Source organism: Triturus cristatus, chromosome 2_1 (genome assembly GCF_964204655.1).
Source record: "Triturus cristatus chromosome 2_1, aTriCri1.1, whole genome shotgun sequence".
Taxonomy (NCBI): domain Eukaryota; kingdom Metazoa; phylum Chordata; class Amphibia; order Caudata; family Salamandridae; genus Triturus; species Triturus cristatus.
Genome location: NC_140581.1, coordinates 78,696,467 through 78,840,645, shown reverse-complemented (window position 1 = coordinate 78,840,645; position 144,179 = coordinate 78,696,467). Strand labels below are relative to the sequence as shown.

The window sequence follows — 144,179 nt, the reverse complement described above, 5'->3', positions numbered from 1 at the left end:
CACAGATCCAATGCCTCCCTGCAACTCTTGACGACTTTCAACCGAAGCAAGGGAAGGAGCAGGCGATGTAATATGTTTGCAAGTTTGGGCAACAACACAATCAATGGAGCCACGATTCTTTATGATATTTACATAGCCTGCATGAGATTACTTCCTCTTGATTGGCCCAGGCAGGATTAAAATCTGAGATTGGCAAAACAATTAGCCTCATATAGTGAGTTTCCCCTGTGAGTCTGGGTTGAGAGTGCATGTTGAAAATAGGATTCTGCCTTCCGTGGAATGTAAGATGCATCCATCGCCTTTGTCGGAGGGCTGAGCCGTAGATCCCCAATGTCCTGTTCAAAAGAGGTTAAAAGCATTTGCCTGTTCACAACTTTTTTCCAGGCTGAGAGTGGAATGTCTTGTGTGTGCAGGCTTTCTGTCCTGATAATCAAAGAGCTTATTGTAGTTGCTAGCTCTAATTGCCAAGGGGACCCAGCTAGCTGTAATTGCCAAGGGGACCCTGCTCCATCAAAGATTGGTCTCAGAAGAGGGTGTTTGAGTGAAGACTCAGGGGCCCGGAGGACCCTAGGTAGTACTTTACTGAGTCCCCCTGTCCAGCAAGGTCAGGCTTCCCAAGACCGCATTCCAGCCTTAGCCTCGATCTTCTGCCCTGCCAAGAAGCAAGTAGAGCTTTCTTGAAGGCCATAATCTGGGAGTTTATTAAAAACTTATCGAAGGCACAGGGAAAGGACATGTGGCCATAGTTGAGGGCTAGGATCAGTTTTGCTCTCAATACAGCATGGGCTCAGATGTTGGACTTTGTAGACAGTAACTGAGACACTTTAGCAGATGGATAACGATGGAGCCTTCTGTATTGATATGCCTTAGATGGAAGGTTGGTTTCACCGTTTCCGATAGCCACACTCCAATGTAGTTGTAGGCTGGGGCTGTCGGAATTTGTAGGTTACCCAGCTGCCAGTGAAATAGTTTTTTTATGTGGATATTTACTAAATACAACAACTTTGGTTTGTTCTGGTTCACGTGCAAGTTATTTGCTAGATTGCAGTGATGGAGAGCATTGAGAGCTCTCTGTAAACCTACTACAGTATGGTCCATGATGGCAGTATCACCCACATACTGCAAGATTTAGAGACGCAGCCTTCCCAGCCTTGGTGTAACTAAACTGGCTCTTTCCAGAGCTGCTCCCATATCTGCAGTGTAAAGATCGAAAAGGAGGGGGGCCAGCACACAGCCCTATTTGAGACTGTTGTTAGTGGGCACTCTGGCAGTGACTGTAGTAAGGCTTGTTTTACCCAGACCCATGTACTCTGATATAATGATGTAATCGCCCTAAGGGGCTAGGATGGAATTCCCCAGCCGGTTGGCTTCCTCCATAGCCTGCCCCATTCCACCTTATCAAAAGCAGTGCTATAGTCAATGAAGCAGCAGAAAAGAGGGGTTTGCTTCATCATGACGGCTTGTGAAGATAAGTACACAAGCGCAAAGATGTTAACAATTGTAGAGCTGTCTGGCCTAAAGCTTGATAGGTAAAGTGGGGAATTCCTTTTATCTGCTGCCCAAGTTTCCAGCTCTTTTAAGAGGAGGCGCACATAGGCCATTCCTTCAAGATCGAGGAGCTCAATGACCCTATAGTTTGCAGGGTGAGAACAGTCTCTCTTTTTGTGGATGGGGAAAAGAATTGAGCTCCCCCAAGACACCAGTATTTTTCTTGTTGCAAATGTATAGTTGGAAAGTGGCATTAGTATTGCCTGCCAGAAATCTGGTGCCGTTTTGAACATGGCAGCAGGAATCCCATTAAGCCCTGGTGCTCAATCGTTCCTCATTTTCTTAATTGTGATGAGTACTGTACCTTCTGGGATTGGCGTGCGCTTGTTGGACCCCAGGATCTGGGGTTGAGCAGAATGATGAGGAGGCTGCTCCATTCACTTTGCCAGTTGTGTATAGCTGTTCCACTTGATTGAGTCAATTCCTTTCCGCCACTCCATTCTCTTTGGCATGCTGCAGGTTCACCACTAGGTCCTCCCTGTGTTCTGATGCTGTTTTTGGATTAGTTGGGTTGCTGCCTGTGTTCCTTTCTTCTATCCTAGCTGAAAGTTTGTCCCCTAATTTGGTCAACCATTTTTTCTGTGTAGAACTTTGTGGCGCTCATCCCCAGCTGTTTCCATCAGCAATGGTATGGATAGTAAGTTTGTAGAAACTAAGCACAGTGTTGTGTATAGTGGTCTAAGAATCGCTTTCATCCCTGTAATCAATTTCAAAGGGCTGGAGAGTAGTGTAGTGTAGTCCCAATAGTACCCAGTCATGCAGGACCTACAACGTTTACCGATAACATATACTGTGGGTCTGGAGGCAGACTGACTCGGTACACCCCGCCGCATAAGTTAGCCTATGGTTTGCATTAGCTAGCTCGCAGTGCCACTAGAATCTCCTGCTATCAGAGAGATTAGTTTTTGGGAACCTCAGAACACAATAACCTCAGAGTCGTGGAAACAATATATTACTTTGCACCCAGTCACTCGTGCTTGCCTGTTTCGCTCTCAGGGAGATACACAGAAGAAACAGCCTGGCGTGTTTACAATAAGAATTTACTGTACCATTGTTCTTCTCATGTAAAATATATGCGCTGCTATAACTGTAACACTGTAGCAGAGATACAGAACCAGCAGTACAGTGAATAAAAAGGAATAGTATTGCTCTACCATTTTTCAATAGTCATGAACACAGACATGAATATGAAATGCCTTTACAAAATAAAGTGCGTACTCCTAAGTTGCCTGACTAGATGTACCTAAGTGTACCTAGAGTAGGTGCTATTGAGCCTGAGCCTAAGAGCCTATAAGCCAAGACTCCCACTAGGCTTTAGTCAAACCTGAATAGTGAGAGTGTGGGACTTCGTCCTGGACTTGAGCTGGACACCCCGCAAGGGACCGTTAGACTGCTGTCAGCTGGAGCGATGGCATACCAGAGCTGCAGCGTCTCTGGTCAGAGTGTCGGCCGTGAAGTCTCGGTTCCCTCCTGCTTTTTTATAGCAAGAGGTGCTGTACTTATACAGTCTATGTACGTGTGTTACCCATTGTTCGGTATGAGGATGACTTTGGGGATTAAACCTTGTGCTTCGATGGGAGAGGTGAAGTGTACCTCCTGGAGAGTGTACTCATCAATTATTCATATGCGCTAAGGATGACGTCTTAGCAATATCGATTGGGAAAACCCCACTCTTGGCATGGAACTAGGTGAAAGGTTTAGTCCATAAAAGGCTACAGTCCTTATAAGGTGTAATGTCCATAAAAGGCATTCTGTCCTTATTTGGAGTTATGTCCTTACAAGACTCGTTCATATGAAATAACGGGAGCTAATGTAGGGAAAGTGTATGATGTTCCCTGGGCCTATATTAGGTTATCGATATGAAATATAATAGTAGAAGCTAGCCCTTCGCTAACTAAGATGTAATCTATAATAGAGATGTGCCTAAAAGTGGGTTTGGCGCACAATAAGGGAGAGCTGGCTTCTTTTATAATATAGGACAAGTGGAGATGGTGGTTAAAAAGGAGAACGTGTAAGGGTGTGGCCACGACTGAAGGCTCTGGAAAATGGGTGGGTTTGCCCAAATCCCTGTTGTTAAAGTCCCTGGCTATGATTGCCTTTTGTTTAGTTTGTAGAGGAAAAGGGAGGGAAGTTATTAAGTAATAATAATTTAAATATTCATTTTTTTTAAATGGTTTTATTTATTAATTGTTATGTTAATTGTGTTATAAATTTTTTATTTTAATTGTTGGATGTTTAAGGGAATATAGTATGGCTTTTTAATAATAATTATTAAATGTTTTAATAATTATGCAATTTGTTTAATTTTTGTTAAAAGTTAGAACTATCATTTTTTTATATATTCAACATTTTATATTTTTGGGTATTTAATAGAGTAATTAAAATATTTCATTTGTTTGAAGTGCAATATTATCTTTACTGCTGGAGTGGGACTAGTCAATTTTACCCCTTTGGTGTCCAGTGCTTTATCTACTGTTGCACAGACTTGAGTGAGAATAGTAAATTGTACCCCTCCTGAGCCCAACGCTTTCCCTACTGTTGCATAGACTGGAGTGAGAGTAGTACATTTTACCCTACCGGTGTCCAACGCGTTCTCTACTGTTGCATGGAATGGAATGAGAATAGTACATTTTACTCCTCCTGAGTCCAACGCTTTCTGTACTGTTGCACTGACTGGAATGGGAATAACAAATGATACCCCTCCTGAGTGTAATGCTTTCTCTACTGTTGCACAGACTGGAGTGGGAATAGTAAAGTGTACCCTTCCAGAATCTAATTCTTTCCCTACTATTGCACACACTGGAGTAGAAATAGTAAATGTTACCCTTCCGGTGTCCAATTCTTTTTCTACTCTCACTTTTTTTGTTTCGGGCCACTCATTTGGGAGACTTTGCCAGTATGCAGGCTTATCAAGGACCTACGCTGCACTTATAACTTTGCATCTCAGTGTGCTTAATTACACTGCATGGACATTATTTGAAGGCTTATTAAGGCCTCTTGCTCTTATACACTTTTCATTGCTTGCAATACATGTAGGCCAGCATGCTAGTAATTTCAGCGAGGCATTTTCTGTCCACGTGCTGAGCACTATTATTGCTGATTCCAAATATCTTTTCAAACCTTGAAAAGTCTATATGACGAAACACGTGTCGACTGTCTGTTTGTACTGAATAACACATCTGAATCAAGAAATATAAATAATTTGAAGAACATAAATCATGTGCAACAGAAATTCTTCATTGCAGAAAGAAACATGTGTTCTATATGATTGCATGTTTACCTTTTGGACTACGGTGCATGCTTCAGTATATTTGTCTGGCTTTCCCTACTGTTGCACACACTGGAGTGGAAATAATACATTTTACCCCACATGAGTCCAAAGCTTACCTTACTGTTGCATAGACTGGAGGGGGAATAGTATATTTATTATTCCTAGAATTTAACAGTTTTGTTAATATTGTTTCAATAAATATTATTATAATGTGTTTGTGTATTTAATTTCATATTTTTTATATGCATAAATGTATGTAATTTGTAAGATATTTTTTAGTAAAGATACATTTTTATCTATTGTTTATTTTTATGTTTAATTAAATTGGAAATATTTTTTTAAAAAAATGCTGTTTCAATAAGTATATATTTTAAATATTATGTATACATGTTTAATCTGTATAACATTAATGTCATGTTAAAATATTTAAGATTTATTAGATTCAACTATATTGATATTAAAAAATAGTTTTGTATATATTATTTCAATATTAGTGTAAAATATCTTTGACTTACATTTATATATATATACGAAACGATATTTTTGTGATCCATATTTCTGACACAATGTTTCTGTAGAACAATATTTATGAGTTTGATATTATGTCAGTGAACCATAAAATCAATATATCCTGTTCCTTTCCCTGTACTGCAGTGCATCGTTTTTCCTACCGTCTACTTACGGCAGACAGGATTATCAGCATGTTATACATGACGTGTGTGACATATTTATCATCTACCGCTTTGGAGTCAGGGTAGAATTCAATTTTGGAGAAGAGCAGGGCCATTGGAATCAAAGATAACATTTGTCCATTGCAGATGCTCCGACTGCAGAGTAGCATTTGCACCTGATGCGCTAGCTAGCACACTTCAAGTCATTTAGCACAACAAGAATAGAATACTTGAACTCCATAGTGGAAGATGCCTTACTCATTAAACAGTAATCTTTCTTTTTCCACTCAAAGTGACTATGAAGCTTAATTTACTTAGGAAATCCTTTACAAGAAAAACAATCATTCTGTTTGTTTAATCTTATGCTGCCTCCTTTCATTCAGTCAGTGCTTTTACATGAGGCATGTCTTGTTAAAATCATGTGCCTATGACTGACTTTCCTAATCATATTAAAAATTCCACTGTCCCTAGGGGACCTGCAATGTACTTATAGTGTGCTACTATATAATTTTTTTTAAAGCGTGTTCACAGAGCATTCTTTACAATTTGTTTGTTTTCTTTCTTAATATAGCTATACCTGCTGGGCCACCATCAACCTGGCAGGGGAATGTGGCCTAGTTCTGACTGCAGACTGGAGTCCACCAGAGCACATTGTCAGAGGCTGGTAGATGAGGAGGTCCTGGCAAAGCCCCTGCTCCTTGGCCCAGTTCTACCAGCCACCTGCCTGCACCTCTAGCCTCCAGACCACAACAGCGTCGCCGGCAGCTTGGAGCTGCCCGTGCCTGTCCCTGTCTCCATGCCCGTGCTTATAGACCTGCTCCACCTTTGCCGTGTGCTGCGTGAGCTGGTGCACTTGGGCCGCAGGATGGCACACCTCGAGACCCGCATTCAACATATGGAGACCCTTTTAGAGAACGCCCTCTGCTAGGTCTTTTTAAAAAAAATTGTTTTGATGGGAGGGATTTGTTGTGGCTGGAGAAGGTGGGAATTTGGGCAGGGCATTAATGGACAATTTTACATGGATGTGATTTATATTTATTTTGGATATTGGTTGCGGATGGGGAAAGATGTGAGAGAAGGGTGGGACTGTTATGGGTGGAGAGGGTGGGCTTTATATGTTATGCCTATGTTAGTAAAGGAGAACTCTTTCATAATCCGCTTTATGCCTGAAGTGTTTTTGTGTTTTACTTTAACTTTGCACTGATGCCTTTTTGTGCTGCCTGTTTTTTAAATCTATTTCCCAAAGGGTATGCCAGTTAGGAGGGTATGCAGCCACTCCCAATATTGCCTACAGAAACATAGATAAACAATTACTTATCTCATCTACATTAGAAGTTCATTATGTACTAATTAAAGTAGTACACTTCACCCCATAGTTCTCTTACCTGAACAGATGAAGTGATTATTGGCAGCTGCTCCCTCTGTAAATTTTAAAACACCTTACTGGGGGGGTTTCAAGGTGCCTTTTTTGTGGTAGAGGTAGTACATTAACAGGGAGGACATCACAGTGAGGTCCCAATCCCACCTAGGTGATCATCAAAGAATACCACATATTATATCAAAAACTAGCAATAGTAAATTATTCTGAGCAACGGTGAGCATGGAATTTGAAATCCAAAGTTATGAAATACTCAAGTAAAGGAAATGCACTCAAAGTCTGTACTCTGTAGTCAACAAGGTTAAGCATTTTATTTACGCTTAACAAAGGCCTGAATGATGACGTTGATGTTAAGGAATGATGTTCTTACTTAAGCTTGGTTGAGTAAGCGGGGCTCGTGTGGGCTATTGCTCAGGTAATACTAGATCCCACAGTGAGTTGGTGTTGAATTTACCCACAACCGCCCCACTAAGTGTGTGATCTATTTGGTGTAAATTAAGACACACCGCCAAATAAATCGCACAGTCTGTGGGAAGAAGGTTAGGGATTTTAAGGAAGGATGGGAAAGGGAATTTGGGGAAAGGAGAAGACAAACAGAACACAAGAACACTGTTCATTAGGGTGATGAGCAGAACATCTTCATCATCAATCTGTTGTGGAAGGAAAGGAAGGAATGAGCATGATACAGTTCAGTTAAATGCTTTTCAAACAGGCCTTCGGTCCCAGAGACCCAAGTCTAAATTGTCTGTCTTCTAGTTTTACAAAAAAATCTAATTATGGAGGGGTAAACTGAACCCACCCAGTTCTAAAAATATGAATGTTTGAAGAAAAATGATACTGTATTGTCAAATTGGATGGTGCATCTTCATTCTCCTCGAGAATGTCTGTCACTCTTAGTTTCCTGTCTGAACTGGTTCGGTATGTATGCAGGAGCGTTGAGCTCAGCTTTCATGCAATAGCTGTTTGGAGAAGGCCTATGGATTGAAAAACAGAAACTGTATTGTAGAGTCAAGTATAGGGACAGAAGGAAGGTAAGCTTCATGAGGAGTGTACCAAGAAAACTCGAAGGCAGAGCAAAAAACCAAGAGGACTCTAAGGTTCACTTTTGCCACCAGTGCAATAAACCTACTCAGCAGCATTTGCCAAAACAACGCACCTCTCTCCATTCCACATAGCTGAGTACTAGGCCTCAGAGTCATGGTTTCCCTTTGAATTCGATAACTTCCTTTTCCTAGCTGTTGATGAGGAAGTCCCGTCTTGAGTCCTTCCATCCTCCTTTTTAATTTAAGTAATTCTGTTCCAGTCCCAACCCAAGCAAGATAGACATGTAGTGTACTGCTGTTGAAGAACAAGTAGAGAAACAGAATTTCCGTATTTTGAATAGATTTGTGTTTGTTAACTAAAGTGACTGGTCTGGTGGTCTCTGAAGAACCCAAACAAAGGAGTGCACCGTACAGGAACATTTTCGCTAAGTACGTTTCTAAATGCCAATCACCTTCAGGAACAATGAGGTATGAGCATGCGAGTTTCAACAATTTTAAGTCTCTGCTTTTTGAAGACGAAGTCAGGAGCAAAGCGGTGTACAAAAAGACAATAAATTGATCAGCTACTCTTCTATCGAGTCTTCTAGATAAGGATGAGCTCGCAAAAAAGAGACATTCTCGGTCAGTTATTAACTCATTTACCAAACTAATACCTCAATTATATCTCACGACCCATTTACAACCATTCTTAAAGAACAAATTTATGTTGCTAAGGTTTGGGAGATATCCCACTAAGGATGGAATTACTACATGGGAAAAAAACTGGCCCTCAAACAGCTGTAGGTTATGTGGTTATTATAAAGAATCTTTAATGCATATTGTAACTTCATGCCCTCAGCTGCTTGAAGAGAGGAAAGCTCTGTTGAAATCCATCTTTAATGAATTAGGGGTGAGAACATGTCGACAAGCCATAATAATACTGGGAATATGCCTCGCCTGACCATACAATTTGTAAAGTTCGTTTTTATTACAGAAAAGAAGTTACTCTCCAAGTGTGACTCCCATAATCACTTGCCTAGACAGTTAATGATTGTTCTCGCAGGATAATGTTGTTAATCCCAATAATTTTAAATGAAAACTGTAACCACCTAAAAACTGTCTCTAAAGTTGTGTGATTAACCCTGACTCTTGTAGGATAATGTTGTTAATCCCATTAATTTTAACCCCTTCGATGCTCATGACGGAACGGTTCCGTCATGAGCATCGGTTGGGCTGTGCTCATGACGGAACCGTTCCGTCATGAGGACAGCCCCTGGGGGAAGCGCTGGCGCTCCCCCCCTTGCGCATCGATCTTGCCCCCCTTTACGGGGGTGGCAGCTGAAGAGCTTCCGCTGCCACCCCCGAGCCCCCCCGAGCCCCCCCACGCTTTCTGATGACGTCAGCGCGCACAGCGCGCGCCGGCGTCATCAGGAAGCGTTGGACGCTACGTTTGTTGTCCTTGCCTGCCGCGGGTACTTGGGCCTCCCACACAAGTGAGGCCCCATTTTTACCGGGAGACCTGGGGGAACGCTGGGTGGTGGTAAATTTGCGTGAGCCCGGTGATGCCACTACTTTCCCACCCCAAAATGTGTGAAAAAAGTGATTTTTTGAGCAAAAAATGAGGTTTGCAGGGGATTCTGGGTAAGGAAACGTTGGGGGATCCACGCAAGCCATACCTCCCTGGAAGCCGCCGGGTGTCTAGTTTTCAGAAATGCCTGGGTTTGGTAGCTTTCCCTAGATGGCCGCCGCGCACCGGGCCAAAAACCAAAGTGACCCCCCTTGCAAAACCAGGTGGTTTGGCGATAGGCCATTTTGATGTCGCCTCACTACGTTTGTTGTCCTTGCCTGCCGCGGGTACTTGGGCCTCCCACACAAGTGAGGCACCATTTTTACCGGGAGACCTGGGGGAACGCTGGGTGGTGGTAAATTTGTGTGAGCCCGGTGATGCCACTACTTTCCCACCCCAAAATGTGTGAAAAAAGTGATTTTTTGAGCAAAAAATGAGGTTTGCAGGGGATTCTGGGTAAGGAAACGTTGGGGGATCCACGCAAGCCATACCTCCCTGGAAGCCGCCGGGTGTCTACTTTTCAGAAATGCCTGGGTTTGGTAGGTTTCCCTAGATGGCCGCCGCGCACCGGGCCAAAAACCAAAGTGACCCCCCTTGCAAAACCAGGTGGTTTGGCGATAGGCCATTTTGATGTCGCCTCACTACGTTTGTTGTCCTTGCCTGCCGCGGGTACTTGGGCCTCCCACACAAGTAAGGCACCATTTTTACCGGGAGACCTGGGGGAACGCTGGGTGGTGGTAAATTTGTGTGAGCCCGGTGATGCCACTACTTTCCCACCCCAAAATGTGTGAAAAAAGTGATTTTTTGAGCAAAAAATGAAGTTTGCAGGGGATTCTGGGTAAGGAAACGTTGGGGGATCCACGCAAGCCATACCTCCCTGGAAGCCGCCGGGTGTCTAGTTTTCAGAAATGCATGGGTTTGCTAGGTTTCCCTAGATGGACGCCGCGCACCGGGCCAAAAACCAAAGTGACCCCCCTTGCAAAACTAGGTGGTTTGGCGATAGGCCATTTTGATGTCGCCTCACTACGTTTTGGGCCCTTGCCTGCCGCGGGTACTTGGGCCTCCCACACAAGTGAGGCACCATTTTTACCGGGAGACCTGGGGGAACGCTGGGTGGTGGTAAATTTGTGTGAGCCCGGTGATGCCACTACTTTCCCACCCCAAAATGTGTGAAAAAAGTGATTTTTTGAGCAAAAAATGAGGTTTGCAGGGGATTCTGGGTAAGGAAACGTTGGGGGATCCACGCAAGCCATACCTCCCTGGATGCTGCCGGGTGTCTACTTTTCAGAAATGCCTGGGTTTGGTAGGTTTCCCTAGATGGCCGCCGCGCACCGGGCCAAAAACCAAAGTGACCCCCCTTGCAAAACTAGGTGGTTTGGCGATAGGCCATTTTGATGTCGCCTCACTACGTTTTGGGCCCTTGCCTGCCGCGGGTACTTGGGCCTCCCACACAAGTGAGGCACCATTTTTACCGGGAGACCTGGGGGAACGCTGGGTGGTGGTAAATTTGTGTGAGCCCGGTGATGCCACTACTTTCCCACCCCAAAATGTGTGAAAAAAGTGATTTTTTGAGCAAAAAATGAGGTTTGCAGGGGATTCTGGGTAAGGAAACGTTGGGGGATCCACGCAAGCCATACCTCCCTGGAAGCCGCCGGGTGTCTACTTTTCAGAAATGCCTGGGTTTGGTAGGTTTCCCTAGATGGCCGCCGCGCACCGGGCCAAAAACCAAAGTGACCCCCCTTGCAAAACCAGGTGGTTTGGCGATAGGCCATTTTGATGTCGCCTCACTACGTTTGTTGTCCTTGCCTGCCGCGGGTACTTGGGCCTCCCACACAAGTGAGGCACCATGTTTACCGGGAGACCGGGGGGAACGCTGGGTGGGGGTAAATTTGTGTGAGCCCGGTGATGCCACTACTTTCCCACCCCAAAATGTGTGAAAAAAGTGATTTTTTGAGCAAAAACTGAGGTTTGCAGGGGATTCTGGGTAAGGAAACGTTGGGGGATCCACGCAAGCCATACCTCCCTGGAAGCCGCCGGGTGTCTAGTTTTCAGAAATGCGTGGGTTTGGTAGGTTTCCCTAGGTGCCGGCAGGGCTAGGGTTCAAAATCTACAGCTTGTCACTTTGCCAAAAAAAGGGTCATTTTTCGCTGCAAAACCACGTTGCGTTTTGCGCCGTTTCCTGTCGCGGGCACTAGGCCGACCCGCACAAGTGAGGTACCATTTTTCTCGTAGGACTTTGGGGAACGCGGGGTGGGTGGAAATTTGTGGATCCACGCAGATTCCAGAACTTTCCACCACAGAAATGTGGGGAAAATGTGTTTTTTTTGTCAATTTTTTACGTTTGCAAGGGATTCTGGGTAACAGACCATGGTGGGAGGCAGTCAAGTCACCCCATCCTGGATTCCCCTGGGTGTCTAGTTTTCAAAAATGTATAGGTTTGCTAGGTTTCCCTAGGTGCCGGCAGGGCTAGGGTTCAAAATCTACAGCTAGTCACTTTGCCAAAAAAAGGGTCATTTTTCGCTGCAAAACCACGTTGCGTTTTGCGCCGTTTCCTGTCGCGGGCACTAGGCCGACCCGCACAAGTGAGGTACCATTTTTCTTGTAGGACTTTGGGGAACGCGGGGTGGGTGGAAATTTGTGGATCCACGCAGATTCCAGAACTTTCCATCACAGAAATGTGGGGAAAATGTGTTTTTTTTGTCAATTGTTTACGTTTGCAAGGGATTCTGGGTAACAGACCATGGTGGGAGGCAGTCAAGTCACCCCATCCTGGATTCCCCTGGGTGTCTAGTTTTCAAAAATGTATAGGTTTGCTAGGTTTCCCTAGGTGCCGGCAGGGCTAGGGTTCAAAATCTACAGCTAGTCACTTTGCCAAAAAAAGGGTCATTTTTCACTGCAAAACCACGTTGCGTTTTGCGCCGTTTCCTGTCGCGGGCACTAGGCCGACCCGCACAAGTGAGGTACCATTTTTCTCGTAGGACTTTGGGGAACGCGGGGTGGGTGGAAATTTGTGGATCCACGCAGATTCCAGAACTTTCCACCACAGAAATGTGGGGAAAATGTGTTTTTTTTGTCAATTTTTTACGTTTGCAAGGGATTCTGGGTAACAGACCATGGTGGGAGGCAGTCAAGTCACCCCATCCTGGATTCCCCTGGGTGTCTAGTTTTCAAAAATGTATAGGTTTGCTAGGTTTCCCTAGGTGCCGGCAGGGCTAGGGTTCAAAATCTACAGCTAGTCACTTTGCCAAAAAAAGGGTCATTTTTCACTGCAAAACCACGTTGCGTTTTGCGCCGTTTCCTGTCGCGGGCACTAGGCCGACCCGCACAAGTGAGGTACCATTTTTCTCGTAGGACTTTGGGGAACGCGGGGTGGGTGGAAATTTGTGGATCCACGCAGATTCCAGAACTTTCCATCACAGAAATGTGGGGAAAATGTGTTTTTTTTGTCAATTTTTTACGTTTGCAAGGGATTCTGGGTAACAGACCATGGTGGGAGGCAGTCAAGTCACCCCATCCTGGATTCCCCTGGGTGTCTAGTTTTCAAAAATGTATAGGTTTGCTAGGTTTCCCTAGGTGCCGGCAGGGCTAGGGTACAAAATCTACAGCTAGTCACTTTGCCAAAAAAAGGGTCATTTTTCACTGCAAAACCACGTTGCGTTTTGCGCCGTTTCCTGTCGCGGGCACTAGGCCGACCCGCACAAGTGAGGTACCATTTTTCTCGTAGGACTTTGGGGAACGCGGGGTGGGTGGAAATTTGTGGATCCACGCAGATTCCAGAACTTTCCATCACAGAAATGTGGGAAAAATGTGTTTTTTTTGTCAATTTTTTACGTTTGCAAGGGATTCTGGGTAACAGACCATGGTGGGAGGCAGTCAAGTCACCCCATCCTGGATTCCCCTGGGTGTCTAGTTTTCAAAAATGTATAGGTTTGCTAGGTTTCCCTAGGTGCCGGCAGGGCTAGGGTTCAAAATCTACAGCTAGTCACTTTGCCAAAAAAAGGGTCATTTTTCGCTGCAAAACCACGTTGCGTTTTGCGCCGTTTCCTGTCGCGGGCACTAGGCCGACCCGCACAAGTGAGGTACCATTTTTCTCGTAGGACTTTGGGGAATGCGGGGTGGGTGGAAATTTGTGGATCCACGCAGATTCCAGAACTTTCCATCACAGAAATGTGGGGAAAATGTGTTTTTTTTGTCAATTTTTTACGTTTGCAAGGGATTCTGGGTAACAGACCATGGTGGGAGGCAGTCAAGTCACCCCATCCTGGATTCCCCTGGGTGTCTAGTTTTCAAAAATGTATAGGTTTGCTAGGTTTCCCTAGGTGCCGGCAGGGCTAGGGTACAAAATCTACAGCTAGTCACTTTGCCAAAAAAAGGGTCATTTTTCACTGCAAAACCACGTTGCGTTTTGCGCCGTTTCCTGTCGCGGGCACTAGGCCGACCCGCACAACTGAGGTACCATTTTTCTCGTAGGACTTTGGGGAACGCGGGGTGGGTGGAAATTTGTGGATCCACGCAGATTCCAGAACTTTCCATCACAGAAATTTGGGGAAAATGTGTTTTTTTTGTCAATTTTTTACGTTTGCAAGGGATTCTGGGTAACAGACCATGGTGGGAGGCAGTCAAGTCACCCTATCCTGGATTCCCCTGGGTGTCTAGTTTTCAAAAATGTATAGGTTTGCTAGGTTTCCCTAGGTTCCGGCAGGGCTAGGGTTCAAAATCTACAGCTAGTCACTTTGACAAAAAAAGGGTCATTTTTCGCTGCAAAACCACGTTGCGTTTTGCGCCGTTTCCTGTCGCGGGCACTAGGCCGACCCGCACAAGTGAGGTACCATTTTTCTCGTAGGACTTTGGGGAACGCGGGGTGGGTGGAAATTTGTGGATCCACGCAGATTCCAGAACTTTCCATCACAGAAATGTGGGGAAAATGTGTTTTTTTTGTCAATTTTTTACGTTTGCAAGGGATTCTGGGTAACAGACCATGGTGGGAGGCAGTCAAGTCACCCCATCCTGGATTCCCCTGGGTGTCTAGTTTTCAAAAATGTATAGGTTTGCTAGGTTTCCCTAGGTGCCGGCAGGGCTAGGGTTCAAAATCTACAGCTAGTCACTTTGCCAAAAAAAGGGTCATTTTTCACTTCAAAACCACGTTGCGTTTTGCGCCGTTTCCTGTCGCGGGCACTAGGCCGACCCGCACAAGTGAGGTACCATTTTTCTCGTAGGACTTTGGGGAACGCGGGGTGGGTGGAAATTTGTGGATCCACGCAGATTCCAGAACTTTCCATCACAGAAATGTGGGGAAAATGTGTTTTTTTTGTCAATTTTTTACGTTTGCAAGGGATTCTGGGTAACAGACCATGGTGGGAGGCAGTCAAGCCACCCCATCCTGGATTCCCCTGGGTGTCTAGTTTTCAAAAATGTATAGGTTTGCTAGGTTTCCCTAGGTGCCGGCAGGGCTAGGGTTCAAAATCTACAGCTAGTCACTTTGCCAAAAAAAGGGTCATTTTTCACTGCAAAACCACGTTGCCTTTTGCACCGTTTCCTGTCGCGGGCACTATGCCGACCCGCACAAGTGAGGTACCATTTTTCTCGTAGGACTTTGGGGAACGCGGGGTGGGTGGAAATTTGTGGATTCACGCAGATTCCAGAACTTTCCATCACAGAAATGAGGGGAAAATGTGTTTTTTTTGTCAATTTCTTACGTTTGCAAGGGATTCTGGGTAACAGACCATGGTGGGAGGCAGTCAAGTCACCCCATCCTGGATTCCCCTGGGTGTCTAGTTTTCAAAAATGTATAGGTTTGCTAGTTTTCCCTAGGTGCTTGCAGGGCTAGGGTTCAAAATCTACAGCTAGTCACTTTGCCAAAAAAAGGGTCATTTTTCACTGCAAAACCACGTTGCGTTTTGCGCCGTTTCCTGTCGCAGGCACTAAGCCGACCCGCACAAGTGAGGTACCATTTTTCTCGTAGGACTTTGGGGAACGCGGGGTGGGTGGAAATTTGTGGATCCACGCAGATTCCAGAACTTTCCATCACAGAAATGTGGGGAAAATGTGTTTTTTTTGTCAATTTTTTACGTTTGCAAGGGATTCTGGGTAACAGACCATGGTGGGAGGCAGTCAAGCCACCCCATCCTGGATTCCCCTGCGTGTCTAGTTTTCAAAAATGTATAGGTTTGCTAGGTTTCCCTAGGTGCCGGCAGGGCTAGGGTTCAAAATCTACAGCTAGTCACTTTGCCAAAAAAAGGGTCATTTTTCACTGCAAAACCACGTTGCGTTTTGCACCGTTTCCTGTCGCGGGCACTATGCCGACCCGCACAAGTGAGGTACCATTTTTCTCGTAGGACTTTGGGGAACGCGGGGTGGGTGGAAATTTGTGGATCCACGCAGATTCCAGAACTTTCCATCACAGAAATGTGGGGAAAATGTGTTTTTTTTGTCAATTTTTTACGTTTGCAAGGGATTCTGGGTAATAGACCATGGTGGGAGGCAGTCAAGTCACCCCATCCTGGATTCCCCTGGGTGTCTAGTTTTCAAAAATGTATAGGTTTGCTAGTTTTCCCTAGGTGCTTGCAGGGCTAGGGTTCAAAATCTACAGCTAGTCACTTTGCCAAAAAAAGGGTCATTTTTCACTGCAAAACCACGTTGCGTTTTGCGCCGTTTCCTGTTGCAGGCACTAGGCCGACCCGCACAAGTGAGGTACCATTTTTCTCGTAGGACTTTGGGGAACGCGGGGTGGGTGGAAATTTGTGGATCCACGCAGATTCCAGAACTTTCCATCACAGAAATGTGGGGAAAATGTGTTTTTTTTGTCAATTTTTTACGTTTGCAAGGGATTCTGGGTAACAGACCATGGTGGGAGGCAGTCAAGTCACCCCATCCTGGATTCCCCTGGGTGTCTAGTTTTCAAAAATGTATAGGTTTGCTAGGTTTCCCTAGGTGCCGGCAGGGCTAGGGTTCAAAAACTACAGCTAGACTCTTCGCAAATAAAGTGTAAATTTTCAGTGTGAAAATGTGGTGTGTTCACCTTAGGTTTTGAGCCACTTCCTGTCGTGGGCACTATGCCTACCCACACAAGTGAGGTACCATTTTTATCGGGAGACTTAGGGTAGTTCAAATTTGTAAAGCAACTGTTATTACCTATTGATTTTTGATGCATTTCTCCCTTCCAAATGAAAGAAAAAAAAAGTCATTTTGAAAAATGACCAATAATTGTCATGCAAATATGAGTATTCCCAATTTCGAAAATGTGCAAATATGCACTGTTTCTAAACTCTGTAATTTGTTCCCATTTCAGAAATACATAGGTGACTTTCATACCGATTTTTCCATGTATACATTTTCCCACAATAATTGCTATATACCCGGACCAAAAAAAAAAAACATTACAAAAATGCTGCACAGTTTTCTACTCTGGGTTCGTTGGGCTCTTGGTGAACGTACAAGTCCTATATGTCCCCACAACCAGGAAGGTCTACCGGATGTAACGGTACATTGCTTTCAAAGAGATGTCATAATTCGAAGAAGTTACAGGTGAAAACGTTGACTCAAAAGGCTGCTTTTTTCAACTAATTTTTAATTTTTCCTATATTTGCCTGTAAATTTCTATAAAGAAACCTTGATGGATCTACACAAATGACCCCTTGCTGAATTCAGAATTTTGTCTACTTTTCAAAAATGTATAGCTTTCCAGGATCCATTATTGTTTTTGTACCCATTTCTACCGTTAACTGGAAGGAGGTTGAAAGCACAAAAAATAGCAAAAATAGGGTATGTCCCAGAAAAATGCCAAAACTGTGTAAAAAATGTTGGTTTTCTAACAAAATTCTGTCATTCCCTAAAAGCTGGAGAAATGGTGATTTCAGCCCCACAAACCCTTTTTTGATACCATTTGCAGAGAAAAACCCAGAAGCTTTCATTTGCAGCCCGTTTTTCACATTTTTCACAAAAAATAAATAAAATTGCTGTATTTTGACTAATTTCTGGGAACCCTCTAGGAGAATCCACAAACCCTGGGTACCTTTAGAATCCCCAAGATGTTGGAAGAAAAGGACGCAAATTTGGCGTGGATACCTAATGTGGTCAAAAAGTTACAGGGGCCTAAGCGCGCACTATCTCAAATAGCCCAAAAAAGGCTTAGCACAGGAGGGGAAAAGGCCTAGCAGCGAAGGGGTTAAACAAAAATCTGAAACCACCTAAAAATTGTTCCTAAAGTCTTGTGTATGACCCTGAATCTGAAGCTCTTACAAGCTTTTAATTGTTTATAGTAATTGGAAAAAAAAATCAAGATTATTTTTTTTTTAAAGGTTTTTAATTGTTCGTAGCAACTGGTTGAATCCTAAATACAAGGTCAATTATCTGTACTGTGTGGGTACGTTCTGAAGAGGAGAAATTAATTATTTAAATTAACAGTTAAAAAATGTTTTCCAGGTGTTAGATTCTGTACATTTGCTCCTTTAATTATTGCTGCTAAATACAATTGCATGTGAACTATTGTTACTAAAAGACTTGCCACAGGCACTTTTTAACTATTACTGTTAATTATAATATATTGCACAGGTGTTTTATTCTTGATTGTGATGATTTTTATTATTCAACAATAAAGTATTAATACTACAATGACCACCCATTAGGCACCAAACATTTCAATTAATCAAAATCAAGTTTACTATCAATTGAACACCCTCTCTCACTGTCTGCCACTGCATAAATCATCAATCATCATCATTCACAATCACTCACTCAATGTCCAATAGTTGTAGTTAGCTCTTCCAATCCAAGCACAGTCACGTTAGGTAGCAGTTATACAATTGGATCTTTGACTTAGGCAACACATTGGAATTTGGAATTGGCACTCTTGTAAATCAATGATCTTTTGGAGCAGCCCTGCTAAGTGATGCATAAAAAAGGAGAAGCATCCGAGAGAGGGAGGCATTGTCTCCAAATAATTAAGGGAATAGTGAAGACTTCTTCACTGCACACTGGTCCATGTCCAATCCAGCCATAGATAAGACTAAAGAATGGTGGAGCAGCATAACTCTGACACAAACATAATGTTTTACTCACTACTTTTTTTTTTGCAAAGAAAGAAGTTCAACAAGAAATAATGAAAAAGTTCTATGGTGGCACTGGCATACTGAGTCCGGGAAGTAGAGTTTGTCCTCAAACTCTGATGGTTCACCCAGAAGTTGGTCAGCTAACAAATTTGATTTTGACCAGTCAACCTCCTTCTCCACCTTCTCCTGTGCTGTTTCAGGAATGGTGTAATCGTGTGGCATGAAAGGTTGGTTCATTTTGATAAAGGTCAATCTCTCCACATTTTGAGGCAAAAGGCTAGTCCTTCTCACTGTAACAATTGTGCCAGCTGCACTAAACACACACTCAGCAGACACACTGGCTAAAGGACAAGCCATATTCTATATTGCCAGTCTGCTGAGCTCTGGCTATTGAAGGATATTCCAAACTAATACATCAATGGGTTTTGATCTCTTTTGGGTAATCCAGTTACTCCTCGAACATCCTGTGAAGTGTCATTGGTGCTGTCACTTGTTCGACCTCTGCACTGGACTTAAGCCCTGCCATTTGATACCAAGTCAATGCGGATGTTGTGGATGATTCTTGTCTTCCTGTTGCTGCCTGTATTCGTGCTGCTAGTGTTGGCTTCAGTGAGACAACAGAACTGCCCTCTCTGGAGTAGGACTCTTAGGGGCATATTTACAACAAAGTTGGGTAGCGCTGCATTAGCCTTCTCGGCTTAACGCTGCGCTCTGCCACTTCAGAAATGCAGGTCTGTACCATATTTACATCAATAAGGTGCAGCCCTGCGTTTCCTGCTGCACTGGTGCTAAATTTAGCAGCCTAGCACCAACGCAGGCACCCTTGCACAATAGTGCAAGGGTGTCTGTGTTGAGGGGAAGATTGTTTATGTGCAGAAAGTCTGACCTTCCTCCGCATAAACAATCAATGGCGACTTGCTGTTTCTATGTGTGCTGCACAACACAGCACATATAGAAACAGCAAAAACAAAGAGGAATAAAGCATTTCTCATCATTCTGGCTGTTTAAAACCAGGTTTTCCCTTGTCTTAATTTTGGTACTGCCTCCAATTCACACCACCATTGTAGATAGGGTGCAGTGTCAAAAACAATGGGAGTTGCGGTGGAATGCCCACTGCAACACCCATTGCCCTCCCCTTTCATGCTAAGTACTGCGTAAAAAGGTCCCTTATTTACAAGGCAGTGTTAAGCCATGTTAAGTGGCGTACCACTGCCTTGTAAATAAGGCAATGTCCCTATTGCCACCACAACAACTGAAAAAGGGGCATTGTGGTGGCAATAGAGGCTTATAAATATTCCCCTCAGTTCCAGCCATTCTTCTTCTAGGTCTGCAGCTTGTTCAACAATCCACATCTTGTATTTTGAATTATCCCCTTCAGAAAAAGGAATGAAAGTGTGCAGATTTTCTTTGTACTATGGATCAAGTAGTGTGGCACAAGTGATGTCATTTTGCAGCCTTGTATTACAAGGCAAGCAAAAGCTTAAACTCCCAACCAAGGCATGCACTTGTGTGTTTTCGTTCAGACCTGCCAGTGCTAACCTTTCAGACACCTTCTTTAGCTGGACCAGTAGTAGATGCAACAACAGGATAGCTTCACCCATCGTACTTTCATCCTTGCTAACTTCCCTTGTGAAAACCTCAAAAGGAGTAGCATCTGTGTCAGGTATTTGACTAGGCTCCATTGCCTGCATCCATGGTCAGAGCGTTTCCAATTGCATTTCCTTCTCTATGAATGACATAGTTATTGATCAGTCTATACTGCTCAAACAGACATTGTAACATGTAATAGATCGAGTTCCAATGGGTTGCCACCTCCTCCATCAGGGCTTTAACTGTTACTCTATTAGCACACTGAATAATTCGCAACTGCTTTCACATTTTAAAAGAATGGCTGAAATGAGTGCAGATTCTTCTGCAGTTAGTCAGTATGTTGCTGACTATGTCTTCTTTTTGAGAAAGTCTTACACAACCATGTTGATGCAATGTGCCAAACACAGGCCTTTGAAATAGCAACTGTCTGCCATGGCCTTGACTATGTTACTGCCATTGTCCATAGAAAGCAAATCAAATTCTGAGACCTCTGGGTCGCAGTCATTCAGATACCTGCTGTTAAATTCATCCAAGATGTTTGCAGCTGTATGTGATTGCTCCATGGCAAACATGGCTACTGTAGCATGCTACGGAATGCTCCTAAAATGTTCTTCAGGGCCAAGAGTAGATAGCTTTTGCTTTACCCCAGCAAAAGAGAGCCAGTGTGCAGTGATGCACATGTAATCAGTCATCTGACAACTGGCCCACATGTCTGTCATCAGGTGGATAGTGTGAACAACACTTTGCTACAAAGCTTGTCTAATCAACTGCTGCACATCGTGATATAGCACTGGAATAGCAACTCTGGCAAAATAGGTACGACTTGGAACCTTCCATTTCGGGCAGATGGCTGCTACAAATTCTAAGAATCCCACTCCTTCCACAAAAGAAAAAGGGAGGAGATCCAGTGCTAACATTTCTACCAACTTGCCATTGTACAAGCATTCTGTTGGGTGGGTGTGGTCATAGGGCCTCTCCTGCCTATACCTTCCTGTAATAGTAGTCTGGATTTTCTTCTTTTCTGGGGCCATTGACGCAGGTGACTTTTGTGAAGTAGGTGGTGATAGTCTCAGAGTGCGTTGTGGTGGGCCAGTCACCATATGCCATGGTGTCTCAATCTAACTCAGAGTCTTCTTGTGCCATTGTGAAGTTGGTGAGACGGGTGATTCTGCTGTTTCACTGCTAGGGACAGGGCTGCTTTGCTTGAGGATGTCATCCTCCTCATTTTCCTCATTACCTCCCACTGTGATTGGAATTATAGCGGATGTTTCCCGGCTCTTCTCACCTTCACAAACACGTTCAACAATTTGTTTAATGTGCTTTTCCCATCAGATTGCATAATGTTTTTCATATGGGTCATTTGGCCTCCAGTACCATAATGAACAAGGTGTACCTCGACGATCACTCGTCTAGCAAATGTTGCATATTGCAATGTTTTCCTCCTGTTTGCTGATCGTAAAAAAATAAGTGCCAAACGGGGAGAAGCACTTTCTTACTGTGCCACTGGCTGAAGCAGAACTGGAGGTTGGTGGGTGTGTTGTTGATTGCCTCACTGCAGTGCATATGTCTGCTGAGGTAGGAGTTGGCCCTGGTCTCAGCTGTTTTCAAATATAGGAGCTAGGAGTGCTTCCTGTTCCACATCCCTCTGAGCAGGTTGAGTGGTGATGTCAGACTCCTCTTTGTCAACTTCTACAAAGACTATCTTGTCTTTCGTCATCCTCCTCATCATCATCATCTTCCATAATTCCAAGACTCTCAGGAACTTTTCTTTTCCCTTGTCTCTACTGGTGTCTACTGGACTCTGCCGGAGTCCACTCCATGTCCCAATCATCCTCATCATCAGAAGTGGTGCTTGGAGAAGATGATGTAGTAGTACCCTTTCCTTGCTTGAGATCTGGTAGACAATGATTCTAAAAGAAGAGGTTCTTGCTTGACAGGAAGCTCAAACTCTTGTTCTGCTCTAACTTCAGGGATATCTACTATTGCTGGCTGTAGCTGCTGTCCATTTTGCTGTGTTTCCTAAAATGAGTGAGTACTACTTTGCGAGAGGGACAAATCAAACTCAGTGTCACTGCTCATGGGCATTGCCTTGATTGTAGGGACTGCCTCACTGACAGACAAGGTCTTGTGCTTCGGTTGTGGTGGTGCTGTTGTTGCGGGAGTGAATTGTCCCAGGTTCCTCGATCAAGGCCGGTTTGGCAAAAGTTTGTGGTTTGCAAGACACTAGTGGAAAGTTGTTTCTTCTCACTGACCACTTTCTTAAAGAGCAACTTTCTTTTGGCAACCTTAAAGCTCTCAGTTGTAAGTGGCAGTAAGCTGCACAAGCGGAAGAGATAGGAGGACTGACATCACTGTACAGGCCTTCTATTTGGCAGTACTGCGGGTGATGTCCCTTCTTCTCTTGTGCACCTAAAAGCAAACAAACAAGAAAAACTATTAGTGAAACATGCCATTGTTAAAGTTTGAATTAGAACAGACAAAAGCAATATTAGTGAGGTTGGTTACTTAGGAAATAATAAATCAACCACTTTAAAGACAAACCACTATAACATTGAATTGCCAATCAGCCTACCACATCATAGAGATATAGCTCTATGCTTTATGTCCATCTATTCCAAAGGAGACAATGGAATAATAATCTTTAAAAAAAATTAAGGTTAAAGTGTGCGTATTAGGGGTGGGCGGAATTTGCGTAATCGCGTTACGCAAATCTCCGCGAAACGGTAAAAAATCTCCGCGAACACGCAGAAATTCCGCGAACACGTGGAATTGCTTGTTCGCGATGCTTTTATCCTGTTCACAATCACTGTTTGCGTGCTCGGGGAGAAATATCTCGCGAACACGCATTTTGGGAACGCGAACAAGCAAAAAATTTCGCGAAGTCGCGGAAAGCAGAATTTAGGGTAATTTTGCGTTCTCCGCGGAACGCGAAATTACCCAAATTCCGCAAATTCCGCGAGCGGAACGGAATTTACGGCCCAGGCCTAGTGCGTATGGCAGGCAATGTGGTCAAGCGGAAAATGGAATAATTTTTTTTAAAAATGAATGATACTGATGTGTCTGCAGTGCACCACAGCCAAACTGTGCACCTATGGTGGAAGAGTGGATGGATGGATACATTGAGGCAAAATGCAAACAAAAAGTATAAATACATTAAAAAAAAGAAAAATGCTATAATTATTATTAATATATATATATATATATATATATATATATATATATATATGTTATACATATATATATTCACTTAAAAAACCATAGGTTTCACACACGTTATAGTTAGCTGGATATTAGCTGGATATTTCTCTCGTAAAAAAACATTGAAATTCCCCCGTTATAGTTAGTTCAGCTAACTATAACTCGCGCGCCCGCAATCCACTGCTGATGACGTCACATATTACATCACTCATGACATGGTCAGTGACATCACTCATGACATCACTGATGACATCACTGTTGACATCATCCATTGAGTATGTGTTTCTGAACAATTTTAATATGTTTTATATATATAGGGAAAGGCCTGTTGAAGAATGAGTGGGTGTACAAGTGTGTAAATGGATGATTTTCTGTGGTGCGTAACTGACTCTATAAGTGAGTAATTGAATGTATCTTACTGCAGACTAGTGACTAAACTGTGTAAATGTTTGTATGTGTCTGTATGTTGGTGTATAAGTGGTGGCATGGTTTTGTGAATACCTATATAAGTGTCTGTATGGGTTCCTGAGTGTTTGTGTGGGTAGGGTGTGTGTGACTCTATGCATAGATGTGTGAGTGGGTGATTCTATGGGTGCATGGTTTTAAGAGTGCATCTGTGATGGACTGTATGGTTGAGTGAGTGTAGGTATGGGTGTGTTAGGGATTGAATGTATATCTCAATGGTACATTTGTGACTAACTACATATGTGAAAGGCAGTATATATGCGTGTATAAGTATATTAGTGGGTAGCTGTGAGAATGTGTGATTGTGAGAGTGACTGTATGGATGAGTGTGTGCTTGTATCAATGATTCTATAAGAGCGTAAGAATTGGATACTATTTTTATGAGTAATTGAATTTGAGTGTGTTTAACCGCATAGGTGAGTAAATGGGAGTGTGATTATTTGCTTGACTGAGTAGGTGTGAGAGTACCTCTATGGGTGATTGGTAGTGTGTGAGTGTCTATATAGGTGTATAAATGCATATGTTAGTTTTGTATGGAGTGTCTGTAAGTATGAGTGAATGTACAGGTGAATGAGTGGAGGTGTATGTAGACCTAAGAGTTAATAAGTGGGTATGTAGTTATTGGTATTGCAGTATGTATGGTTTTGAGAATTGAACTCTTAAATTTTGATTCTTTGTATCAAAGGTTATATTAGGGTGTGAGAAGATGTGGTAAATTATCACATGGATGACGTCATCCGTGATGTCATCAGTGATGTCATTTAAGATGTCATCAGTGATGTAATGAGTGATGTCACTGACCATGTCATGAGTGAAGTAATATGTGACGTCATCAGCAGTGGATTGCGGGCGCGCGAGTTATAGTTAGCTGAACTAACTATAACGGGGGAATTTCAATGTTTTTTTATGAGAGAAATGTCCAGCTAACTATAACGTGTGTGAAACCTATGGTTTTTTAAGTGAATTTGCAAGGTTTTTTAAATGCTAATTCCTAACTATAACGTGTGTGAAACCTATGGTTTTTTCAGTGAATTTGTACGGTTTTTTAAATGCTAATTTTTGAATTATTAAATTATATATATATATATTTTTTTAATAATTTTTTTTACTATATATTCATTTATATATTATCTGTATCCTTTTATTTGTTTTGGCTCATTTTTTTTTTAACTTTCAATCAGGATAAAGTTGAACAGTATATTTAATTTTTTCTATTAAGTTTTCTCCACTTTTAATTTTTTTTAAATAAATTATTGGGGTGCGCGCTCAGAGCGCGCACCTAGTATGTTTTCGTAAGTTATTTATGAATACCGGCGTACGTAATTTACGTACGCATACATACGTTTTAGTGCGCGCCGGGAGCGCGCACCCAGTACGCATGCATACGTACGCATGCGTATGTATGCATGCGTGCGTCGTACGCGCTCCACGTGGTTCACTTCCGCATACGCCGAAATTACGCGCATTTACGTTCGCGTATACGCGTGTGCTACGTATGCGCGTTACGTACACGCATATGACGTTCGCGCATGCGTAATCATAAGGTGCGCGCTCGGAGCTTGCTCAGTGCGCGCACCTCGGGTTATGTGCATAATAAAACAACACTTCTAATTGGTTTTCATTACTTTCAGTTTCTGATTGTTTCAACACCACACCCAATCCCCTGATGGCAAGTCATGTGATCAAGAATCATCACTTTTGATTGGTTTGAAGTACTTTCAGTTCCAGATTCTTCCCAAACCACACCTACTCCCCTCATTATTAGTTCTGATTCCCTTGGAGAAGGAGCTAATCTGTTGTTGAGAGACAATGGCTGAGCAGCAACCATCTTCAGAGAGTGAACAGGACACTCTTGAGAGACAGAGGAACAGGAAGCAGAAAGACAGCTTTATATGGCAGTTTTTTACTTTCCCAGAGGGACAAAAAAAGGTGAATGCACCAAAAGTTACTTGTGTACTTTGTCAAAAAGTCTTGTCACGTGGGAATCCTAACAAGAAGTATTCTTTTAGTATTCACACTATGTTGAGGCATGTTGACAAAATGCATCCAGTGACTTTTCGTCGAGCTTCTGGAGCAAACCCTCCACCTGCTCAGCCGACGACATCTGCAGCAGCTCAGCCGAGCACATCTTCGGCAGCTCAGGCGAGCACTTCTTCTGCGATGGTGCCTTCGCCTTCTTTCACACCTCTTGTTGGTCCACCTTGTTTGGCTTGGTTGTCCACACGGTGCATTGTTTGCGGTCGTCTTATTGCTGTGGGGGAGACCAGTCTTGATCTCCTTCAGAGAAAATTTGATGCGCATGAGTGCTCTAGGCCATAGATGTTTTTTCTTTTTTTCGTTTTTCTCTTGCTGTTTCCCTACATTAACTCAAGGGCTCTTTTAAGAGCCACTTAAAAACTAAACCCCCAAAATTTTTGGGGGGATTTATTTATTTTTTTGTTTTTGGGGGTGCGCGCACCCTGCGCGCACCCCAGGATGTTTTTAAATATTTTTTTTTTTTTTTTTTTAAATTAATGTACAAAGAGAGGTGAAGAAAAGGAAGCATGAAAAGGGTGGATTAAGAAATACAAATATTTTTAACTTATTTTTTTAAAGAAAATAACTTATTTTGAAAAAAAACATTTTTAGTAATTTGCATGGGAACAGAATTTCTTTTTTTAATTTTTCTTTCTAGTTCTGTAAAAAAAGAAAAAAGTATTAATATTCAATAAGACATTTTAAAAAGCATTACATGTTTTTACATATTTAACAAAGCAATTTTTTGCCCTTTTTTTGCTGTTTTCAGAATTATTTAATTTTCACTTAAAATAGTGAAAACAATTGTATTCATCATTTAACAGCAGGCAAAAAAAAAACAATCTGAAAGATTGTTTAAAAAAAGCCCCAAAACTATCCACACTAAAATATACCTTGATACAAATATTAAATATATATTACAAATACATTTCTAGATGAATAAAAATTTTCTAGATAAACCGTCTTTAAACCTTGTTGCAAAAGCACTTTCGCCAAAATAATATCTGTCAAAGGAGTCCACAATTGTTTTTATTACTTTTCCTTTAGGCCAAATAGTAATTTCAAAATCCTTTTTAAGTGATATCTTCAATTATAATCCTTTAAAATTACAAAAAATGCATTCTTCAGATGCAGTTTTTAGTTTTCAAAATTTAGGTTTCAGAAAAATTAAGTAAGAATTGGGTAAATCATAAGGCAAACGTTGCTTGAAAATCAATTGGGAATCATTACACAGTGTCCAGCCTTTTTCACATTTAAGATAAACTGTGTAATGTCCAGAAGTTACAGTAGGTCCTTCATGAAAAATTATTGCAACTGTAATAAAAGTTTTTCCAGAAATTGATAATTGTTGTCCTATAAACTTCTTTATTAAAGTATCCAATTTTGAACCATCAGCTCTACAAGGTTGCATCATTAAAATTGCATACTGACCATATTTCTGTAAAAATATCGTGGAAAACATGTCAGATTTACATTCAGAACATTCCATGTTGTGATTGGCATCTTTAACTAATTTACTAAAAGTCACTGATTTACTTTGTGGTAATGGTAAAAATATGAACCTTTCAGAATCAACATTACTACTGCATGTGTTCATACAGTTTTCACAGCAATGTTCCCATTTGTAAGAGACACCAAATAAGTTTTCTACTTCTACTCCTTCATCTTCAAGTACGCTCAGTATATATATTAAGAATTCCTGTGCATCTTGCTGGACATTTTCTTTAAACTGTGTAGATCCAGAACATACATCTAAAAGATTTCTAACATCAGAAGCACTTTCTATTTTAGTTTTATCACTACTTAGCTTCTCATAAAGGAGACTCAGCAGAGAACAGAATCTTTTTCCATGATTTACTATTATCTGTTCTTGCAACTTTTCAAGATAAAATACAACATTCAGCACTACATTTGCATAGCAGTTGACACCAGAGCTATTTTCAAAATGGCAACCAACAACCTCTTCAACACTGTCCTTTTTCTTTTTCCTTGCTATCACATCACTGTCCTTTTTTTTTTTGTTCTGTTCCTCCACATTACAGATATTTTCAATTCTCCTTTTCCGAGAAACAAAATGTTTTTCAATTACAGGATACTGACCTAAATGAGGAGCATACGTTCTTATTAATCTATTATACTCCTTTACACAGTTCGCATCAGCACTAACTTTTGTGTCATCAAAGTCTATCATAAATAAACCAGATAATGTTTTTACTCGTGACAGAGCAACATATGCCATACCTTCTTTGAACACAGTAGAACCAATGTTTACAAAAGCACTATCTACAGTCAATCCTTGAGACTTGTGAATAGTTACAGCATATGCTAGAGAAAATGGAAACTGCTTCCTACGCACATACAAGTCTTTCACTAGTAAAAAACGAACTGAACAACGACAAATGACTTTAACCTCTTCAATCTGATCAAATTTTATTTGTAAGCATTCAATTCCATCTTTTTTCTGGTACTTTACAAAACCTACAACTTTACCCATAGCTCCATTCACTAAACCTTTTTCTACATCCAAATTTCTCCTTAAAATTACTCGACAATTCATGTATATAGATTTTTTTCTAATCCAGCTGTTTTGGAAATGTTGTTCTCTAGTGATTCCAATTTATTTTTCAGTTTGCCTGTTAATGTAATAGTAATTCTTTCATGCTGAATTTTGTCCACTGCTTCCATTTTGTGAATCTCTTCTTTTTCCAATTTCAAAAGTTCCTCATTGAATATTGAGCACTCACATAGTGTTGGCATTAAGCAGATTACAGTATTTTTTTCTGCAATGTTCTTGTATATTTTCTCTGCAACTATTGTTTCATTTGGAAATAAATTATGTAGCAACCGACTCTGTAATGCTTTTTTGCCAACTTCTGTGAGTAGTCCAATTCTAATATCTTTCAGAATACTTGCATAATCTTCATCGTTTGCTTGCCTCATATTGGTAGTGAGTTCTTTGTACTCAAAGAACGACCAAATATTTGTTACCAATGCTTCCTAATGACTTCTTCGTGTCTTCATGTGTCACAGTATTAAACACGGGTTGTCCTTTAACTGGAGTGAGCTGTAAAAGATCCCCAAAAACTATGACGTGTTTTCCTCCAAATAACACGTCATACTCTCTCTTTAGAATTTGTTGCATTCTTAAATGCAGAAAGGCAAGCATTAAGTTTGATACCATGCTCACCTCATCAATAATGAGAACTTGCATCTTCTTCAACACTCTTGAAACTTCGAAGCATGCTTCTCCAGTTAGCTTGTGGTATTCTATTTTGTTCTCATGCTCCACTGGTAACATTAGCAAGCGATGTAAGGTAATTCCTTTAATGTTATAAGCTGCTAACCCAGTTGGAGCAGTTACCACACAAGACAAAGTTGAAGCTGTTTTTTGCTGTAGGTAGCTTCTGATGACTTTTATTAAGAAACTTTTACCAGTTCCAGCTTGTCCACTCACATACATCCTGATTGGTTCAAATGATGTGCATGAGCACTGTTTTTTTTCATGTAGTAATCCATGATCAATTTTTTTGGTGACTTCTTCATAAATTTGTTTTTGTTCTTCATTCAGTTGTTGTTCCAGATTTAGTAAGTCTATTGAATCTTCCTGTGCTTGATTCATAGCCGTTTCCACTTCAGTCATGGCTATTGCAGCTTCATTTTCTACAACAGGTTGTCCTAGGGGATCTTGACTAAGTGTTCCAGAACTTTGACTGTCTTGAGAACTGTCTCTAGCTACTTCAGCTGCAATTGTTGCTTCCTGTTCAATTTCTTCATTTAACATTTGGACATAAGTTGTGAAAGTACTGCATTCTATGCTGTCTTTGCTAGCATTAAATGAATCTTCAAAGCTTTGAAATTCTCCCAGTAGTTCGTCCTCTGAACGCCATGGTTTAAACAGCTGTAAAAGTGCCAAGTAGTAAAATTCCTTTTTGTCAGTAGTGTCGCAACTCAGCTTCCTGTGATTTATCAAACTTCCTTTTGTTTGCTTCACCAAACATCCTTCTTCACCAATGACTTTATATTTTCCATTGTTGATGTCTTCTGTGGCTTTCCGTGAAAAAATGTAGTTCTGCAGCACTTCATAGAGACACATGTTCTCAAGATGATGACTTCTTTTTGGGTAATATGTGTCCAACATGTTTGTTTTCAAAATATCTGTACTTTCTGGGTCGTTCTCGGCCAAAAATTCAATTTCTCCAACAGATTTTAGTACCCGATTTCTCATTCCTGCAAGGCCTAAACTGACCCAAATTATTCTTCTTGATTTCGAGTACAGACTTGCAGATGATAACCTATCTGAACATTCGTAGGATCCAATTTCTCGATGCGATAACATCTTTAAACTGAAACTGTATAGCTTCTTACTGACAGTCTTCTCGTGAGAAATCTCTTCCCACATTTCTTTCAATTCCGTTTTCTCAGATTTAGTGATGTATGATGTGACATACCGAGCAACAGCAATAGAATTGTCTGCCACATACTGAATATCCATGTTAGCATTCCACATGGATAAAATGACTGGGTTGTAGTCATTTATGTATTTCGACTCTTCTTTTCTTCTTAGGTTGTACGTATTTTTGGGAGATTTTCTTGTGATGGTATGTCGCACAGTTGACATAAAACTGTTCACTCTTCCTTTTGAAAGAACAGGTCGTGGAAATCCAAATCGACATTTTGTGTAGAATTTATCTTTGGTCTTGTACTTCCGTCGACAGTATTTTCAACACCGATGACTTTGGAAACGTAAAACTTGCTCTTTTAACTTTTTCTCTTCTGTGCTTTTAGGTATAGCACATGTTGCATATTCTTCAATGAAAGATAACACTGCTTCATCAGCATCTGTTCCAAATTTTGGAGCATCCTTGATCCACAACAGCATATGAATATGAGGAGCACCTCTTGCTTGGTACTCTTTTCTCCAAAAGAAATCCACAACTTCTCCAAGAGGTGGATTTTTTTTATTGCAGATGAAGGACATCATCGCCTCAAATCTATGATTGAAATATCTGCAAACATTAACCGGATCCAATGAGCACAGTTCTCCTGCTGTCTTGTATTCGATGTTTTTAATGTTTGAATATGCCTCTCGTAGAAAATCCAATAAATCATCCCAAGCGTACTCAGCACAGCTTAGGGTTAGGAACCATGTAGGAGTTCCTAAATTCCGTAACATACATTTCAATTCTCCATGGCGTCGGTACCAATATTCATTTGTCCCACGCTGACAAGCCATCAGATTGATCAATTGTGTTTCCAAATGATCATCTCGGTGCTGCACTTTGTCCATAAAATCCTTAGCAGACACATTATGTAGATGTACTCCACTTTTTAAAATGTGATTTACTGCATAAGATAGTGCAGACAAGTCGCTTTCAAATAAAAGATGAAACAAATAAGGAATACTTTGACGAAATCTTGAACCTTCAGCATATAGTCTTGTAGTCCGATACTCAGAAGCCGGAATCTGTTCTGGGCGTTCATTGTATCGTCCACCTTTTCCTGTAGGAAACAGCTGAGGAAAACATCGAGCTTCCAAGCTCTTCTCCCATACACTCACTGGAGTTCCTTTTGCTTTCTTCATCTGAAACAGATCAATAGTGTCGCCCATAACTTCTTTTGAATGAAGTGGATGTATGCTAAAATGTTCATAAATTTCTTCTTCTTTTGACTTGTCCACTTTTTCAATTTGTCCAGTTGGTGTTTCTATGTCTTCTTGTAAATCTTCTTCATCTTCATCTATATAAATTGATTCATACCATTTATTATTCCTTTTCAAATATAAATTTGCTCTTTGTACTTCCCGTACATCTACCAGCTCCTGCCAAATCTTCTTATTCTTTGTAGGTACACCATTAACCAGAATAACTAATGGTTCAGTTTCCAAAGTATCTGCATCAATAGTTTCCATATTTTTTTTCAAATCCAATGGCAAATACACCACTCTTCCTTTTAAACCTCTCAGTAAATCTGAAGGAGGTAATTTACCAGTTTTGGGCTCCATACGTACTATGGTCTGGAACGGATGAACACATTGAATGAGTATAGACTCATATGTATTTAAATCAGAAAGTTCGGCAGGAATAGCATCCAATTCTAAATTATTATGTACAGCTCTGGTCGGCATTCTATTTTCTTCTAACTTATTATAACAGTATTTACAAATACGGTGATCTTCACCCAAATCAAAACAATTTTCCAAAAATATATATGTTGCAAAATCCTTCCACTTATAATTATCTTCATTTTCACTTTTTTTATACAGATCAACATTTCTTGTTTGATTTTTGTAATGGCTTCAGCGGCAACAAATACAAGTAATATTTGGTCTTTCATTAGAGATGATAGTAAATTTTGTCATTTCATCTTCAACATTTTTAGTAATAATGAGTTCTACATTCTGTTCCTCATTTTCCTCATTAACTGTGTCCTTTTCTGCACTTTCTTGTTCTGGACCGAAGTAGCAAAACTGAATCTCATCGGTAACCTTCACTACATCTGATACAGATCCACGGAACAGAGAATTATTTAACTCATTTAACTTTACTGCTGGACTTTTAGCAAAATACAATGTTCTCACAAACTTTCTCATTTCAGTATGATGTACTGCCAGCATCCTAAAATGGTGAAAAACACTTTGACAAACTTTCCTAGAAAGACAAGCCACAGAATGTCCTTGCAAACCAGTATTCTCTCTCACTCTGCATGGATCTAGTCTTTGAAGCACCTTAATCTTCTGTTTTACACTCTTTTTACTATATTCTCTTAGAAAGTCACGTAATTTATCAATAGATTCCTGACGCACAGTACAAATACTACTACAGTTCCAAGTGTACACTGGGGCTTTTGGACGTCTCCCCATAGCCTCAGCAGCCATTACTTCTTCCTCATTTCTTGGAACCATTTTCTCCTTTTCCATCACACAACCATCTCTAACTTCATATGCTCTACCATTGGTGTCAACTGCATGCAACAAACTATTACTTTGAAGATAACTCTCTTCATTAAAAAATGGTTCAGTACTTGAACTGTGCTTCCATTCTCCCAAGAACACTTTACAAAAGTTACTTTTTTTCACTTCTCTTTTCCTTTTGCTTTGTGACTTCATTGCATTGACTAATTCATCTAATCTACGCATCCTATTCAAAATTAAAATAAAAAGTTTCTTTTTATTTCCAAAGCCTTACTTACAATATTTTCTAGAATTTTTTTTTTCTTAATAAATTTAGCTTTTTTCTTATATTTTTTCACATCCTTTAGCAAATTTAACATCACTCTTCTCTGAAACATTTTTCGACGAATGTTTTTAAAATCTAATTTTCGTGTAAAATCATTTTTACTTACTTCTGATTGTACATTAGCTTTTGTTTTTTGTTGTTGACTCTGTTGTTGCTTTGTACATAAAACACTGTTTTTAATTTATTTTTTCCATTTTTTGTTTTTTTGAAGATATTTTTGAAGAAAACTTTAGTTTGCTTACCAGTAGATTTTTTCTTTTTTCCATCACAAGCTTTTCCTCCTATTTTTTTTTCCCAGTTTTGTCCAGATATAATTTTTGTTGCTTTTCTTTCCTCTTTCTTGTCCTTAAAGGCATTTTTTTATTTTTTCACTGTTGCTCAGTAATACCTGCAAGAAACTGAAAACAAAATCCCTTTTTGTAATTATAATTCATTTAAACATTTTTTAAGCTTTTCAATAATTTCAAATGTTTTAGCATTTGCCTCTCATTTGTGATTTACTGATTTGTGCAGAGTGCTAACCACCACAGTTGAAAAAAACAAGCTGCCCCTTTCCTGCAATTGGAAGTCTAACAGAACAACAGCAACACAAATTAAATCTCTGCCCACAATTCCTGTGCGCACACAGACTCATGCTGTGATTCTAGGCAGAAAACAATATTTGATTGGCAATTTCAAAGCACATTTACTACTGTGGTAGAGCAAGTGATAATTGCTGTTACAGTCTGACACATTTTCCTTATAGTTTAGAGAGATAGAAAAGAGCACATGTCCTAACAGCTACTTCATACCATGAGCATGTGTTACCTGGGTGAGTGACTACACTAGAGCAAAGGAAATGAGCCTTGGTGACGTTGAATGTGTTTGCGTTACACACTGCTATCTGAAACATCACACAGAGCTGAGTACTACGCATGGGAGTGTTGGAGAAGCTGCTGCGTGTGTGCCAAGAGTGTGTTTCTGGAGACTGTGTATTCTCTGGTGCAAGAGAGATGAGCAAGGAGACTTGCAGAACTGCATGAAGACTGCAGGGATGTATGTAACAGTGCATGTGTGGTAAGGGATAATTTGAGTTTATAAAACAGGCTGCCCCTTTCCTGGGACTGCAATTCTTTCTGAGCAACAACTTCACAAATTAAATCTCAGACAACAATGCCTGTGCGCACACAGACTCATGCTGTGATTTGAGACACATAACACAGGCTGCCCCTTTCCTGGGACTGCAATTCTTTCTGAACAACAACTTCTCAAATTAAATCTCAGCCCACAATTCCTGTATGCACACAGACTCATGCTGTGATTTTTTGGCACAAAACACAGGCTGCCCCTTTCCTGGGACTGCAATTATTACAGAACAACAACTTCACAAATTAAATCTCTGCCCACAATTCCTCTGCGCACACAGACTCATGCCGTGATTTGAGACACAAAACTGTGTTCCTGGATAGTACCAAATTACTTTTACAGCCTGACACATTTTCCTTATCATTTAGAGAGGCAGAAAATAGCACATGTCCTAACAGCTCCTTGAGACCATGACCATGTGTTACAGGGTGAGTGATTAGACTAGAACAAAGAAAATGAGCCTTGATGATGTTTTTATGTGTTTGCGTTACACACTGCTATCTGAAACATCACACAGAGCTGAGTACTACGCATGGGAGTGTTGGAGAAGCTGCTGCGTGTGTGCCAAGAGTGTGTTTCTGGAGACTGTGTATTCTCTGGTGCAAGAGAGATGAGCAAGGAGACTTGCAGAACTGCATGAAGACTGCAGGGATGTATGTAACAGTGCATGTGTGGTAAGGGATCATTTGAGTTTATAAAACAGGCTGCCCCTTTCCTGGGACTGCAATTCTTTCTGAGCAACAACTTCACAAAATAAATCTCAGACAACAATTCCTGTGCGCACACAGACTCATGCCGTGATTTGAGACACATAACACAGGCTGCCCCTTTCCTGGGACTGCAATTCTTTCAGAACAACAACTTCTCAAATTAAATCTCGGCCCACAATTCCTGTATGCACACAGACTCATGCTGTGTTTTTTTGGCACAAAACACAGGCTGCCCCTTTCCTGGGACTGCAATTCTTACAGAACAAAAACTTCACAAATTAAATCTCTGCCCACAATTCCTCTGCGCACACAGACTCATGCCGTGATTTGAGACACAAAACAGTGTTCCTGGATAGTACCAAATTACTTTTACAGCCTGACACATTTTCCTTATCATTTAGAGAGGCAGAAAACAGCACATGTCCTAACAGCTCCTTGAGACCCTGACCATGTGTTACCTGGGTGAGTGATTAGACTAGAGCAAAGAAAATGAGCCCTGATGATGTTTTTAAGTGTTTGCGTTACACACTGCAATCTGAAATATCACACAGAGCTAAGTACTACGCATGGGAGTGTTGGAGAAGCTTCTGCGTGTGTGCCAAGAGTGTGTTTCTGGAGACTGTGTATTCTCTGGTGCAAGAGAGATGAGCAAGGAAACTTGCAGAACTGCATCAAGACTGCAGGGATGTATGTAACAGTGCATGTGTGGTAAGGGATCATTTGAGTTTAGAACACAGGCTGCCCCTTTCCTGGAACTGCAATTCTTTCTGAGCAACAACTTCACAAATTAAATCTCAGACAACAATTCCTGTGTGCACACAGACTCATGCCGTGATTTGAGACACATAACACAGGCTGCCCCTTTCCTGGGACTGCAATTCTTTCAGAACAACAACTTCTCAAATTAAATCTCAGCCCACAATTCCTGTATGCACACAGACTCATGCTGTGTTTTTTTGGCACAAAACACAGGCTGCCCCTTTCTTGGGACTGCAATTCTTACAGAACAACAACTTCACAAATTAAATCTCTACCCACAATTCCTCTGCGCACACAGACTCATGCCGTGATTTGAGACACAAAACAGTGTTCCTGGATAGTACGAAATTACTTTTACAGCCTGACACATTTTCCTTATCATTTAGAGAGGCAGAAAACAGCACATGTCCTAACAGCTCCTTGAGACCATGAGCATGTGTTACAGGGTGAGTGATTAGACTAGAGCAAAGAAAATGAGCCTTGATGATGTTTTTATGTGTTTGCGTTACACACTGCTATCTGAAACATCACACAGAGCTGAGTACTACGCATGGGAGTGTTGGAGAAGCTGCTGCGTGTGTGCCAAGAGTGTGTTTCTGGAGACTGTGTATTCTCTGGTGCAAGAGAGATGAGCAAGGAAACTTCCAGAACTGCATGAAGACTGCAGGGATGTATGTAACAGTGCATGTGTGGTAAGGGTTAATTTGAGTTTAGAAAACAGGCTGCCCCTTTCCTGGGACTGCAATTCTTTCTGAGCAACAACTTCACAAATTAAATCTCAGACAACAATTCCTGTGCGCACACAGACTCATGCCGTGTTTTGAGTCACATAACACAGGCTGTCCCTTTCCTGGGACTGCAATTCTTTCAGAACAACAACTTCACAAATTAAATCTCGGCCCACAATTCCTGTATGCACACAGACTCATGCTGTGTTTTTTTGGCACAAAACACAGGCTGCCCCTTTCCTGGGACTGCAATTCTTACAGAACAACAACTTCACAAATTAAATCTCTGCCCACAATTCCTCTGCGCACACAGACTCATGCCGTGATTTGAGACACAAAACAGTGTTCCTGGATAGTACCAGCACACCTTAAATTCTGGGGAAGACATACTCCAAAATATCTAACATGTTCAAGACAGATACATATCTTCCACAACATAAAATGTAATTCACAACTTTTAATGTAGAACGAAAATCTACCATGCTAATTTCAAATGTGTTGGCATTTGCCTCTCATTTCTTTCAAAGTGATTTCTGCTAAATCCTAACCATCACAGTTAAAAAGAAGCTTTCCTTTTCTTTCAGGTGCAAGTCTTACTTTTCAACAGCAACACAAATTAAATCTCTGTCAACAATTCCTCTCTGCACACAGACTCATGGTTTGATAGTAGGCACAAAACATTATTCCTCATTGTTACCAGTACACCTTAACTTATAGTGAAAACATACTCCATAATATTTTACATATTCAAGACAGTTAAATATCTCCCAAAACACAAAATGTAAATCACAACTTTAAACAAATAATCACAATTCTTTTATTTATTTCTAAATTGACCACATACACCCTCTCTCAAACTCATAACTCACCTTTAAATTTAGTTAGTTGTGAAAGAAATGTGGCAGTCACACAGCAGTTTATCAGACCAGAATCTCTGAGCTGAACACCTCTCTCCTCTCAGCAGAACCAGTTAATGGCACAGTTTCCCTCTCTTTTTTCACACATATACATGTTAACTCCAAATCACATTCCTTCCCACATTTTTTCAAATGGAATCACACATTTTTATTGGTTGTCATTTTCAACCCTTTTCCAACTGAACCCTTCCCCCAACATGACTTCTACCTGCTGCCATAGCAACAGCTCATGGAACACTGGTGTGTGCAGAGAGGTCAGAAGTTCAGCACACTATGTTTCAAATCCAAAGAGCAAGAGTGCTTGACCTGTCAAACCTCACAGCAAATCCAAAGTAATCTTCAGTGTCAACACATTTTTCATAACCAATACAAAACATGCTTCTAAAAATGTATACAGACAGCCTAGTTTTAACTTTAAAATAGTTTGAATCAGCCAATCAGTTCTTTTTGTTAAAAAAAATATGTATGCCTCCATTTTTCAACTGTCTTTCATTTCATATTGCCATTCTGCTGAAAGACACCTCCTGAGTGCATCCAGATCTCCTTGGAAGATGTTCACAGTGTGAATTGTAGGTCACAGCTATGTCTTCTGGAGTGAAAAGTATGCAGAAAAAAGAGGTATGGTGAGAGACCTTGCTTTGCCAAATGTAGACATTAAATGGATTGGTCAGAGAGGGTTAAAGTGGCACCAATTAATGCCATTGGTGAAATCTTTTCTTCATCTCCAACAGCCTAACCTTATTATTGTGCACTGTGGTGGAAATGACCTAGGCACTTTAACTGGGGTAGGTCTGGAAATGCTTGTTAAGGACATCTTTGTGCAATTGATGGCGCTTTTTCCACAAACTGCCTTTGTTTATTCTAATATATGCCAAAGGCAAAAGTGGAACTGGTCCAACCAATTTTGTCCACAGATTGACAAAGCAAGGAAGCACGTCAACAAATCTATTTCTGCTTTCCTCAGAGACTATGATATGGTTTCTATATACCACAACAACTTGCGTTACAACATGCAAGGCATTTATAGAGGAGATGGTGTACACTTCACTGATGAAGGCAACAAAGTCTTCCTCTTGAACTTAAGACTCTGCATCGGTACTTACTTGTAGGTACTACAAAAAAAACACTCAATGAACACAAGGGCTCTTTTTAGAGCCACCTAATATCTAAACACTTTACTGTGATTTTTTTTCCTTTTTTTTGTTAAAGTTTTTTTTCGGGTATGCGCTGGGTGCGCGCACTCGGCGATATTTTTAAAAAAATTATAATTCTTTTTTTTTGCCCTACAAGGTCCTACTGTGACCCCCTGACAATGCCTAGTGGGTCAATATCTCCCCACTCTGTCCCCTTTACACGATCTCCCCTTTGTTTTTTACTGCCTCAGACTGGGAGAGACAAAATGGCGGCCGCCGCTTCCTGATTTCCACCGATTCGAATGTTTACTGACATCTAACAACCAATCAGAAGTGCGCTCGCGCACGGCAAGGTGCGCGCACAGGGCTTGCTCAGTGCGAGCACGCTGCGCGCTTACAGATATATATATTGATTTAAATGCTATTTTCCTGGAAATACTGAACAGATTTACACCAAACCTGCAAAAGGCACTTCATGGACCTTATGGCTACCTCTCTGCCAAATTTCACATAATTCTGTTCAGCCGTTCGGGCTGTAGCTGCGACTAAAGTCCCTATGGAAAAATCCATGGGGAAAACGTGTTTTGGGACCCCCCCTTTTTCTCAGCCCCCGCTTGACGATTCACCCCGAGACTTTCCGGGTAGGAGCTGAGCGGAGCGCCCCATTAGTTTTGAAAATTTCGCGAGGATTCGTCAAACGGCGCCAAAGTTATTCAAAATAGAATTTTGAGATTTCCTATGGAAACTCGGTCCTAACTATAACTACCTACTGGCGACCGCCAGTAGGTAATATATATATATAAAAAAAATACTATTACAAAATAAGAATGAATAAAATCAACATGAAAAATAAAAATAAAAAAATCAATAATTGCTGAACTTTGCATGGGAGGATGAGAAGAAACCTATTGGGAGGCAAGTAGGTGCAAAATAAAAAATGCAAAAAATTCATGTCATATATAAGCCTTTTCATCACAATCATATTCTTCATATACATATTGTGGAGAAGAGAAATTATTAGTAACACAGCAACTCTCATCTGGTTCCAAAACCATTCTGTCCACTTGTTGACAAACAACCTGGGGGAAAGTATAACAAGCAATATTTATTATACACTCAAGCGGACACAGGTCCGTACAGCCTCTAGGGAGGGTGTACAGGAGTGACCTGAAGTAAGGTATCTGAGGGCTACATTTATAGTGGGGAACAAACCGATTGAAACCAGTCCGCTCCTGTGATATCAAACTAAGAAATATTTTACAAAAATCTGCAGATGCAGCAATATATGTTCTTCTCAGTACCAGACACTGCAGCCTTGAAAAGGGCAGAGAGCTATCTAGACCAAGGCACAGCTGGGTTGTTACACATGAGTCATATGATTTACAAGAAATGTTAAGACATAACATAAAGTGTATTTGTAAAGCACACGTATTACCCAAGGGTCTCAAGGCGCTGAATAACAGATGTATATTGTTACCCAACGGGTCTCATTTTATCAACCTCAAATAGATGAAAGGCTGGGTGGACCTGCCGGGATTAGAACCTGGGACCATGAGGTCAAACACAGGCCCCTACAGTGGATGCATTAGTCCACTGCGCCACCAGACCTGGCTAACTTTCGGTTAGACAAGAACAGCAACCCAGTAAGCAACAAAACTCATGAAACAGCTGTGCCCCACAGATGTGGCATACAAAATAGAGGAGCAAATGCTCAAACTAAATGCGGCCTATAGCATGCTTTCTAAAAATATAATACAATGATCCTCAAGCATATTAATAAACTGATATCACATCCAACCATGCAAACCTATGGCAAAAGCACACTGCCTGGAGGCACAAAATGCCCACCAGCAACATGGTCAAACAATAACAACAGTGAACAAGGAGGCATGGGAACAAGGAACACATGAAAGCTTATGGCAAAAACACACAGGCTGCCAGACACATGGTCAAAAATTAACAGCGAGCAAGGAGGCGTGGGGAACAAAGGGCTCCAACAAGCCTATGTCAAGGACACAGAGACTGGATGCACAATTGCCACTAAGCACATGGCCAAACAACAACAATGAGCAAGAAGACAAGGGGAACAAAGGACACATGTAAACCTAAGGCAAAAACACACTGGCTGGATACACAAAATGGCTGCCAGCCACATGGTCAAACAACAACATCGAGCAAGGAGGCATGGGGAACAAAGAACACATGCAAGCCTATGGCAAAAACCCACTGGCTGGATGCACAAAATGGCTGCCAGTCACACAATCACACAAAAACAACGGCGAGCAAGAAGGCATGTGGAACAAAGAGAATACATTCAGGCCTATGTACGTAGACTCCACAAAATGGCCCCTGTCCACATGGCATGTAGAAAAAAGACAAACAGTGGCCTATGGCAAGGAAAATCACTGGCCAGACAAAGGAGGCATGGTAACACCGAAGGAAACAATACCATTAATTTAGCAATGCCAAAAACAAAAATTAACTGAGCTGTAAAGCACATATCCTCCCAAGGCATCAAATATTACCCCACATACATACTTCTTATATGCAACAAAAATGTGAAATTCAAAACAACCCCACATTTTCTATTAAATCCAATACCATCCTAGCCCTAAATGATGTTTTAAAACAACATATGCCACAGAAACACTTGTTTGATGCACACATGACTAGTACTGGCCTGGACCTACTGAATGGATGAGCCGTTGGCAGACTAGGCCATATATTAAATAAATAAATATTGCAAGTGGAATAAACATGGAGAAAATGTACTGAAATTGCAACATTGTTCCTTTACAAAAGAAGGAAAAATAATTGCAAAAATATAACTAGGCCCCTACTCAAACTGCAGTCCACCCACCACAAAAAATTAGAAAAATGAAATAAAAGTACACATAACTACTGGTGCAGCCCTCTATCAAACAACCAACACCCTTATACAAGAGTGATCACTCCAGCTCCAAACTAAAATGAAAAGTGACCACGAGATGGAGAAAGCACTGGGAGGAGCATGCAAGTGCAAGACATGAACAGGGAGTTGGAATCTCTGGGGAACTTCTTTTCAGTTAAAAAAAGTTAAAAGCCAGATTCTCGAATAACTCTTTTGAGTAGATTTAGCAATTTTTTATTTTTTTTAAATTAAGCGTTTTATATAGCGCAAGCTAGACTAGAAAATATCAGGTATCAGAGCTCTTTACATAGCACCAGTTTCGTTACATGAGAACACATTCATTATTGTTAGGCACGGGGAGATTAAGTGATTTGGCCAGAATCATAGGATATTAAGCGTCGTTGACGAGACTCGAACCCGGTTTCCAAGCTTTGACGTCGTAAGGCTACATCCTCTCCCCAACTTCTCAAGCACAAAAGCTACTTGAGGTGCATTTGTGAGCGTCACTATATTGGTGCCATGGCGGTTTGAAGCCATGCGAGTGGGCGCGAAATCTCACGTGTGTTTGCTAGCAGACCAAGATTGTTGTAGCCCTTCATGAGCGAGCACTATAAACAAAGATTGAAAGCAAAACCAAAGGGGATGATGGACGGAGCGTTTGAACATTGCAAACACTCACCCCCAGTCCACTGATCTGGGTTTAATCCATCATCATTCTTTAGCTCACTCCACCACCCCAGTTCGGACATGGCCATGTGCAAATCAGTCTGACCCTGTGCCTCATGGGAACAGTCCAGCCCAAACCGCCAAGCAATGTCTTCCCTGGACCGGAAACAAGCATTCTGGGACCGGTTTCTGGTTCATAACCCTCATCAGCTAGGCTATCTTGAATCCAATGGCAAAGTGAGCCAGGGACCCATGTGTGGGCATACCCTGCCAACTTAGGGCAAACAACGCAAAACCAAAGGGGATGATGGACCGAGCGTTTGAACATTGCAGACACTCACCCCCAGTCAACTGATCTGGGTTTAATCCCTCATCATTCTTTAGCTCTCTCCGCCACCCCAGTTCAGACATGGCCATATGCAAATCAGTCTGACCCTGTGCCTCATGGGAACAGTCCAGCCCGAACTGCCAAGCCATGTCATCCCTGGACCAGAAACAAGCATCCTAGGACAGGTTTCGGGTTCATATCCCTCATTAGCCACGCTATCTTAAATCCAGCGGCAAAGTGATCAAGGGACTCACTTCTGGGCATACCCTGCAAACTTAGGGCGAACAAAGCAAAACCAAAGGGGATGATGGATGGAGCATTTGAACTTTGCAAACACTCGCCCCCAGTCAACTGATCTGAGTTTAATCCATGTGATTCCTCTGCACCAGCACACAATTTTGGGGCATGTATTTGTATGTTGCCCATTATTATTATAATCCTCTACAATTGATATTTATGTTGCTTTCAGCCCTGAGGAAGTCGTATGGGTTATACCCTTCAAACAACGAAACGCGTTGGGAGTGGAAGAATTCTCTGTGAATAAACAAGAAGAACTGAAGTCTATATTGGATAATTTTTTTCTACTTTGTACATTTGTTCTTAAGCGTGTGCATCAATAATATTGAATGTTATATCAATCTTTGATTGAGCTTGTAGGGATTTTGGGTGGTGTTCCCTATATTGATAGCACCGCTGTGGATTTCAATTTTTCTGACAATTTCTTTAACCACTTTTGTGTAATCTTGTTTGTAGCGCCGTATAGCCTTTCACACCCATTAATTACTGCCTCATGGGAACAGTCCAGCCCGAACTGCCAAGCCATGTTTTCCCTGGACCTGAAACAAGCATCCTGGGACCGGTTTTGGGTCCATGACCCTCATCAGCCAGGCTATCCCGAATCCAGTGGCAAAGTAAGCAAGGGACCCCCGTCTGGGCATACCCTGCCAACTTAGGGCGAACACAGCAAAACCAAAGGGGATGATGGAAGGAGCGTTTGAACATTGCAAACACCCACCCCCAGTCAACTCATCTGGGTTTAATCCATCATCATTCTTTAGCTCACTCCGCCACCCCAGTTCAGACATGGCCATATGCAAATCAGTCTGACCCTGTGCCTCATGGGAACAGTCCAGCCCGAAACTGCCAAGCCATGTCTTCCCTTGACTAAAAACAAGCATCCTGGGACTGGTTTCGGGTTCATAACCCTCATCAGCCAGGCAATCTTTAATCCAGTGGCAAAGTGAACAAGGGACCTACATCTGGGCATAAACTGCCAACTTAGCGCAAACAATGCAAAACCAAAAGGGATGATGGACCGAGCGTTTGAACATTGCAAACACTCACCTCCAGTCAACTGATCTGGGTTTAATTCATCATCATTCTTTAGCTCACTCCGCCACCCCAGTTCAGACATGGCCATATGCAAATCAGTCTGACCCTGTGCCTCATGGGAACAGTCCGATACCAAAGGGTATAATGAACGGAGCGTTTGAGCAAATCAAACACGCACCTCCAGTCAACTGATCTGGGTTTAAGTCATCATCATTCTTTAGCTCACTCTGCCACCCCAGTTCAGACATGGTCATGTGCAAATTATTCTGACCCTGTGCCTCATGGCAACAGCTCTGTCCGAACTGCCAAGCCATGCATTCCCTGGACCGGAAACAAGCAACCTGGGACTGGTTTCGGGTTCATAACACTCATCAGCCAGGCTATCTTGAATCCAGTGGCAAAGTGAGCAAGGGACCCACGTCTGAGCATACTCTGCCAACTTAGGGCGAACAAAGCAAAACCAAAGGGGATGATGGACAGAGCGTTTGAACATTACAAACACTCACACCCAGTCAACTGATCTTGGTTTAATCCATCATCATTCTTTAGCTGACTCTGCCACCCCAGTTCAGACATTGCCATGTGCAAATCAGTCTGACCCTATGCCTCATGTGCACAGTCCAGCCGAAACTGCCAAGCCATGTCTTCGCTTGACTGGAAACAAGCATCCTAGGACCGGTTTTGGGTCCATAACCCTCATCAGCCAGGCTATCTTGAATCCAGTGGCAAAGTGAACAAGGGACCCACATCCGGGCATAACCTGCCAACTTAGGGTGAACAAAGCAAAACCAAAGGGGATTTTGAATGGAGCGTTTGAACATTGCAAACATTCACCCCCAGTCAACTGATCTGTGTTTAATCCATCATCATTCTTTAGCTCACTCCACCACCCCAGTTCAGACATGGCCATATGCAAATCAGCCTGACCCTGTGCCTCATGGGAACAGTCCGATACCAAAGGGCATGATAGACGAAGCGTTTGAGCAAATAAAACACTCACCCCCAGTCAACTGATCTGGGTTTAATCCAACATCATTCTTTAGCTAACTCCGCCACCCCAGTTCAGACATGGCCATATCCAAATCAGTCTGACCCTGTGCCTCATGGGAACAGTCCAGCCCAAACCGCCAAGCCATGTCTTCCCTGGACCGGAAACACGCATTCTGGGACCGGTTTCTGGTTCATAACCCTCATCAGCTAGGCTATCTTGAATCCAGTGGCAAAGTGAGCCAGGGACCCATGTGTGGGCATACCCTGCCAACTTAGGGCAAACAACGCAAATCCAAAGGGGATGATGGACGGAGCGTTTGAACATTGCAGACACTCACCCCCAGTCAACTGATCTGGGTTTAATCCATCATCATTCTTTAGCTCACTCCGCCACCCCAGTTCAGACATGGCCATATGCAAAACAGTCTGACCCTGTGCCTCATGGGAACAGTCCAGCCAAAACTGCCAAGCCATGTCTTCCCTGGACCAGAAACAAGCAACCTGGGAACGGTTTCGGGTTTATAACTCTCATCAGCCACGCTATCTTGAATCCAGTGGCAAAGTGAGCAAGGGACCCACGTCTGGGCATACCCTGCCAACTTAGGGCTAACAATGCAATACCATATGGGATGATGGACGGAGCGTTTGAACATTGCAAACACTCACCCCCAGTCAACTGATCTGGGTTTAATTCATCATCATTCTTTAGCTCACTCCGCCACTGTTCAGAACAAAGATTGAGCGCAAAAATGGAAACAGAAAATCTGATTCAATCCTAAAGGCAAATAGAGGAACTACGCACCACTCCGCATAGCCCGGAATTAAAACATTCTGAAAACTCCATGAGTGGCTCAGAGTTTTCCACATGGCTTGTTCTGCATTTCCCTTCTAGCTGTTTACAGTGTTGTTTAGTGTCTCCAAGGTCTTCTGTGTACCAGCTGGCCTGCTTGTTTCATCTACTATGCTTGTTGGGTTTGATGGGTGCATGGGAGTCTGCACAGTTCTTCATCCAGTTGTTGAATTTGTTGATGTCCTTGTCAAGGTTGTCTGTGATGCTAGGTTGATCTTTGCTTAGGACGCTGAGCCAGTCGGCTTCTGTGAATTTTACCCAGCTTTGGCTTAGGCTGCTGAACCTGGGAGGAGTGTTGACTTGAGGTGTGTTGGTTTGAAGTGGATGATGAAGTGGTCTGAGTGGTGCAGTTGTATTTGGTGCTGTCGCTTGTAGTGAAGATGAGGTCCAGTGTGTGTCCTGCAGTGTGCTTTGGTTCTGAGACAAGCTGAGTGAGTCCAATTTTGCTCAAGCCTCTGAGGATTGCAGTGATAAAAAAGAGGCTGTTTCAGTCTTCCAAGTGGAAGTTGAGATCACCGAGTAGAATATAGGCTCTAGTGTCTATGGCGAGCAAGAAGACAAAGTTGGTAAGGAGATTGGTAAAAGTGGCTCATGGTGTGGGTGGTCAGTAGACAAGGGTTCAGTTCAGGGTGATTTGTTGCTTGAAGTGCAAGAGTTCCATAAATGGAGTGGCATTCCCTGTTTATGTTGTGCATTTGAAGACTTGCTTGCAGATGATTGTGAGTCCTGCTCCTGGCTGAAGGAGGCAGTGCGTTGTGTGATCTTGTAGCCCGCTGGGATTTCTGTGGTAATGTCAGAAGCCAATGAAGGGTTGAGCCAGGTCTTTGTTATTGATACAATGTCAAATGCATTGCTGCTCAGCAGGGCCCATATTTCGGTGTGTGTTTGCTGAGTGATTGTGCATTGGTAAGCATGCATGCAAGTGGGGTGCTGGCGTTCAGATTTTTGGGTTTGTTATGGCATGTGGTGTATAGTGGGGGTGCTGGAGGTGATGTTGGTGCTTGTGTAGCATGTGTTTTTGGAGGGGGTGATGAGGGCACTATAAGTATTTGCGTGGGTGTGTGTGGCTGCTAGAGAACTGGCTGTGGATACAGGTGAAATCCTCTACCATGGCATGAGGCAGGGTGAAAGGGGAGCACAATCATGTTTTTTACTGTGGAATTGAGTAGTTATATTTGTGACCTCAACTCAACATTATGCAGGGTGTACGCTTATCATTGACAGGTTGTTTACCTTTGTTGGCAGACTTTGGGGGAACCTTGTCTGTGTCTAATGGCCTAAGGAGTGCTACAGAAAACTGCAAAATATTGCTGGATGGTAATGAGGTCAGGGCTCCTGGCACTGGGTGTGGACTGGTACAGACAGGCTTGCTAGTGGCGTGCCCACTGCACATTGTTTTTCGGCAGCCATTAGTAGGTCCTTGGACGGTGAGGAGTGCAGGGTGCCATGATGCCATTTTCTGTGCTGATGGTGGATAGGAAAGGAAGTCCTCTTGATTGGCTTTTTCTTCTAAGGATGGTATTGGTGGGAAACCAGTAACATCACTTTATGCCCAGATGGATGATCGAAGATTCGGTGATGTCACTTACTGTGTTCATGGGTGCTAGCAACAAAACATACCCAAGTGATAAGAAAGGGTGAATGAAAAAGTAGCTATCATACTATTTTGTGTGGTGTTGAATTTGGCTTCCTAAACATTCTTAGGTACAGTCTGAGCAAACTGTGCATCCCCATATTACATTTCGGATAGATACTGCAGCATAGAACTATTACACAAGCTCATCACAGAGTATTACATATAGTGCGTTTCTGTTAGTATGTATAATAATAATCTGGCATTTGTAAAGTGCGCAGCTACCTAACAACGGAGGTCTCCCGGTACTGTACTTATACCGCAGAGGAACCCATCCAGGCTTTCCCAGTGAAGTGTCCACTCCTGGGTACCCCCAAGGTGCAGCCAGGCATCCCCTGCACTGTTGGGGCCGTTGTGGAGATTAAGCAAGCTATTGCCCAGAGTGGGACCCATGATTAGACTAGGCACCGAGGCGAGAAATATCAGGTCCGAGGAAATTAAGCCCAAGACCCGCCGAGGTGGGAATTGAACCCTGGTCCCAGGCCGGACCTCTGCATCAGGGTCTGCTGCTCTAACCATTGAGCCACACTTCTCCACACCATGTATGGCTGTATGAAGCATGCCTGTACTTTTTTGAGTATGTTCCACTATGTTCTATGCCATTGGGGAGTTGACTATGCATAAATAAACAGCCTTTTGATGTCAATGAATGTTAAGAAAACAAAAGAGGTCTTTGTCAGATTTTTCATTCAGCTCAGAATTTTGCACTATTAATTGAATTAAAATATCCTCGGTCGGCAGAAAAGGCCGATCTCCCTTGAATGGGATCAATTAATAGAGCAGTTTAAAGCACTTACAGCCGATGGCGTAGTGGAACCGCTTGCACCATAGCAGGAGAAGCTGAACTAAGTCTGTCACCTGGATGGGTGCTGATGCAGGCAGGGGGTGGCTCTCCCTTTCCTCCATTTTCAGTTCCCTCCCTTCCACCCTTCTACCCCCTATTTGTGCCCTCTTCTTCTCTCTCCACACCCTCATGAGATAGTTCATGACTCCGACTTAGTCCTCTCCAAGCCCCTTCCTCCCCTCTCACTGATCATTCACCTCCCCCCTCTCGTTTTTCCCTTCCACATTCCCCCCGGAGAATTTGTTGCACCCTCATTAAGTTTGATTCACCAAGGTTTTTTGCCCTGGCAGTACGGAATGTTCTTAGGCGGCTATGTTCACAGTTTATTCTTATTTGGGAGGGTATAGTTGTGGGTATCCAGGGTGGGAATTTGGGGAGATAAAGTGACAATGGTCCGATTTCTTGAGAATATTTTTTCAACACTGTGGTTCTGTTTATACGTATCTTTCATCGACACAAATTGAGGTATCCTTATGAAACACATGCTAAAGTTTCAAATTGTAAGTATTGAATATATGTGTAATACGTATCATACGCTGTAACACTGAATGATTAATGATGTAAGATGCTTCTATTATTTTTATGACAAAAATCAATAAAAGTATGTGTTGAAAATGTTGGGGTAATTAAAATATTTGTCAGTTACGCCTTTCAGCCATACTAACATTAGTGATTCTATTTTAAGGGCTCTTGATTTTTGCAAATTGCTATGAATCATTGTTTTATACCATTTATTGTCTATAATGTTTATATTGTTAATGCTATGTTTGATCAGACTTAAACTCCATATCTGATCTTGCCGGAAATGTATGACACAATTTGCAATCTACAATATTTTACCATTAGGCGGAATCTTACATGATATCTGGTTTCATCCAACTAGATTGGAATTCTGTACTGTTTCAAGCCCAAAGCATGAAAAAGGAGGGCAATTCTTTGGCTGATTGAACTACAGGCAGTCTCTGCACCAAAGAGAGCTTTGCGTCTGCCTGCTCCATACTGTGGTGCAACTATTGCATGGCAAAATTCTTAGTAAATGTTAGTGAATCCTTTAAACTTTCCTTACATATATAACACGAATGAAAAAAGTTTATTCCTAGTCTTACTTTGTAAAAGGTAGTGACCATGAAAATGCAACTTATGTTTTTGGGTGTCATTCTTCTTTTTATCAGCTGAACAGATTCTTACAGAAGATTAATTTTAAGACACTCTCTGGAGATGATTTTGCATTTGATAATGTTGGTGAAGTCCCAGCTCTCTATGATATACTAAATGTAGTGATCTATGCAAATGGAAGCACCAAGGAATTCCATGTTGGGTCATTTGATCCCTCAGCGAACCCAAATCATCAACTTGTCATCAACCAAAGCTCTATCCTCTGGCATTCCATGGAGGACATTAACCTGGTCAGTTTGAAAAGTCTCTTTCATAAACCCTTGCACAATATGTACAACCGTTTCAGAATATCTTCTCTCAAATAATTGAACATTACTCCAACATATTTTGTTGCAACATATTGTAGTTAAAGAGATTTTATTATTCTATGCTGTGTTTCATTAGGCTGTGTCCTTAGTACACTCTTTCAGATGGTGACTTCAAAGTTTGCATGTTAACGCTGCTGATCTTTCAGAGGTTATACTATAACTTATTGGTGGAGAATGTGGTGGACCCTGGGAAGATATTGTGCCTGCCCATGTAATCTGCCCAAACTTTTCACTTTTTGGCCATCTTTTTTTTTTTTACTGTGAATGAGTCTCATTACTTGTCTCTCCCACGGTAATCCCATGGTAATCGGACTGCCCATGTTTACTGCAAGTGCCCGCCATTTAGATAAGGCGTGTGTGCACATGTGTGCGGGCTGCGCATGTGAGACTACCATTCTCTACAGCCCAGACATGATGCATAAGTAGCCTGTCACAGAAGGGACTCAGCAGGGATAGATGGTGACCTAGGGTAGGCCTCATAGTATGCGTGGGCATTTATAGCTAAGGTTAGTAGAGTTTTCTGGTTTATCAGCAGTTTGACTGTATTATAGATATAGAGGTATATCTATTGCAGTTTTGCTTCCCTTAGGCCTACAAAGTCAAGTGAGGAACCAAACAGCGGCAAAACATGTACAGTAGGTTCAAATATGCTGGTCCCAAGAACCTACATGTTGAGACCTGCCTCATAAAGGGCTGTGCTTACTCCTTTTACTTTACAAATGGCATCCATTTTGTTAATTGGTTGATTCCTTAGTTTTGGGAGGAATTTAAACATCCCTTGGGATGCCCTACTCATTTTAGCTCTAGTTTTTAAAATATGTTAAGACCCTAAGCCATTTGCCAAAAATAAAATATCAAGGTAGCAAAAGGAATTCACTGTATGAATTGGACTATTGCCCATAAAAAAAGATTTGCAGGTTTTGGGTTTAGGCCCACAGACCATAGTGAATGTTTTTGCTTTATTGATTACCATTTTCCTTTATGTCATAAAATCTAAAAAAATGGCCATCAGTCTCTGGAGGCCTACTGGGGTCTGTGCTAATAGTTCTGCGTAATGCACATATAATAGTATAGGTATCGGACTTACACCTGCCCGAGGGGCATCAGCCTGTAGCGTTCGCAAGTGGTTATCTACCCCATTAATAAAAAGGGAAAACAAAATTGGTGGTAGCACACACCCTTGCCGTATACCCCGCCCTACTTTAAATTTGAGTGAGTATTCCTCTCGAGGGCCAAAGCGGACTGGTTATGTTCTCATACAGACGGGAGAGAAACACAATGATAGCCCGAGGTGCTCCCATAGAAACCAAAGTTGGTCAGAGTAAATTAAGGTCGACATGATCAAATGCACTACTTAAATCGGCAATGCATAAGTAAAGAGTACCTGCCTTTGCCCTAGTATACTTGCCGATGAGTAACTCTAAATTGATGCATTGCTCAATAGTCCCAAGTCGTTTCCTGAACCCAAACTGTACTGGGGTTAGTATCAAATACTCTAGCTCCCATTCCTCCAGTCTTAATAACAGAACCCTACTTCACTTTAAAGGAGGTGTCTAGGAGCGAAATAGGGCAATAGATTTTTGGGTCTGTTTTGTCCCCTTTTTAAAATATGGATACGATGATGGATTCTCCCCATGTCTGGGGGATTGTATCTGTTATGGCTGAAATAAACACTCTGGTTAAAATAGATCCTGATAATTCTGGGGCAGATTTGAAGAAATCAACTGGAACACCATCCGAGCCTGGGGCTTGTCCTCCGGCACTCACCTGAATAGTCTGACGAACTTCTTCATTAGTGATATTCAGAGGGTGACGCCTCCCCTCGCGTAACTTCCAATCAGACCCTTCTATCATCTCCCCACTAGTACAAAAAATTCCAGAGAAATTCGTCACCCATGTATCTGAGGGAACAAAAGAACAAAACTCTGGGATATCTTCATTCTTGAGGAAGGAAGCGTTTACTGTATCCCAGAAAAGTGTGGTATTCCTAGTTTTTGCAAAGATGGCCAGGTTTTCACATGCTTCGGCCTGAAGTGTCTTTTTGCGGGCAGCTATAGCTAATTTATACTTGCTCTGTAGGGATTTAATAGTTGGTATATCTCCCTTATATCTCGCTGGGATTTAGAGAGGGCATGCTTTAGTAACTGTAGTGCTTTAGTGCAGGTACCATCAAACCATCCCTTTTTGGTTTTACCATATGTTCCTGGGGGTTCCATGATGGAATATCGTTAACATAAATATCGTCAGAAATAAATATCGTCACTAAAATATCGCTTACATTAATATCGTCATCCTATTCTTAAACAAGGATTCACACAAATATCGATTTTTTTTTATAGACAACCCTAATATCGTTCACACTAATAAAGACAGCATAAATATCGACTACTACATGATCGACTTTATTTTAAATAACATGACCTTAGACATATATATCGACTACACTAACATCGACGACCTATCTGCTTATAGAAATATACAAAAAATATCGTCTTTTTATTACCAACTGGATATGCACTATTCTTTTATTTTACTCACTTTTTTTAACTATTTTACTTTACAAAACTATTCACACATATAATTATTTAACGGTTTTCTAATTCAAAATAACGTTCGCGACCAATGTTTTTGAAATTTCACTAATTGAACAAATCAAAAGCTACCATTAATTAACTCACTCATATAAAAACAATTATACACTTAACGTAATCTACCATTTTTGGACCAAACTTGGAGAAAAACGGTTACCTTGCTGAGAGAAGAGAATACAAACCTACGACTACAACTACAAAACGTCATACTACACTTGAAGTAAGTAAAATCCCATTGCTTTTTTCATTCGAACTTAGCATAAAGTAGATAAACTCCCTAAATTAAAAAGTGTTCTTCTTTAGAGTGAAAACAAAACATGTTGAACTTATCAACAACGACCAGAAACTTAGATGTAAAAACATTTATAAACTACCTTATCCATGTCTACTTAGATAGCTGATAAAAATTATTTAAACTTGCTAATTAAATGTACAATTTACTTCATATGTTAACAACTACTATCATCCAAATACTATAAGTAACACAATGATTAGAAAAAAATAATAAATGCTGCGCTAGGTTGCTGTCCAGTAGCGCAGGCGCAAAGGACGATAGTTCAGTTAATCCATGAATGTATAGGCAGCATACGTGGCAACTGCTTCCAACAAAAAATCGTTTGCCTTTAACGTCTGCAATGTCCATGCAAACTGCATAACAGAACGCAACTGGTTTTCACCATTATATAACACAGACATATCATCATGCACAATATCAACAACTGACGAAACAATATTATCTAATGTATAAATTCTGGAAGAGAGAGTGCTAATGCTGTTATCTATAACGGCTAAAACCTTTCCCATGTTTGCTTGGTCAATAGCTCTCAATCTGGAAGCCGCCTCAATTTGCGAAAATTTCCACACTTCGTTGTAAATAGCATACGCCCACCTTTTGGTTCTGCCACCCACAGGACCTTTAACAAAATAATTCAAATCTATTTTGTCATGTAACTTCGATAAATGAACTTTCACAGATGCTAAGGTGGAATGTCGCAGCCAGGATTGACATAACTTTCCCACAGAGTATGTACTTACAGTATGTGACGACTCAAACCGAGGGTCTACGCGTTCCAGAGGACTAAATACCCTTTTGATCAAAAATAAATTGTAAACTCAGGGAAAGTGCTGGATAGTAAACCATAATAAATTACTATTCTAACTCCAATCCAACATAAGTCAGGGAAAGTGCTGGATAGTAAACCATAACATAAGTCAGGAAGAGTGCTGGATAGTAAACCATAATAAATAACTATTCTAACTCCAATCCAACATAAGTCATGGAAACTGCAAGATAGTAAACCATAATAAATTACTATTCTAACTCCAAACATAACATAACTCAGGGAAAGTGCTGGATAGTAAACCATAACAAATTACTATTCTAACTCCAATCCAACATAAGTCAAGGAAAGTGCTGGATAGTAAACCATAATTAATTACTATTCTGACTCCAAACATAACATAACTCAGGGAAAGTGCTGGATAGTAAACCATAATAAATTACTATTCTAACTCCAATCCAACATAAGTCAGGGAAAGTGCTGGATAGTAAACCATAATAAATTACTATTCTAACTCCAATCCAACATAAGTCAGGGAAAGTGCTGGATAGTAAACCATAATAAATTAATATTCTAACTCCAAACATAACATAACTCAGGGAAAGTGCTGTATAGTAAACCATAATAAATTACTATTCTAACTCCAATCCAACATAAGTCAGGGAAAGTGCTGGATAGTAAACCATAATAAATTACTATTCTAACTCCAATCCAACATAAGTCAGGGAAAGTGCTGGATAGTAAACCATAATAAATTACTATTCTAACTCCAAACATAACATAAGTCAGGGAAAGTGCTGGATAGTAAACCATAACACAAGTCAGGGAGAGTGCTGGATAGTAAACCATAATAAATAACTATTCTAACTCCAATCCTACATAAGTCATGGAAACTGCTGGATAGTAAACCATAATAAATTACTATTCTAACTCCAAACATAACATAACTCAGGGAAAGTGCTGGATAGTAAACCATAACAAATTTCTATTCTAACTCCAATCCAACATAAGTCAGGGAAACTGCTGGATAGTAAACCATAATAAATTACTATTCTAACTCCAAACATAACATAACTCAGGGAAAGTGCTGGATAGTAAACCATAATAAATTACTATTCTAACTCCAATCCAACATAAGTCAGGGAAAGTGCTGGATAGTAAACCATAATAAATTACTATTCTAACTCCAATCCAACATAAGTCAGGGAAAGTGCTGGATAGTAAACCATAATAAATTACTATTCTAACTCCAAACATAACATAACTCAGGGAAAGTGCTGGATAGTAAACTATAATAAATTACTATTCTAACTCCAATCCAACATAAGTCAGGAAATGTGCAGGTTAGTAAACAATATACATTTTTCTATCTAAATTATTTTTTAGACCCTATTCCAATCCAATCCAATCCAAAAATTCTTTATTTCGGCCATATAGACCATAAAAGATGCAATGCAAACATTACAAACATTAAAACATTATTAAAACACATTTAAATAAAATCGACTCTCCCACGAGGAGCGATTTAAAATTGATTTAGAAAGTTCTTTAGAAAGTTCAAGTGGCTCAGACGATTTTTTTCTTTCTGATCAACCATATGGCCATAAGAAATTTGGAAACTGCGAACACAATGTGGCCCAGAGTACTAGTTTTCAAAATCCTGTATGCTTGTGCATACTCTCTGAACCCCAGGTTCTTACAGAGCGGTGCTATCCAGTATTTTCTGGGCCTTTGGTATGCAGGGCACACAAACAAGATGTGGAGGTCGTCTTCCACATGGTTCTTACAGCAGGGACATGTTTTATCGCCCCCCTTTGTCCACTTAGAGGTGTATGAATTAATAGGTAGTGTGCTAAGCCTCCATTGAACATACAGTTTCCTCGCCAGGATGGGAAAAATAAAATCCATAAAAGGTTCAAAAGCATAAGAACTTTTGGATTCTAAAAATCGCAAAGTTAGGGTGCCGCTATTTTGAGCGTCCATCAAGTGAGCAAGGGACCTGGCTTTGTAGATTTGTGCCAGGACTTTGCGCGAGATTGTACGGCAGCCTCGCGCAGGGTCCTCCCACAGGACACGGAGATTGATGGCAGACAGTTCGTTTTCCACAAAGGTGAGCCAGGGGATTTTGCCACTGGAGTTTAAACTCATGACATGGGTGAGATCCTCCCTATAATGATGAAGTTCGTCCGTAGACCAGAGCCTGTGCCAGAACTTCACTGGCTTTGACACAAGCTCCTCTGCAATAGGGGGGAGACCCATGTCCATTCTCAGAGGCTGAAGTGGTGTGGCATTTGGAAGAGCTAGAAGGCGCCTTAGAAAGCTATTTTCCACTGTTGATAGGCCCTTCACCGGTTTGTGTCCCCATAGCTCACTGCCATACATGGCTGCAGCCTTGGCCTGGGTCTTGTAAGTTTCAAGGGCCGGGCTTATAGGCTTGCAGGAAGAAGAATTAGCCACTTTCAGGATTGCACCCGACAGTTGGGATAATTTGGCCTTGGATCGTACTATCTGTCGATCCCATGCTAAGTTTTCCTGCAGTGTGACCCCCAGATATATGAAAGTGGACACCCTCTCAAGGCTGGTGGTCCCCAGGGTAGGATTGGGCCTAGTTTTGGTTGGTGGGTTAAAGATCATGAACTTGGTCTTCTCTGTGTTCACCTCCAACCCATGCTGATAACAGAAAAGACCAAATCCATCCAGGATCCTCTGGATCCCCATAGGGGATTTTGAAAGGAGGAGGGTATCATCGGCAAACATGATTGCCGGTACCCTCCTACCTGCCAAACAGGGGGCGTCGTTGTCCTTGACGTTTTCCAGGTGTGAGATAACATTATTGATGAATAAACAAAACAGGGTCGGTGCCAAGACACAACCCTGCCTCACACCTCGACGCACAGGAAACCTGGATGAAAGTTTACCATCTTTCCCACACCTAACTTGCGCATAGTTGTTCTCATGCAGCCTGGCCAAGATGTTAAGTAGCTGGGGGGGAATTCCTAGCTTTTCCAGCACCTCCCAAAGTTTCCTGCGCGGGACTAGGTCAAAGGCTGACCTCAGATCCACGAAGACCATGTACAATCTCCCGCCCTCGATCCTCACCGTCTTCCAGTAGAGGAGAACGAGGCGGAAGATCTGGTCCATGGTCGACGTGTTTTTCCTGAAGCCAGCCTGCAGGGGACTCATGATGTCATTTTCCTCCACCCATTCTAATAGATGATTCAAAATAAGGCGCGCAAAAAGCTTTTGGGGAACATCTATCAGGCTAATAGGCCTGTAATTTACCGGACTCAAAGGGGACCCTTTCTTGTAAATCGGAACTATTTCAGCCCCTAGCCAAGAGGAAGGGACCGCCATACCTCCCAAAATAGCATTGAAAAGGACAAGAAAGTACGGGGCCCAAATATCAGGATGGTATCTGAACAAATCACCGGGTAGCTTGTCCAGCCCCGGTGCCTTCCCCAGCGCTAAGCGCTCCAGTGCTAGCTTCACCTCCCCCAAGGAAAATTCCAAGGCCACATCTGGCGGGCAGGGGGACTCCACCACCATCCCTTCCGGCCAGAAAGTAGTTTCTTGATATAGTGTCCCAAAGTGGGCCTCCCAAATAGAGGGGGCAATATTGGGTTCTACTGCGGATAGCAGATCCCCTGTTCCATTGTTTACCAGGGCCCAAAATTTTCTAAAGTCTTTGGATTTGAGGGCTTCAGACAGGTCATGCCAGTGATTCCAATCCCACTCTGCCCTTGCGTTGGCCAATACTGACTTGTACCCCCTCCTAAGGGCAGCAATCTTCACCTTATCACTACCCTCTTTAATTGCGGAAAGAAGCTCAGACTTAGTTTTCCTGCAGGTGGAGGTGTACCAAGTCGGAGCACGAGTCTTTTTCCTTCTAGTAGGCAGGGCCGGATGGAAGACATCTGCAAGGTCCCTTACTAAGGCCTGATGAATGCCAAATAGTCTCTCGTTGTAGTCTGAGGGTCTAGATTGATTAATGAGAGCATCCACCTCCTGGAACCTGGGGAGTGCTATACCATAGAGGTTTTTTAAAGCTTCTTCTTTATCAACTAGCTTCCCCCATTTCACTCGGCGCCTGCTTGTAGTGAGTAGTATGTCTCCCTGGTCGACTCCAAAATCGGTAGTTAGCATCCCTATAGCAGGGGCTGGGTGCTGGATCTCCAACAAAAGGGAATTGTGGTCACTGTCTGTCCTCGGGATCACTCTAAAATCTTGAACTTTGGGCCACAGGGAAATATCTATAAAAATGTAGTCCAACCTTGACTCATGGCCCTTTTTGTTAAAGGTACACACCGAAGGAGTGTCAGAAGGAGTACGTCCGTTACACGCCCTCAGTGCAAAGTTCAGAGTGAGAGAGGTAAGTTGTACTGCCAACGGAGACCAAGCTTTGGGGTGAGGTGAGGAGGAGGGTGGGACTCCCCAGTGGTCATCCTCGGCAGTAAAGGCACCCTCAATTAGACCTTCCAAGGGTTCAAAGTGGCAGTTGAAATCTCCTCCCACCACTATTTTCAGGTCACCTGACAGTTGCCCTAGAAAAGATGAGAGATCAACTAGGGTGGGGGATTCCTTACCCACAGCGACTGGTCGAGAGTAGACGTTAACAATAGCCCATATACTTTTACCAGGCCATCTGAGGAGCACACACTGAATGTCTGGTGAAAGTGTGTCCATTCTATCCACCTGACACCCAATGTGGCTCGCCACCCAGATTGCTAAACCTCCCGAGGGTCTCCCTCTCCCATTCGACTTTGCCGGGATTTCAAAAATGTCATATCCCCTCCTAAACTGTGGTGCCCTAGCCCATGTCTCCTGGAAGAGGAGGATATCACTTTTACTGACCAAAGTTTCCCACTCCGGGGTATCCACCTTACTTAAGATGCCAGCTACATTCCAGGAAAGGATAGTCAGGCCTGGACCTTGGAATTGGGGACCTGCTTCACTTGGTGCAGACGGGATGTCATGTGCAGAATTACCCAAGTCACCCAAACCAGTAGTAATGGGCGACTGGGTCGGTAATTCAACAAGCTCCACCAATTGCGTTATAACAGCAGTTAATGTGTTTGGTGGATCCTTATCTAAAACTTGGATGCTTCTCAGTGCGGTCCCCCCATCATTTGCAGGGGCCAGGGACCTTTTTTCATTTACAGGAACAGATGTACCTTCCCCCCTGAGTGTAAACCCATAGGCAAAATTTACTGGGTGTTGTGGAATGTCCCCCCTTATTGGTCAATCTACTTGGTCCAGACAGGAGAATCTATTCTGAAGGACAAAATTGCCATGGGCGGGCAGTGTGTTGTGCTTGGGTCTGTACCGTGAACCATCTACGGCAAAGCCCACTCTGGTCCAACTCTGTTCCCTCCCCACTACTGAGTTGGAAGCATTTGGGTAGAAGTGTGAGAGGGACACTAGTTCTATGTTGGACTTATCCGGCCTTACCAGCCAGTTGCAAATGTAAGGGGCAACCAGTGGGCTTTTAAAACTAATTATGATACAGTCCCCTGCCCTGTTTTTGGGGGTGATTCCAATCCATGGGATCCTTCTGACCATCAACACATCACCTTTGATGTTAGAAGGGAGGGGCCTGTTAATATTAAGCCAACTAATTACCTTATTACGGAGTGAGTCCTGTGGCTCTCTGGTATCGCCAGAGAGCTCAGGAACTCCCAGCATAATCGCTGTGTAGGGCACAGCCTCAGGGGGCAAATTAACCGCCCTACGCCTAGTGTTGGGGCTAGTGGGGCGACCAGTATGTTCATTGTTAACTCGCCCCCCACTCGTTGGAAGAGGTAGTGTTGGTTTCTTAGATCTTCTAGGTGCAGGGACAGGGGGCCTAGACATTTGTAAAGAGGGCAGTGGGGGAGCATGACTACCTGTAACACTATGTTGTGCCCCAGCCGGGGCCTGTATGCTTGTTCCAGCAGTAGATGGTCTAGTCCCTGCAGAATCCCGGGGAGCCGTCTGTACACTTGGACCCAACCCGCTGCTAGGACTATTCCTATTTTGTGCGTCTTCCATAGCCCTGAGTCTAGCAACTATGGAATCCAATTTTACAGACAGGGGCTCCAACAGGCTCCTAAGGATGTCCCTAAAAGAGCCAATTAGAGCCTCTGTCGCATTTGGAGGATTTCCACCGAATATGAACGGGCCAGAACACCCAGGTACCACTGTGGCTAATGGCGAGTCTGATTGATCAGACCCAATTCCCGGGGAAGTAACCACGGGAGAAGCCGGGATATCTAAGCTAACATCTAGTGTTGTGTTGGTTTTATCCACTTTGGCCCTTTTTGCCCCTCTAAGTTTCCTTGACCTTTTCCTTTTCGGAGGATGGTCGACTCTACTACCTACGGGATCTGTTGGCGCTGCAACTTGCCCTTCATCCTGCACCTTAGACATTTCCGCACAGTTCATATACGGAGTGGTCTCCACCACCCCCGAGGGCCGCAGAGACTCGCTGTCCCTCAGTAGATTGGACGGAGTCCTAAGTTGTTGAAGGACTGTCTCGATTGTCTGATCAATACTATCCATGAGAGATAGATGGGTGGCGTCAAAGGGTATTGGAGTACTAACATCGATGGATGAAGAGTCCGAGGGGGCCACTGAAACTGACACATTTTCTGAGTTTACCTCGAGGAGAGTGTCTGATACTGTGCAACCTTTGCTAGCCGCAGCACTGGTCTTCGAAAAGAATTTTTCCAGTGTGCTAGAGCACTGTTGGGCAGCCTTACTCCTGGATACTCTAGTAGCCATGTCGAGAGGAACAGTCAAAGCCGCAGGCTGATGGAGTATGAAGAGGAGCCTTGGGACAGGGACAGCGTTAGAAAGGGGGCCCGGTCCGGTCTCTGCCGGCCTCTAACGGCCTAAAACGGCCCGCTCTTTGCCCGGTCTTCGCCCGCTTCCTCGTCCGCGCGCGTCCCGCGTACGCGTTCAAGGCGGGGTTAAAGTAGAGGAGGAAAGAAGGGGGCGGGAAGAGGAAGCAGGTGCGCGCGGTGGACGGCGCAAGCACTTCTGGACCTCGCAGTCCCGCTCCCTACGCAGGTGGCGTCTAAGGCACTCCCCCAGCTGAGGTGACCGAGCCGAAATGCTCCCAGGCCACACAGAGGGTCTTGAAAAGGGCTCCGCTGCTGTTATTGCCCCTAGAACGGCCAGAAACACTGTCCACAAATCCTCCGCTACACGAGCAGCACCCGCGCCAGCGGGGGCTGCGAGGAGTTAAGTACACCACCAGGAGGGTCCAGGGAGAGTCCAGGGAGGTCCGAGGGAGAAGGGGGCGGGAAGAGGAAGCAGGTGCGCGCGGTGGACGGCGCAAGCACTTCTGGACCTCGCAGTCCCGCTCCCTACGCAGGTGGCGTCTAAGGCACTCCCCCAGCTGAGGTGACCGAGCCGAAATGCTCCCAGGCCACACAGAGGGTCTTGAAAAGGGCTCCGCTGCTGTTATTGCCCCTAGAACGGCCAGAAACACTGTCCACAAATCCTCCGCTACACGAGCGGCACCTATTCCCCTATAATACCAAAATAACGCTTCTTCACTATTAATTTAATATTTTTTATTATTATTAAAAAATAAATTTCGTGTAAAAATTTTAATTTCGATTTTAAATTTAGATTTCATGATAAATTTCTAATTTATTAATATTTTATACAATGTTTAAAGACTACATTTTTAAATTACTACCCACCCTAATCCCCTATAATACCAAAAACCCGCTCCTAAAATTATTTTTTGAAATTTTAAAATTTAATTACAAATTTAAATTCGTAAACAATTCGATATTTCAAATTAAAATTTTGATTTCTTTATTATTTTCTAATCTGTCTATATTTTATAATAATTTACTATTCTAACTCCAATCCAACATAAGTCAGGAAATGTGCAGGTTAGTAAACAATATAAATTTTTCTATCTAAATTATTTTTTAGACCCTATTCCCCTATAATACCAAAATAACGCTTCTTCAATATTAATGTAATATTTTTTATTAATATTAAAAAATAAATTTCGTGTCAAATTTTAAATTTCGATGTTAAAATTTGATTTCATTATAAATTTCTAATTTATTAATATTTTAGACAATTTTTAAACACTACATTTTTAAATTACTACCCACCCTAATCCCCTATAATACCAAAAACCCGCTCCTAAAATTTTTATTTGAAATTATAAAATTTAATTACAAATTTAATTTCGTGAACAATTCGAAATTTCAATTTAAAATTTGGATTTCTTAAATATTTTCTAATTTGTTTATATTTTATAAATTTTTTAAAAACCAAATTTTAAATTACTACCCACCCTTATCCCCTATAATACCAATAACCCGCTACTAAAATGTTAACAATTCTTTTGTAGAAATTATTTTTTAACACATATTATTACTAGTAGGAGTTTTGTAAGTTTTTTAACAACATAATACATATTTTTTTATAAATTTTATAAGAACTTATATTTTTCTGTCGATATTATATTAAACGATATTTTGATCAAAGATATTCTGTTCATCGATATTTTTTTATGACGATATTTTTGTCATTCTCACGAAACGATATTTTTTACAAAGATATTTTCTATTACGATATTTTTCACAGTCGATATTCTTACCACGATATTAATGCTAGTCGATATTTTCCCGTCGATATTCTATCTTTATACCGTTCCTGGGTACTTGGTTAAAAGCGATTTGATGGAAATTGCGATACAGCTGAAGTGAGGTCGCTATATTTGGGGCGATTTCATCCTGGAGACAGTTGGTTATTTCCCTACAGTTAGACACTACTATTTTCCACATGGTCATATGTGGATCCACACCCGTCCACTTAATTCTTACACCATTTATTCTAGAGGGGTCGATAATATTTACTAGATCAAATGCATCCCTCCTTTGGCCCCAGAAGAAAAACGATAATATAAGTAAGTTATGGTTGCTAAATATGGAGGGAGCGACAGTAAAATTACCACACATACAAATAACGGAGGCAGACACTAATACATTGTCTATGATAGAATACAAATTTCTCCCGGTAAAGGTTTGGACTAAGTTCCCATTATGACCACGGCCCCCTCTAAATAATTGGAGATCATATTTAGGGATCATCTGTTTTGAATGCTTCCCCATACTTGTTGTGGCAAAAATAATCATTTCCCTCTCCATCATGATAAATATGGCCACATGCCTGGTTGGTGGATGCTCCGCATGCCTGTATATTAAAATCTCCTGCGCACAATAATACATAATTTGTATTCATTGGAGCTAAAAATGTTTCAAGGCCACGGTCAAGGGCTGTTGCCACATTACTACGTGCAGAATCAAAAATGTTGTTATAGAAGTTTACAACTATCATATCTTTCCATCCTTTTTTACTTAGCCACAACAATTGTGCATGGGGGCCCACTGATGCACCCTTTTTAACATTAGTAGAGATTTTATTAGAAATAAGTATCTGTAATCCCCATTTGCTCACCCTGCTTGTGATTCTATGGCTGCTAAAAAATGTGAGGAATATCCTTCTACATGTGCAGGACTTATACACCACATTTCTTGTAGACATATGATGTCATAGCTAGATATGGTACTAACCCAATCAATATTCCCAGCCTTATTTAATAACCCATTCACATTCCAAGTTGCAAACTCAAACCCTACCTCAAAGGGCTGATATACAGGAGGAATGTTTGATGCACTAATAAGTATATTGCAATAACTAAAAATATCTTTACCAGTTGCCTTGAAGGCCTTAGCTTCAACCAGCCCACAAATAGCGGGTGATATATGTACGATCTCTCGAAGGTAGCTGACTTGTATGATTGGCTATAGGATCCCTTGTAAAATCCCTTTGCTGATAATTCCTAGGGCCCCCAGTATAACTTTGATCAGGGCTGAGTTATTCATTATCATCTAATCTACTCAGTGCCTCATATCTATTAGACATTGCAAATTCCAAACTATGTGACAAGTGCAAGCTTGGAGTAACCCTCTGTCTTTGGTAATTCAGTACACCACTAGAGCGTTGATCTGAACGCTTCAAGTGGCGGTAGAAGAACCCCAGTGCGAGTATTCCCATGTCTTGTGTATCCATAGTTAATACCCCTGTCATTATATGGATGCCTCTAGCAATTCTAGGGTTTCTAAAGTTGATTACTACACAATTGCTACCAAGATTTTTTTACAATGGCCCAATCCACCCCACTCTCCTTGTAAACAAGATTTGAAGTGCTCTACTGGGGGGGGGGGGGGAATAAATGTTTAGAGCTAAGGCAATGCCCCGCCTCATCCTCCAGGCATTCTGTAGTGTCCCTGGCCCCTGGCTTTAGTGGGGGGAGTTAACTAATACTGCCACATACGGGCAGCTAACAGGTGGCAAATAAATGGTTACTAAATCTTGTAAAGGTGTATTGGTTAGGGGGATGTATATTTGAGCCCCTTGGGTGTTGTGCCACAACATGTGTCACGGTGACAGGCGCCCCCAGTAGATTCCCTATTAATCTCATGAGGGTGCATGCCTACAGCACTATTCAGTCTAGGGTCTATTAATGGGGGTCTCTTATCCAACCTTTTTCAATTTCCCCTCCACTCTACCCAGTCTTTCTTCAAGGGGGCTTAGTAAGCTGCTAATAACAGATGTTAGTTTATCCCAAAATGGAGCCCATATTGTTTTGTCCATAGAGTTGTTTCCATTTTCAACTCCCCCCAGCAAAGCAAGTATATCTGGAGAACGTAGGTCAACAGGAGTTTCATGCTGTACCTTTCTTTTCCATTTAGCTGCTGGTTGACGAGCTGCGTTTGAAGCTTTAGCTTTACATATAATTGCCGGACCCACGCGAGTAGAAGTTAGTGCCTGGTATGGTTAGTGTTGGTATTTGGCAAATAGTTTCACTTGTGCATCCTGCACTCTGGTCATCTTGTTCATCACCTAGACCAGGCTTCCCTTTGGAAGATGTTACACATTGGGTACACCTATTATGGCCAGTCGCAGTAAGGGACATGCGCCACTCAGCTAGATCAATTTCTTTAGATAGAGCTCCCACGGTACGAGCCAGGAAGGTGTCTATAGTGGTTCGCTTCAGGGTCGTAGTTTGCTCAATTGGTGTCTTCAGGGCTGGACTGGGAACTGAAACCGGCCCTGGCAAACTTCTCGGCCGGCCCCCACTGGGGGAGGAGAGAGGTGCGTCCGAGCTGTTTCTTAGGGCCTTTTTTGGCCGATTTTGTTACAGGGGGCTGATATTGCTGGCCTCCGATAACAAAAACGGCCTCAGGGGACCCAAAACCAGCCCCCACGGTGGCGGTCCACTGGGGAAATGCCCGGTGCTCGCTATGGCCAGTCCGACCCTGGATGTCTTTGTACCTCCAACCTTCCGTTTGCCCATACTGCTGGTTGTAAGTTTAGATAATAAGGGGAAGGAAGAAGGGGAAAACAATCCTCTGAATTACACAGCTAACATCCTTAACCATCAGCACTGGTCCACTAAGATTGACAGGAATACAAAAACCAAGAGATTGTGACCAGCCCGGCCTCTGCCGCCTGCTGATGGGTGCAGACAGGCCCGCCCTTGGCCCTGGCTTTGCCTGATCGCGTTCGCACGCGTCCCGCACTGCGGGAGGCCCGAGCAGTCTTTATGCACCTTCTGGTGTGGGTCTCACACGTTGGCGGTGCCTGCTGCAAAGCCAGGAGGGGGTTGAAGTCCTACAGAAAATGCAGAGTGCGATGACGGGCATCCCGCGCTGTGGGAGCCCCGAGCAGCCTTTATGCACCTCCTGGCATGGGTCTCACATGTTGGCGACGCCTGCCGCAAAGCCAGGTGGGTGTTAAAATCCCATGGAAAGTGCAGAGTGTGATGACAGGCATCCCCCACAATTGTCATGGCGATTATTTTCAGACTGCATAGCTGGAGTCTTCATGCAGCCAACAATGTGGTCTTGAGCGGTTACAAGTGTTGTAAGAGGTAGAATCTATATTATTCAGATTCTCTTCAGATAAATTCACATCATTGTGAGCTCCTTGGTATCCACGCATTGCTGTGCAGAGGACACAGAGGTCAAACTGTACATTTTGTTTGAGCAGGCGGCTCCTCCACTAGGCGGAGAAATGTCGCCCCATATAGGAAAAATAAAATGATAATAACGTTTTGTTATTCTCATTTTAGTTTTTCCTGCTGCGGCAGCTTTGCGGGGCTGCTCTGCTCTGAGAGCAGGGAGAGGAGTGGCGGGCACTCTGTAAGTGTGCACAAATGTTTGGCCGGTTGTCTCAGGCCGGCCAAACCATAATGCACTTGTTGCATGTTCTCTACCCAGGCTGCATTACAGCACCTACGGGATTGTTGATAGGCATTTGTACCATCTTCTGAGCTGAAACGTCAGGAAATAAAGATGGTGCATGATCATTTTTTTGTGATGGAAACACCACATACTTTAGCCACTGAAGGCACAGATAACTCCCAGCATTGAGTGACCATTTATTGATTCTTTAGAGTTCCTTTGGCCACTGAACACAAGGCTGTTTCATGGGAAAAGTGTTTCTGTGCTCATAACTCTCATTAATCAATACTGAAGAGACTTCTATATCAGAAGTAGTCTTATTGCACACAACTACTGGTGTCTGACTGGAAGCTTCCTCAGAAGCTATGCACAAAGTGTCAATGTTGGTTGTTTCTTCCTAAACACCATTATGCTGAACCACAAAACGAAGCAGCAAGATGCTGAGTGGGAGAAATGGCTTTAAAAATGCACGCTGAGCTCTGCGTGCCATTTCCTCGCAAGCTGAACCACACTTGCTTTAACCACGCATGTGCCTTATCAAAGCATATGCATGGTTAAGGAAATGCCCTGTCTAGTTGCCGAGCGGAAGGGGGCGACAGACTCAAAAGACTCAGGACTCGGGAGAAGACACAGTGAGGTAAGTGGGGCTAGAGCTTGGTCTTGGAGGGTGGGGGGTAGTTTTTCCTGGTGGGGTAGATTTTACGACTAAGGAGGGGTTCAGGATGATTGTAGGGTGGGGGACAGTGTTTAGAGCTAAGTGTGGGAAAAAATGGGACTGTTTCAGGGCAGGGAGCAGGGTCGGGGTAGTTTAGGGATGTAGTGGATAGTTTTTAGGGCTCAGGGCAGGGTGGCTGGGTCAGGGTAGTTTTTGGGGCATGCACTTAATTTTTTGGGGCTCAAGGCAGGGGGACAAAGGACAGTTTATAGGGCAGGGTCAGGGTAGTTCAGGGATGTAGGGGATAGTTTTTAGGACTCAGGTTAGGGGGCGCTGGTATCGGGGCAGTTTTTGGGGTGTGGGCTTAATTTTTAGGGCTCAGGGCCGAGGGAGAAGGGACAGTTTACAGGACAGGGAGCAGGATCGGGGTAGTTTAGAGATGTAGGGGATCGTTTTTAGAGCTCAGGGTAGGGGTGCTAGATCAGGCTAGTTTTTGGGTTGTGGACTTACTTTTAGAGCTCAGGACAGGTGGAGAAGGGACAGTTTACAGGGCAGGTCTGGGTCGTTTAGGGATGTAGGGGATAGTTTAGGGCTCAGGCTGGGTGGGGCTCAGGTAGGGTTGGTTTTAGGGGTGTGGGTTTAATTTTTAGGACACTGGGCAGAGAGAAAAGGGACAGTTTACAGAGTTTTTCCAACATGCCTCTTTACCCATCATTTCTTTATCATGAAATTGCGTGGTAAAGGCATGCGTGGTAAAGACGTGGTCGTGGTAGAGACCGCGTGGTACAGACAAGCCTGGTTTAGGCATATATTGTACCATCATGCAACTGCTGAGCGAAATGATGAGCAGGTCTTCGAGTAAAAGGTTAGAAAGAAAGTTTTTCATAGAGGCCAACATGTAATTGAATTTAGCCTCAGAGTTCTTTATTTTTGGAAAATAAAAAACAGATTCTTGATTGGCTTGGTAGAGAGTACTGTGCAGAGTGGTTGTTGGGCTGATCTTGAAAGCACTGTCTGGTTCACAAGTGGGTTCAATGTCTCTCTTATCGTGATTAGCAGGAAGCACAGGCAGTGAAATGAGTGGAGTCGACTCTGTGGCTTCCTTCCATTTGTAGATCAGAGGCAAATCTTTCAGAACGGACCAAGATGCTTCCGTCGTCTCCATCAGAATGCTCTGCTGGCTTTGAACCTGTGGTAAGGCCAGTGGCAACAGGAACAGCTGAAGTGGACTCGAGATTGGCCTCTGGCACTGCTTTTTCATTCGAAACCTGTTTAGCCTCACTGCAGAGATCATGGTAGACTCTGAAGAGATGTGATCTCTGTTCAAGATTCTTGAGTGTTTCAAGGTCCTGACACTTCTCACTGGAGCTGGTTTCTAAAACAGCCTGATTGGTCTTGGGAGCAGGGAAAGAAGAGTGTGTCAAGGTAATTTGAATATGGTTGGCCAGATGTTTCTGAAACTCTTCTTTCTGTTTAATGAATTCCTGCTTAAACCTATTTGCCTCAAACTGAGTATTAATAGCACTGACGTCCAATGAGAGCATCTCTGGTTCACAAGAACAGGGGTTAGTCTGAGAGGAAATGTATCCCTTGTAAACATTTTTGCAATGTAAACTGACATAGTCATCAAACAAGAACAATGATCTGTCTCTTAAGAGCTATAAGTTCAGCTGTAGACTCTTTGGAGACAGAATCTTCTTTTAATTGTACAACATGGAGCTGAATAACCCTTTCGGGCCTGGGAAATATTATCTTCAGTTTCATTGCTAGATTCACAGGAGTTGAGGAATGGATAACGCTGTAGATTAAAAAACTCCACTGACTTCACTATGTAAGAATAAAAGACAAGTATGGTCAGGCAACAGGTCTCAAGAATCCATGGTATACAACAAAGAAATTGTAACAGCAGTGCAAACAGGCTTGGTTAAACTACAGGGCTGGTAACATAACCCAATATGCAATGGCTGGGAAATGTCTAAAATGGTGCTAAGATTTGGCCCAGATTTATGGGGGTGCTAACTTGAGAAAAAGTAGCCTTTACAGCACTACAGTGTGAAAAACCATTCTGCTTTATTGCTGGTAGCAAAGTTTGTAGAAATTAATTTTCATCCTGCAGTTCTCCGAGTGACAACTTCACAGTGGTAGGATCACAGATAGCACACAAGCATTTGCAATGCATCGGTGTCGCCTTTGGAACCTTATATGTATTTAGCTATGCAGCACATTAGCCTGGGTGCTGAAAAATCTACTGTTCTTTAACATGGAGGGAAAGTAAGCACCAAACTGCGTGACAAGCCAGGTATGGGATCACATGGAGAGAAATATTGCCTTTCAGCGGGAAATGGTATACTCCAAAGCTCTGTTTTTAATTTAGAATCAGGGCCTTCGGTGGTCATATCACTTAAAGTACAAGATTTGAATAAAATAATATTAGCTACATGCAATGTAATTGTAAATGACAATGCTTTTTATTTATGTTTTAAAAAAGAAAACAAAAATAAAAGGCATTGTTATTTGCGATGAAAATAGCTTAACCTTGCGTAAATGCGAGACCTATTGCATCGGTACAAGACACAAGCTGCTACCAAGATCGGGTACCAAAATCCGCCCAATAAAATGTTTTTGCATTTTAGCTGCCATCCTTATACTGTACCATTGGGGCCGGGGGTGGGGGGAGGCAGGAGAAGAGCAACAAGAAGGGTTAAATTGCATCAGCAAGATTTTTCTTTCAATGTAGCAAAGCAATGCTTCTTAAAGAACATTTTTCGTAATTTACTAGTTAAAATAGTTATTGGGTATTGTAGGAAGAGAAGTAGGAGCAGGTACTCGAGAGCGACAGGGCCTGCACGATGGGATGACTGTCTTTTATGCATTAAAACATTCACCATAAACTTCTGGTTATTTAAAAGCTTTTTGGCTCTTTGCAGTGAAGGCTACATTGATCAATGTTCACTACATTAGGGTGGCAGGAGTAAGGAAGGCCCAAAACTTACATTTGTGTAGTAATATCTTGTCGAAGGATTCGCCCCACTTGACAGCATCTTCGGGCTGAGGCCTGCAGGGTTAAGGAGAGAACAGTAAGACTAAGAACAAAGCGTCTGTAAGCACTTCATCCACCTTCTGGGGCACTGTGCCACACTGGCCAACGTTGCACAAATAGCAGCCTTCTGGGGCAGGCACAATAGACAGCATCCTTACCAGAAACCGTAAGGATCATGTATATGATGTACAAGGCCAGGAGCAGGCTACACAGGCTGTCTAAAAGATTATTCAAGGCAACAGTACTCATTTTTGGAACCCTTCTGAAGATGAAAGGCTGAGCCTATCCCGCTTTAACTTGAACCTGAGGCTTACAGAACACAGGAATGTGCACAGGCCAGTGTGTTAGCCCGCTCATTTGTCTTATACAGTGCACAACAAAGAGAAAGTAATTGAAATAAGTCTTAAGAGAACTAATAACTCTTTCATTAGAAGCAATGACACTTATAAGAACAGCTCTTAGAGCTTTGGTGAAGAGTCCTCACAAGAATCGATATATCGGATATGCTTAGAAAAAGTGGTATCACTGCTGTTGCAAAAGGGGTCATACTTACAAGGCATGTCCTACCTTACACATACAATGCACCCTACCATAGGGGTGGCTTACATTATGCCAAGGGAAGGTTCAGGGGCTGGGAAGGGGGTGCACTTCACAGCCAAGATGGCAGTTCTGGACTGCACACAGACTCTGCAGTGGCAGGTCTGAGACACACTTTACAAGCTGCTTCTGTGGGTGGCACAAACCAGTGCTGCAGGCCCACCAGCAGCATTTGGTTTACCAGCCCTGGGCACGCACAGGCCTCTCTACTAGGGACTAACAGGTAAACCAAATAATCCAATCATGGATATACCAATTCACATGTCATATTTACACAGGAAGCATTCACGCTGTGGCACTGAATGGCAGTGGCACAGCGCCCAGAGCATCTAATACCAGCAAAAACAGAGGAGACAACAGCGAAAAATGAAAGGGAGACCCATGCCAATGGTGCCAGGTCTAACACGTGTCCCCTCCAGCTGAAATGTGGGGAGAAGTACCCACCCCCTTGGGAGTTCTCATCACTAAGGTGGAAAAATCTGGACAGACCATCAGCATTGGCGTGTTCTGTACCAGGGCGGTGTTGCACCGTGAAGTCCATACCCTGTAGGGAAATGGACCACCTCAACAACTTGGGATTTTCACCCTTCATCTACATCAACCATCTGAGGGGCCTGTGGTCTGTCTGAACCCAGAAGTGAGTCCCAAACAGGTATGGTCTCAGCTTCTTCAGTGCCCAGACCACAGAAAATGCCTCACGCTCAATTCCACTCCACCTCTGTTCCCGTGGAAGTAACCTCTTACTGATGAAGGCTACAGGTTGGTCTAGTCCATCCTCATTTATCTGTTACAGAACGGCCCCCACCCCATGCTCTGAAACATCTGTCTGGACAATAAATTCCTTGGCAAAATTGGGCGCCTGGAATACGGGTGCTGTACACATGGCAGTCTTGAGGGCACCAAAAGCTTTCTGACAGGTGTCAGTCCAGTTCACAATCTTTGGCTGCTACTTGAAAGTCAGCTCAGTCAAGGGTGCAACAATGTTGCCATACCCCTTGACAAACCTCCTGTGGTAACCCGTGAGTCCTAAGAAGGCCCTCACCTGGGTCTGGTTACTTGGGGGCTCCCAAGCCAGGATGGTTTCAATCTTGGGCTGTAAGGGCGCCACCTGGACACTCCCAACCTGGTGTCCCAAGTATACCACAGAACAATGCCCAAGCTGGCACTTAGTGGCCTTGATTGTGAGCCCTGCTCTGCGCAGAGCCATCAGCACTTCCCAGAGGTGGCGCATGTGGTCCTCCCAGGAGGAACTAAACACTGCAATGTCATCCAGATAGGCGGCTCTGAAATCCTCCAGCCCAACCAACACCTGGTTGACCAACCACTGAAAGGTGGCTGGGGCATTCTTCATCCCAAAGGGCATCACACGGAACTGGTAGTGCCCATCTAGTGTGGAGAATGCTGACCTCTCCTTTGCCCCATCAGTTAAGGCGATCTGCCAGTACCTAGACGTTAGATCAAACGTGCTGAGGTACTGGGCAGCCCCTAACCGATCTATGAGGTCATCAGCTCTGGGGATGGGGTGCGCGTCGGTCTTCGTGACCAAATTGAGACCTCGGTAGTCCACACAGAAACTAAGTTCAGGGGTGGCACCAGGCGCTGCAGCTTTTGGGACCAAGACCATGGGGCTGGACCAAGGGCTGCTAGAGGACTCAATCACCCCTAGGGCAAACATTTTGGAGACCTCCCCCTTAATGTAGGACCTGACCCTGTCAGTCACTCTGTAAGTCTTGTGCTTGACAGGAGGACTGTCCCCGGTGTCCAGTTCATGGACGCACCACTCAGTGACACCAGGTACCAGGGAAAACAAATCAGGAAATTGCCGCAACAGCTGGCGACAATCTCTCTGCTGCTCCGGGGTCAGTGTGGTAGAGAGGACCACACCCTCCACTGACCCATCCTTCTCTCCTGCACACAGGAGGTCAGGAAGAGGCTCAATCTCCTCCTCTGTTCCAGCATCTGTGGCAAGAAGCATGCCCACTTCAGACCTCTCAAAGTGGAGCGTCAGGCGGTTCACATGCAAGACCCGCAAGGGGTTCTTGGTACACTTAAAGTCCACCAAGTAGGTAACTGGACTTTTGCGCTCCACAACCTCAAATGAACCGGTCCACTTATCTTGGAGCGCACAAGGCTCCACTGGGGCCAGTACCCAAACCTTCTGACCAGGTTGAAACTCGATCAGAGTGATGTTCTGGTCCTGCCAACATTTCATTTCCTCCTGGCTGGCTTCCAGATTTGCCTCAGCAAGTTTTCTGAAACGCCGAGTCTGGTTCCTGATGGCCAATATGCAGTTAAATACATCTTGGGGAGGTGTCCTGGGAGATTGCTCCCAGCCTTCCTTGACCAGACTCAGAGGTACTCTTACTGGATGGCCGTAGAGCATTTCAAAGGGACTGCAAACTGTGAATGCCGATCCAAAGCCTGTTTCCAAACACTTCCAATTCCTCCAAACAAGGCCGCTGGGTGGCAGTGAGATGAAGTGATTTGACCAGGGTCACACAATGCAATGAGCCCGCTATGAAGTAAGACTGTTGGCACGGCTACATATGATGATGTCTCCAGCAGTTGCCATGGCAGCCGACCACAGACAATCTTTGACGACACCCCTGAACTACTTGCTGACAAAATAACCCTTTCGTGGTTATGGATTTCAATGTAAAAAAACTGACTTATAGTGTACCATATGGTCTAAAACACCTAAACACAAGAAGTTGTAAAAGGAAAGCCTGGGACTGCAAAACTGATATTAACTGGTCCATTCTGCAGATCCTGCATGGCTGGAGCACGGCACTTCAAAGGTCGACATTTCCTCTTCTAATGCACTGTTCATGGATGTTGTGAGAGCTGGCAGGGAGGGGCTCTGGAAGAGAGCTCGGAGGCTGTTTACATTTAAAGTGATAGCGCTTGTACACTTCCCATGCACTTACGGGGTAGCTCAGGGAAAGTGAGAGGGAGGAAAGGGTTATGGGTGGGTGCATGGTGGGAGGGTGACTCGGTGAGGGAAACAAAGATAAACCCCTTTAAGGGGCTTGTCTTGAAGCGAGGAGGTGGCTTAATATATAAAGCTGCCGACTTTGGAGCTGGAGAGCAGGGTTCGAGTCTCAGTGTGGGCTGTATCACCTATATATAAATAAATAAACCATGATCTCCGAGGGGGGTGGGGAGAGACAAATAAAAAAAACACAACACACATGGAGGGCTGAGACAGATAAAATAAAAAAAAACACGGTCAAATGTAGCAGCTGAAACCAACTGAAACAAACGGTGCAGAGAATCGAAGGGAGAAGGTGGCTCAACATTTAACGCTGCAGTTGGAGCTGGAGAACAGGGTTCGAGCCAGGTGTGGGTTGTATTCATCATAAATAAATAAACGGAGATATCAGATGGGGAGGCCAGAGACAAATAAAACAAACATTGGCAATGCAATGGGGGGGAGGCACAGTAAGAAAGTAATCTGTACTGTAAAGGGGCCAGTAGCCATGGAAGGACACAAATGAAGACATGTCCATCATAAGGAGGGACTAACAAACCTACAACCAATCAGAAGAAGGCATTTAAGACACAAACCAATGAAAATGATGGGTGGAGAGTGAGCGGACCTTCCACGAAGCTTCCACGCTATAGTGTATACTGCATGTCTCAACGAAACAGCGCAAGCACTGCCTAGGCGAGATCTAAAAAATCTAGCATGAAACAGTCAGCCAATAACATGGATTAATATTTAGCACATAAATGTCCATTTTATTTTATGAGTTCATCTTTTAAACAAATTATCTTTCTAACTGGCTGTATATAACTGCACTACTTAATCCTGTCCTTTCCTTTCCTTTCCTTGCACTGGCGCACTTTAGGCTGCCAAGCACCAATGCATGCACCCTGTCATCTGAGGGATTATTCTCTTTCTCTGTGTGCTGCAAAATGCAGCACACATAGAAAAAGTAAACAATGAGAAGAAATAAAAATATTACACCTTGCTACACCTCACATGGGGAGGTGTAGAATTTTGACGCATTTCCATTTCTACAGGAATGCTAAATCTGGAACACTGGCAAAATCCATGGGTAGATGCATGGGAACACCCACACTCAGCCAATCGAACATCTGCCTGGGGCAGAGCAACGCAACATGATTTGCGATATGTTGCTTTACTCTAGATTCATCAAGCCATGCAGCACCACCTAAGGTGGCCTTGCATGGCTTGATAAATCTTACTTTATTGCCACATAGCCCTTGCTCCTCCATGCATGGCGCAAGGGCGATGCAACACTTTGATAAATATCCCCTAGAGTGTCTACCAACATGAATAGGCTTCTTGATTTTTAATTCACTCGTGGCCTTATTTATGGCAGTCACACAATGCAGCGCAGGCAAATTGCCTTGCATTGTTATTGTGCAGGAAGTAACACCTTCCTACACAAAAACAATCCCTTGAGGCTTCTTCCTCTTTCTATTTGTGCTGCAGAATGAAGTACACATTAAAAGAGGAAAAAACGAGGAGAAATAAACAATTTTTCCTTGTTTCCCTCACAACGTAACATCCATGGGAATGCCTCCGTGGTGCAAAATAATACAACACAGCAATTTGCACTGATTGCATAACTCAAGAAATATGAAGCCACTCAGGACCACGAAAGGTGGCCTTGTGTGTCTTGATATATTTCATTTTGAAGTTGCGTCGCTCCTGCACCATGCTCTTGAACTGATACCCCTCAGAAATTGGCATATGTGTAAGTAGGGAAAGGGATGTCTCCCCAGGTCCCCGAAGACATGAAAAGCCTGTGTGCTCCTGATTGGGGCCCAGGACCCCCGATGAAGAGAGAGGAAGGGGGAGTATTGTTGCTACCCACACAAATGGGGTGGGCTCCCCACCTCTCTGTGTGCTGTGTCTGAGGGGAGCAAGGCAGCTTCTGCAAAAACAGCACCCTGCCCACATGGAGCAAGCAAGGATATCGCAGTTGCTTGTTCCTGCACCACTAAACAGCAGTGCTGTCTTTGCAGGGTGGAAATGGGCTCCTCATGCAGCCCCAGCACAGAGAGCATCGTAGGGTCCCAGGTGGGACTTAGCACACTCAAGAACAAATGCCATAAATGAAAAAGAAGACACTGGTCAAGTAGCCCCAAGCAACAAAGAGCAACCATGGCTGAAGCTGCTCATTTAACATGCAAAGCTCCTGAGAGAGAACTTCCCATAATCCCTATGGGGCTTCATCTCCTAAAGTTTGCTTCCTTGCGGAGGCCCTAGGATGACAGGGGCACCACTAATGCAGTAAAGGAGTAGTATGGGGAGCAGCAGGAGTCACGGCGGCCCCCCTCCAAGGGAATTTAAAAGATGACCATCAGTTTCCAGGTGGGTGGAATTTATGACCCCCCCCCCCAGGATTTTCATCAGTGTTTTAAGGACTTTGAAGGTTGGGTTTTTTATTCTCTAGTCTGGGACTGAAGAGAGCTCTAGAAATGGGGGGTTTTATTACATGTTTAGTTGTCTCAAGTGGTTTAAGAAAGATAAGGGAATATTATATGATGGTTTAAGACTGCTTTATTTAAACATGCATTGTTGACGATGGTTTATGTTCTATGTTTATTGGCAATAATGATTGCTGGAAATAGTGGTTACTGACTTCAGTGATATAGAAATTATTTCAACATGCGATTATTGGTCTTTTAATGAGGTAATCCCGACAAAGCCATTAGGCCTGCTTTATTTAAAGTGTCCTATTATATTGCAGTGGTCTTTAAACATTTTAATGCTGTGCCTTCCGAATGGAAGAAAAACACACCAGTGCCCTCTCTCAAAACTTTTCACAATTGTTGTATTAAAGATTACATATGTCTAGACTTATTTAAACATTGCAGTTAAGTTATGTTACCATTTAAAAATGGAATCAAATACACATTTGCCAAACATACTAATCTGGTCATGCAGGCCGCATAGAAAGAGGAAAGAATGGGGAGAAATAAAAGTATTTCTTCTTGTTGCGTCACTCCTATACCTCCCCACGATTCCTCGTAAATCTGGGAATGCTTCAGATTCCGTGGGTGTTGCATGGGAACGCCCACATCAACACCCATAGAACGCTCCTTTCATGCAGTGTTCTGCATGAGAGGAGCACTTATTTACAACACCATGAAAAGCCATGCAAAGTGGCTTTGCGTGGCCTTGTAAATATGCTACAGCACATTGCACCAAGGCGCATCAAAAAAAGTAACGCTCTGGCAGCGCAAAAATGCAGCTGGGTGCCTCATAAATGAGGCCCCCAGTTTACTTACAAGGACCGATATGCACATCTCTCAAGAGTGGCACAGCGGGTATAAAACTAAAACTGGAAAGCAGCTCCCAGTGATGGTTCAAGCATTTCTTCCATCACCTTGTTACTCTGTGTTTGACAAAATGTTTGACCCCAATCCACTTCACTGAAAGACAAACTGATACACCTGGAACACTTTGTACTCTATTTCAATATGCCCTTTCATGAAGAATGGCTCAAATCAAAACAAATATTACAAAAGCCTCATTACATGTATGAGAAACCATGTATTGTTTTATTCACTTTTCATCCCTGTTCTCTAATTCATAATTATTTAATGTATGATTATAATAATTCTGTCAGCCTTGCATAGAATGTGTCTCTACATGACTGGAAGCCAAAAGTACTACATCCTTAAGGAAGGCCAAGACCACCTGAAGGAGAGCTCTGACCCACCTCTGTCTTACCATACATGTAGACTTTGTATAGCCTTGTCATGCGATATGCCTAGTTTAACAGGAAGATAATACTTGTCACAGCACAATACATTGATGTTATGAATGGTTTCTTGAATCTTCTTCTGCGACATATTTTAGATGCATATTTCTCTTGCCCATTCACTCAATAGGTAGTCAGGCCACTGTGTGCTTGAGTGTAAGTGTCTCGCCTGTGAGAATAAAAATGTCATTGTCAGGCCTAACCAGAGTCTGGGGCACTTATTGAACAGCCCTAACACTGAGCCCACAAGCTGGCCTTGGTTTCAGCCTGAACTGTGAATAACCCCCCTTTGTCGCGTGTGTCAATAGCAAAGGTCAAGGAGTACCTTGAGCAGATGAGTCTCTCTTAAGCAGCACTGGACTTTGATGGTCCCTGATGGTCCTTTTTTAGGTCTTTAAAGTTTATATTTCTTCATCATCCTCTTACTTTACAGATCCCTCGCTCTGTCTGCAGTGAGAGCTGCCGCCCAGGGTACCGGAAGGCCCCCATAGAAGGGAAGCCCAGCTGTTGCTTTGCTTGTGTGGCCTGTGCAGAGGAAGAGTTTTCAAACTCCACTGGTGAGTGATACCTTTGTGCCTGGTGGAGATGTAAGGCATTAACTGCAAAGGGAGCAAGAGCTGGTTGATTGGTCTTTGGGAGCCGTGATGCTGAATGCTCGACCTAGAAAAATAGGAAAAAGGTGGTAGATCTGAATAAATGAATGCAGGGTTCTGGTGAAATAGTACAATTGATTGCATTTCTATACTGCCCATTGCCCCAGCCAATGTCTTCTCACTGGCGTTTTTTAATGCCCAACCAAGCTACTGTGAGATCAGCTTTTGTCTGAAGGCTAGAGGACGAGATTTGTAGGTCAAGTGGGAGTGTGTTTCATATGATGGATACGTTCCTGCACTGACAGTGAGTGGTGTCCATGAAATTCAAACTGAATTTTGGACTTTCCAAGAGGTGCTTGTTTTTAAGGAATTCGCATATCGGAGACTTGAGGGAGATCTTAATAAAGAGGTAGTGCAATGTGAGGTGATTGACGCGTTTGTAAAAAAAACAGTGGATTTATGATCTACTTTGTGAAATTTATGATTGCACAAGCAACAGACTTCTAGGCATGTTGTATGCATTCTACAAATGTTTAGGTAATCTAGCATAAGGAACACATGTATATGCCATTTTAGAATTAATAACAACCCGCAATAACTGGTCCAGGAGTTTGAAAAACAGAAGTAGAGTTTTAGCCTGTTCACTTGGAGGGAGCATCTTCTTACCACTGTGTACAATTAGAGTCTTTAAGAAACATCAGTATCCAAAACAAAGATTTAGAAATTTTGCTAGGTGCTTGCGTTAAGTGTAGGTCAACGATACTACAATATCAAGCAATGATAACATGGATCTCCAGCTGACAGCCAGACCTTAATTTTTGCAGGTGTTTGCCGTGCCGCGGCACCTGCACCTTTTCTAAACACAGAGACATTTTTATCCACCACATGGGGGCGCTCTGTGTCTATTTTTCTTCTTTAGCTCAATTCCTCATTGACAATTTCATACATTTTTAAAAAACTAACAGATAGTTACTGATGTCACTGGCATTTGGCAGTGAAAGCAAGAGCTGGGGATATGCCCGTTGCAGTGGACTCCCAAGGAATATTTTGGGCCCTGGGATCTCATTTTTTTTTACAAATTAAGCACTGCTTGTAGCCAAATATGAGAAGTTCAGATGAAAATCATTGAGTTGAAGAAAATTAGGTCTTATCCATTCAAGTCAAGTTGAGCCAAGAAAAAATTTATTCTGCTTTGAAACAAAAAAAGATACAAAATACATCATAATAAAAACAAACAATATAATTTTCTCAGGCGTCAGAAAACCTTAAACATTTGTACAAAGTTAACAAATTTCCACCTAGATCTTTGATCTTGAGTTTCTAATTCTAGTGGACAGATCAATAAAACTAACTACCATGAAGCAAATATTGTTTAATGAAAGTTGCTGCAAAAAAGAAGAGTGGGCATATGCATCGGAGTGAACACAATGGAGGTAGAAAGAACTGTTTCATAGATGGCATTTTAAACTAAAATTAATAAGCACAAAAGTGTGATGTTGTTTGCACATAGAGATTGTCACACAGACATAAAAGCAGTCCTCCTTCCATAAACGCTTCTTGGTAAAAGTGAGTGAAAGGTGAACATTATTTACCCTAAACTGAGTTAAAAGGAATCTGTGGTGAAATAAGATATAGAGCAATATCACTAGAGGTAGAGATCGCAGTGTAAGCATGCACGCAGGATTTACTAAACTCATTTAAATACCGGCCCTTCTAAGGCATAAAAGGTTCAAGGTGCCTTTTGTTAGGGGATTAATTAATTTTGAGTTAGAAAAAAGGTTTGATTTCCCTAGCCGGTCGAACCATTCTCTTCTATTCTGCACCCAGGGAATTTGTTGCCCACACTCCAAAACTAAGAAGTCAGAAATTACCAGGCACTTACATTTTGTCTGTGGATGGAACCAAATATAGAGCCATAAGGTGAACAAATAAAACACAACTAAGTTATCCGGCTAAGTAATTTCTACCTCAAAATGACAAAAGTGCAGGTACTTTTTGAAACAGCCAATAACATCTGTAAGAAGGCATTCTCTACAGATTTCATGCCCTTTAAATCCATGTAGACCCATAAGTCCGCCCTACAACGTGCTATGGAAACCAGATCACTCTCATGAATTGGCAATGTTTTGTTTGGGGTATTAGAGTCCAACATATTATCAAACCAGAAGACTGGTTCCATCGACCTTTTGAACTGTTGTATTCTAAGATTTTGAAGGGGATCCCATTAAAAAACACAGTCCAGGGGAACTCCTAAATACTGACAAGTTCTCACCTATGTATGCTTGTGCAAACGTCAAAATGAGGGGGAGTTTTCATAGTGACATAGCGACCGAGGACCATCTCACCTTCAGGAAACACCTCAAGACCTGGCTTTTCAAGCAGTAGCGACACCGCCCCCCTCCCTCCAGCGCCTTGAGACCCTCACGGGTGAGTAGCACGCTCTATAAATGTACTGATTGATTGTGTGATTGACATATCGTAACAAAGGATTTTGCCAAGTTTGTTTAGAGGTCCAGGTCCTCCATAAAATCTGCAACGGAATGGATACGTTTTTGTAGCCATTAGTGGTTCAGGCTATTAGAACGCGTCATTAGGGTAGAGGAGCACAAGAATCGCACATGAGCGCACCCGAGGCATGTCCTACACGCTTTAACTCCAGACATTTGTCTGGATCATTGAAATAAAGAGTTAAAAAAATGGGGCCAGAATACATCCTTGATGAACTCCCATATGAGAATAGCAGAGCAAATGGACAATAGAAACTTCCACACACAAGGATGTCAATTTGGACCAAAGTCTAGTTTGATTTGCCTGGTCGAAAGCACTAGACAGGTCCATGAATGCCTGGTGCACACTGCCACATCTGGAAATATTTATATTTAGAGGTTATTATAAACAGGTTAACGCATTGTTTGATAGTGCCTTAAGCCTGTCAAAAACCATATTAGTCGTTAGAGAGAATAGAGTTCTGCTCCATTCAGCCTTCCAATTTGGCCAGTAAATCTATACCTGTGACTTTTGCTATAAGAACCAGTAGACATAGTGGTCTGTAACAAATGGGACCTGCTTTATCTCTCTCTTATAAATTGGAACAATAAGTGAACTAGACCAAGATGGTGGAGGTCTGCTCCCTGCAGCAGCCCTTAGGACATTAGTAACTAGAGTCAGGCGTAGATTGACATTATTTCAATGAATGCAGTAGAAGCAGAGTTTGTTTGGCAGGATCTTGTACTCTTAGGCCCACAAGCCAGTGCAAGCAGGAGGGGCGGGGGAAGGAGCAGAGTAGCCCCAGAGGAATGTAGTGCACGGTCACTTCGTGGAGAGGTGTGGTGCAGCGGCCAGGGCAGCTGACTTCGGAGCACAGGGGTCACGGTTCGATCCCCGGCGGCAGATCAGCTCAGCACCATGTGACTCTGGGCAATAGCTCACTTAATTTCCACAATGGCCCCCAGAGCCTTGAGACCCATAAGTGTGAGTAGTTTGCGCTTTACAAATACCAGATTTATTTATTTATTTCCCACAGCAGAGGAGGTGCCCAGGAAGAGCCCCTGTGAAGACTGGGCCAAGAGTGGGTCCATCTGTGCCCATCCACAGCCATATAAGACCCCACAAATATTCATCTACCAGTAATAGCAGAGACGGCATCCATATGAGTATAGGTAAATGTAAGGGAGCACCCTCGCTAAGTTCACTATCGATAATTCCCTTGCAAGGATTGCTGGTGTTATTAGCAAGGAGATTGAACTTGCCAAGAGATGGCTCTCTAGTGATGGGGCTGACATACGCAGGCAGGCGAGTGATTTTGCTCAGCCGGGCTCCTATCGAGCCCACTGTTAAGTGGGCAATGAGAATGATAGCAAACACTGGTAAGGTGTCTGACTCCTGGGGTGCTGGGATGCACTCACATCCTTCTGACGAGCTCGCCACTGCTATGGAACACATGAATGATGGCTTGCCAATCTTATTGATGGAGAATCCGATCGCCATCATGACTCCATCAGGCCAAGAGACCCTCTCTTTCAAGCTTTTACTAACTGCAAGCTTGATCGCTGCCATATCAAATTGACCAAGAGTCATACTACTCTCATCAGGCTTCTCTAGTGAATTTGAACATACCTGTTCATGCCCAATAGTCCTTTGAAGGTAGCCCTGACTGTCTCAGGCTTGTTGGTGCTGGCGGCCTACCACCCACTACTGAACTTGGAGCAAGAACCCGTGCTGCGCCGGTGATCTTTTAGAGTGGGTCAGCATGGCCTTTCACCCTCACTCTCAGCTGCCGATCCCATTGCTAACTGCCCTGGATTCCCGCAGATTCTATGCCCATCACATCAGCTCATAAGAGAGCAGACTTTTTTCTCTCCTGACCTCCGGCCTACTACCAACTTACCTGCTTCACTTCCAGCGGCCCTCCTCCTTGTCAATCTACTGGAGAGTGGCCATCTTGGATTGGGCTCCATTGTGTGGCCCGCACCCATATTCTATCCCGAGAACCTCTCAATCACTTGGGTCATTTCCCAACACCATAAAGTGCGCCCACAAGTAAATTTCACTGCCTTGCCCTAAGAAGACTCCAACTACATTGCTTTTGCTGGTAATTACATACAGTGTGAAATACTATTATCTGAGCACATATGAACTCTGATCCCCCTGGTGATTGCCTCCACACCACTATCATATCCAGTCTGGCTGTTGTTTAAGATAGTGTCACCCTGAGCTCATGTCTAAAATCAAAACGTCCTGCCAAACGTCTTTTTAGGAGGCTGTGGTGGATAATAATAAGAAAAATATTGATATGAGCCACTGACTGCTAACATGTCCGACTCAACCCTAAAATCTTCATGAGAGAACTCAAAGACATTAAATCATATATCACCACAGTGCAAGTCTCAACAGCCGAGATAAATAAGAGTCTGAAATCCATGCACACTGAGATTTATTCTTTCGGAATGCAGCTGGCTATAGCATAAAACAAAGTCACAGCTCCATGGCAAAAACTGGTGAAAAGTGCTAACTGGGGTAAACGTCTTCTTTATTTAGACTATATCCCCGACTGGTGCTCCCCAGTGTTGCCAGATTTTGAGAACCATCCCAAGCCCAAAGCCGCTCAAATATAAGCCAAAATTCAGCCCCACGCAGACCAGTTCCAGCCCAAAAAACAGCCCAAAGTAGCAAGTCTCAAATTATGCAGAAATAGTCTTCTGAAACAATTTTAAGGACGAATAAACATTCTATTCAATATACAGATAGTGGGAGGGAGTTAATTGGGCACCTGCCTTAATGCTACTCATTTGTAAGACCAGTCCTCACAGTGACTAGCCCACTAACCTAGCTACATTAAAATCTGTCATCTGCATATTACATGATGTGCTTTGCCAGAGACACATTAACCTACACTACTTTGATTCAGATCTGGGACCACACAAAGCACAAAGCAGAGATCTCTGTGACAAATACTTTAACCTCCAAAGTTCTCACCAATTATTATTCACTGATATTTACTGGGCACCTCTACAGATGTCTTAGCCCCATAAAATATTAGAATACGCAGATTTTGCAACCAATTAAGCATAACAGATGTAGTACCACGCTTCTCCTTGTTGCCAATTTCTTTATAGCAGGGTTTTAAAAACAATTTTAGTACTATATGTTGAGCCCCACATTTTGCATTGGGATTGTGCCACTTTTGCAGCACAAGCCTAAAGCACAATTTGTTAAATCTCGTAATGTGCTTAATGCACTCATGATATTCCTACTAAAAACAAATGTGTGGGATCTTATCTGATGTTACTTCGCGTGATGTCAATTACTGTGATGCCACACATTGTGACATCATGGACTGTGACGGCACACACCATGAGGTCACTTGCATACTGACTAACTAGGTTACTGACTAAGTAGGTTATTCCCCCCACGTGCTAAAGCTGTAACTTCAATGCCTTCTATTTTAGGAAGGACTAATTTTACCAAAACACAAAACCTGCTTTACAACTTTTTCAAACAAGCATTGGCATAGCCAATAGGTCTCGCTTTTGGGACCTTATAAGTGTTTAGCCATGCAACCGTTGATGTTGTTGCACCAAGGATATTGTGCTGCATAACTAAATACTTATAAGATCCCAAAAGCGAGACCTATTGGCTATGCCAATGCTTGTGTTACTGGGAGCTGTTTTTGTAGCAGTGCTGCAATATCGGCCCCCTGTAACAAAAGATGGTCTGGTCCGACCTCATTGCCAGGACTGGTTTGTATTCTCAGTCCGGCAGTGGCACCAACCATATGCATACCAGAGGTGGTCTGGCCCCAGTAAGAACAGTCTTACTTGAACTGCTTTGGCACCCCCCCTTTTGAACAGGAACACAAGCAACCCCAGACGGTGTCAGCCATCTTGGACTTCATCCGTGAGTGCAGCTTTTCCTCTGCCAAAGAGAGGTACAGGGCCTACAATTCCGGCGGGATGTCCTTTTAGGAGTGGTGCCAATCTTGATTTACATCTGGCTGGTCCCGGTCTGCAGTTGCAAAGACGAGCTGAAAAGCAATGGAATGAAATGCGAGCCAGAGTGATTACCAATGATTTCAACTTTTATATGAATAGTTTTCAATTATAACCTTTGGCAGTTTGGCTCTTGCTGTCACACAGCAGGCCTGAGCTTGTGCCTGTAAACAATGTCAGCTTGTCAGGTAGAGCCTGAAACCAGTGGGTGGTTTGTCGATTCTTTCTGACCCCCCCCCACACACACCGCTTCCCTTAAAGGGATCAGCAAAAATGAACTAGCAGCTGTAGAAAACAAATAGCAGGGGGAGTGAGCGCACCTTCCACCATCTTAACAGGGGTTCGGTCGGTGACACTGAGCTTTTCATAGACTGCGTGACTAGAGAGAGATGATTTTAAAGAGGCTGTGATGACAGAGGTGTCTTTGAAAGGGATGGGATGCGAGATGTGTCTTGTAAACAGCTGTCATAAGATGATATCTTGAGCTTTGATGGGGTCTTGTTAAAAGGCGGTGTGTGTATGTGTATATATATATATGTGTGTGTGTGTATATATATGTATATATAGTGTAAGGGGATGTGAAGAGAGACATTTCTTGACAGAAGTTGTGAGGAGGGAGATGCCTTGCAGAGGTCTCTGATTCGAGAGATGTCTTGGTCCGAGGCAAGGCCGCTGCTGGAGAGATTGACGTCTTACAGGAGATTGCGAGGAGAGAAATATCTTGGGTTTAACTGAGATGAGAGCGATGTCTTGGAGAATGCTTTGATCGGAGAGATGTCTTCGGAGGGGATATAACGTGAGAGATGTCTGGGTGTCTGTGAGGAGCCTGCAATGACAATGATGTTCTAGAGAGACAATCACTGGGTTTGTGAAGAGAGAGTTTCCTTAGAAAGAGGTGTGATGACATAACTATTTTAGAAAGTGCTTTGATGATGTTCTTGTGGAGATCCTGGTAGAATATTTGATGCCACAGATATTCTAAAAAGGCTTTGTGTTTACGTGCTTTGCAAGCAGCTGTGCTGATTCTTTGTAAGGGATGCGATGTCTTCGTAGAAGGACCTGTGGGGAAATATATGTCTTGGAAGGAGCTGTGATGGCTGTGGAATGAGAGACATAACCTCCATGGAGCTGTAATAAAGGAAATGTCTTGGAAGGTGTTGTGTTGGGAAATTGAAGAGATATGCAAAATACAGGAGGGCTGGGTGTGGCATTAGAGGGGTGTCTTGCACTGATCTGTGATGAGAGCAAAGCTGTGAAGGGTGCTGTGCTGGTCTCACAGAAACATGCCTTTGAAGTGCCCACAAAGAAAGAAATGGGAGTAATATTTGGTAATTAAGTGATGGGTTCTGGCATGGAAGAAATGTCATTGAAGATCCAGGGCAGGCTCTGGATGGGGGAGATAGCCTTGAAGGGCCTGTTAGGTGAGAGATGGTCTTTTTAGTAGCTATGATGAGAGATTTTTGGAAGATCAGCACTGGGCTCTGGCGTGAGAGAAATATGTCGTATTGGGCTGTGATTAGATGGATGTCATGGAAGGAGCTGTGATGAGAGAAAAGTGTGGTAGATAGTGACTGGTTCTGGCGTGTCAAAGATGTCTTTGTAGTGTCTGTATGGAATGAGATATCTTCAGGGTTACAGGAATTATGCAATTCTGAGGCTGCATAATTGCACATGTTTGCCAAGTAATCTGTCATCTACTGCATATAATCCAGATTTTAGCACAGAAAAAATGTTTCTAGCTCAAACTGATCAAAAGTTACTAAAAACATGGTGACGTGTTCAGGTGCCGTGGAACACCCTTCAAATAGGAAAACTGGTCATCTTTCAATTGCTTAAATGTGCATTTGGTCGTTAAACTGATACTAATCAGATCAAATATTTGCCCAGACAGTATCACCATGTCTATAAATCACAAAATAATGAAGCAATACTACAAAAAATATGCTGCATTGCAACGCATGATTTACTTTTTCTTGCCGCATAATTTAGTCACCCGTGTTTCATAATGTGAGGCTTCCCTGCCACATAATTCCAATGGCCCTAGATATCTTTGAAGGGGCTATGAAATGTCTTGCAAGGTCCAGTGATGGGAGATATTTTGCAGCTCAGCAGTGGGATCTGACATTAGATGACTTTGAAGGGTCTCCGCATGGTTCTGCAAGAGAAATATCCTTGAAGGAGACCATGGCAAGAGAAGTGTCTTTGAAAGAGCAGTGATGGGAGATGTTTGGGACATCTGCGACGCTCACTGCTAGTATGAGAGAGAAGTCTTTGAAGCAGCTGCATCAAGGGAGGTGTTAGAACGGATCAATGCAGGACATTGCGCAGGGGTATAACATGACGAAGAGAGTGAGTCCTCCCTCAGCGCGCTCTGAAACGTCAAGCTGCAGTGACGTAACTAGCCAGTGTGCCATTGGCCCTGGTGCAAGGAAGGAAATGGAGCCCCCTGGCCACTGTTTCAACTGTGACACACAGCCAATAATTAAGGTCTAGTGAGCCTCTCAGGCCTCTGGATCCCGGTGCCACTGCACCCGCTGCACAAGTAGAACCTACCCAGCTGGGAACAGTAAACGGCTCGCTTCAACACTGCCTGAGACAAGGGGTTTTATCTAAAATCGTCTTCATTCTGTAAATATCACCAATGTCAGCAGTGAGGCCTCCAGACTTACTGCCTGGCCCTTTCATGGCTGCATCAGCCAGGCCACCTGGGAGGAGGGGGGGAGAGAGGTAAAAAGCAGGATATGTGCTGAGAGAGAGGGTTGTGTGGGCGGACGTGTCACTGTCTGTGGCGAGGCCACCGAGGAGGCGCTGTCTCGAGGCCTCATTACCACTCAGATGCAGCTGCCTCTCGCGGCTGGCAGCGTCGACGTCTTTCCACTGTTTCAGCCACTGGTTCTGTCAAAGGGACTTTAAAACGCTCTTTTGTCAAGAATTACAGCAAAAAATGAAGAAAGGAGTCTCTTGTGTTGCACAAGAGAAATCAAAACTTACTGCACGCGCAACATTCTCTAAAATATTACTATTTTCTACTACGCTAGGGTTCTGAGAGGTTTTGGAAAAATAGGGGATCCTGAATGTTTTGTCCGTCTGCAGACAATTTTAGCATCCTTTCCTGTAGAAACGTCTAGGGCTGTGTTTTCTTTATGTCAGCAAAGTTACCGATTTTTGCATATCATAAAGTACTTTCAAGGTTTAAGGTCACCTTCATCTACCCAAAGTTTTTCTGCGCATTGCAAGTGAAACAAGGCATCATAGTATTACATCACACCATACTGTGACTCACTCACCACACACCTTCCCTCTTTAACGACTAGGTAAACTACATTTCTAAATAATGATAGAGAAGAACAAATTAAAATACTGTGAAAGAAACAACCTAGTGCAACGAATGAAACAGAAGCCACGAGCGAGTAACCAGGGTTTCAAGATAATAACCAGTGCGCCCCTCACTCCTCACTTACTAAAAACCGTGACTTGAAGAAACGGTTCACAACATCTTTTCTTCTTTCATTTAGCTGCTTCCCTGTGAAATGGATCCAAAAAAGAACCAGTGCTCGCCTCGCGCTGAAAGAGGCAGCTGGAGGAGGGGGGAGATGAGGGGGCCTGCGGCTGTTTCCCTTGTGGGAGCGAGCAGGAACCATATGTTAAAGCTCGCTCCCGCAAGGAAATAGTCAAACGTACACGCGTTGCACTCAAAGCAATGCATGCACGTTTTTTACTGAAAAACTAAATCGATTGCAAAAGGCCTTTTTGCCTAAGTAACGCATGTGCGCAGCATAGGCGAGACCTAAAAACTACCAACCATTATTTTCAATATTAAAAAAAATACAATTTATATATTTTCCCTTTAATGATTTGGCAAAATTAACACACGCGTCCCATGGAAAAAGGCACTAAGAAACACAGGGAAGGCAGTTCCATGCTTTCACATCCACACATGCATTCCACAGGCCTGCCCCTCGCCTTCCCATTTGCCCCACTGAAAAGAAATAGACATGATTCCCTGAGAATAGGCGAAGGGAGCACGGGCACGTCTGTGGACTGAGGACTTGAGCAGCAATGCAGGAGCAGAGTCCCAGCGCCTAGATTCCTAAGCTTTGCGCGTGAATTGCAGGAGAGAGAGGCAGCTTGTGGCGTGGGAAGGGCAGAAGAGTGTGTATGTTGACAACAGCGAGAGACTGAAGCGAGACTACTCGAAAGTGAGTTATGCTTGCAGGTGGAGTTTCTGACTGACTTCATGTATAGCATATCTCTGTGAGGAGAGTTTGTAACAGCGGATGTGCACAGGGGGCCAGGGGATGTGAGGTAGGTGTATTGAGACTGCAGGGAGGGAAAGTGAAAGGACAGAGACAACTGGAAAAATTGTGTGGCAGAGCATAATATGGGGACGGAGTTATGACCTGGGATTCACACCCTCTGCTCTGTGGCATCATGAATCTCAACCTAGACAAGGTAAAAAATGAAGTGTCACTTACTTAGATTAGGGGCCGGGCAGCAGGATACAGTCAGTCAACCGAACCGGGCGTCCTTGGCCACTACTGGCATCCGGATTCCTGAAGTTGAAGGCAGCTGCCAGCCAGGCCAGCTACTCAAGGAAAGGAAGGGATTGAAGGCTGGGGACGGGTCGCGACTTGTTGTGGCAGGCAGCAGACAGTGGAGTGGAGATGCACTGCACACAGACACACAGACAGGCTAGCCAGACCAGTGCACACGTGCTGTGCCGTGCTGTGCGAAGTGCGAACTGGTGATGACGACTCCATAATCCAGACGAGAGCCGAGGATTAACCAAGTGGTGTGGTGGTGGTAAACCAACACTTACTCATTGTGCTGTCACACTATTGTGTCACACACTAGAGTCGAGTCTCTCCGAGTGCCGAGTCCGACCTCATGTGTGACAGTGTGATTGAGACAGAGTCCACTCCGGACCGCTGCCTCGCGAGGGGGTGGGGGGGATGGAGAGGTACTCAGACCGGGACTCTCCCTCACCAAGCTCCTATTTGGCCTCCTTCAGCCGCGGGATCAATGCGGATTGCGGCTGCAGGCGGTCTGATTACAGTCTTAGCCTAAGCCTTAGGCAGCACACAAGGCACAACTTGAAACTAAAGCCTTAGCCTGACCTGTGATTTTCCTGCCAGGCAGCCGCAGGGCCCAAGGGCCAGGCCCATCGATGTGCGCTGTGCAGCAGCGCAGGCAGCAGGTATAGCCTAGGCTATGAGCCTGCCTGAGCTGACTGACGGTCCCAACTGAGGGCAAGCTGAGGGTGCTGGATGATGGGTGAGGTGGTGTGCTGACTGGACAGGGCACCAGACCAAACAGAGAGGTCGAGGTCCGGAGCAAGTCTCCCTGCTGCGGCCTGCGAGCACCTGCCTGAGTGTGACCACCACTACGTGTCGACGACGGGAGAGAAACGACTAGAAATTACTACAGTCCACTCTCTCCGACTCTGCCCGCCGAAAGGGAGAGCGCAGTCAGCCAGCATTATAAAGAATCGGGTGGGGGCAAGCCAAAAATGATGCCCAGGCCCGTCATTGGTAGCTCTTTCGCATGCTGCAAGATTGACGGCCCTGGGGACCCACATATCGGCCCGCACACACTGCTACCAAGCTAGGTGGTGGTGGTCTAGTGGTGCAGCTCTGCGCATGCAAGTGTAGCACATGTGCTTGCACTTACACAATTTCACAGGGCAGCCAGCCGCCTCACGTCACGTATTGTTGGTCAACCATTGTTATTCTACCACCACGGTTCATAATTTTTGACTGTTGGTGCACGGTATTTTAATCCTGGTGAAGAACGTTCCACAATAAAGGTTTTATTCCACGTTCTTGAACTAGTTTTAACTTCACTTACCCTCACAGTTTTTTGTACATTTCTTTATTTGCGGATAAGCTAAAATATGACAGAGTGGGACAGGTAATGGCCTCCTCTAGATCACACCAGTTAACAACCACCTGCATCAGCCATCACTCTCCTTAACACATGAGTGAGAGCACCATTCTTATTCACAAAACCCTCCCAAGTGAAATCTGGAGAACATGAGATCATTCTGAAGATAGATATGTCTTTGCCAAATTAGTTATTCATACCTACAATCTGATTTTGGGGATTGTGTACACTCCAATGAAGCTAAGCTCTATTTCTTCTCCGGTCTCAGTAGACAAGGGAAATGGAACTTGTAGGAGTTGGCCTTTTGCGCTAAAGTTCCTTAAACTTTTTGCTTTTTCCCCCTAGACCGTTTTCCTGACATAAAGTTGTCAATTTAGATGCTTTGGGTACTTTGCCACTGCTGAACAGTGTCAAAGTACAAGTGTTCCCTGTGTAAAATGTAATGGTAATTGGTTGGCCATGATTGGTATGTTTGCCTTACTAGTAAAATCCCTAGTGATTTGCACTGTGTGTGCCACGGCTAGTAATGCAAAGCTGCAGTGTAGGGTCTGCGTGCAGTTTGCTAAGTTAGCATGTTGTTCTGACAAGTGAAACCACTTGTTAGGCCCTACTTTCCCTTTTGCGTACACAGTGGGCACCCTATGGTAGGTCCCAGCTTACCCCTGAACAGGGTGCAGTGTAAGTAAAAGGCAGGACATCTACTGAGGTGTGTGCTATGTCCTGTCACTGAACAGCACTCCATTTTGTTTTCACTGGTGAAAGGCCATCCTGCCCATAGAACAGAATGTAGGAGGCTGGGTATTGTGGTTGTTAGACTAGTTTCTCACAGAGGTGAAGTATAGTATGTTTGAACTCACAGTGCCATAACGCATCGTTCTATGAAAGGGGTTTTGTCAATGTGCGTTCAGAAACCACTCTTTTAGAAAGTGGCTGAGTTTTGTGCTTTAGGCATTTTTGTGTGTTTCGGCTGAATGTGGATTGACTGTCTGGATCTGAGCGGTAAGAGGAGCTGGGGGAGGTCTTGACCCAGGAAGGGGTTGAGATGGCACCAGGCTGAGCGGCATCTGGAGAGCAGGTGCTGGAGAAGCCCCGGGAGGTGAAGAGGCCTGGGCTGCTGCTATAAAACAATTGACCCATCTCCTGCTGAGTGATTAAGGATCCAGACCCCCAGTATCAAAGGGAGAAAGGTGACACTGGGAGGGTGACACCCTGAACTGATTTAGGCAGGGGTCCGGGACCCCTGAGCACAAACGAACTTCACAGACATTGAGGGGTTTAAATATGAGAGCTGGGACCCCTGAACGTTGGAATGGAATAGAAATGGATTGAGACTGAAAAGGCTTGGACCCTTTTTGTGGTCAAGAGGAACCTCTGCTAAGGAAGAAACAACTGAAGATACTGCTGGGGAAGAACTGACCCTTGCTTCATGATCTAGGGCTGTTCTGCAGTTTGCTGTTTTAACCAAGTAAGAGACTGTGCTTTGGGCACTGGGTCCCCCTGCTTGATGAAGACTATGTCTTGTAACCCCAAGGGACCGAGGTGAGGTGGCTCCCTGTTTGGAAACACAGGAACATAAAAGTTTCTAGAGAAGTTTCAAGTGACGCGGTGGGCGCGTGTTGTGGCAGCTTAAGACCCTTGGAAGGTGTGCCATGTGATCTTGGTCACACGGAGGAGGAGTGAGACTAGGACACACTGGGTGCGTGTCGTGGTGCACAGTAGGTGTTGGTGAAGAGCACTGGGTCAACGTGTGCATAGGAGGTGAAGCGAATCTTGGATGCGCTGGGTGCGTGTCGTGTGCATCGAAGGTAAAGCAAGTCTCAGTCGCACTGGGTGCATTTCATGGTGCACTTAAGAGTATATGGTTTAACCACATCCACAAACAGCTACAGAGAATAGACTCTGAGAGCTGCAGAGGGGCCCTGCTCAGGCAGAGGCACCCCCTCACATGGAAACCAAGCACCCTGCCCTCAGGATTGATAGGGCCTGCCTTAGGGGTGACTGATAGGTATATGTGTGTGTAAGGTGAGATATAGGGAACCTATATCTCAGTGACGAGTGCTAACACTACCTGACCCAGGCTGCAGTAGCAGGCCTGTGGTGTCAGATTTAGTCTGCTTCCCAGGGGTGGCACAATACATGCTTCAACCCTTGGTAGGCCTGTGAAGTACCTATGCCCTTGGTACCTAAGGTACCATTTATTAGGGGCTCATAAGGTACCACAGTATCCAATCAATAGTGCATCTAATATGCACTCCAAGTTGTTTAGAGAGAACAGAGAGGCTGGGGCCCTGATTAGCAGGGTCCCAGCCAGACTATAGCCAGAAACCAGTGTTATCATCAGATAAAAAGTGGGAGCAACATAAGTGCAGATCCTACTCTCCTACATGGTGAATGCACCCTTACTACTTACCTATAGGTGACGTATATCTATTGTAAATCACTACACATATAAATCTGTCACCCCTATGGCAGGTCTTAACAATCCTGAAGGCAGGGTGCTAGGTATTATGTGAAAGAGTGCCTATGCATGAGCAGAGCCCCTCTGCAGCCTTTGGAACCTATTCTCCGGGGTTGTCTGTGATGCAGTCAACCATATATATTTAAGTGAATTATAACCTCGTGCTAAATGCTAACTTTAAAACGGCTGCTTAGAAATATGTTGTGTTTGGTGTCAAACACCTTAGAATCATACCTCCACATCAGTAACTGGTGTGGGAGGTATGATTCCCCCCTACTAGAGGGACTTATGTGAACACCCGGTACCAGCTTTCTCGAACCTGGGCATCACAAAATGGATGCTGCCAGCCACAGACACGAGTCTGCCCTCCTGCTGCTGAGCTGAGCTCAAGCAGTGGAAGGCTTGACAACAGGTTTCCTGTCACAGGGAGGTGTGACCACCTCCAAGACAGGATTTAGTGTATTGGGGCTGGGTGGGTGCACTGTTACAGTGTCAGAAAGTCTGCACTGGGGTCACATTTGGTGTCCCTGTGCATAGTCCAGTTCAAACCAGTTGCAGGAGCCATTTGCTCCTGCTCTGGCACGAAACTGGACAAAGGAGATGGGTGTAGCCACCCCTCTGTCCTGACCCTCCCATAGGTGGGTCCCCAGATTTTGCCCCACCCCTTCCTGACTTTAAATTTTACCTGGACTAAACTCTGCTCAGAAACCAAGTATCTTCGATGATCTACGCTTTGCTGGACGACTGAAGTATCTCCCTTGGAGTAAAGGAGTTACTCCCCTGCAGCAGCAGGCACCTTAACGCATCTGACCGGTTTGCATCTCCCGAGCTCCTGAGGACAATGAAGATTTCTGCAACACAGGAGGTGGGTACCCGAGGTCTCTGAGGCCGATCTGCTCTCTCAGCAATTCTGAGACCAGTATCCCTCAAGGGGACCGAGCAACCGAAACCCCTGTGCACCGTGTACTTTTGCAGCAGCATATGCTTTTCGGCGATCCCTGAGGCTGTGCTTTGGACTACGTGTAGTCCTGACCCCAAGCAGTATTTCCACTGTCCCAGACTCTGTCCCCTGTGCTTTCAGGCTCTTCTCACCTCGGATCCAGGCTTGGATCACACCGGACACTTTTCATCTTCCCCGCAGCAGCAATTTCTCGCATCACGCCATTGAAAACGACAAGTGTTTCCGACACCACTTGACTCCTATGCACCCGGCACCTCTGAGATAGGTAACATGGGTACCTTATTACTCGCAAGGGTGCTGGCCTTAAAACCTTCTATGTTCTAAAGGGTTTGCTTGAAGTCCTCTCCGAAGGGTCCTTAAACTCTAATTTTCCAACCGCGACTTTCCCATAGAGTTGTACGGAGCTCGTGCCTGTGTTCTCGCACTGCACACATCCTCCGTGGGTCCCTTGTGTCACTACTTTGGGTGGTTCCTTGGGGTCCCATTGATTCTACGTGCTCTAGGCACTGTGTCTAGTTAAGTCGTGGTTGTTATACCAATTTCTTAGTATATAGTTTGGTCTTTCCCTGGAGCCCACTGTGTATTGTCCTGTTTCCTGTCGTTCTAGTGATTTAATATTGCATGCTTTGTGCTCTAATTTCGTAAAGAGATTAGTAGAGAGTGTTTAGTAATAAATACATATTTTTTATAATTAACACTTGGGTGGTTCTCCGTTCATTTGGTCATTCAGGAGGTTATGATCTGGTAAAACAAGCTGCTTTACATTCCTTCGAGACTTAGCCTGAAGGCTTCTCTTCATAGCTACCACTAGGATAGCTTTCGTTAAAGGTTGTCTTTAACCTAATCATCAATAAGGGTTGTTTGGACTGGTGGAAGGTGCCCACTTAAATTAGTGGACAGCATATACCAGGCCAACTTCTCACACTGTGGTGAACGAGCACGTAATCTCAGAGGCTGGGGCTACGTGTGCCCTGCGGCCGCCTGAGACCTTCCTAACAGTCACGGCCTGGACTGGCAGCCCCGGAGGAGTTGAGCTACATGCCCGAGCTGCTGAGGCCCATTGAGAAAGTTCTACATGGAAGGCCTAGTTCGCTGATGGGGAGAGGAGAGTGGGGTGCGGGCTCGGAGGGACACTCTCTCGGCCTCTCATTCCTGCTCGCGACGTGAGCCTTTGCTTCGGCTCATGTTGGGGCCCGTACTAACCAAAGGAGTGGCAGTAATGGGGCCCAAGTGAGAAGTCGTACTTTCTGTCATCGTTGATACGTGTGGGGGGCAACTGTTATCGAAGAGGCTGATTGTGATAATACACATTGCCAATATTGCTGCTTACTAATTGCCAGACTGTCTTAGGACGCCTGACATTATTTCTGCATAACGAAGTACACGATTGTAGCACTACGCATTGCATTATTTCGTCATTGCAAAGTACATGATTGTAGCTATGCATTGCATTATTCCTTCATTGTAAAGTAAATGGTTGTAGCTACACATTGCATTATTCCTTAATTGCAAAGAACATGATTGTAGCGGTGCGCATTGCCTTATTTCCTCATTGCAAAGTACGTGATTGGGGTGGGACGCATTGCCTGATACCTTCATTGCTCAGTACATGATTGTAGCGGTACCCATTACATTATTTCTCCCATTGCAAGGTACCGGGGTGTATCGTTAAGCATCTTATTATTCCTCCTGTGCCCAGCACAGGATTGTATCATTACGCAGAGAACTATTGTTTGTCCATTGCAACATGTGTGATTCTAGCATTATGACAAGCATAGCGTTTGGAAAGCGGTGGTTGCGATTTGAACCTACCAGCCAGCCAGCTGGAACGAATATTACCCGTTATTATATGTTGGCTTTTGTATCGTGTGGTCTGATCGTATATCTTTTTATATAAAGTTTATACTCATTTTATCAAACTTGTGTGGAGTCCATTTGTGGTGTCACCAGTGGGTTGCTGTGAGCGTGGTTGCACATACTGTTCACTCATGCCTTGGAGATAGGCCTGGCTGCTTGTGCCAAGCTACTAAGGGGGGTGAGCAGGGCTATCTCAAACGGTGTCCTTTCTTGGCCTAACGTTGAGTGAGGAGTCCCGTTTCTCGCATTTGGTGATAGTGGTGCGGGACGGAGACTCCGTCTTCCAACAGAACTCAACTGTGTATCCCATCTTAGATCTCTCTGCCCACACCTCAGAAACCTCTGCAATCTTATGGCTGATCATTCACAGAAGGGACCATGGCAACTACTGATCCCTAATGGAGGAGAATATACTATCCTATCATGCCCACACAGCACTGAAACAAGGATCGAGTACTACCTGACACACTTGAATGTTTATCCAATTATACCATCCTGTGAATTAGGAGAGAATATGTCACTGTGCTTTAAACCCTTGATGTTAAACTTGTTAATGCAAATAAAAGACATGGCAAATGGATATCCTGCTAATCAGAATGCCCAATGAGAAATGCAAGCTGGTAGATCACCTGAAAATATATCTACGTTACAATGATAGTGAGGACACTTTTGATCAGACATTATTGGCAAGGCCTACAGAGAGATGAGCTAATGAAGGAATCAGCTGCAGCACAGAAAAGCATGTCAGAGAAAAAGAGAAATGTAGAAATGAACATTTTGCACCCCAAGAAAGCACATAGTGCCACTCATTTGTCCTCCACCCTGTCCACCCTAACAACAAAAAAGTACAATCTCATCCCAAGAATCGGAGAAAGCCATTTCTCACATAAAATCAAACATTACAAACTGGGTGAAAATACAGGAAGATTATGTTCTATTCAATTGAAACAATGTGCTGCAGGATATGCAGTAGCCATTCATACACACCAATCAATCATTAAATTTGTAGAGTGCATGGCTAGCAAGAAAGAGTTTCTAAGCACTGATAGTAAAGGAAAGGACACCAAAAAACACAAAGGCCAAGATTTTGAGCAATCTATGGAAGTCCAAAAATAAGCGTAAGCCCACATTTTTTATTTTTAAAGGGAGAGAGTTCCATATAGTAGGACCAAGAACAGCAAAAGACCTGCTGCCCTGCTATGGGGTGGTAGCTAGATGCTGATTTGCAGAGCGAAGTTTACGCTTGGGGGAATATAACTGCACCAACACACAAAAAAAGGGAGCCACAACAATGCACGGCCTCATGCAAACAGCATGGAGTTTCAAAATGGACGTGACTTAGAGTGTGCTGTGCTGTGCCCTCAATCCCTGTGTTTTTGTCCCTTCTCCATCGCAGGCCTTTTGGCCCACCCACACAAGTCAGGTATCATTTTACTCGGGAGACTGAGGTGAACAATGTGAGGTAGGACATTTGTTCCGGCAATATGATCCCATTCAGAAAGGAGAATTAGATTTTTTTCAGCTAATTTAAGGTTTGTGGGGGATACTGGGTAGGAAAATGATGGGGGATCCACACAAGCCATACCGCCCTTGAGTCTCCCGGGTTTCTAGTTTTCAGAAATGTCCGGGTTTTGTAAGTTTCCCTAGATGGCCGCCAAGCCCGGGGGCAAAAACCCAGGTGACCCCCTTAAAAACCAGGTTGTTTTGTGATAGGTAATTTTGATGTCTCCACAATACGTTTTGGGCACTTCCCTGCCCTGGGCACTTAGCCCACCGACACAAGTGATTGACTATTTTTATCAGGAGACTTAGGGGAATGCTGGGTTGGTGGAATATTGTGGATGCACGCAGATTCCAGAACTTACCATCACTGAAATGTGAGGAAAATGTGTTTTTTTCAGCTAAATTTGTGGTTTACAGGGGATTCTGGGTAGGAAAATATTGGAGGATCCACACAAACCATACCTACCTGGACTCCTCCGGGTGTCTAGTTTTCAGAAATGTCTGGGGTTGGTAGGTTTCCCTAGTTGGTAGCTGAGCCCGGAGGCAAAAGCCCAGGTGACCCCCCCTTGCAAAACCAGGTTGATTTGTGATAAGTAATTTTGATGTCTCCAAAATCAATTTTTGGCCCTTCCCTGCCGCGTACACTTAGCCCATCCAAACAATTGTGGTACCATTTATATTGTGAGACTTTGGGAAATGCTGGGTGGGTGGAAGTTTGTGGATCCACACTGATTCCATAACTTTCCATCACAGAAATGTGAGGAAATTGTGATGTTTTTCAGCTAAATTTCAGGTTTGCAGGGTATTCTGGGTAGGAAAACATTGGGGGGTCCACGCAAGCCATAACTCCCTGGACTCTCCTGGGTGTCTAGTTTTCAGAAATGTCTGAGATTGGCAGGTTTTCCTAGATGGACGCTGAGTCCGGAGCCAGACACGGAGGTGACTCCCTCGCAAAATCTGGTATTTTTGTAATCGATAATTTTGAAGTTACCACAGTACGTTTTGGGCCATTTCTGCTGTGGGCACTATGCCTACCCACACACGTGAGGTACCATTTTTATCGGGAGGCCCGGGGGAATGCTGGGTAGTAGGAAATTTGTGGCTGCCCAGTGATCCCACAACTTTTCCACACAGAGAAGTGAGGAATATTTGAATTTGTTTAGCTACATTTAAGGTTGCAGGGGATTCTGGGTAGGAAAATGTTGGAAGATTCATGCAAGCCACACCTCCATGAACTCCCCTGAGTGTCTAGTTTTTAGAAATGTCTGGGTTCGGTAGGTTTCCCTAGATGGCCGATGAGCCCGGGACCAAAAACACAGGTGACCCCCTTGAAAAACCAGGTTGTTTTGTGATAGATAGGTGGGCACCTGTGTTTTTGGTCCCGGGTTTGCAGACATCCAGGGAAACCTAAGCAAAACGGACATTTCTGAAAACTAGACACCCGTAGGAGTCCATGGAGGTGTGGCCTGCATTGATCTCCCCCACATTTTGCTTCCCAGAATCCGCTGCAAACCTCAAATTTTGCTAAAAAGTCACATTTTCTTATAATATCTGTGTGGGAAAGTGGTGGGATCATTGCACGGCACAAATTTTCTACCACTCACCATGCCCCTCAGTCTCCCATTAAAAATTACACCGTACTTGTGTTGATGGTCCAAGTGCTTATGACATGAAGGGCCAAAAACTTGTAGAGATTGATGGGTCCAAAGTGGGTCCAAAAGGGCAGTTTGTTCATATGTCTTTATGCTGACGCTACTCTGGGCACCCACACAAGTGAGGTATCATTTTTCTCGGTAGACCAAGCGGAATGCTGGGCGGTAGGAATTGTGTGCCTGTGTGGGGATCCTACAGCTTATCCCCACAGAAATGTGAGGAAAATGTGACTTTGTTAGTAAATGTAAGGTTTGCAGGGCATTTTGGTTAATAAAATGTTGGGGGATCCATGCAAGCCACACTGCCAGCCAAGAGTCAGTACACGCACACCACCATCCATGCACACCACCAGCCAAGTGCCATTCACGCACACTGCCAGCCAAGCACCATTGACGCACACTGCCAGCCAAGTGCCATCCATGCACACTGGCAGGCAAGCTCCATCCACGTACACCACCAGCCAAATGCCATCTAAGCACACAGTCAGCAAAGCACTATCCATGCACACCGCCCAGCCACATGCCACCCACGCACTCTGCCAGCCAAGCTCCATCCCCACATTCCACCAGCCAAGCACGGCGTACTGGGAACAGCAACCAGCCCTGGAAGATTGCTGCTCGGCCAGCTGTGAGAGAAAGGGGCATGCTAGTAAAAAAAGTACATCTACCGCTTTCGTTACTGGGGGGCGATATTGCACTGCTGCAAAACCGGCCCCCATGGCCAGAAAATCGGCCCCCACCCATCAGGCCCACTGGGGAAATGCCCTTTGCCTGCTATGGCCAGTCTGCCCCTGCAGCCAAGCACCATCCATGAATACACCCAGCCAAGCACCACTCCACGCACACCACCGGGCAAGCATCAATCTGCACACCGTCATCAAGCACCAGTCCATCCACACCATTAGCCAAGTGCTGGTTACTCACTCCACCAGCAAAATGCCAGCCAAAGGTCAGTACACGCAGTCCGTCAGCCAAACTCCACTTTACACACACACACACTCTCCCTGGTTTCTAGTGGTTTTCTGCCCCCGCTTGGGTGCAGATGAGACTAAAAATATCATTAAAACTGCCAAAATATGTGCCTAAAAAAGGGAGTTTTACCTATGGGGCTTCTCACTGGCATGCCCATAAACATATCCCTGGTACCTAGTGGGCTTTATACCCCCTGGGGGGCAGATGGGGGGCTGTTGCCCCATTCTGCCTTCCGGGAGGGGCAGAAAGAACTTTTTGGGGGCAGAGGCATTAGGATGCCCATTCTCGACAGCTCTCACTCCTATGTCTAAAAAAACAACAAATCGCTGGTGGGCTTTGTGCTCCCCGAGGGGGCAGATCAGGGACTATTGCCCCATTTGCCTCCCGGGAAGGCAGATAGACTGTGGCTAATTTGTATAGGGGAGTGAGGGCATTGGCATGCCCATTCTGGGCAGCCCCCACCCCTACCTATAAAATAAACAGAATCCTTTTGATGCCTAGTGGGCTTTTTGCCCCCCCAGGCGAGTGCAGATAAGGCGCTATTGCCCCCATCTGCCTCCCCGGCGGGGCATAAAGAGTGTGGCAATGTTTTTTGTGGGGTGGGGGCATTGGCATGCCTGTTCTGGGCAGCCCCCACTCCTGCATATAAAAAAAATAAATAAAGTCCCTGTTGCCTAGTGAGCTTTCTGCCCACCCTCGGGGGCAAGTCAGAGGCTTTTGCCCCCATCTGCCTCCTGGAGGGATGAGAAGGATTGGATTTTTTGGGGGGTGGGGGGCATTGGTATGGCTATTTTGGTCAGCCCCCCACCCCTATATATATATGTAATAAAATCCCTGGTGCCTAGTGTGCTTTCTGCCCCCCTGGGGCGGAGCAGATCTGGGCTATTGCCCCCATCTATCATCCAGTGGGGGCAGAAACACTGGAATTGTGGAGGGGCAGCCCCCACCCCTAGATATGCCCTTAAAAAAATCCCTGCTGCCTAGTGCACTTTCTGCCCACCCTGGGGCAATCCCCTTTCCAATGATACCTCTCCAGTCTTTCTACGTGCTCGGGGGACTGAGATAGCCCCACGAGTACGTAGAAAGTTTTGGTTTCTCTGGAATGACATAAGCACGACGTGTGTGCTGATCTTCATTTCAGAGAAAGCAGTGGAACTGCCTCGAGAGCTGGAGAAGCTCTTTCCCAGCTCCAGAGGCTTTTGGAGGGAAAAGGATTTCCCTCTGGTCCTCGCACCAGAGGGATTTCCAGTGCTATGAGCACTTTTGCGTCAGATAGTTCCCGTGCGTCCAACGCATGGAATGGGTTAACATATTATGATACATTTTGGTCCTATCCTTGCCCTGGCACTCTTTTTGCTGCCTAGCACCACCTCAGCATCCATGATGCTGTGGTGCAAGGGGGCCTGTGTTGCAGAAAAGATTGTTTTTGTGCATACCTTCCTGCACATAAACAATCCTCTGAGGTTTTTTCCTCTTTCTATGTGTGCTGTAAAACGGAAGGAAAACAGAAGAGAATTAAAGATAATTCTCCTTATTACGCCTCCCCTGGGAAGGCAAAGCATTTTACCACATTCCCAAGTTTAGCAGTGTTGTTAACTCTGGGAATTGGATTTAACGCAATACAGCGATTTACGTTGCATTGCATTACTCTGGATTAATCAAACCATGTAGAGGTGGACTTGTGTGGCTCAATAAATCCGACTTAGGTATTGTGTTGCCATTGTGCCCCCTTGCGTGTCACTAAGGTGACACAAAACCTTTATATACATGCCCCTAAGTCTCATCGAACTTGCTACAACTACAAGACAAAGTGAAGATTGGTCCCCTCATCCCTATTCTCAGTTCTGAGCATTACAAGGATCTGGGTGTCATCAGCGTACACGGGGAGCAATAGGCCATAGCCCTCAACTAGTTTGGCCAAAGTCCTGACATAGATGTTAAAAAGTGTAGGGTTCAATGAGGAGCCATGTGCCGCACCACATGAAAGAGAAAATGTAGAGGACTTTTACAGCTTAAAAAAACCTGGTGTTCTTTATGATCCTCAAGGAATAATGAAAACCATGTATGACAATTTCTGACACAAAACCGAATAAGATACCATGTCAAAAGCTGCACTAAGGTCTAAAAGAATGAGAGCAGGAGTGCCCCCAAGATTGTTTCCTGAGATGCTTAACTGTTCCCAGCAGAGCAGTGTTTGTGCTGATGACGGGGTAAAATAGTGACCTAGAGGGATGCAGACGACCACGGGTCTCTAGATAGATAGACAGATGGGTGTTAACGTGCTTTTGTACTATCTTGGCACAGGATGGTAGGAGCAAAATTTGGCTTTTTTTAAATAGAGAGAGAGCTATAGCATGATTCCAGATTAACAGGACTCTACCTTCCTTTAGGAAAGATTTTCAGAGCACCAATAGATGAAGGTAACACACATTATTAATCTTACTAATCTGCTCAGGAGGAAGAAGATTACAGGGGGAGCTAGATCTAATAGAGTCTATCAAAGATTTAATCATGGTTAGATCTAGTAGATTAAATTTAGATAGGCTGAATTTATGAGTGTTACTTATAGCTGCTCTCTGCCCCAAGTCTCCAGAGACAGCCAAAGATGAGTACATTTTGGGCATCTTATCAGAGAAAACTGTCTATGTCCTCACAATTGGACTAAGAAAGAAAGCCAAGTAAGAAGACTTGCACATGATCTGACAGAGATTTCATGATCCTAAAAAGTTGCTAAAGTAAATTATGGGCATTAGAGATTTTACTAGAGTAGTTGTCCACCCGTGCATTACAGCAGACCTTCGAGCACCCCTTAGCAGATACTTTCATTTCAGTTTTAGGAAGAAGAATCTTGCCTCTTCCAGTCAATTCTTGGCAGGCTATATGAAAAACTTGCAGGTTCCTACTTGTCTTTTCCACTTGGGAAAGCCTAGCTCTATTGGCCATCCACACTGATTTGCAAGGAGACCTGGAAGTCACTGACAAAGTCAAACAGTTTATAATTCTAAGCTAGGAGGGTAAACGTTCAGAGCTTTGAAGGAACATATATTTTGTTCTATTGGAAATAGACAGACAAAGGCTACATTTCAAATGTTGCTATCTCCGGATAAAGAAGGTTTCAAACTATCTGACAGTGGCAGGTGTGACATTTATCAAGAAGGATAGAGTAATACGCTATGTAAAATAATGTAGAGAGGTTGGGCATAATCAACATAGCCACTGCACCCCATAAATACATTCTCAGGCATAATCCTAGCACACTAGTATTACTAAATATGTACTGTACAAATGTTTGAGTCTAGATTGGATGGTTCATAAGATGTTATAAGCATTCAAGAAGGTCTGCACCAAAAAGGGATAATTAGTGAGACACGATTGAGTACAACATGTGTTTTAAGAGATGTTTTCAATCTGAATAATTCCTTTCTTTGCATTTCTGACAACTTTTGATTGCTTATTTTTCCCTGTTGTTTTGTTTGGGAACTTCGAAAAATGACACAATGTAGTTCTTGAGGGAATCTCAAATCAGCAAGCCTCTGAGTTAACTTATCTGCCAAAGAATCACTACTGGCTACATTCTAAGCCTCTAATGTCTCCAAGAATATTTAGAATAAGAAATAGTAACACATTGACACTGAAACAAGAAAATCAATTAAGGAAAATATGATGCTTAGTCTAGTCATTTTCCTGGTAGCACAGAAGAAAGGCAGTGCAAGATTGGTGGGGGAAAATTTAGGACAATTCCTTTAAATTCAAAAACAGGACAAGTGATTAATGCTAACATAAGCTGAAGAGAGATATATGATGTTATGAAAGGGTGGTGACATCTATTCCCTTTGGAGGATCACAGCTGAGTTTATTTAAAGTTGGTCTTTGAATGAGATTTCAAACTGAGATTTTTAGCTCTTTGGACACTTTCTGCAATGTCTGTTATTTTATTGGTCTCGTAGAGACCAATGATAAAGACCTATTTCTGGAGTCACTGGCCAACACCATTCCTACTGACCAAACTTCCATCGAGCTCAGCGAGAATGCCCTTTCAAACTGGCTGTTGACAGCCAGCAATAAATATGCTCCCCTCAAAAAACCTTCCCACATTCGTCGCCACGAGGCCCAGAAATGGTTTTCCCCAGAATTAAAGAACTTAAAGCTTGCTCTGCGGCACGCAAATAGGAAGTGGAGAAACAAATACTCACCTGACGATAAAAGCATCTACTTAAATGCACGTGGAATTTATAAAAAAGCTATATTGGCTTCCAAATCTGAATATTTTTCATCCAAAATCATTAACTCCACTAATCGATCCAAAGAAATCTTCTCAATCATCAATGAATTATCCAATCCAGACAGAGTAACGCTTAAACCCACTCCTTCTCAGTCCCTATGTGACTCCTTAAATAATTTCTTTATTGAGAAAATCAAAATCATTAAATCAAATATCCCTTATTGTCCGAGTCCTGCATACCCCAAAAAATCAATGAATCCACACAAGCTGGAACAATTTCCAATAATAAATCAGGAAAATTTCAATGACCTACTGGCTAAAGTCAAGTCCGGGTCTCCAAGGGACTGCTGCCCCCCCTGGATCCTAAAGGAAGCATTTACCATCTGCCCTGGCCCAGCCATGACTCTCCTAAATAAGTCACTAACTCAGGGTCAGGTACCAGAGATCTTTAAGGAAGCGGTTGTCATCCCTCTCCTAAAAAAGCCAGGAGCAGACCCTAAAACGTTAACTAATTATCGCCCGATCTCGCTGCTTCCCTACATGGCCAAAGTGCTCGAAGCACACGTAGCCAAAAATCTGTCTGCTTTCCTGGAGCAATCTGAATATCTGGACGCCCATCAAGCAGGTTTCCGCCCAGCCCACTCCACAGAGTCAGTAGTATTATCTGTGCTGGACACCCTGAGAGAAAAGGCTGATAAGGGTCTCCCCCAAGCATTGGTATTGCTGGATCTCTCTGCAGCCTTTGACACGGTCGACTATAACATCATGATCGACCGTGTCAGAGATGCGGGCATCGACGGAACTGCCCTAGAGGGGACTAGATCCTTCCTAACAAATCGATCACAGGCTGTACACCTTGGCGGCTTCTCAACTCCCATGATTAAAAATACCTGCGGAGTCCCCCAGGGATCTTCTCTGTCTCCTCTTCTTTTTAACTTATATCTTCTCCCCTTGATCCATGCATTAAAAGGAAGAAATATCCAAACCTTTAACTACGCAGACGACTTCCAATTGATATTTCCTATCAAAGACTCTCTAGTATCCATCCTCGAATTTCAAGCAACTATGCTGTTCATCCGTGACTGGATGAACAGCAACCAATTGAAACTAAACCCAGATAAAACTGAACTGATCCTTACGGGTGGCTCACTAAATCACTGGAGCCCCCAATTCTGGCCTAATGAACTGGGACAACCACCAATCCCCTCCAAGCATGCCAAAACTCTAGGAGTTACTATCTGCAACGATCTCTCCATGAAAACCCAAATAGGATCAGTGTCATCTACATGCTTCTTCCAACTAAGGAAAATAAAGAAAATTAGCCGGTTCCAAACACAGGAAGCAAAATTACAAGCTATCCTCGCCATGGTGATCTCGCACATTGACTATGCTAACTCCTTATACTTCGGTATCCCAGCCTATCTTACCCACCGTTTACAACTGATACAGAACCAAGCAGCTAGGCTGATCTTGTTGGAAAACAAACGCCAACACGTCTCCCCCTTCTTAGAAAACTACATTGGCTACCTATATCACAAAGGTGCGCCTTTAAGATGGGCTGCATTATATTCAAATCTCTGAATGGCAAAAACCCTAAATTCATTGACAGCTTAATTACTAGATATATCCAAATCGAAATTTGAGATCCACTCACTTGCTCCTTCTGACAATACCCTCCTTTAAACAGAAACGATTTGGCGGCTCTAGGTTTGCCTTCTTGGGCCCGAGGTACTGGAATTCTCTGCCCCTAGAGATCAAAAGCTGTACAGATCTCACGACCTTTTGTAAATTGCAAAAAACATGGCTTGTCAAACAGGCATTCGACTAAATCATTGATTCATAATACCTTCTTCACCTATCCTAGAAGCGCCAAGAAACCAATCCGGTGTACGTGCGCTATACAAATCCATTATAACATAACATAACAGAGCTATATTCTGCTCATAAAGTTTTTTCTGAGATTGCTGTTAGTAGTCCTGTTTATGCATTATGGTGGTTAAAGTTCTATTACAACATTTTTTTAAATATTGTCCAGCACAATATCATGAAGTTACTATGTATAGGAAAGTTTAATTTTATTTACAATTTTAACTCCATGTCTATTTATTTTTGACGCCCAATGTTTCTTTAAGACATGGATGTAGAGTTATCAAACATAAATCTATACCTACCTAAGCATAAATACTTTCATGATATTGTAATAATCATTTTTCTTGATTTTATATTTTGGCATGAAAGTATTTTGTTCCTCAGTATTGTGACCTATTTACTGAGGATTACTAGTGCGATCACTACTAGTAATCCTGCAAGGTGTGGCCACTTTTGTGAGCATATTTGATGTGAATACTTTTAAAACAATGGTCAGAGCCATTAGTAGCAAGGTATTCTCTTCATTTTTTAGAACAACCTCTAATTGCCGAAAAGGTAGGAGACCCTCGGAAATATTGTTTCTATAGTGCGAACCCAGCCAGAAATCAGTAGAGTGCTGTACATGGTCAAAGGCAACATTATAGTAAATGATTAAGAGGAGAAGCAAATGAGTTGTGGACGGTTAATGCATTGTGATTTAGTGTCCTTCAAAGAGGCGAGGATTCAAGTGTTTCTTAATTAGGAGCATCATTGTGGTGGTCCTGGCTGCAGGTGTGCCAAGAACCACTCGATTTTATGCTTGTCTGCAAGACAAGCAGTGTTGCGGTCTCTAATGGAGTTTTAAATGATGCAGATGGTTTTGAAGATGTTGCGGCCTGGCACGGGAAGTCAATAGAGTTCCATCAAGCTTGTGGTGATGTGATCATATACATTCAGACACTGGATAAGGCATGCTGTGGCATTTACAATGCCTCAAAGAGGTGCCAGCGTTGACTCTGGGAGGCAAAGAAGTAGGCTATTGCCACAATCCAGTTGCGCTTGAACAGCAGTTCTGAAGTTGCTTTCTGGAAGAAATTACTTGCATTTCTTCATGAGAAAGAGCTGGCATCATGCCATCTTTGTTTTTTTGCAATGTTTTCCTTGAGGGTTTGAAGCTGTCTGGGTTCATGCTATTGAGCCAGATTTATACTGTATCTTTATTGTTGTTCTTGGCAAATAACAGGAATTATGTCTTGTTTGGGGTGATCTCCAGATAGGCAATGGTCAACTGTGCCTGGATGATGTGCAAAGAGTGTTTGAGACGTTGGGTTTCTGAAGCTGAGAAGACTTTCAAGTAGAGTTGTGTATCATCAGTATACTGGTAATTCTTGATGCTGTTACCTGTGAGTGGTGCAAAAAGAACTATTGATGGACGGAATGCAGAACAAATCAAAACATTCACCCCCAGTTAAGAGATCTGGGCCAGGTCTAAACTGGGGTGGCATGGTGAGCAAAAGAAAGATGGATTCAACTCAGATCTCTTAACTGGGGGTGAATGTTTTGATTTGTTCTGCATTCCGTCCCTCAATAGTTCTTTGTGGGTCGGATATGCTTAGACATGAGTCCCGTGCTCTCCATGGCACTGGAATCAAGCTATCCTGGCTGAAGAGGGGTAAAACCCCGAAACCGGTCCTAGGATGCTTGTTTCCGGTCCAGGAAGGACCTGGCTTGGCAGCTCGGACTGGACTGATCCCATGAGGCACATGGTCAAGACTGATTTGCATATGGCCAGGTCTAAACTGGGGTGGTATGGTGAGCAAAAGAATGATGGATTTAACCCAGATCTCTTAACAGATGGTGAATGTTTTGATTTGTTCTGCATTCCGTCCATCAATAGTTCTTTTTGCATTTGTCACCCCAAGTGGGACGGGTATGCTCAGACATGAGTCCCATGCTCTCCATGCCACTGGAATCAAGATATCCTGGCTGAAAAGGGGTGAAACCCCAAAACCAGTCCTAGGATGCTTGTTTCCAGTCCAGGGAGGACCTGGCCTGGCAGTGCGTGCTGGACTGTTCCCATGGGGCACAGGGTCAAGACTGATTTGCATATGGCTGGGTCCAAACTGGAATGGCATGGTGAGCAAAAAAACAATAGATTTAGGCCCAGATCTGTGTACTGGGGTGAATGCATGACATTGTTCTGCATTCTGTCCATCAACAGTTCTTTTTGCAGTTACCTGTGAGTGGAGCACCAAGCTGCTCTATTTAAAGGCAGACATTACAGGAGACAGTATTAGAACTCTGGGGGATGTCAAACATGATAGGGATCCTTTGTGACCTTGAGGTACCCATGAGAACAAACTGGTGTCAATTGGAAAGGCAGGAGAAGTGCTGTAAAATACATCTAATAAACTCAACCAGGAAGAAAAGTGAGAACTGAATTGAATTATATGTAGGGCTATGTAAACTTTTTATTTCCTGACAGGATCTTAGTATATGCGCATTTATTGCATTTTGGAGCATTTTCCACTCTCCTAAATTTATGCACTTGCACATATTCTCCCTTCAAACTGACAGTATTTCCTTAAGAGTGCCAATATTTCCCACTATGTTCTAGCTAGTTCTCAATATGGATGTGCCATTTTCATTAAAGGTCATTTTAAAACTATTATCCTTGCCACCTTGAATCTGGATTGATGTTAGCTATGTTTTTTCTTTTTAAGGGGTACAAAAGGGTATTTTGAGTTCAAAATAGTTTCTTAAATTCTATAATACACAATGACATTACAAAAAAGAGCACCATACACAGTACCCTTATAAAAGGGTTATCTATAGAGAACATGAATTAAATATAAAACAGGAACAATGTAATAAGAATATAATGATCATAAAACAAAAAAGTAAAGGTAAGAAACAATCAGGTATTATCGTAAAAACAGTTTTCAGTAGAGCTACTATTCATTAAACAAGTGTAAGTTATAATGTAGAGCAGTAAATAAAAAGAGGATATAGCTAAGAAGTTAAATAATGATCAATTGGTTTCCAAAATTAATGATAAGAGTTACTATTATGAGTAATACCAGACAAAGATAAATTGTCACCTCTTCTATTGAAAATAAGCCATGACCACCAAGCATGAACAGATAATAATGACACATCTTTCCAACATGCTGTAATAGACTTGAGAGATGCTGACAATAAAAAATTAAAAAGTTTACAATCTAAGTCAGACAATTCTTTAGAAAAAAACAAAATGTTTGCATATCAACATACTAAATGATAGTCCTTCAGAAATATTGAGTATTTTTTGTATAACATCCCAAACTTCTTTCCAAAATTAGAAACAAATGTACATTCAAAAAGCATATGTTTTAACAAACCTGTATGCAAGTTACAATGCCAACAATTGAAACTCAAAAGAAGCTTAGCCTGAAATAACTTTATGGGGGTCCACAAGCAATTTAACAGAATATAAGAATTTGTTTGATAAAGTGATACATGTAACCAACCTGAAATATTATTCAACCATATATCATATAAGAAAGATATTGGAAGTTCATTATTCCAAAATGTGTATATCATATTGATATTGTTGCCTTGAAATTTTTTCAGTTTCTTGTACATTAATGAAACAGCATGAGATGAAGAGGATACCGCTTGAATATAAATTGTGAAATCTGAATTTATATTTGAAGAAATGTTATTAGGAAAAGAGTCTAATATAGAATTACATGAAAGCTCATAATTAAGAAAATCTTAAGAAAATCTGAAGAGGGTAAGGGAAATGTATCCTGTAGTATATCAAACAATACAAAAGTATTATTATGGTAAATATCTTTTAGAAAAAAATACCTATGTTAATCCATGAATGCCAAAATTTTATAGTTCGAGAACGTTTTAGTTGTGGATTGTACCATAATGATATTATCTATAGTAATTGAAATAGTTGATTGAAAAAGTCTATTAATTTTGTGTATTTCAAAATAATAGATTTATTAATTAGTACTGAATTGCTACACATGGTTAGCAAAGTAGACAATGGAAACAGAGTTACCAAACCCTTTTCTATAAGAAGCCATGAAGGAGGATTATTAAGGTGGGAATGACTAAACCAAAGAGAGCTTTGTTTTAAGATAAATGCTTTATGATGGCTAAACAAAAGTGGCATAGCAAATCCTCCATTACATTTGACCATTTTTAGGGGCATATCAGCAAGGGGACGCGATACAATTATTGCCGCTTTAGCTTCCGTTTTCGGGCGAAAAGCGGCGTAATTTTATCGCACTATCAGCAAGAACACGCTAGCGCGTGTTTCTATGCCTCTGCGCCCGTTTCCCTAACGCCCAGCTTTGCATCTCTAATGATATGTAAAGTGGGCGTTCCTCACCAAAATAACGAGGGAAATGTCGCAGACATTTCTCCTATCAGCAAGCTGCACGCTGACCTTCACAGCGACGAGAAATGTAGCGCTAACTGTGCCTAACACAGGTTTCATTACGCCTGCTTGTAACCTGACTAAACCATTTTAGCCTATAGGTGGTGGATTATAGGGCTGAGACCACCAAGCCCTATCAACAAGGTATCTCCTGTCGCTGTGCTATTATCGCTGGATTTCCAGCGATAATCGCACTTTTTTGCAACTATTGCTGGATTATATATCGCTTCGGAGATAAGCGTTGCTGATAGCACGCTATCTCGGCGATATAATCCACCGATAGCCAGCACTAATTATTCTCGCGCTAAGCGCGCTTAGCGATAATTATCACCGGCTGTTGCTGATATGCCCCTTAGGTTTTTACAACTAATACAAGGTGATTTATTACTCCAAAGAAAATTAGAAAGATGTTGATCAACATTTTTATAAAACTTCAAATGAAATTGACTAGGAATTATAGCTAGAAAATAAAAATCTTTAGCAGCTGTAGTCACTTTTATTGAATCCATTTATACCCACCAGGAAAGGTGAAGTGAAGGTAATTTGGATAATTTATCTTTAATGTAGTTTACAATAGATTAAAAATTTAACTAAATTGCTTTTTTTAAAGACGTAGTGAACAAAATGCCAAGGTATTTGACTTTATCTCTATGCCAAATTATTTTTCGTATGGGTAACGTATCTGGTGTACAATGAGGATTTAAAGGGAAAAATGTATTGCTATTTAATGTATAACCAGAAATCATGGAATTTGATGAGATAATATCTAGTAAAGGAGGAAGTGAGGATTCCGGATTGCTAATAAACAAAAGTACATCATCTGCATATGCTAATGTTTTAATGGTGACCTCTTTAATATTAATACCAGCAATATCATTACATTTTCAAATTGAGGTAAGTAAAGGTTTGATAACAAGAAGAAATAGCAGTGGGGACAACTTTGTCTAGTACCTCTAAAAAGAAAATATTGATTTGAAATTCAAACTTATGTGAAGCGCTCTGATACCCATGGGTGTAGCCAGCACTATATGAAACCTTTTTAAATAAAAATTAAAATTAAAAATGTGACCATTAATAAATAAGCGAGCAGAATGGCTATAGTAGAGAGCAGATATTATGCGAATAAACAAATCACCAAAATTAAATGCCATTAAAGTATGAAATAGAAATTGCCAATGAAGTTTGTCAAAGGCTTCTTCAGCATCCAATGCAAGTACTCCAGACTGTAAGGATAAATTAGACTCCTGTTCAATAACATGTAACAAAACTCTTGTATTATTGACAGAATATAAATTTTTCATGAAACCAGATTGGTGAGGATGGATAAGGGAATCCAATACGGAGGTCAGTCTGGTTCCAAGAACTTTAGCATACAGTTTACAATCTTGATTTATTGAGGAAATAGGGTGATAATTTGATACAAGTGTCAGGTCTTTGTTGGGTTTTGGTATAACTACAAGCAAAGCTTCGGTAAAGCTGGGTCATGTGCTTGTGTCGTGGGGTTCCGAGGACGAGTCTGGCTGCGGTGTTCTGGATGGTTTGGCGCTTATGTAGCAGGGTTTTGTAGATTCCGGCGTAGAGGGCGTTACCGTATTTTGTTAAAGAGATTTAATAGTCAATTGAATTTCTTCTTCAGTAATAGGCAAATCTAATTTATCTTTGGTTAACTATGGAACTTTAGGTAATCCACATCGATATATAAAATGATCAATCAGGGAAGGATCATCGAATTGTAGTTTATTATATAGGGTTAAGTAATAATTTAGATATTCATTAACAATATCTTTTTGTGACAATGCAATTTTCCCACTGGGATCTTGAATTGAATTTATTTGAGTTTTATCTTTTTTAATATGTAAATAGTTGGCTAAAAGCTGACCAGATCTGTTAGCATTAAAACTAAATTTGGCTTTAGAGTTAGAAAGTTGTATACAATCTAATTTACTGAAATTTGAGTCAAACTCATAACACAGCATTTGAAATTTTATTTTATTTTGAGGGTCCTTAGAAGTAATAAAAAGTCTCAGGAATTTTGCAATTTGTTTGTCTAATTCTTTAATTTTAGAATTGAAGGTTTTGTTTTGTGCGCCATAAGAGAAATTGATGTCCCTCTAATATAGGTTTTGAAGGCATCCCAGTGATTCACCATAGACGTAGAGCCTTCTGGGTTAAGCTGGGTTAAGTACTCTTGAAGTGCAGTTAAAATGTTTGGTTTATTATGCTCATTCAGAACAATGCTAGCATTCATGCGACGTCTGGATTTAGCTTTAAAATTTGAGCTAAGTTATAATACCATAAAGATCAGAGAATGTTCAGAAATATCAATATTACAGATATTAGGAGTAACAACCGAATTCATTATTTGTTGAGAAACTAATGAATAATCTAATCTTGAATAAGTGTTGTGAGGGTTTGAGAAAAAAGTGAAAGTTTTTTCAGTAGGATAATGTAACCGTCAGATATCCACCAACTTAGAGGCTCATTAGGATGGCGGGCGGAGGCACTACCGTGGTGCTGGCAGGCACGGAAAATGCGTTTTTCCGCACTCTATAGGCGGTCATTGCGACTGCCGTATGGGCAGTGATAGCCCATTTCCCGTCTGCTGTGGTGTTTGTGGTTCCGCTAGAAATCTCCGTCTGCACTGGTAGCGGACGGAGCCAATAGAGAGTTATCGCCGTGCGGAATGCGGTGAAGACAGCCCATCACACCGCTGCGGAGAATACGGCTATACAGGGATGGCAAAGGCAATACTGCAGATAGCTCCATGTTTAATTTCCGCTGCCATGGCGGTCGGGTGGTTTTCCGACCGCCATTCCAATCAGGCCCTTAGTAGTTTTAAAAAATGATTTTAGAGTAAAAAATGCTCTAAGTGGTCGAAATTTAGTGTGAGATGATCTATCCAATAAAGGATCATATACCAGGTTGAAATCTCCTCCCACTTTTGAGAACTTCAGTAGTTAAAATAGACCAAAAATTAGGATCATCAACTGTTGGCCATACACATTAATTAAAAACATAACAGTTTCTTGAATTTTAACTTTCCCTATATATCTACCTTTTGTGTCAGAAGATTTACTTAATATTTGATAATGTAACCTTTTTGCGATAGCACCACTATGTGTTTACCTATAGCAGGAGAAGATATAATAGAGTTAACCCACTTTTTTTCATAAAAGCCAAAACCTTATCTTCAATATGTGTCTCTTGTATGAAACAAATGTCTGCTTTATAACTACCTAAATAATCTAAAAATTTTGTACGTTTTACAGGATGTCTTAAACCTTTAACATTCAATTAAACAATTTTAATATTATGAACGTTAGCCATAGTGAGGTAGGGAAAATACAAAGAAGAAGAAGCGATAAAGTTTGAAGCAAAAAAGAAAAAAAGTCACTCTAGGAAAGGACAGTAGGGAAAAATGGAAAATAAAGACACATACAAACATAGAAAACAACAACATTTAAACAATAATAACAATCTTAAAACGCACACAAGCTCTGCAAGCATGACATAACCATTGGAGCCCTGTAAGGAATTAAACAATTACAGAATTACAGAAAAAATAATGTACTCATTTTCAAGTAGCAGTCTCATGTGTATCCATAGGAAGCTGTGAATGTTGATCCAGAAATGTTTTCTAGGTCTTCAGGGTGCTGAAAGGATTTTTAAAAAACTGTCTTTCCAGATTTGCATTGTTGAAGTATCAAAAAGAGCATATGTAAATCCAAGACTTCGTAACCGTGGATGAATGTCAGTGAATTCTTCAGTTTCTTTAGCAAAGTCTTGCTGAATAAAATTTCTATTACCATTTACCAATAAGGAAGGAATATCTTGTGCCACTTTTCTATTCAAGACTAAATGATGGTGACATAAAACTTTAAAGATCATTTGTCTCAGCTTAGTATGATGTGGATTACGATGAGAAGGAATCCTGTGATCTTTATCTTTTTCCAATTTCTCAGAATTTTTTTTACGTAAAAGGCCAGGTATTAGATTCCCCAAATATAACCTGCAATCATTACCTTCTACATCTTCTGGTAAATTAAAAATACGCAGGTTATACCGTATGTTACGATTTTCCAAATCAAGAAGATGAGTAGACAAAGGAGATATTTTTGCCACAAGCCGTGAGAAAGGATCAATTTTGACATTATTGTCTTTAATTTTGATTGCATTGTCAGATATTTTCATTGACATACTAGCCATATCTTTTTCTAAGTTTGTAATCTCTGACGCAATAGTACCAGTGCTAGATCGAATTGCCTGAATCTCATCAAGTAGCAAAGTCAAAGAAGGTTCACTAGATTCCACTACTTTAGAGTTAACAGGAGGAGGGGAAATATTTTGTTTCCATTTATTATGCTGAGCCCTCACATGTTCGCTCTCCATATTTCTTCAAATGAATTTCAGCAGCCAAATAGAATCAAATATGCAGGAAAGAGTTAATAATGAAGAAAATAATCTTTCAATAAAGGGAGGTGCAGCAGCTAAAATGGACTGTGGGAGTGACTAGGCCAAAGCTTTGCCTTGCCTTACTCTGCCTCCTTGACTGGAATGCTAGGCTGTACCGGAGTGAAGAGATTGAGGCAGAACCAGTGTGGGAGAAATACAGCTTCCGATGTTCTCCAGAGCTGGAAAAACACCTCACCGGTTAGTAAATGCCTCCATTCATTGCTGCCAATATTTTTTTTATAAAATTCTGGCTAATAAACGTCCAGAAATGGACAAATAAGGACTTGACGTGCTGAAGAGCTCACCGGGGGGCGACCATCTTGATTCGCGTGCTCCTACATCTCGTAAAAGGGCATTTTGATGTTGAACTTTCACCTGCTTGAAACTTTGTGAATTATAAATGGAAAGCAGAGTATTTCAACTATTACAGGAAGTTTGGAAGAGGCAAGGTATGTGCTGCCTCCTTGTATAATTATTGTAAATCTATGCTGAGGTAAGATGGCCACAAGGAGAAATTCTAAAGACAGGGGCTTGGTGTGCTATTTAATGCATTGTGGTAACTGCTGTTTGGAATTTCACCAAGGAAATCTATTTGTTTAAACTGCAAGAATTCTGGGACAGTGTGTCATTAGTGACACAGTTTCACCTGGTAACCTTAAAAAAGATGGACAACTGGTAGATGCATGAAGAGAGATCTTTAATTTCTTAAAGGGGTGGAAGCAAGGAGTTCATAAGGCAGAGACTATGAGCTCTAAAAGGTGTTGAGGCTGTTGAGCTCTTAGAAGAGATGCTGAAACTTAATAGTATACAAAGTGGGGAAAAGAGAAATGGCATTTGATGACAGAATAGGTTTGTAAGGTGATGAGTTCTTGTTCTGGTAATATTTGTTAGGTGGGACTGATTACAGCAGTCTTTTACTTAAGAAGAAAGCTTTTCCTATGATTTAGTATATCTTGATGTCCCAAGTGGTTGTGACTGAAGATAGTACACAGTAGATCAATCACTTTTGCTAAATGCAGCAGGAGTATGCTTCTTGCCTTAATTGCTGTTGTGTTGTCTCTTTTTAGGTCAACATATATCCCTTTCCCAAATGAGCTTTTGAACCCTATATAGAGAGCAATTATATGTACCAAGTGTATATTAAATATGATCTCCCAAATTTTACAACAGTAAGTTTGTTTGGGTGAGTCTAGGATATAGAAACCAGCGTATGTTGTAAGGATGGGACCTTGTAACTGGCACAATATTAAATAACACACCCTGTATGTTTTTCAACAATTTAAATCAATATGCCTAATTGTCCTTAAGTGCAAAATGTAATGATCCCTTTCAAAATTTGTACTGTACACCAATACATATAATATTGTCTAGCAGAACATACAATTGTTACTTGCAATAATGTAAGCCATTGATACAGTGAATTGACAGAATGAATTGTCAATCAATCAATCAATCAATCAATCAATCAATCAATCAATCAGGGGTTTATAAAGCATGCTACTCACCCATGAGGGTCTCAAGGCCCTGGGGTGTCGGAAGCTCCAGATCAGTCGAAGAGCCAGGTCTTGAGGCTCTTCCTGAAGGTGTGCAGAGTGGGGGAGCGTCTTATGTTGACTGGGAGCTCATTCCAGGTCTTTGCTGAGACTTAGGAGAAGGCTCTTCTACCTTCTCTGCTTCTGCGGATGTGTGGGGTCTCTGCCACGGCGAGGTTGGCAGAGCGGAGGTTCCTTTTGGGTACGTGGAAGGAGACTCTTTTGTTGAGGTATTTGGGTCCGATGACGTGGAGGGATTTGTACGTGTAGGGGAGTAGCTTGAAGGTTACTCTCTTCTCGATGGGGAGCCAGTGGAGGTCTCATAGGTGCTGGGTCATGTGCTTGTGTCGTGTGGTTCCGAGGACAAGTCTGGCTGCGGTGTTCTGGATGGTTTGGAGCTTATGTAGCAGGGTTTTGTAGATTTCGGCATAGAGGGCGTTACCGTAGTCCAGTCTGCTGGTTATGAATGTATGAGTAACGGTCTTTCTGCATTTGGAGGGAATCCACATGAAGGCCTTATGGACGGTGTGGAGGGAGTAGAAGCAGGTGGAGGCAAAGGCGTTGATCTGGCGGGTCATGGTGAGTGGGGAGTCTAGAATGAAGCCGAGGTTTTGTGTGTGGTCTGATGGAGTGGGTGGGTTTCCAAGGCAGAAAGCCACCAGGTGTTGTCCCAGGCAGTGGAGGAGGGTCCAAGGATGAGGACCTCTGTCTTCTCCGAGTTGAGCTTGAGGCAGCTGATCACTCTGAGATCACTGACACAATATCAAAATCAATGCTATCATGTTACACAAATATCTTGTCAAAAATATTGTTTACAAAATATAGTACCCCAGCCTATAAAGGACAGGAAAAGACGCCTCCAGCACTTCTTGGAACTGTGTCCTCCTCAATGCTAGGTCCCTGGTCAAGCATTACATTGAATGTGCCTCCTTCATGGAGGATGAGGAGATAAACATTGCATTTGTTACAGAAACCTGGATGGACGATGCTTCCGGTCCAGACCTGGTGAAAGCTACACCGCCTGACTATCTCTGCTATACGCTGAACAGGTCACAGAGGAAAGGGGGTGGATTAGCGTTTATACATCATAACTCTATCACGTCATCTTTTAACCCACTAGTCAATGATGATGAATGTGAAGCACTAGAGTTCTGTTTCTATCTCACACATCATGACTCCTTTAGAGGCACCCTTTTTCATTGGCCCCCTGGCCCGAGAAGACGATTTGTAACTCAAGTAGCCAACATATTAGAAATTGGACTAAACACTACCTCCTACACAATACTAGGTGACTATAACTTCCATCTTGAGTTAGTCTCTGACCCTAACACTGCCAATCTTCTAGATCTGATGAAGGCCGGAAGTTTAGAACATCTGGTAACCGGATCAACTCACCAGGCAGGTCACACTCTAGATGGTATCTTTTCCAACAACCCACAGTTATCATTCACAAGTGTTCACCCTCTAACATGGTCTGATCATATTGCAGGACTATTTAAGCTCAGCACGCCCGAACACTCTGGTGCCAACCCTTCCAAAAAGTATCTTGAAAAAAGAGCATGGAAAAAGATAGAAGCAGAGGATTTGCATAAACTGTTAATCTCGACTGACACCTTGCTTCCTAGAGATCAGAACGAAGCAACTACATTCTACACAAAGTGGTTAAAAGAGGCAGGGAACAAGCTAGCTCCCAAAAAACGGGTTCGCCTCCATAGGCAATGGCCTTCCTCGCCATGGTACTCACAGGAGCTTTTGGACCAAAAACTATTCTGCAAGCACCTGGAAAGAAACTGGAGGAAGGAATACAACGATGAGGATACAAAGGAATGCAAATTGAGCTTTGCTCATTACAAACAGCTGCTACAAAATACCCAACAAAAAGTATTTTACTAATAAAATCCAGGCTGCTAAAAACTCGCCCAAACAGCTTTGCATAACAGTTAATACCCTAGCCCACCCTAACTCCCCTTCTATTCCAGAGAGTCAAGAGCTATGCAACAAAATAGACACATTCTTTTTTGATAAGGTTAATGCCATCTTCCTAACTTTCACTGACTCCACAAATAGAAAGACACACTTAAATTGGACAGCTTTACCCCTCTCACAGAATTGGATTCCTACATTCTCCTCATCAAAGTGAAGTCAGGTTCTCCGCACGACCCTTGCCCGATAGACACAGTAAAATTAGCAGCGGAGACAGTGGCATATAAACTGACATCTATCTTCAACTTAATGTACCTTAAAGGATACTTCCCGAGAGACTGGAAACAGGCTTCCATACTGCCCCTACTGAAGAAACCCAGTCTAGATGCCAAAGATCCGAATAATTTTTGACCCATTCCCAGACTATCTTTCCCAGCAAAAATTATAGAGAGAAACATGAACGACCAACACAACCAGTTTCTAAAACTATCTCAGGCGCTGAACCCTACTCAATATGGATTTAGAGAGGGTCACAGCACGGAAATGGCGCTTATCAAGTCCACAGAAGAAATTAGGACCATTCTTGACGAAGGAGGTAGGGCCGCTCTGATCATGCTGGACCTCTCAGCGGCATTTGATACGGTCCATGACGCCTTGCTGGTGGACCGATTAGAGGAGATAGGAGTTAAGGGCATGGCCCGAAAATTACTTGAATCCTTTCTATCAGACAGAACTCAAATGGTCAACCTGGACAAATTTGAGGCAGAAGCATTCTCTTTACCCAGTGGAGTTCCACAGGGGTCTTAATTAAGTCTGACGCTCTTTAACATTTATGTGTCCTCATTGCCCCTCTAATTGAATCCTTTGGTTTAATTTTAACATCCTACGCAGATGACATCCAAATCGTGGTGGCAATATGACCTGAGTTGTTACAGGACACTGCATCCAGGTTGCAGGACTGTGTGAACGTGGTGGGGCCATGGATGACACACAATTGCCTAAAACTAAACTCCGGCAAAATAGTGGTTGTGCTTTTCGGCAACAATCTTATTTTCAAGACCCCAGACTGTTGGCCAAACTCCTTAGGTACGCTGCCCACCCCGACTAGAAATATGAAGAACTTGGGAGTGTGAATTGATGACACACTCAGGGGCATATCAACAACAACCGACGATCATTATTGCTAAGCGCACTTAGCGCTAGGATAATTATCGCCGGCTAGCGTCGATTTTTATCGCTGAGATAGCGTGCTATTAGCAAAGCTTATCTCAATAGCGATAAAAATCCTCACGCTAAGTGGCTAATGTGAGATTATCACTGGAAACCCAGCGATAATCTCACGTTAGCTTGTTGATAGGGACTCACAAACTTAGCCATGATATCCACCTTCCATAGGATATCATGGCTAAGTCCATGGCTTACCAGACGTAAAAAAGCAGCGTTAACCGCAGTTAGCGCTGCTTTTTTTGTCTCTAACAGGGTTAGCGATATTCTTGATAATAGGGGAAATGTCGCTTAGCGACATTTCTCCTATTATTTTACTCTGGAACGCCCACTTTGCATCTCATTAGAGATGCAAGGGGAAGCGTAGAGTAAAAGGGTGCTAACATGCAAATTTGCATGTTAGCACCCTGTTGTTGATAGGGTGCTAGTTTTATCTCTGCTTTTTTGGCTTTTAAAGCCAAAAAAGCAGAGATAAAGCCCTTGTTGATATGCCTCTCATTTTCAAGGACCAGGTGAACACCGTGGCATCAACCACATCGTATATTCTCAGATCCTGCAAAAAAATAATGCCACTACTACCTAAAGAAGCACAACAAACGATTGACACTGTGTTAATAATGTCCAGACTGGACCATTGTAACAATCTTTACCTCAAGCTTCTCGAAGGATCAATAAACAAACTACAAATTCTGCAGAATGCAGCAGCCAGACTCCTTACGGGCACTCCCAAGTATGTATCGGTTACAGCCGTGATTAAAAAAAATTAATTGGCTGCCGGTTAGGAAGCGCACCCAGTTCAATGCTCTATGTCTGGTCTTTAGAGCTCTTCAGGGAACGGGACCAGACTTTTTAAAACAACATTTCCGCTGGTACTCACCAAAAAGAACACTTCGGTCATCAGATGCTAAATTGGTAGTGATGCCTTTGGTGAAAAAAGCCAACTGGGGAGGCAGAAGCTTCGTAGCCAATGCAGCTAAGGCTTGGAATGCCCTCCCAATACATCTGAGATGCATGACCAACCTAATGGCCTTTAGGAAGGCCCTAAAAACTTGACTTTTCATAACTTAGGTTGCTCAATACCCTAAATGCTTGATTCCCCAGTAGGTCGTCACTTAGCGCCAGGACACCTTCGGGTAACAGTTGCGCTCTACAAATGCAATTAACATTAACATTAACACAAAATGGCACATACAAAAATATTGAACAAAATGTCATTTCACACTAATTTTGCACAAAGACGTGCAAAAATAATGTTTTGAAATTTATAACTAGCTTATAGTAGTAAGTCTTGAATATTTTTAGATATGCCATCAACATAATGTTAATTACATAAATCTCACAAATATTTAGTGCTATATGGAAATTCATACTCATATAAACACACATACATATGTGTGTATTTTATCTATACACCATAAAACATATATATTTTACATTACATTGCATTTTTTGTTTAATTCTTCAAATGCAGTCCTAGAAACAGCACATTTTTTGTTTTGTTATTGAATTGTTACTATGTTTATTCTTCTGGTGTGTGTGTGTGTGTATATATACATGCACACACACACACACACACACACACACACACACAAAGGAAACAGACGTGCAAAAATAATGTTTTGAAATTTATAACTAGCTTATAGTAGTAAGTCTTGAATATTTTTAGATATGCCATCAACATAATGTTAATTACATAAATCTCACAAATATTTAGTGCTATATGGAAATTCATACTCATATAAACACACATACATATGTGTGTATTTTATCTATACACCATAAAACATATATATTTTACATTACATTGCATTTTTTGTTTAATTCTTCAAATGCAGTCCTAGAAACAGCACATTTTTTGTTTTGTTATTGAATTGTTACTATGTTTATTCTTCTGGCGTGTGTGTGTGTGTATATATACATGCACACACACACACACACACACACACAAAGGAAACATAAACATAATAACAATTCAAATACAAAACATTAAATGCATTACCAAAACAAAAACTTACCAAAAAAAAGTTACAAAAATATTATGAAAATATAAAACCAAATAAATATGTAGGAATTTGGAGGGCTTACATTTATCATTCCCACTCAAAAACAAAATAGTAGGAAAAGTGTGTTATTCTAACTCCAGTATTTGCAACAGTAGTGAAAGCATTGGAGTACAGAGGGGTAAGATTTAGGGCCCCATTATGAGTTTGGGGATCCATGTGACAGCCTAACCCATGGTGGAAGTGCGTGGACTGCCACACTTGCGGTCCACATACCATATTACAAGTATGGCGGTTGGACCACCATTGGACTGCTGCTACCACCAGGATCCTTGATCCCGTGGTGGTGGTGTAGCGGTCTGAGGAAGTAAAATGCTGGTGGTGCTGCAGCAGCACCACCGAGCATATTACAAATTTCCTCACTGTCCTCCTTTTCATGGAGGTAAGCCATGGGATGCTTGATTCCAGTCCAGGAAGGACCTGGCTTGGCAGTTCGGGCTGGACTGTTCCCATGAGGCACAGGGTCAAGACTGATTTGCATATGGCCAGTCTAAACTGGGGGTGGCATGGTGAGCAAAAGAATGATGGATTTAACCCAGATTTCTTGACTGGGGGTGAATGTTATGATTTGTTCTGCATTCCGTCCATCAATTGTGAGTGTCTTTTGCTTTCTTGCCCTAAGTGCGCCGGGTATGCCCAGACGTGGGTCCCGGGCTCACTGTGCCACTGGAATCAAGCTATCCTGGCTGAAGAGGGGTGAAACCCCGAAACCGGTCCTAGGATGCTTGTTTCCGGTCCAGGGAGGACCTGGCTTGGCAGTTCAGGCTGGACTGTTCCCATGAGGCACAGGGCAAGACTGATTTGCATATGGCCAGGTCTAAACTGGGGTGGCATGGTGATCAAAATAATGATGGATTTAACCCAGATTTCTTGACTGGTGGTGAATGTTTTGATTTGTTCTGCATTCCGTCCATCAATTGTGTGTCTTTTGCTTTCTTGCCCTAATTACGCCGGGTATGCCCAGACGTGGGTCCCGAGCTCACTGTGCCACTGGAATCAAGCTCTCCTGGATGAAGAGGGGTGAAACCCCGAAACCGGTCCTAGGATGCTTGTTTCCAGTCCAGGGAGGACCTGGCTTGGCAGTTCGGGCTGGACTGTTCCAATGAGGCACAGGGTCAAGACTGATTTGCATATGGCCAGGTCTAAACTGGGGTGGCATAGTGAGCAAAAGAATTATGGATTTAACCCAGATTTCTTGACTGGGGGTGAATGTTTTGATTTGTTCTGCATTCCGTCCATCAATTGTGTGTCTTTTGCTTTCTCGCCCTAAATGCGCCGGGTATGCCCAGACGTGAGTCCCGGGCTCACTGTGCCACTGGAATCAAGCTATCCTGGCTGAAGAGGGGTGAAACCCCAAAACTGGTCCTAGGATGCCTGTTTCTGGTCCAGGGAGGACCTGGCTTGGCAGTTCGGGCTGGACTGTTCCCATGAGGCACAGGGTCAAGACTGATTTGCATATGGCCAGGTCTAAACTGGGGTGGCATGGTGAGCAAACGAATGATGGATTTAACCCAGATTTCTTGACTGGGGGTGAATGTTTTGATTTGTTCTGCATTCCGTCCATCAATTGTGTGTGTCTTTTGCTTTCTCGATCTAAATGCGCCAGGTATGCCCAGACGTGAGTCCCGGGCTCACTGTGCCACTGGAATCAAGCTATCCTGGCTGAAGAGGGGTGAAACCCCGAAACTGGTCCTAGGATACCTGTTTCCGGTCCAGGAAGGACCTGGCTTGGCAGTTCGGGCTGGACTGTTCCCATGAGGCACAGGGTCAAGACTGATTTGCATATGGCCAGGTCTAAACTGGGGTGGCATGGTGAGCAAACGAATGATGGATTTAACCCAGATTTCTTGACTTGGGGTGAATGTTTGATTTGTTCTGCATTCCGTCCATCAATTGTGTGCCTTTCACCATGAAAAGGGTGGTCATGAGAAAACTTCTCTGTGCATGGGGGTGCATGCAGGGGGGCACATGTTGTGCCCCCCTTTACCTTGATGCGTCGCCCTACATCACAAGGAAAGAGCAGGAATGCATCATATTTATCCAATCCAACTATGGGGGTGATTAGGATAGTGGTCGGAAAAAACTCCCGACCGCCGTGGTAGCGGAAATAAACCGCCCGCAGGTACCGCTGCAAAACCGGTGGTTGGATTAGAATGCCCTGTCTGAAACACCCTACCGTGGGGGTCGGATTCCAGCATTCACCTGCGGAAAAGCTGAACATCCGTCCGCGGCGGTCGAATTTCCTGCGGAAAGGCCAAAGACCTCCATTTATCCAGCGGTCATGAACACATGGAGCTATCCGCAGTATTGCCACCGCCATCCCCGATTGGCTGGATTTTCTTCTACGGAGTGATGGGCTGTTTGAGGCATCGTGATATGACCAGCGGTCTTCACCACATTCCGCATGGCGGTCCATCTCTATTGGCTCTATCCGCTACCGGTGCGGACAAAGATTTCTGGCGGAACCACAAGCACTGCAGCGGACGGGAAAAGGGCTATCAATGCCCATCATAATACGGCGGTCGCAATGACCACCGATGGAGTGCGGAAAAGGGCATTTTCCACCACTGCCAGCATGGCGGTTGTGCCTCCGCCCACCATCCTAATGAGCCCCATAGTGCATTCCTGTCCTTTTCGCTAGGCTGATGCACAATGGGCTGCCTATCGCCAACACAGGCCCCCTTGCACCATTGTGCAAGGGGGCCTGTGTTGTAGGAAGGACTGTTTTAGACAGGAAGGGGCACCTCCCTGCACAAAAACAATCCTGAGAGGCTTTTTCCTCTTTCTATGTGTGCTGCAAAACAAGGAGAAATAAACATAATTATCCTTATTATTTCCTCCCTGGGAAGGGGTATCTTTTGGTCTTGTAAATCTAGGAGTGTGTGAAAATCAATAGGAGTTACCCATGCAATTCCTACCCAGGGCAGAGTAACGCAGTACAGCAATTTGCTCTACGTTGTGGTACTCCATGTTTTTGGAGCCACACAAAGTGGCTTTGCGTGGCTTCAAAAATATGACTTAAGGTTTGCGTCACTCTTGCATCACATTGAGCGGTGCAAAAGTGATGCAAACCGGGTCGCCCATGGTCTCCATAAGGATGGTAAAATATGTGTGTTTATGTGTGTGTATGTGTGTTTGTTTTCTACAGCTAAACCCATGGTAATCCACAGAACTGTAGTTAGAATCTACATGAGGTGTTCAGGTGGTCCAGAGAGCTTGTACGTGATACTCCATGGCTGCAGAGGACTCTCCCCAAGGAAGAGCACACTAGGAGGCAGTCCATGAGAGTTGCCTGCTCTTTGGAGAAACTGTGGCACTCTGAGGCAATGCTTTAGTTCCTGTTGTTATATATATAAATATGGAAAATAATTCTTTCTACAAGTGCACATGTGAATTGTGAGACATAAAGATCCAGACTCAGACATTTTCTTAACCATCATAAGATGTTTAATTCTATGGCTGATGAACTTTAATTTAAAACATTGATTTGAGCTTTAAGTGGGTTGAATTAAGCTGATGAGAAAGGTACTCATATACTGGGTCAGTTACTTGATCTTTAAGGGTGTGAGTCACAAAGTAAAGCTTTAAAAAACAAGAAATCCACTCTTGTTTGCTAGTCGTTCAACCCCAGATTAGAATTTAGCCCTTCAGAATAGACACGCTGTAGAATATCTGTATGAGTAAATTAGAAATGTATGCTTAGCTGTTAACCTTTTACCTTGTGCATTTTGCATTAAACTTTTTATTTTTTCCCAAAGGAAGCATACGCTTTATGCGGAGATATACCTTTCTCCTGCATACAGATGAAAAATGTGGCTGTTGCCCTCCATTTTTTTAACACTGAAAGGAGTCTTATGCTGGCCTTTGGGCGTTATTAGTTTTACATCCATTTCCATGTGGGGAAACAACCTGCAAAATGCAACCACCTACAACATACTTGAGTTTTTGTAAGCCAAAAATGCACATATAAGTCTTATTTCAGCTTTGAAAATGTGATCACTGTAGATTCATTGGATTAGCATGTGGATTTATGAATCAAACATAGCCCTTTGAGCACATAAGCCGGCCATAACATTTCTTAATCAGACTCCAAACTAAGAAATGTTTTCATAAAGTTTGTATGCAAACTTCAAATATTACTTTTGTTGGAAGGTATGCAGGGTTTACCCAATAGGTCTATTTTGTACATATGAACTATCAGTTACAAGTCATTCTTTATATTTCATTCAAATCTTCAACAGTAACCTTTTCTTATGCAGAAATGTTAAACTAATCAGCCTGGTGGTTTTAACCGAACCTTTTGCTTGTTTACCTCCTCTTTTTTCTAATTCTTTTTGCCACTTAAACATGTCTCAGGCCTGCCACTACAGAGCCTGTGTGGGCTTTGTTACTTCCACTTCAACTTGGCATTTAAAACCCTTTGCCAAGCCTTAAACTCCCCTTTATTTACATACAAGTCACTCCCACAGTAGGCTCTAGGCTCTAGGTAGCCCATAGAACAGGGTGCTGTGTAAGTAAAAGGTAGGACATGTAGTTTTAGGCTTTGCGAGTCCTGGTAGTGAAAAAGTGAAAAACACATAGATTCCTTTTCCACTACTGTGATGCCTGCTCCGCTCATAGTTTAACATTAGGAATTCCTTAGTACACTTTTAAGTTGTAATTCCTGATTAGAAAGGAGTAGCTCTGTCATGATTCATATGTTTGGAAAGGTAATGATATATCCTTTTTGCTGGTTAAGTTGGATTTAACATTACTTTTTTAGAAATGGCACTTTTAGAAAGAGGCCATTTTTCTGCTCCTATTGTTCTGTGTGCCTGCACTCTGTCTCAAATACACATCTGGGATGGGTGACAGCATCACTTTGTGCATTCCCTGTAGACTGTCACAAACCCAGGAAGATTAGGTGTGTCTGAGTGCCCATGTGCATTCTGATGGCTCATCCTGGGCAGGATGGTAGGGAGGAGCTGACACTTGCACCTCAATAGGCAGTGTCCTATCCCCCACACAAAAGGCAGATTACCTCCTTCAGATAGTCTGGAGCCAGGGCTGGGAAGAAAGAACTTATGTGCATTTCAAAGACCCTTCTTTGAAGTCACCTCGACTTCAATAGCACAGCTGGATATACGTACTGGGTCTCTGACACCCTCTGGACCTGTACCTAATCTCTGTCAGAAGAACTGCCATGCTGCTGCAAGGACTGACATTCTGGGTGACAGCTGATCAGGAAGCCCTGCTTTTCTGCTGTGCAGCCCTGCTGCCTGCTGATCGCTGACCCTGCTGAGAGAGAGCTGGACTTTCTTTGCAACCAAAGTGATCTTCAATGACTTGTTGGCTTGCCTACTTCTGCTTGAGACTCAGGGCTGTCAAAGACTCTACCCCTGCTTTTGTGTCTGGTGCACTGGAAGTGGACCCAGGCACTTGCACCACAAATATGGACCCATCTCTTGTTTGCTTGGAGCTGATCTGGCGCATCAACCATTGTTGCAGGAGTAGAATCGGCGCATCGGGGCTTGAGTAGCGCCACCAGAACCGCTGTATCGACCGCTGCATCCCTACCACCACCAAAGGATGATTGACACATCTCTTTGACAAGCGCGGAGAAACCCAGTGCATTGGCTACCGATGCAGCACAGCATCCACTGCATCACCACTGAAGGACAATCAAAGCATCCCCACTGCAAATGTTTGGAAAAACCTGTGCATTGGTTTTGAATCAACGCATCTTCAGAAACCAACGCATCACCATCACCATGTGGAGAAAATCAAAGCATCTCTTCAACTGTGGGAGTGACATTGGCGCATCGATCGATGCATCCTGTATCTCATCTTTGTGACAAGGACTAAGGTACCTTTGCTCTTTGGGCCCTGTGTGGGTCATGTAGCTGGCCTGCGCTCCATTGCTGGTGACCTGAACTCTTGACCTTGTCCTGGTCCAGCATGACCAGATAATCCCTTAAAGAGCTATTCACTTCTAAGCGCTAGAACGGAATTTAATCTTTAAAAATTCAAATCTTGACTTTTACTTATTGGTTTGGTCTTGTTTTACTTATAAAATCATAATCTATTTTTCTAAACCTATATGGAGTCTTTTTATGTTGTTTTCATTGTGTTACTGTTTGTTGTCTTCCACAAATACTCTACACATTGCATCTTCAGATTAGCCTGACTGCTCTATGCCGAGCTAAGAGCTGAGGAGCACAGGTAATATTTAAGTTGTGTACTGACTTAACCCACCCTGGTTTGTGGTTCATTCTTACTCCGGCAACCAGAAACCCAATTTCTAACAGCCTACAATGCACTCAGTAACAGGCTTTGGGGCTTCTTAGAGATATTACCATCTGTTTTCTTTATACATTACCCTGCCTTTTAGTAACACATCAATTTAATGAGCAGACAGTGGCATTGAGATATGTGTTATTAACATTTCTATTACATATGACAACATACTCTTTTTTTGCTTTTAGACATGGAAAACTGCCTAAAATGTCCCGATGACCAGTGGCCCAATCACATGAAGACTGGGTGCATACAGAAGCATGTGGTTTATCTTTCCTACAGTGATAGTCTTGGTGTGAGTTTGGTCTCCATATCCATTGCTTGCTCCTTAATCACAGCTGGAGTGTTGGGAATTTTTATTAGACACCGGGACACACCAATAGTGAAAGCTAATAACCGAAATATTAGCTACACCCTCCTTGTCTCCTTGATATTGGCCTTCCTCTGCTCCCTCTTGTTCATTGGACGCCCTGCACCATTGACCTGTCTGGTCCAACAGGCTGCATTCGGAATAATTTTTACTGTTGCTGTGTCATGTGTATTAGTGAAAACCATGACTGTTGTCATTGCCTTTAAAGCTATCAAGCCTGGAAGCACGTTAAGCAGATGGTTGGGAAATCGGGTGTCTGCCTCTATGGTCCTCTTGTCAACAATGGGTGAAGTAGTAATTTGTCTCACATGGCTGCTTACCTCTCCACCTCACCCAGACATGGACACACAGTTTGAAATGGGAAAGATGATCCTTCAATGTGCTCAGGGGTCTGTTACTGCTTTCTATACTGTCATTGGTTACATGGCCCTATTGGCTTTTATGAGCTTCATTGTGTCTTTCCTTGCCAGGAACCTACCTGATAGATTCAACGAGGCCAAGCTTATCACATTCAGCATGTTGGTGTTCTGCAGTGTCTGGGTCTCCTTCATTCCAGCCTACCTCAGCACCAAAGGAAGATACATGGTGTCTGTGGAGATCTTTGCTATCTTGGCTTCAAGTGCTGGACTGCTTGTCTGTATATTCTTTCCTAAATGTTACATCATTTTACTCAAGCCAGACGTAAACAAAAAAGAATATAAGAGATAGGACAATTAATAGTCGAAAAAATATTTTAGTTTGTCATATTAATATTGCAGCTATGTATCAGAATGGAGGCACATTCTGGTGATGCCATCTCCATAAAATACTATGCACAACTATGTAGGAAAATAAATGCAAATTATGTATTACAATTCACATGATAAAAAAGTGAAACATTTCACTGGAAAAATCATGCATTTTATTGTTAGTTCACTAACACAATGCTTTGCTATCCTCCATGCTAAAATCTTCATAAACCTTTCTTTAAGTATGACTTGTTTTAGTATTCTGCAGTGTATATGCTTTTCTGTTTCTTTTTTCCATCTGTTGGCTCTCCGTGATGCTACTTTTACCTCTAATTCTACATTTTTATTTTATATGTTCTTTGTCTTTTGTTTAGCAGAGGAAGGAACAAGCCTCTCTCAACATATGTTCTGCTATCTTCTCCCAGTCTATAATTTACAGGTTAGGTTTAGAAGGGGTGATCTTCTTTCACCACTGATCACATTAGAATGCGTTTATGTTATTCTTGTCTGTTTCTGTTTTTGCCAGACAGTGAGGCAGTATGATTGTAGGTTCTGCTCTGATGAAGTTTATTGTGAGCTGTCAGTGGCTTTCTTTTCTTGTGTCTGAAGTTCAGAGAGTTCCCAAGCTTCCCCTCTCCAGCTTTTCTTATGAGGTATACCAGGATAGACCCCAAGGAAATAATGATCACTGGGGATTATGCCATGGGTCACACCATCCTCACCCTTCAGGACACCACTCTAAAGGCTTACCTATCTTAAGCTGCACATAGACCCTGTGGATTCCTGCATAGATACTGCATGCAACAGTAAGACAACGGGGGGGGGGGTGTCCCAAGGATTTTCCATGGTGCAGAGGTTCAAGTGTCCTAATGTGTTGTCTGATAGCAGCCACTCGTGCTCGCTAAATGTGCTTCTAGGTTGGGATTTTCCCCAATTTTATTACTGGCATTTAGCACAAAATCCATCCTTATGCACAACATGGATGTGTGGATGCATTTTGCACTACGAAACAGCACTAAATACTGCAGAACCTGAATAACGAGCACTAACTTGTGCTCTCTAATTTGCTCTCACTGTAGCACTCTCCACTATGCTCTTAAATACCAATTGAACTTGGACCCCCACCTACACCCTCAGATCACGCAAGAAATGCCAGCATCATACTCGAAGCAAGCTCACTATAAAAAGCCAGATAAACACTGTCTCGTCTTCCTGCTTCCTCACTCGCCAAACGCTCGGGAAAATCTTCAAGTGCCTCCCCACCAGCACCAGACGCACAGTCACCCAGGCCCTCATCACCAGCCGCCTGGACTATGGCAACTCCCTCTAAGTGGGGATCACCACACTACTAAGTCCATACTCTATACAGCACTCAGCAACCATCCTCAACACCCGAGCGCCTGGCTACCCGCACTGGTGATAAGCAGAGCTTTACAAATCCTAATTGATTGATTGATAGCAGGAGTAATTGCATAATTATCGATAATTCCATGTAAAAGAGTAATGAAGAATTACTTAAATTACTCTGGTGTAACTGACATTTTGCCCAGGCCTACCATTTTCATGGAACTGTGGATGTGGATAAAATGTTTCCAATGTTGTGTTGTGTTTATGCATTTGTATTGTTCTTGCCTACCTCTGATAAGGCTCTGATGCACTTTCTGAATAGTAAATAAGCGGCTACTCATTTTTAAATGCATGGGGGCAGATTTATGTTTGACTTGCGCCTCATTTACGCCGCTGTTGCGTCACTTTTGTGACACAGCAGCGGCGCAAATCCTGCGCCATGGTGCGGGGTATTTACAACGTGACGCATCTGGGAGATGCGTCACGTTGTAAAGCCCTGCGCCACATGTAGGCGTTCCAGGGCAGGTGGGGGCGTTCCGGCGCAGGAACGCCTCCTAAAAGTGGCTAGGTGAAATCTACAAGATTTCACTCAGTCACTTTTGAGCCCATGCTGTGTCAAAACCCTGCGCCTGCTTGAATCAGGCGTAAGGATTGACGCAGCACTGTGCAGATAGGGCCCCCCAGAGCATTGCTGGAGCTGCGTCGCGCTTGCGACGCAACTCCAGCAATGCGCCACTTTTACGGCACAGATGCGTGACACATCTGTGCCGTGTTTGCCCCATGGTGCACCGCATTATAAATGCGGCGCATCGATGATGGCGGAGCTGGGGGCGCAAAATAACTGGCCCATCCCTGCTGATATGCGGGGGTGCGTCGGTTATTATAAATATGCCCCTTGGTTGGTAAAGTAATGGTTTGAGGGGTACACTAACTGCAGTATGTTTTGATGTTGGGCAGAGCTATTAGCATGAAAGCAAGATTAAATTGGGTGTGAGAGAGAGCATCACTGATTGTGTATATACATCACTACCCTTTGTACACTTTACGTAGGGTGATTGGTGATTTTTTTTATTTATGCTAAAAGAGTGTTGTCTTGTTAGCCTAAACAAAGAAAGTGCTCCTGTCCATGTGGGATTTTATGAAAGGAGAAATGATTGAAGCAAAATTATTCTTGTTCTATAGCCCACCTAGTGAATACTGCAGAGAGCATTGGAAGAGATTTGTCTTTCAACTAGTATACAGTACAGGGTGTGGATGACTAAAGTAATATGGCTTCCTCTGCTCCTTGGATATAACAGGCATTCTGATTTCATTGTAGTCTGCATATGACATACTATGTAGCTCTAATGTAGATGTTCTAGAAATAGAGCTTTTTGGCTGATTCATTTGGGATAATCACATGTAAGAAAAGATGGTGTTGTATTTTTATGATGTTAAACAATGCCATGTCATCAAAGATATAATTTAACAAGTCATAAGCAGTGCAGGATGGGAGTGCAAGCTACACTTAGCTCACTGAACTAAAACTGGTATAATATAACGGATTTTAGTTTTGAAGCATCAATTTTCAATAAATTTCAGCACATAGGGGCCGATTCCGATCTGGGTCGGAAGGGCACCGAACGTGATCCGGCCGGAAAAACTATGCGCCGTATGCGTGTTTTCCGCCCATCTCGTACAGCTGTACGAGCGAGCAAGTACGATGCGAGCTATGTGAAATTCACGACCGACTCGTTTCCGGGTCTGAACGGCTCCGTACGTCTCGGTCGGAAGCTAACCGTGGCGTGCAATGGATGCGATTCACGACCGAGCCAGTACGATGTACGCATCGGACAGCGTGTGCGAGTCGGAGTGTCCAGCTCACAAATCGTCCGGGTGATTGCCTTTGGGGGTCCGCGACGGACCCCCTGTCACCCGCAGCCCTACAACTCGGACACAGGGGGAGACCCATGGGTCTCCCCAACACAGGCATGTACGGTGCGGATGACACCGACGCGTACTCACTGTAAGGGGCGCACTTGTCCACGACGTACCCATTCAGTCAATGGGAGCCCATGTACGCGTCGCCCGACCACCTCCCATTGACTTCTTTGGGAGTCCGACCAAACCGAGTCCGACAGCATACGGCCGCATCGTACTGGCTCGGTTGGACTGCAGGACTCCGGCTCGGTCGGAAAACACTCCGGATCCGGCTTGGTCGGAGTGCTTTCCGACCCGGATCGGAATCGGCCCCATATTGTAATTTTAACATTTGATTTGTTTGGTGTATTTCTATTTTTTTTTAACATCATCTGCGATCTTATTAACATATCTAACTATAACGTCAGTTTAACTTTTGGATTTTTCAGTGACCTTTTCATGAAGACATGTCTTCCAAAGGACAGAACCCTTTAATTTCAGTTTGAAAATGTATTACTGAACATGCCACAGGTGATGAACTACTATTTCATCAAATGCATGTTTCTAGCAAGTGCTTCTGTTCTGTAAAAGTGTCATGAATTTCTGATAAGCAACATAATGGAAAATAACACACATTCAGTGAATGACTGGTGATTGTTTAGTTCAGAAATTATTCAGGGATGTCTTAAACACTATGGGTCCAATTACGATACGGTGAGGAATGGCTCCAACCCTCGGTCGGAGCCATCCTTACCGCTTCGTATCCCCTGTTTGTAATAATTTCCGACCGACCCATTTTGATGGAGTGGGTCGGAAACTATAACAAACGGGAGTTCCGAATGGCTGATGATGGTCTCGGAGAACCTGTCTTCCATTTTGAAGGCCTTAGGGCAATCCCTCGGCCGGCTCTTTCCGATCAAGGATTATGATGGCAGTTTTCTACTGCCTTTCTGGACCATTCTTTATGACATAGAAAGGCATTGGGAAACTGTCTTTGGGGACCCCCAGCAGGGCCCCCCTGAGTGCAAGGCCACCGAATGGCAGACTATGGAGCACCTATGGTGACCCCTGTTGATCCCTGCACCCGGTGGCAGGCACATTAAGGTGCCAGACACCGGGTGTAGGGATGAACTGCAACCCTGCTCTTTGCTATCGGAGCAGGCATTCCATTGGGAATGCATGCTCTCATAGCAAAGTATAGGATTGTGACCAAACAGGGTTCAGTCGCATCATAATAGCTGGACTGGAACCGACAACAGGAGGTCGTTCGGTTCCATTCCCAGAGCAATGTCTGACGTACTCCAGTACGTCCGACATCACAATCGGACCCTATGACTGTTTGCCTTCATAATTCTGCTATTTTATTTATTTCAATCACTTGCTCTTACACTTCTTTATTTTAGTTTTAGGTTCTTAACACATACAGGACAGGTTCAATTTTAGTTGTTTTTTTCATTTTAGTTGTATGTTTGCACTTTGGTCCACATTCAGTGGGTTGCTAAATATAGCATAACTTGTGAAAGTGTCAATTCATCCAAACAATGACTTTGGTACACTATCAGTTGGCATGTCTAGTTCACCCTCTCAATATCTACATCTAAAGATTTTAGAAGCAGGCACTTAAAGTAAACACGAGCTAAAGATGACACAAAGGCTTATGGGCTTTTTACAGAGTTGACATATTTTTATCATGCTGGGTTATGCTTGTTATGTGTCTGATTAAATTAAAAGTCCTGCAATAAAGGTTAAGTCAGCGGCCAGCACTTTATATGGCCCATGAAATGACCACTGAGGAAGAGATTAACATTTCTCAGGGAGAAAATCCAGACACACATCCAGATGGACACTGCACCAGATTCCACCTCACCCAAGGCTAATACTTTCTTTTGAGACTCTGGCTTCAGTGACTGTTAATAGGATTGTGCTGTCACACTGAAACAACAAACCCCTTACCCTTGTGCTCAAAATAGCTGGAAAGCTGTTGAAAACCGCCAACAAACGTTGATATTCCACCACATATGAAACACAAGAAATAAGCTTATTGTTTATTCATCAGCTAGAACTAGCATAGCACATAGAGATAGCACAGTGAGTCTCATTCGCCTGCTGTAAATGTCACAGACACAGGAGGCAAGGCTACAGCGAAACTTTGCTGATGAGTACAAGCTTCCCAGTGTCAAGGGGTTCAGCTGTGAAGGATCTTCCCCACCCATGGAAAGCTTACCCGTGAATCCAAACTTCCTGAACTGAAGGGGCCTGGCTGCTGAAGGGCTTGAGGCAACCACGACTGGGAAGTTTGCCAACAGGAGCAAACCTCCTGAACTCAAGGGTCCCAGCTGCTTAAGCGGTCATCCTCACACAAGAACTTAAGGGGCCCTGGTGCAGAGGAGTTAGGGGTACCCACCTCGGGCTAATCTCTTGATTGGTGCAAGCTTTATGGGCTCAATTAACCTGTCTGCAGAGTGGCTCTCCCATGCCTGGATACTTACTGAGGAGAGCAAGCTCCCTGACAAAAGGCTTGGCTGCAGAGGAGCTCTCCCTTCCCAGACTCAAGAGGCCCAGCATCTGAGGGGTAGGGGCACCTGCCCCTGGAAACTCCACTTAAGAGTAAGTAAAGTAAGTAAAAGCTTATGGAGCGCACGAATGCCGAGGCGTCTTGGCACTATAGCAGGAAACGAGTTAGAGAAGGATGCATGCCTTATTTCCGCAAGGAGAATAGCCAGGTCTTTAGCCTTTTACTGAACAGAAGTCTGGAAGGTTGTAGCCTGATGTTGTCTGGTAATTCATTCCATAGCTTCGATGCTCGATATGTCAGGCTTCTACCTCTCCATCTAGCCTTTTGTATTCCAGGTATCTGGACTAGACCTTTGGTAGCAGATCTCAGATTACGCTGTGGAATGTACTCACGGAATAATTTCTGTAAATCCGATGCTCCACAACCAAACAGTGCTTTATGTACCAGGCACAGTGCTTTAAATTCAATTCCCTGTTGCACTGGTAGCCAATGAAGTGTTCTAATGCAGCTACGAATGTGGTGGTACTTTGAATTGTTAAGCAGCATTCTAGCTGCAGCGTTTTGCAGAGATTGTAGTTTAGACAATTGCAACTTGTTTATGCTCAGGAAAAGGGCATTACAATAGTCAATCCGTGAATGGATCAACGCAACTACAACCAATTTTCTGAGGTCGGTGGGAATAAAAGGGAAACTTTTGCATAGGATTTTTAGTTGGAATAAGTATGACGATATTAACTGATTAATCTGGCTTACAAAGCATAGTTGGTCGTCCAGCAAGATTCCCAAATTCCTGACCTCTACTGCGGGTACTGGGCATTGACCTGCCTCCGCCGGCCACCCGTCTTGATTCCAGAGCGGTGACCCAGTTCCAAACTACATAACTTCCGTTTTACCCATTATTAAATCCAAATACACGTTGATATAAGCTAATCTTCTTTATTGATGACAGCACGGCAGTACATCCATCCAGCTGCAGGGTGACTTACAACTGACACCACCACTGGCCAGATCCGTCCCTCGTTCCATGCTGGAACTTGGAACACATACAAAACATAACACAGCGCAAGCCACAGCCAACACTGTGCCATACTTAAAGAAACATACACATTAAAATACAACATATCCCCCTTCTTTAAACAAAACAAAAATAAGAAAATAAACTAAAATCAAATACAAAAATAAAACAACCATTGAACAATAAAAGAAAGATGTTAAACATAATCATTCAACTTCTTGGGAAAAAACTTTACCCGGTCAGAAGATCTGTTCTTAGAACAACCAGGAACATTTCCCTTCACACCTCCTGATTCTGCCATAGGACCAACCTCACACTCATTGATGCGTATTGATTCAACAGGCACCTCATTTAAAGTACCATGCCTAACATTGAGAGGACACTTAGCAACTCTTCTAGTGTTCCAGACCTTCCCATCCTGAGTAGCAACTGAGTTCCTAAAAACTCTTTTGACTTGAATTGCTTTACCATATCTACTAGAGCCTTTACAGATGATTCCTGGTTTCCGAATTCTCACCCAATCCCCAACTCTAAAACTAGGGACACGAGTCCTCCACTTCTTATCAAACCACAAACACGTTCTCATCTGTTTATGCTTCACCCTTGAAGCGACATCCTCAACACACTCACTGCTCTTAATTTGCTTCACACACTTATCTCGGAACCACCAAGGACAAATTTTAGAAGCAGGCTCTCTTCCTTTCAACAGTCTGAAAGGACTCACTTCAGTGGTAGTGTGAGGGGTTATTCTGTATAACCATAACTTCTCTCTAACTGTATTCAACCAATTCTCACCTTCTTTCATGGACTCCACAATAAAATCCTTCAAAACTCTGTTAAACCTTTCTACCTGTCCATTTTTATGCGGTCCATACAAAGAAGTAAGAATATGTTTAATCCCACACTCTTTCACAAAATCTTTCATTTCCATTGAGGTGAATTGCACACCGTTATCAGTGACCAAACAAGAAGGACAACCTTCTCTTGCAAACACTTCTTTCAAGAAATTCAAAACCACATCTGTGGTAACTTTGTTCACAAATTTCACTTCCGGCCATTTCGAATGATAGTCCACTAACACTAAAGCAAATTGACATCTTTCCGGGAGCATGTTGAAAGGGCCAGAAATATCAAAAGCTAACCTTTGCCATGGTTCCTTTGGCCACTCTACCATCCTTAAAGGAGGAGTTTTAACACTGAGCATCCTTTCACTTGAAACACATTGTTCACATTCTCTTACCTCTCGATCAACCAATCTATCAACCCCAGGCCACCAAAAAAAATTCCTAATTAGGCGTTTCATGGATGAAATCCCTGGATGAGTTCTGTGGGCAATCTTAAGTATAATCTCTTGCATATCTTTTGGAGGAATGCACTTACCATTCTTAAACATAAAATTTCCTTCTACTTCTAATTCATCTGCAACCTTGAACCAAGGTAATAACTCCGGTCTGATTAAATTTTTACTAGGCCAACCTTCCAACACAAACCTCTTAATGTTTAACCAATCATCATCCTTTCTGACGCTCTCTTCCCACAAAGCTTCACTAATATCCTGAAACTGTGCAGGAATGATATCATTTATGTTTAAAACAAAATCAATCTCCCTCACTACATTTACAACACTAGGAGTACAAGGTAGCCTTGAAAGACAATCGGCAGTGACGTTACATTTTCCTGGAACATATTCTGTTTTAAAATTATACTCCTGAAGCCTAGAAGAAAGCCTCGCAATTCTCGCAGTGGAATTCCACCCACCACCCGAAGACAAAATGTTGACTAGCGACTTGTGATCTGTTCTTAACACAAAATTTCCTCCCCAAACATACAACTTGTAATGCTCTATTGCCCAAACACACGCCAGTAGCTCCTTCTCAATCACAGCGTACTTTCTCTCTGACTCATTGAGAGTACGCGAAGCGAACGCCACATTCCATTCGTCTCTACCGTACCTCTGCGAAAGTACACCACCGATGCCATATAAACTGGCATCTACAGTGATGATACACTCTTTATTAACACAAAATGGCCTCAAAGTGGGTGCACGCACTATGTCCTGTTTAATATTTTCAAACGCTTTCTCCTGGTCACTCCCCCAAATGTACTCAGTGTTCTTCCGTAGTAACACTCTCAGGGGTTCCATTTTGCTTGCAAAATTGCTCACAAATTTGCTATAATATTCACACATCCCTGCAAAACTCAACAATTGTTCTTTGTTTTTAGGAGATGGTGCATTTGTGATGGCATCCACATTAGATTTCTTTGGTACCACCCCATCACCTGAAAGAGTGTGGCCAAGGTACTCAACAGATTTCCTGTACAATTTACACTTACTTTCCTTCAGCGTAAGACCATTACACTCCAATCTCCTACAGACCTCTCTAAGGTGAACTCCATGTTCCTCCTCATCTTTTGAGAAAACCAAGATGTCGTCCTGAAAACATTTCACGAAAAGATCTACATCTCTGAATATTCTAAACATAACCCTCTGAAAAACCGATGCAGCTGAAGTCAAACCAAACGGCATTCTGGTGTAACGATACAGGCCTTGTGGAGTAATAAACGCTGTACGATTCTTTGACTCCTCTGACAAACAAATTTGATGATACGCAGACCTTAGATCTAATGTAGAAAATACTTTTGCTCCCTCTAGCATTGACACCACTTCATTTATGTTCGGCGGAGGATGACAGTCAATCACAATGTTCGAATTTAAAGACCTCAAATCAACACACACTCTCAAATTTTTGTCTGCTTTGCGTACCAAAACGATGGGAGAAACCCACTCTGAAGACTCAATCTCCTCAATAATTCCCTCCTCCGTAAGCTGTCTCAACATTTCTCTCAACTCCTCTCTAACATTGATCGGTACACCTCTCAACCTTTGTACTACAGGACGTGCCTGAGGTTTCAAAACAATTTTGTGTTCAAAGTCTTTTAGCTTACCCAATTTCTCACAGAAAACTTTTTTATACTTGTCTACCAACCTTTTCACTTTCTCATTATTGTCCAACACTGCCACCATCCCATTTGAGTATTGATCCCCAAGTATAACTGGTTCATCTGCTCGTGGATTTAGCATTATGCCTAGTTTCCACTGGTCTCGCCATCCTAGCACATTCACTCCTTTTTTGGCAATGTACAATTTAATCTCTACACATCTACCCTTAAACCACAACTTGACGGTAAAATACCCTTCCATATCAATCCTAGTACCATCAAAACTCTCTGCAATGACATCACTAGCATGCAACTTTTCCCCCACACTTGCTTTCATCAACCTCTCTTCAAAATATTCTTTGGATATTATAGTCCACGGCGATCCAGAATCAGCCATGAGTTCAAGATTCACACCCCACACCTTGACCAAACATTTAGGAGACTCCAAAATAATCTCATTACCCGCACCCTTATTAACAATAGAATCTACAAAACCTCTCTCGCAAACTGTATTGACTTCATCTTCTTCCCTTCCTGGCTCACAGTTATTAACCTCACTCCCACAAATAGTTGAAATTGACCGGGGAGTAGGGGTAAAATTAGCAAAACCACCCCTTCTATTGTCTCTGCACACCATGCTGAAATGACCCCATCTTCCACACTTCCTACACTCCCTGCTTATAGCAGGACCCCCTCTGAAAGATGCCAAATGTGTTTTGCTGCCGCATCTATAACACATATTTTGACCACCCTGGTGCACATTACTCCTGAATGTATTCCCACTGTTGAACTTGTTACTCACAATTTTTTTTTCTGAACCCTCCTGCATGTTGCTTCCACCATGCACACTGCTTTTTACGTTATTTTTTATAACACATACTTCCTCTACACTTTCACTTTTTTTTACATTCTGCCTGACAGTCTGCATCCAACTCTCAGACTGTTCCACTGCTTTTGCATTAGCAATAGCTTCTGTCAGGCTAGGATCCCCCATTACCCACAAGTTCTCTTGAACTTTCTTGTTCCTCACATGCACGATAATCTGATCCCTTATCATTTCATCTGCCATCATTCCAAATTTGCAATGTACACACAGAGCTCTTAACGCCGTTAAAAAGTCATCAAACGATTTTTCTTCCTTTTGCTTTCTTGTATAAAACTTAAATCTGTTCAGTGCGATACTTGTAGCAGGTTTGAATCTTTTTTCTAATCTCTGTAGTGCTTCACTATAAACATTAATATTCTCTTCCCCTACTTGAGGTGTCACTTGTGGTAAAGCTCTGAAAACGTCTTGTCCTTCCGAACCCAAACAGTGCAGTAGAATACTCTTTTTCCTCTCCGCACCCATTCTCTCTCCGTCAATCGCTTTCATGTACGTCAGAAACTCTTCTTTCCACCTTGTCCATGGTAGAGGTGGATCTCCCTTATTCTGTAAGAACTTTCCTGGAGGATCAAATTGCATCTTTATCTCTCTCTTCTCACTTCGAACACTACTCCTTCCTTTTTCTTTTCTTTGACTGTCCTTGTCTCCCTTCCTACATGTGACTTTACCGAATGCTTCACCGCCTGTGCAAAAATATTACTTCCTCCAATGATCCCTCTGTCTTTGCTTGGACAACGCACACCTTCCTCTATATTCTCCTCATGTGGAATTAACCTTTGCGTTTTTTTTTTTTTATAAATACGCATATATATATATCCTCAACTGATCCTCTCTTTTCTACCTTATAAAGTTATATCTTGCTTTTCTTTTGCCACGAAACAAATGCGCTGCTAAATCTCCTTATTTTCCTTCTCTTTTGCCAAGAAAAACAAACAACTCTTCACCATGCGTTTGAAACGATCAATTTTGAGTGAAACAGAGTACTTCCCACCTTTTTTCCTGAACCAGCTCTTCACTCCTTATTTTCCTCTTAAAACGAACTCGCCATTGCTTCCTCGTAACCCAGAACTTGTTACGCTGCTCATCCGCGTCGCGTACTGCGTCCTGCTCTGCTCTTTGTTGTTCTCCGTTGCTAAGCAACGCTGCTTATTCCTCACGCTCCGCACGTCTTTGCGCGTTCAGCGTGATGACGATCACTGTTCGTCAGAACCTTCCTCCTTCTTTCACCAAGACGCGAATGGAGAACGCTTCTTCCGTCCACGTTCTCTACCTCACTCCAACAGCATCGAGATGACGGTAACTTTTTTTTTTTTTTTTTAAGTTTCTAAGTATGCCTCTTCCACATCGCTTCAAGCGTCAAAAATGCTTCTTCCACGCCGCCTTACTTCCTCTGTACACCGCTTCCGATACTTTGCCTTGTAACTTCCTCTCGCTTCTTTTCCTTTTTTTTTAAAATCCGCTTTCTTCTCTTTTTTCGTGGATCCAGTTACTCTCAGTTCCCGTGCTTCACTGACATGAGAGATTTTTCCGCTCGTCGCCAATATTAAATCCAAATACACGTTGATATAAGCTAATCTTCTTTATTGATGACAGCACGGCAGTACATCCATCCAGCTGCAGGGTGACTTACAACTGACACCACCACTGGCCAGATCCGTCCCTCGTTCCATGCTGGAACTTGGAACACATACAAAACATAACACAGCGCAAGCCACAGCCAACACTGTGCCATACTTAAAGAAACATACACATTAAAATACAACACCCATGTTTAATTTAAGGTGGTTCTAGTGCATTCATTCCATGATATGTTGAGATGTTGAGATGTCCCTGCCATGGTTTTGGCACTTAAAGAGAAGGAGATGACAAGTTGAGTGTCATCGTCGTACGATACCAATGAGCAACCATGCCCCCTAGTCAGCTCAGTCAGGGGTGTAACATAAATGTTGAATAATGTTGGAGACAGTGCTGACCCCTGGGGGACTCCACAGGGGAGGGAACATCTCTCTGATTTATAATAAGCCCAGCACACCCTCTGCTCCCTTGCCAAGAGGAACGAGAAGAGAAGGCTTAAAGGCTCCTCCTTGATTCCTATTGCCTTTAGCCTTAGAATTAATACCTGATGGCTCACAGTCTCAAATGCAGCTGAAAGGTCAAGTAAGATTAGCATGGCTTTTCCTCCGCCATCGAGTTGTCTACGTATTTCCTCAGTGACCATGATTAGGGCTGATTCGGTGGAGTTTATCTTGTCTAAAGCCATGTTGGGAATGGTCTACGATGTTATTAAGCTCAAGATTTTAGCTACTAACGGTAGGCAGGATATGGGCAGATAATTTTCGACCACATTGGGGTCCAGGGATGGTTTCTGTAAAATCGGCCTAATACATGCTTTCTTCCAGAAGGTGGGGAAGATTCCTGCTCTGATGATGTTCTTCAGAAGTGGAGCAAGTTGCTTATGGAAACCAAGTGTTTTATAGCCGGAGGGCAAGGGTCTGTCGGAGACCCAGATTCTGCTGCTAATAGCAAATCATTTACTTTGTCCGCTGATAGAGGGATGAAGCTACTCAATTGACTACTCGTGGTCGGCATGTTTAGGTCAGCTGGCCCAGGTGACCTGCTATTAATAGAGTCAGGGAGATTGCCTGCAAGTTTGTCATAAATCAATTGTACTTAAGTTTGGAAGAACCTTGCCATTATATCACAAAGAATTTGGTCCGGTACACATTGATTTTCTTGGTTTAGTATGAATAGAGCTGTGACAGTCTTGAAAATCTCTCTTGAGGAGTTTTTGCCCCCCTCAATGTTTCTAGTAAAGTACTTCCTTTTTGAGTTTTTTATAGCTTCCTTGTACTCCCCTAGGGTGGGTTTGTAAGGAAGTTTGCTCTGCTCACTATATGTTACCCTCCAGACACTCTCTAAGTGGCTGCACCTAACTTTTTTGGCTTTAAGGTCTGGATTGTGCCAGGGAGCAGAAGCACTCTTTCTCCATTGTTTGTTTAGTCTTGCAGGGGCCAACTGATCCATGGCTGATCTGATCCAGCCATCCATGTTATCAGCTGCCTCATTGTGATCTGGCGCTAGCAGGGGTACACTTTTATCCAGCAACTCTGGTAGATCCTATCTCCTGATTTTATGCCATGGCCTTGATCTAGCAGGGGGCAGGTTCCTCAGCTGGAACCTGTCACTCTCCCTCCTGGTGAGAGAGTTTGGAAAAAAATGGCATTGGGATCCGACCACGTTAAGGGTAGTATTTTCTCAACTGTAATTTTAGGGTTGTTGATAAAGATGCCATCAAGAGCATGGTGGGCCTTGTGTGTAGATTCCAAAACTAGTTGTGTAAGACTGAACCCCTCTAAATTATCTACTAATATGGATGTGTCTGCGTTCTTTTCCGCATCTAAATAAAAATGTTAAAATTCCACAATATTGTAATGTTAGAGAGTCGAAGCATGATTCCATGAATTTCTGTAGACTTTGGAAGAACAACGTTTTTGGCCCAAGTGGCCGTTATAGGAGTAGACCAGGGAAGGATGAGGTATTAGGAAATTTAATATTAATGGCCATGGCTACCGCTCCTGGCACTGGCTTGTCTCAAAAGATGTAAATGTAAATGTGCAGATATTTATATAGCGCAAATCACCAACCGGTCTCTAAGCACTTGCTTAGGGAACCCGTCCTGGTATTCCCCTGTGAGATATCACAAGGTGAAAGCCAGGCATCCCGCCGCGGGGGGCCATTGTGGAGATTAAGCAAGCTATTGCCCAGAGTCGCAGAGTGTGAACCCATGAATCGAGTATGCACTGGAGCGAGAATTATCGAGTCCATAGACAATTTATGGACTCAAGACCCAGCCGAGCCAGGAATTGAACCCTGGTCCCGGCTGACCTCTGCTTCCAGGTCTGCCTACTCTAACCAGTGAGCCACACTTCTCTAAAGATAGATTGATAGATGATTGCTATACCACCCCCTTTTGCCCTGACCTTTCTACACTGGACAGTGAGTGTCCAGCTGGTATCGCTATAGCCCAGTCAGGCTCAGAAGTGTCAGTAGTCCAGGTTTCAGTGAGGAAAATCAAATCTGGGTTTGATGTCTGTAGCAAATATTCAAATTCATATTTGTGCTTGATGACCGATCCAGTATTTAACAGTATAGCAGTTAAAAAGCTCGCCTCAGATTCATGATTATTATTTTTGCTTTTTACGATCTAATGTGGAAAATGCAGAGATGAGGTAGCCCTGCCTATTTTGTTCCCTGGGTCTGGTGAGTTCTTAACCCTCCACAGCGAACAGGGAGCTGAAATGGAAGCATGAGTGATTGTGCCCCGCAATGAGAAGCGACAGGTAGTACACTGATAGACAAGATTACCCTTATCCCCGGTCCACATGACCGAGTTGCAGAGCTTACCCTTGTCGAATGCCCATAGCTATGTTGAAGAATATATTATGCGGAAAAATGAGCAGAGGTCCTGGCACATGGTGCATTCCGGGCGCTGACAGGTGCAGACAGGCATACCTTGGGTGCGTGGGTGGCACGACCGCTGCGCGTGGTCGTGTCAGCATGCTGGTTTTATCCCCCTCCTGCTTAACAACTAGCAGGCCGACCTTGCAATGCACTGATGAATAGAAGATTACTATACTCCAAAGGGCACAGCAATATTTGTAGACTACCTGGATGCCATGGGGCCCAAGTGCAGGGTGACAAGCTCCCCCACAAAAAAATCATCTGACAGGTAGAAGGGGAAGGCAGGCTACAAAGATAATTGAATGTTATGAAAGGTACTGTAGATCGTAGAAATCGCAGATTTTGTGCATGTTTTATGTTTTTGTATGACTAAATGTTTTAGTTTTGTATGTGTATGTTTTTGTGTTGCCTTACTTATGGAAAAATCTCAATATATATATATATTTTTTTAAATTTAAAAAAAATAAAAAAAAAGCTTCCCAGACTTAAGGTGCCAGATAGTGGAGAGCCTCAAACATACACCATGAAACTCCGAAGACAGATGCACGCTTAATGGACTCAAGGGGCTCAGCTCTGGAGGGACATGCCCAACCATAGAAATTGCTGATGAGTCCAATCGTTTTGAGCTTAAGAAGGGCCTTGGTGCACCAGCAGCAGAACTTTCCACAGTGGAGGCAAGTTTACTGTACTCAGGAGACCCAGCTTTGTAGGGACTTATCTGCCCCTAGAAACTCTGCCAACTGGTACAAGTTTCATAGAGAAAAAAGGCTAGTCTACAGAGGGGCTCACCCATCCACAGAAACTCTGACGATAAGTGCCAGCTTACCGGACTTAATGGGCACACCTACAGAGGGTTTAGGGGTGTCCATCCCCAAAAAACCCCACTGAAGTGTGAAAGCTTCCTGGACTCAAGTGATATGGTGACATGTGAATTACCACCTGTGAAACTATGCCAACAGATATAATCTTCATGGACTCAAAGAAACTACCTGTGGAGAGGCTTGTTAGCCCACAGAAACTCCACCTTTGGGTGCGGTCTTCCTGGAGTCGAGGGACCTGACTGTGAAGGGACTTGCTCTCCCATGGAAACTCAGCCAATGGGTACACGTTTCCAGGATTCAAGTGGCCCAGCTGTGGAGGTGGTGCCTAGTGCAGGAATTTCAATGACGGATGCCATCTTTTCGGAACCGAAAGGGTAAGGCTGTGATGAGGCTTGAGGCACCCGCACACAGAAAAACTGCCTATGGGTGCATACTTCCCAGACTCAAGGGGTCTATCTGCAATGGAAACTGGGTTTGAGGATCCTGAACTCAAGGAGCTGGTTGCTGTCTGCAGAGG

The 144,179-nt window shown here is 43.1% G+C and overlaps 1 protein-coding gene across 1 annotated transcript; it reads left to right on the top strand.

The window, feature by feature from the left end:
* The first annotated feature begins 49,232 nt into the window (after positions 1–49,232).
* Positions 49,233–127,761, top strand: LOC146863778 (vomeronasal type-2 receptor 26-like). The gene is made up of 3 exons (XM_085640678.1): positions 49,233–49,319; positions 76,778–76,901; positions 126,872–127,761. Exons 1-3 carry the CDS (start codon positions 49,302–49,304, stop codon positions 127,759–127,761), a joined length of 1,032 nt encoding a protein of 343 aa, XP_085496804.1. The 5' UTR covers positions 49,233–49,301.
* The last annotated feature ends 16,418 nt before the right edge of the window (positions 127,762–144,179 follow it).

Excerpts from the sequence above, each read along its gene's own strand:
- LOC146863778 (XM_085640678.1), top strand. Across the intron at positions 76,902-126,871 it reads AGAGTTTTCAAACTCCACTG|ACATGGAAAACTGCCTAAAA; the intron begins GTGAGTGATACC and ends TTTTGCTTTTAG.